Source organism: Trematomus bernacchii, unplaced genomic scaffold (assembly GCF_902827165.1).
Source record: "Trematomus bernacchii unplaced genomic scaffold, fTreBer1.1, whole genome shotgun sequence".
NCBI classification, from domain to species: domain Eukaryota; kingdom Metazoa; phylum Chordata; class Actinopteri; order Perciformes; family Nototheniidae; genus Trematomus; species Trematomus bernacchii.
In genome coordinates, this window is record NW_022987698.1 from 7,703,123 (window position 1) to 7,831,510 (window position 128,388).

The following is a 128,388-nucleotide window of genomic DNA, read 5'->3' on the forward strand; positions in this document are numbered from 1 at the left end:
CTCAATACCTTAGATTATTATTGAAAGTTTTGCTGAATAATTTCATGTTCACTTACCTTAGGCACCGTAAAATGTGCAGATCGGGAGCAACAGACGTACTGTAGGTTAGCCAGCTAGCATCACAGAGCAGCACTGCTGAGCATGTTAGCTTAGCTTGGTAGCCTCAGCTAGCTCCGGAGCTTCCAGCTCGGTGGCAGCAGGTCCTGCCTCGGCTCCGCCTCTTTGCCCTTATTTGGATCAGGCTGGAGCAGGCGGGAGTTAGACTCTGACGTCACTGTCGAGACGGCAGCGGTCGACTCCGCCTACTAAGGGCTTCTCAGCAACTCTGCAGGAACTTATGGGTGACGTCACGGACACTACGTCCATTTATATATAGCCTACAGTCTATGGTTGAGAGCCACTGATCTAAAGATTATTTGTTGACAGGTAATAATCTTATCTATTCTTTATTCATCTACTACTGTATCTATTGTCTGCGACTGAAAACCTTGATACTGATTCATAGTATAACATATAAATGCATCGTACGTTTTTTTCGTCCATCGGTTTTGGAGTGCTCATACAGGCTAGGCTGTCCGAAACGATCGACGAATTGTTCATAACTTTGGCACATACTGTCAGTGTCAACTGGAAGATTTTTCTGTCAAAAGACAACAGCGTGGTAATATTAACGCAGGTCTACATAACAATTTTAATGCCATTATATTAAACGATAAACTTTCACTTGCAGCCCCCATTTTAAGGATTTGAAAAAGTTGTAATCTCCCCTTCCTGCAGCCATATCTTAAATACATCTGTTGAATTACTTTTTTTAAAGATAAAAGCAGACACTTTGTTTTTAGAAGCAGATTGTTCAAAACTCCCACCAGTAATTAACAAGCAGAGACATATGGAGAGCGAGAGGCAAGCAGAAAGACAGATTCTCAGTGCTTTAATTGGAACAACATCTCACACCGTACAGAAGTGTCGTAGCGTTCCCATCAACAGCCCCCTGTTTCCCTTCGTGCCTCCCTGTGCTCCGCTTTTTTCCACTTCTTCACTTTCTCTTAGCTCATCTTCAATTAGCACTGGCCAATCAGTAGCCCAATTAAGTATTTTTGTGACTTCCTGCCTCTCTCCACTCAAGCTGATCAACATTCAGCTATCTCCCAATTAGAGGGATATTAATTAGGATTAACAAATTAGGGATCACTGACTGCAGGCTCATCATCTCACTCAGTCTCTGCATTGATACATATGGGAGAGTTTTTCTCATAATTGGAGGTATTGACATTTAGTGAGACACGTAGAAGGACATTAAGTGGGTGCATGTACACATCATGAATTTCTTTATATTATTTGGTCCTTTTTTTTTTTTAAACCACAAATTTCACCATGTTTCAAGACCGCCTTGACAACCATCGTAAAAAGATTCTCCCCAAGCCAATCCAAGCCAAACCCTCCCTCTTCCCGTACCTCCTATTGTCTGCTGCGTTCCTTCACAGGAAGACAAAGTAGAAGCAATGAGTCAAGGCAGCCATGCGAGGCTCCTGTGTGCGGCTCTGTGAGCTTTGTTTGAGCTTGAGGATGCTCAATGAGACGCAGAGAGTGTCATTTCTCAGGCCTGTCCCACAGGCTTGCCGAGAGGGCGGAGAGGGGAAAATGGAAGTGTAACAAACAGACTGTTCAATTAGGTGCGGAATGGTGTGAAATTGCCTCCAAATGATAAGCCTCTATTATAGCAGTGGCTATGTACTTGCCTGGTAGGTGAGTAGTTATGTATCTCAGAAAGAAAAAACACACATTAAGGAGACGGTATGCGAGCATGCATCTTTATGATTATGAAAAACAAGCATTTTAGATATGGAACATTATGCAGGTCAGGAAATGTGATAAATACAGACATTATTTAGTTATTATGAGGCGCTTATTGCAGAAAGACTTGTGACAAATGAGGATACAAAACTGTGCTATCTGTTTTTCACTACACACAGTTTCAGTTTATTAGGTACACATAATGCTGTGTATATTTAGTCCTGCAATAAATCCTGCCTTCATGTTCAGTTTTTGTTAATACTGTTTTATAGTGTTAATTCCACTATATTGTGGGGGTGTAGTTTGTGTCGTGTGTTGAACTGTATTGCTTTATACAGACATATTATTTGGTTGTATAGCGGAGCCTATAAATGGGGTTTCACCAAAAACTGAACTTATGAAATTCATCAAAGTAGTGTTTATTGGAAGACTGTTTATTACACTGTATTAGCTTTAGCTAGGTGTATCTACTTAATTAAACCGGCCACGTTTATTTTAGTACAAATAAATCGTCGAGATGACTAATCATGCTTTATGTCATAATGTTGCCTATCTCCAGTGCCATTCTTAAGCTCTTGTTATGTGCTGGTTTTGTGACCCCCTATAAGTGTGCAGCGGTGTCTATAATCTGCAGAGATCCTGCCCACGGACTGTTTTTAGGATATATCCAGGGTTGGGAGGGTTACTTTGTAAATGTAATCAGTTACTGATTACTGAATACATGGCTCTGAAAGTAATCCGAATACAGTTACAGTTACGTGTCTTAAAAAAGTAACGTAATCAGATTACTTTTAGATTACTTTTGGATTACTTTCTTTTTCCATCAGAGATGGGTACGTTTTGGTGTACAGGAGACACAAAAGCTGTTGTAATGGCTTATCAAGAGCACAACTGAAACATAACATCTGAAACGATGTAACAACATAATAAACTTTTTGGGGATGCAGCTTGGGATGTGAGGAGTGAGGGACACGGCTTAGAACGGGCGTGTCGCCTTCTGTCCTGCCAGTGCAGCACCAGGAGGCAGCGGGAGGGTTAACTCAGTCTCTGAGAAGAGGAGCGCGCAGTGCCTTTCACGCACCGCCTTCACTGTGTTTACCTTCAGAATCATTAGAAAGGCTAAAGAGCGACCGCAGGCTGATGTGTTTTAACCACACACACCTCTACACACACACACACACGATTTAAACGCAGACTTTTGTTCCTCCATGTTTCGTTGTTATTGTTTCACTGAGCGGACCCGTACATTTTTTTCAAACGCTCCCTTTTTTGGTCCATCTGCGGCGGTAATAGGTTTTGTGCGCTGTGATGATTCGGCTGTACCTTTAGTAATGAATATTAAATGTTGTGAGGAAATCTTTCCACCAATAATTCCAATAAGTAATCCAAAATGTATTCACTTCAGGTTTACGAAAGTAACTGTAATCAGATTACTCGTTTTTCAAATGTAACGCGAGCTGAATACAGTTACTTGATTTTTGTATTCTGATTACGTAACGCCGTTACATGTATTCCGTTACAACCCAACCCTGGATATATCTGCATATCAACCTCCATAAATACATAACCACCCAATGCCAGATCGTAAACATGCATCCAAGAGAAAGCTACGAAAATGACAAAGCAACAAATACAAATTCAGCGAGTCAAAGCACAAAGCAGACACTGAACAAAGTGATCCGTGGTTCGTTTTCACCCACTGGAGAGAAACGTAACCCTCGATCAACTGGGGTAGAGAGGCCACTTTTGAATGTTTTGTTTACAAACTAAATCTGACAAAGCCTACTAATTTTGCCATCATCTAAATATTATGTTTCCCAAAAGCCTGTCACAATTTTCCAGAAACCAAAGTGACACTTTCAAATTCCTTCTTTTGTATGCCCAATTGTCGAAAATGCCAAGATAGTTAATGTGAAATCAAATAGAACAGGAAAAAATATGCAAAATCTTTCATAAGATGCACTTGAATCAGACACATTGGAAGGAGAGGAGTTCAATACTCCACACTTAGAGATATTCTTAATTATTTCAAGCCAATTAGAAACATCACAGTCCTGTTTATGGCTTTCCTATTCCTACTGTGCCATACTTGACTCCGCTCTGACAGTACGGATGCTCCGGCCAGCAGCCACCCCTCTTAGCTCATACATCACCAGGGAAAGGTTAAGGAACAGAACCGTCCTCAGACAATAGGCCCAGGAAAGGGCATGTGTACAAAATTGTGCAGGGCTTTCTTTTTTCCCTCACAATAAAGAGGTTCAAATGAACTATTGAAACGTTGCAGTGCACGATAACTCATAAAAGAACTACAGCTGTGCAAGTACTTTTACCTTTAGACAAACATTGATTAAGACGCATTATGATTGTGAAGATCTAGACGTGGAACTGGGATAATTTCTCTGGCCCCTATCTTCTACATGGTGTATACTCATAGGAAGGTCAATACTCATACAAAAAGGTTCAACTAAGTAGAGTTGTGCTGAGGCCGGGGGGGGGGGGGGAAAGGACAAGGTCCTTTTAATCGTGACATCAAAACTAGTTTTTATCAATTGTGGTTCAATAATTGTAACCTTCTGAAATAAAACGTAAAGCCTCATGATTCATGAACAACATTGTAAATTGGATTTCTTAGTGGGGGATAATAAATAGATGTGAGTTGTGACTATTCAAAGACTACTGTATAGCATAGAGCGGTTTTTCTCTCAGTGGGTGTGTTTAGGTTGTACATGCTCCCACACATGCCCCCATTGTGCAACTTTAAGTTTATTAATATGTTGTAAAATATATGTTTTTCTTTTTCTTTTTGTATTGTCTATATTGTCTATATAATATGTATCTGTGTATATAAGTCCCTTTGTGAGGGCAAAAAAAAGAAAAAAAAGTTGGTCACAAAAAGAAAAATGTTGCTGTACTTTACTTGAGTATTTCCATTTTTTGCTACTTTGTACTTCTTCTCCACTACAATTCAGAGGTAAATCGTGTACTTTTACTCCACTACATACATTTTGTACCTTTTAATTACTTTCCAGATTTGGATTATTGATGTCAATATAATCAACACTTAAATCAGACTTTAGTTACACCTGGAGTAAATTCACCAGCTACCTTGCAGTATACAAAGTAATTGCAACTAGCTGCACATTTACCAGCTTTGATAACACTTTAAAGATCAATAATTATCAAAACATACAATGCAGCTCTTGAAAAATAAAGAGACCACTCTAAATGTTTCTTAAATCCTAACATGTATGGCAGCCATTCCATTCCATTATCTGTTGAATACCAACGCAGAAATGTTTTTTTATCCTTTAAGTACATTTTGATGCCAATACTTTTTTACTTGAGAAACATTTTCAATGCAGGGTTTTTACTTATTACAGAGTACTTCTACCACCTCTGGTTGTTGCGATTTTTACTATAGCGATATGTCAAATGTTTGCGAAATCAACAAACATTCCCCCCCCTAGTGGCACTAGGCGACCACAGAGGTGTCTCTTAATGCATGTTCACATTGACTTCTTCACTCAGCCGTGGTGGTTGCTGCTTGTATTTGACCCAAATCTTATCTACAAATGTAACAGGGTCAGTGTGGTTTATCCCCAGTCAGTTAAAGCTCTGTGGGGATTTGAGCTCCACCGCCCTTTTGATATCTTCACCACTAGAGCCTAACATCAGCTGCCAGAACCCAGAAAAAGCATAATTACATTTTTATGGATGACTTTATCGAGCAGAGTAAAGAGGCTCTCACACTAACAATGCCATGCAGGTATGATGCTTAAATCCCTATCCTGCTGAAATCAGCAGAGCTTACCATTGGTGTTTTTCCTCAAGCAGGTTCCTGACAATGAAAAATGGTGTGTGTGTGTGTGTGTATGTGTGTGTGTGTGTGTGTGTGTGTGTGTGTGTGTGTGTGTGTGTGTGTGTGTGTGTGTGTGTGTGTGTGTGTGTGTGTGTGTGTGTGTGTGTGTGTGTGTGTGTGTGTGTGTGTGTGTGTGTGTGTGGTGTGTGTGTGTGTGTGTGTGTGTGTGTGTGTGTGTGTGTGTGGTGTGTGTGTGTGTGTGTGTGTGTGTGTGTGTGTGTGTGTGTGTGTGTGTGTGTGTGTGTGTGTTCAGAGTATGCATGAGCCTATAGTTGCTGCTTACTGTGGTGTAAAGACCGTGCACAGTGAATTGGTCCAGTTAGTGAGCACCCTGCTTCTGTTATCCTTGATCAATAGCATGAGGTGACTGAATGGGTCCCTTCACAGATTGTTGAGGGGCCAATCTTCATCCTCTAACCAGCTGGCCCTTGCAACCCCACCTAAGACAGATAGAAACATTACACATGCATACACACCACATTGCCACACACCTATCCCACCATAAGAGACAGACTTTTAACAGATGGACAGGACGAGGTAAAGCCCCCTGCAACCATTCTGCAGCCACTCCATTACTAAGATTTATGGCTGACACGCTCTTAGTAGTTTTTTTCATGCATTCCTTCACCATCTCCACTTCTCCTTTCCCTCACTCGCCATAGCTTTTGTTGATCAATGCTGACATAAGCAGGAAAACCTCTGGTCTATGTTTGTGTCCTGATTAAACTCTCCTCATGAAAAGCTTGCGACCTCTACAGAGAAAAATGAAGAAAGAGGAAATGTGTTAATAATGTATTTAATACTTAGATAAAAACTGAAACATGGTGCTTTTAAGGCGGAGGATCATGGATATTTCCTGATGATAAACAACCGTTTTATTCATCTGCTCAGCACTTCTGTGCAGCGTTTCCTGCTACAGCAGGTGTTCATTCGCTTGATGAGCATTAAAGAGCAGCATGTTACTGTGCGTGAGAAACGTAATTTCATTAAAAACGCCTATAGATTACATACATAATACATGTTTGTCAAATAATTCATAACATAATGTGTTTAAAAAATGCATTTTATTTTGCATTTTCCCAATGTCCTTTTTATGATGGTAATAATTGAACGGTTAAGTATTAACCAACAATGACAATGTTGATGGTTTAACACTCAGTTAATAATCAAATTAAATATCTGAAAAAGGAGGCCCTATCAGGCTTATTGGGTTTTCCCTTTCATGGAAGGAGTGTTGTATAGGTTTTTGAGCATTGAAATGTTCTGCAACGGCTAAAACCCCAAGGTTCCCTTCAGAGGGAGTAGTCCTTTGTTTACTTCCATGACATAGTGACATCACTATATAACAATTGCGCTTCTATTGGCTAGCGCTCTAACACATTGTAAGTGATTGGCTAAGGAGCGAGATATCTCTAAGTGGTTGACCAATCACAACAGAGCCGCCAGCTAACCAATCAGAGCAGACTGGGCTCTTATTCCAGACATAGGGTGAAATGAGGTTCTGTAGCAAAGGCAATATGTACAGTATATAAAAATAAAACACTTTTGACAAAAATGATCAATTAACCAGGGTGGTTTACTGGTCAGAAAAAATATCCAAATCAGCATTGTTAGGCTTTTTAAAAGTCTATTTTAAAAGAGTATAGCGACATGACTTATATATAATAATTATTTGCCATATGTCATTGAGCACCAATAATTTAGTATTTGTTTCAATCCACCTCTCTGAATGTGGGGGACATTTTGATTTCATGTAATGAAACAATGAAGTTGTTGCTTTAACTGAAGTGATAGGTACGGAAATTGCGTATAGATGTGTAGGCAAGTTTATTTATATAGCACCTTTCAACACAAGGCAATTCAAAGTGCTTTACAAACATGAAAGACATTAAGAAAATGGCATTTAAAAGCAGTCATTAAAAAGCAAAGATAATAAAATAAGCATTAAAAGGCAAAATACATGAATAAAAGTTACAGTGCAGTTTAAGATATAAATAGTTAAATTACTGTAAAAGCAGCATCAAAAAGAAAAGTCTTCAGCCTGGATTTAAAAGTAGTAAGAGTTGCAGCGGACCTGCAGGTTTCCAGATATTTGTAGCATAATAACTGAACGCTGCTTCAATCAATCAATCAATCAATTTTTATTTATATAGCCCAATATCACAAATGTTACATTTGTCTCAGTGGACTTCACAGTTTGTACAGAATATCAGTATGACAATACGACACCCTCTGTCCTTAGACCCTCACATCGTACAAGGAAAAACTTCCGGAGAAAACCCACAGTTTAAAGGGGAAAATGGGAGAAACCTCAGGGAGAGCAACAGAGGAGGGATCCCTCTCCCAGGACGGACAGATGTGCAATAGATGCCGTGTGTAAATTGAAAAGATAATACATTTACAACATAGGTAGTCCAAATGTTTGGAAATGCATGTGTCTATAATAAGAAGATGAATCCACGAGGATATCCATCCAGGACTTATGATCCAGGACCACAGCAACAGGCACAGCCACGACTCAAGATCCAGGGCTCACGATCCAGGACTCAGGACCACAGCAACACGATCAGCCATGACTCCGGATCCCGGCGTAGATAGACACCAAAAAGAAATGTGGGGAACTGGGTTATTCGGAACATGAGAGTACGCAGGTACAGACAGAGAGAAGGAAGAAGTAAGGTGTCCCCCGACAGTCTAAGCCTATAGCAGCTAAACTAGGGGCTGAATCTAATCAGCCCTAACTATAAGCTTTATCAAAAAGGAAGGTCTTAAGCGCACTCTTAAAAACTGATGTTTTTCCATGTTTAGTTCTGACTGGGGACAGAAAGCAGACCAGTCCCTGAAGACCTGAGAGTTCTTCATACTGTAGCAGTAGGTCAGAAATGTATTTTGGGCCTAAACCATTCAAAGCTTTATAAACCAGCAGCAGTATTTTTAAATCAATTCTTTAAGGTAACGGAGTAAACCACCTTAAATGTAAGAACGAGCAAGTCAGTCTCCCAGCAGTCAAACAGATCAGCTAATTACAGAGACGAGATTGTACAGTAATAAACTCTCCAAACTCTGATTACCAGTCGGATGACACGGGTGAAATCTCGAGGGCAGTAAAACGAGATGGAAGAATGATGATGATGAGATAAGCCCTAAATTGGAATATGTGGCCTATCTTTCTGTCTAATGGTGCAGATGAGATGGAGGAATAGAGCATTATGTGTTCAACTCCCCCTCCCTGGAGCTGGAAGGTACAGAGATGACCGTCTACTCCTGTCCATCAGCGTCTGCCAGGCGCTGCTCTCTCTGTTTCACCTCCCAGAACTTTTCCTCTGCTTCGACTCCCGGGCTTTAATTGAGCCTTAGGCACTACTAGGCAGCTTCTCTCTGAGCATAAATACATAATAAACATGAGAACAGATAGGAATATACAGACAGGTGGACAGAAAGGCTCATAAAAGTCATGTGCCTCACACACGCACACAATAAGATGCAATCAGTGGAGCTGCACAGAATAGCACATTAACACAATTCATTTGAATGTAACACAGATACAGCTGAGGTCCCAGGGTTCCTCAGTCCAGCTAGTCAGTTAGTCGTTGTCTGGGCTCCACCGCCTCTGAATATAAAGCATTATGGAAGCTTTGCTTTACACCCCTCTATTACGAGCCCAGCAGCATGTATAGCATACATATGGGGGAGTATTATATGTATCGACCATTAACCAGGGACAGGGATCAGACAATGATTTGATGGGCAGTTTGTGGGGAACATGACTCCAACACAGGCATGCAGAGATACATGTTAGATAGCTGGTATTGTGCCGGCACAACTCTCACTGACAAGGTGAGGGAAGCATGCTCCGAGACTAAATTATAACCCCCGATCACACACAGCCCTTGTTTCCAGCACCTTCAGACTCCATCATTACCTATTCAGAGCCTATTCCACGGGACTGTCATGGGACTCATTACTCCGTTGCTTTGTGAGGCTGCAGACAGTCGTGCGGCTGTGCGGTGGGTAAGAGAGAGAAGGCGTACACTGACCCGGGGCACGGCGCTGACATGCAGTGTCTATCAACACACTCAGAGAGTGCACAGGGTTTGACCGCACTAAGGGAGGTTTAGAGGTAGAATAGTCCAACCTACTGCTCAGGGCTGGACTCCATGCAAGCTGCAATATCGTGTTGGAGATGGTGTGAAGAAATGCAAAGCTTCTCCCGATGTATACTGGGAAAAAGACAATATTAAAGGAGAGATAGTATTTTTTTCAAGCCTTCCTTTAAGGCACAATAAGTAGGATTTTACTGTTGTGGTTTGTAAACACATCATTCAAAGTTGTCCCCTTTCCCCAGCTCAATAAAGGTAGGGGTTGAAAGCCAACCCTGAGAGCTAAGTGTTTTGGAACCACCTATGCCTTAAATACTGATTTTGTACAAAAAACATTTGAAAAGCGGCCCCTCATCAGAGCCATTTAAATTAAGTGGGTATCCAACAAGTCCTCCATAATAAGCAAGGGAAATTAAACAAACAATAAGCTGCTCTTGGTGCTAGAACAATCACAGTTTAGATTAAAACCCCTAAACCAATACGGTTTAGGGGACTTTTGTCATCCTAACAGTAGGAGAAAGTTCTTTCTTAACGTCGTTTCTACCGCTATTGTCATCATTTTTGGAAGGGCAGTTCAATCCCCTTATACATGTAACATTAGAAAGAAGTGTTTCACAGCCTTGTGGACCAAATGAATATTTATAGCCACCATTAGCCATTTAAATGTACATTGTAGCATGTGAGTACTGTGGATAGACTTGGACAAAATGTGTTTGCAAGCACATCTGTCAGTGAACCTATTTCTCTAAAGCTACCAGTGTGTGACTGTGTGGGCGGAGTAAAGAGGGAGACGACTGTGGTGTCGCAATGTGGCGTTTTGACGATGAATTAGCAACTCCTCTATCGCGATTCTTTCGCCTCACTCCTCTAGTGTTCCTTTCCTTCTCCTCTTTTCTCCTACCACCGAGTTCTCATGACTAGGGGGCACTGGGCAATTTAATATCAAACATGCGCCTGGCAATGGACCCAGTTGGTAGAACAAACCAGATATTAACAGTAATAAAAACGAAACAAATGTTAAAATAAGAGAAGAAATTGTACAGGGACTTGCTGAGATGGATGTGAACGTGCACACATCCATATAGAGAACACGCATGCATGCAATCACAGCCAAACACAACTTGGCTGCACACACATACACACAAACACACACAGCCCTGTGTTATATGATCCAGAAAGAGCAGGATAATGGAAAAGCCCTGGGGGTGTGAGAGGATGGTGTCTTCTCCCTAGCTACAACTCTCCACTGTCCGCTGCCCTACAATCCCTCAGACCACTCCACTGAAACCTTCAAGCTTTAAAACGCTGCTCATGACAGCAGTGTTTCTGCAACAAAAAAAAGGAAACTCACATCGTAAAAAAAAGCTATTAATTGAATCTGTATCTACGGAGTCGCTGCTCTATGTTAACTATTGCTGTGATTATGCCATTTCTTATCGTGCTGATTTTGAATTTAAATAATAAGATTAAGTTGGATGGTTATCGAAAGAATCCTGCATTTCAAATCTTAGAGGCGAGAGGAGATGAGACCAGCCTCGCTTTAACCCGCCAGCTATCACAGAATATTTCCTGCTCCATAGATCCAATTCCTTTGGTGGCGACTAGCTCATGATGACACGAAATTAGCCCACCTCAATTAGTGCCACCATTAGTGGCTCATTAAACAGGTGTGCCATCCCTACATCAGAGACCACTTGAAAATGTTACAATATATACACACAGATCAGCTCTGTGCTCTGTGATCAGACCCCCTGCCCCCTCTGTTTTCCTGCATCTCTTCTTTTGTCTCTTCCTCTAATAGAGATTAATAGAAAACCGCCACCTTATAAATTCTGGATCAAATCGAGTGCTAAAACGAAGAATTTTCAACTTAACTGATTAATAAAAAAACACTCTCTCTATAGAGTATATAAAACCGATTGACCTGTTGTTAGGTGTGATCTTTTTAAATTACCCGCTCAGACTTTTTCAGACCACCTTACTAAAGTGTTATGGCTTAATGACATGTATGCTATTTCTGCACTGGCTGGATTTAATCAAATATGAAGGAAATATCTCAGAAAACAGTAAAGTGACATTTTGTATTTGCTCCCACACTTTAAAACTGAACAAAGCGTTAATAGATTCATGTACTTTTTTTTTGAGAATGTTGTACTTTGCTGTTTGGCACTTGTGCTGTAGTGGTATTGTTCTAGTTACACAAAACCAAAGTCAACAGCATGAACAGCATCCAACCCCCAGTCCAAGTTTTATTTTTTTAGAGAGAAGACAAGTAAAAGTCCCACATATTATTTCAGCACACCAGGTAAAAATAGAAAATACAGGCAAAGAGAAATCCATCCTTCTGTGATGGCTGAGGCTTCTGTTAAAGGTGATGGTAGCAGACTTTTTTGTATTAATAGTTGGTAGAAATTCAATGCACAAAGGATTTTAATACAACAATGGGATTATAGTAAATCAAAGACTAATAATTATGTAGTACAGCCAATAAACGAGTATGTTGGGTCTAATGAAAATGTCTTATTAATAAGTCACATTTCATATGACATTTCAGCAATCAATGTTCTTTAAAGGACAATATTATAAATAACCACGTTTTCCAAGTTTCTATATGGGTTGTAAAATAGGCCTCTCAAGTGTAAATATACTAATTATTCACGGCATAATTCATACTTGAAAACTGTGTACATTCATGAAGCATTTTAAGTTGTGTTTATATTGTGTAGCTGGAATGAATGTATTTTTAGGTAAAAAAAAAATACTATGAATAGGAGTCTGTGTTTCAGAGTGAGCACATGTCACCTTGACTTATAAGTCACAGTGAGTTATCTCACAGACACAGTTTTATTTGGAAATGTTTTACCGTCAGGCATTTGCATGTGCATGTGCTTAGTTCTGACGGTTTCACATTAATGGTGCTGAGATACTCTACACCAGGGGTGTCAAACTCAAATACACAGTGGGCCAAAATAAAAAAATCGGTACTAGTCGAGGGCCGGACTGGTTCAATGTTTATTGCAAAAAGTATTGAAATGAACTTATTACACATATTAAACCTGGAACTAACCAAGCTTAAATTATTGCCTATAAAAACAACATTAAACATTAAATAATCAGTTGCATTCACTTCTTATGGCTCTATCTGCAGATTTTCTGGAGTCATTTCTTATGATTACATTTTTCCACAGGCCAACAACAGCTTCCAAAAAACTATTTCCCTCAAAGAAAAAAACAAACATGCCCTGTTGTCGCAAGAAAAAAAGTGCAAAAGGAAACATCCATTGAAACTCAGTTTGCTGCTCTGTGATGCTAGTCTAAGCCAGATACTTGGCATCTCATCTTGGGTGAGATGCCAAGTAAGTTCATAAATGTTGGGGTCAGGCTCTGAGCTGAGGAAATCCTCAGGATTGAGTGAAGGTGTGCGTGCAATATACCGGCGGGCCAGATCTAATAGTAATTGGAAATTATCCTGCGGGCCGAAATTAAATCCACCAAGGGCCGGATTTGGCCCGCGGGCCTTGAGTTTGAAATGTGTGCTCTACACCAGTGGTTCCCAAACTTTTTGTGCCCAAGGCACACCAAAGGACAAGTAAAAATCTCAAGGCACACCTATTGTGCAAAATAGCCCTTATAACACGTGTTATCACTCATATCATGTAAAATATCTGTAAATGTGCATAATTATTTACTAATGCCAAATAAAATGTGACAAAGACAACTATATTACTCATGAAATATTTATTAACGAAATATTTCAGAAATGAATTTGAAACTTTATCAAATTAGGCTTCATCAAAGCAGCAACACACTCATTTAAACCAGACAGGTCACAAAATAAAAAATTGTGGAGGATCAGGCTTTGGTGGTCGGCTCCCATCTCGGCGCACAGCTGGGAGAAGAGGCGAGATTTCAGGGGCCTTGATTTTATGTAATTCACCACCTGCACAGCCTGATTCAGCACCTCAGTCAACTCCGGGGGCATGGTTTTGGCAACTAATGCCTCTCTATGCAAAATGCAGTGGTTTGTCACGATATGTGGGTTTTGTGCTCTCACCTTAGCATTAAATCCTTTCACTCTCCCCGTCATGCTTGCCGCGCATCTGTGCAAAGACTGACGCACATATTCCAGGTCAGACTGTTCTCTTTTAAATAGTTATTAGTTACCCTGAATATTTCTTCTCCCGTAGTATGGCTTTCCATTTCTTTGCAAAAGAAAAACGTCTCTTTGATAGAGTCAGCATCAACATATCTGACGTTTGCCAGAAGTTGGGCAGCCCCACTTATGTCAGTAGATTCGTCTATTTGTAGGGAAAATCTGCCGCTCGCCTGCAGTGCCATAAGACAGGTAACTTTCATGATACTGTCTGCTGACAGTTTTTTTCCTCTTTTCTTTCGGTGGTGGGTTGTCGGCAGTCTGCACTGGTGGTTGGTGGTTTGCTCCGCACAAGAAAGCGCTCAATTTTCCCTCTTGCGTGTTTCTCTGTTTTAATGTTGTCCTTCAGCCTTCGATGTGTCACGGTCTTATAATTCCCACCTGCAACTGCGTTAACAGCGAAATATGGGGTTCTGTGAGGATTTTTTTTTAAAGAATTGTTTTTAGGTATAGAGTTTGCCTCTGTATTATGAAATTAGTGCATACAAAGTACTGATATAGTAAATTAAAAAATAATTATTTTTGTGTAGTTGTATATTGCAATAATAACGTATGGTTGTCACAAAATCCCACGGCACACCCGGACTTGCCTCACGGCACACCAGTGTGCCGCGGCACACCGTTTGGGAACCACTGCTCTACACTGTCAAACAGGAAAGCCCGGCTGCATTAACACATTTCATCCCAAAACGTGTATAATTTGGTCACCCCCTTGGCACCTCATGAAACACCCTCACATATCTCACAAAGATGATGACACAGTTTTAATAGCCAGCTCTCTCCTGTGTTGAAAACACAACTTTAAATATGGGACTTTTGTGACAAAGAAACAAAGTAATCACTATTAAACTACCATACTTCATTTATTTGCTTTAAAAACTATTGGTTATACCTGTACCTGTTAGCAGACTCTGTACCTCACTTTCTGACAGTGCACCTCTCTTGTTATTGTACTGTTCCTGAGAGTGTTTTTAGAGAGGTGCATTGAGCACAAGGGACACATTGGTGTGCTTTATGTACATCTCTATTCTCACATATTTTTACTTTCCTTCAATTTCACAACATATGGGTCTACTCTCACGTCTTCTTCAACCTCTTCTCTCACCTCTCTCTCTCTCTCTCTCTCTCTCTCTCTCTCTCTCTCTCTCTCTCTCTCTCTCTCTCTCTCTCTCTTTTACACTTTCTGGCCCTTCACTTTCTGAGATTTCAGGTAATTCACTTTAGAGGGTCTCATTCTGTCAAAAACAATATTAACATTGAGTATACCCACAATGTTAGGAACAAAGCAGTCAAAGGGTAGTTAATAATCTACAGCAATATTAAAAAGCTGCATTGTTCGTAACATAACTCTTCTGTCAGACTAGCTCTGACACACGTGCCTCTGTAACACCACAGAATTTGACACTCATAAACAAGATAGAAAATGTGCTTTAACAGGCAGCCAACCTGTATGTTATGTTATAAGGTTTTACAGGCTTACAAAACAAGTTAGATGTTGTTGTTCTTAAGTAAAGGATTAGGAAATGTTACCTTTCTCTAAAGCCATAAAAGGTATAATCTCTTAGAGACTGACTGTTTCACTGTAAACACTGTTTCTGGTAGAATCAATTTCTACCAGATCCCCCCCCAAAAGAGGATTTACTCAGCTCTCTTAACAAAACAACACCAGGTGGGAGACTGTCAAAAGTCTGTGAATCCACACACAAAACAAAATGTACCAAAAATAAATGTGCCTCCCGAGAACCTCAATATATAAACTTTTAACATAGAGTTTAAAGCTACCAATAAAAGTTAATTAATGAAAAATAATGCAGTTGCAGAACTCCATTTTCAACCTCACCTTCTAAAATGAAATAATATTCCTCAGTAATGAGATTCAGAATGTGGCACAGATTGACAGTAAGGATGGCAAACACCATTTTTATTTTACGGCTGTTTATGACCATGATTTACTCCTGTAACATACCTGAATATTTGCCCAGAATTTTGCAACTGAAAATCCTCTCAAATGTTCAAAAAAGTTGCTGCTAATTCTCCTTACTCTCATTTGAAATTGCATCATGGCTCCCTACTTTGTTTCTCCTCCATTATCTCAATTTCTTACCACCATATATAACTGTATATACCTCCTGCTGCATTTTAGCCTGCTCTCTTCGCTTCTACACATCCTGTCATTCTGATCCCTCTTAAACGTGTCAGACTCTGGATCGGCTCCCCAAGGAAAACCAATGCCACCAATCTGAAAACTGAGCATCATGCCTGAATAGCAGGTGATGTGGACGGAGGGAGGAGAGGGCAAGACGAGAGTGGAGAGCGGCTCAAGTGAGGGCGGGTGAGAGAACACCGTGACATACCACAACTTTGGAAATATGATTGCTGGCAGATGATTGTTTTAAAGGGAATGCCTCTTAACAAGCTCCCAGGGTGCCAAGTAAAGGGGAACTGATGGGAAGGCACCAAGGAGCTCATTAGGAGCCACAGCCCTGCTAACCTGCCGTCTCCGGCCCTCACCTGCTCTATCCACATCTCACACACAAGCATAGGACCTGATCATGGCATCCCACTTATAGCATGCATGCTAATGAACCATGTGTATGCAGCAGGGAAGTGTTTGGGTTGTTGGTAGGTTGGTGGTGTCTCTGTGTGTAATTGCTTACTGTGTAGCAAAGCCATGCTGTTTGTTGTGAGCGCCAAACGCATTAGCATTGTGAGTGAGCTTCCATCTCAGGTCCATCATGATAAATTCATGGTATTGAGCCAACTAGAAACTATGGACACTGTTTCAGGTGGACTGTAGCTATCGGCTTTAAAAAAGAAAATGTGTTTAATTCATACTGTAGCTGCAGATTTCCTTTTTTCTGTCATTAGTCTTTCTGTATGTTGTACAGTTCATGGTTTAAAATATGTCTTCTCCAGTCACAGAACCACTCTTGGCCTACAAACACATTTAATTGCTTGTGCCGTATGATATAAAGGGTTCAAAGCCTTTGATATAAATAGCAAAGAGAAACGCACTGGAACATCGTTAGATGCATTTTCAGTCACAAATGTGCAGTGGGTGTATTTTTTCCAACAATGCAACAGGCAGCTAAGGGCCCTTTTGTACAGAAGTTGTTATCATGGACCTTTCAACCAGCACTCTGTCATTCAGAGGTCACAGCTGCTATTTGAAGCTGTTGATTAGTTCTACCAGAAGAAATGTATTAACTATTGCGTCATGAACTCACTTTCCTTCGTATTATTATTATTGGTGGTGGGTGGTCAATAATCCATATAAATGTGGGTTATAATAAAAAATGTTGGTTGCTGTTGTAATAAAAAAAACTAGAGAATTAGCCATCATTTGGAGGGGATTTTATTGTACCAGAAAATCGTGCTTTCATTCTTACATAAAGCTCCAGCCAGGTGTTTGGCTTAGTAAAGAAAATATTTCTCTCTTTTCACAGAAATTCCCTGGAAGCTAAACCAGCATATAAACAAACAGCACTTTTTTTTTTAGAAAAGGCTTTAAACAAACAATTTTACAACACAATAATGATGTTCATCAATCTGGAGATGTAATCATGTTGGTTTTGAGCACTGTGCATTTAAAAGGACAACAACTTGGTACATATAATGTTAAATCATCTCTATATTTTAAGGTTATACAGTATAGTACAGTGTGTATGTGTATGAATGTAAATCTGTGAAAAATGTGGCATCAGTTTAACCCCACTAAAGTGAACTGAAATGCCCTAACCTCTGCAGTGTATAAGTAGTAGATTGAGATTGTGGGAAAAAAGTAATCCAGTCTCTTTCCTCTTCCTCGGAGTAATAATGAGCACCAGGTTGGCACCTAGACCTGCTTCTAGGTGGCAACCTAGAGGAGGTTCACACTAATCACACCCGGTGTGAAGGTATTAGCCTTGCCTGTCTTCTTGGACCGCCTCATTAAACACCTCACCAACCAGAACTTTACCTGAAGTCCCTGAACCTGACCCTCTCCTTTAGGATTTCCATGATGTTATCGGCTCCCTGGGCATTATTCACAACTCTCGAGTCCCAATAAATTGGTGCCTAGAATGTACAGATACATTGTGTCCTTGTGCAAAGTGTCCTTGTGCATACAGAAGTCAAGTTCTGCACTATAGAGTGGCGAAGTCACGCCCATCTACTTCCGGTCCATGGGACCTTATTTCGGAAAAATAATGTATTGAAGTCAATGGAGAGAGAAAACATATCTTTCGATCCCGTTTGAATTGTGCCATGAATTACACATATGATGTTTGTCAATCTTAAAAAATAATTTCCATGTCAAAAAAGTCACAGTTTGTCGTAAAACTGTTGAAATATAAGACTATGAAAAATACGCAACTAGAAAGACTACAAATCCCAGAGTCGCGTAAGTGATGTCACAATTGTTTTCCTCCACTAAGAGATAGCTAAGATCAGCGCCATATAGATAGAATCTATCTATATGGCGCTGGCTAAGATAAGATAACTTTAACAAGATGCCTGTGTGCTTAGTACCAGGTTGTTATCATACCAGCAATGGGTCTTGCTCGTTCTTTTGCTTCCCGTCTGATGAAAGGACCAGGAGTGGCTTGATCAAGTTAGCTACCTAGCTAGTAGCTAGCACGTTAGTTAGCATTACAGCCTTGTCATTTTTATTAGCCTTAACATGAAGTAACATTAAGTAACCCAAAATGTTAAACAGTAAGAGTAGTAGTCATATTTCGTGAACCCTTTGAAGAGTACCGTCACCGGTGTGATCATTCTATAATACACAATTTAAGCCCGGGGGAGAAATGCTAACGCTAACGCTAGCATCGGCGATCGGCGATCTTTTCTACTTCATGCTATCTGCACAAATGGTTGAAATTAAAAAGACCAGGCAGTTCAGAGAGAATCAAAGTAAGGCAGGCAGGCAGCTTTGCATGACATTCTTCAGGACGTGTTTCATTGTGGTGATAGTGAGGGTAGTCAATCGTTTTGTTGACAAGACAGTAGTGACGGCCATCTTGGTGACGTGTGTTGTTGACCAGAGATGTACTGTAGTTCATTGAGCGTTTCACACAAACAAATGTGTTACTTTACAGTTTTACGACACATTTTATTTTGTTTGACTTGCAAAATTATATTTTAAATTGACAAACATCATATGTGTAATTCGTGGCACAATTCAAACGGGATCGAAAGATAATCTTTCTCTCTCCATTGACTTTAATACATAATTTTTCCGAAATAAGGTCCCATGGAGGTCCACCGGAAGGGGAGGGACTTCGCCACTCTATTGTCTTTTGTTTTAGGAGGCCTGTTTATGTATTTATCAAGCAATATATGCATACATTTAAATGCCGCCTAGTTTAAATCCAAATGTCTAATGGCATGTTCAGACTAGGTGACATCAGCCTGAGAATAGGCAGACTTGTCAGACGTAGGGTGTCATCTGTGAACATTATACAGAAAAAGGCTAGCAATCTTTTCTCCTTATTACAGAATGACATATAACACATGTTTCCTGGCGTTGACCAATAGGAGCACAGAGTATTCCTCCGTGCAGAACCTGTAAACATGGCAGAAGAGGGATGATGATGTTCATTTTTCGTTCTTTTAGAATAGAGCCAGCACAATGGCAAACATGCTCCTGTACAAGGCAAAGAAAGAGGGAACTTTCCACCTCTTGTAAAATGGTACGATCTAAGAGGAACAGGAACAAGTGCAATCGTTGCCCCCCAGCCCACCCCTCGTGGCTGCTGTGGGTATCTGAGTATTTGCTTTAACAGCACGGCGGATCAGGAGTCAAGTGGCTGGATTCATTTGTTGGAGTGCAGTGGGAGTGAGGAGTGCCACAGAGAGAGGAGGAGGGGGAATCAGTGTTTAAGGATAAAGAGAAAGGCAAGCCGTAGGAGGTGAGAGGTAGATAAGCCCGGAGAGAAAAGAGACAGACGGACAGAAAGAGAGCAGGAGCAACACGGGTAGCGAGAGGACGAGAGAGAGGACGAGAGAGAGGACGAGAGAGAGGACGAGAGAGAGGGGAGGAGAGGCTTCAGTTCCCGGCGATCGCAGACAGGCACTCTTCCCCAGAGACTTCTTATCTACAGGGGGCATCTTTGACTTGATAATCCTGCTCCTCGTCACTTTTACCACCCTGATCTCCCCCCCCCCCCCCCCACACACACACACACACACACACACACACACACACACACACACACACACACACCCCGCCACCTCTGCACCCCTGCCCAGGGGAGTGAAGAGCTACCTGTCACTGTGCCTATACCTGCAGGCAGCTTGTGGTGGTGGGGGGTGGGGGGTTGTCACTGTGCCCGACTTAGAAGTCACCTTTCGGGGATATGAATCTTAATAAGGTGGGGATGAGGAGGGGGGGGGGGCTAGAGGAGCTGGGAGCAGATGCATGCTGCTGCTGTTACAGTTTGTGTGTGTGTTTAAGTGTGTGCATGTGTCTGACAATGTGTGTGTTTGTGTGCGTGTGTGTATGTGTGTGTGACAGATGGGGAGTTGCAGAGTGCTGACAGGCCCTCTATGCTTTCTGGGTGCCAGATTATTTTTGGTAATTTATAACCATTGTTGCTTAAAGGGGCTTTTATCTTCAGCGGTTACTGCTACAGTATAACAACACTCCAGCAAGCCATGCAACTGGCTCCAGTAAAGACTGCGTCTCCGGTTATTTGTGTTTCTATGCTTTCTCAGTTTTGTGCATTGGTGTGGGGCTGTGTATTTGTATGTGGTACAGCACTGAGGGTAGAGGTGCTCTCACTCATAGATATTTGTCTTTCTGAGAAGGTGTGCAGATAAACAGACAAGCAGATGTACTATTCTGTTTGTGAACCTAGAATGTAATGGCCAAATAACAGAACCGCCTGAATTTATGAAAAATGGCTTGGTTTGTGATCACTGTTGCTTATTGTACATGAATGGTCAGTGTCACTCGCTCATTCTTCAACTGCTTTTGCTACAAGCTACGTCAATTCATGTTGAGTGCGGTTTTTCAAATTGTAATGGTTGATTCTTTGTCAGACATGTCTCTCAATGAATTGTGATGTTTGTCATATGATGTGATCTGGCGACTTCAAAGCTCTGCCTGATAATAACTACTTTATTTTTGATATTGGCTTAAAAAACTCAGATTAGAATTTAGATACTTAGATATTTAATAGGGATATCACTGTTGAGGAATTCACATAGTTCAAGTGATTGGTCGAATACTGCCTGTCGTTTTTTTTTTTGTCTTTGATTGATGCTGTTTGCTGGGGGGCTTGTTTAGTTGCAGCGCTTTCTGTAGCAGTGAAACGGTACAGAGGAAACCCTCTATAGACAACAAAACACTTGGTTTGTTGAAAATCCTGCTTGCTTTATGTTGCAGTAAATAGACATTTTAGCTGTAATACCATTCCCCTCCTGTTGTAGCAAGAAAGAAAAGGCACAGCAAGCAGCTGTTCTACGTGCATCAACTAGTTCCTGAACAAAGTTCAAGCTTCTTTATTGTCAAACTAACAGCTACAGAGTAATTATGTCGTTGAAAATCTTAGGTCACAGGCTTCTCCAACAATGCAACACAATAATACAGATAAGCAGACAATATTAACCAATATTAAAATATACTATATTAAACATATAATGCCCCCCCTGCATTGGCCCTGCATTGGCCTTATGCTGTTATTAAGTAGTTTTGATCCCCAAAATGCTGTCCCTCAAATTTGGAAAGTGCAACTGAGTATGGTGCAGAACACAAAAGATGGCAGCGTCATTAAAGGCATTATTTTGATCAGAAATGTATTTCAGTTTCTACTTATTATGCAGGAATAAAAGTAAATCTGTGGCAACAGACACTCAGATCACTGTGTCACTGAGTGAAAGTTTTATATTTGGCCAAAACACAACATTCACCTGAAACTGTACAAATCAAATACAGGATCTGGAGAAAAGGGAGTGGATGGCCGAGTCAGACAGGGGAATGAGATTATGTTTGATCAAAGTGGCTTTTAGATGTATCTATTTATGATGTTTTGTCTACAGCCTCAATGTGACTTGATGGATGATGTGCATGTTGTCAGATGAGTTTGATGTTGTACATCATCTGATGCATTTTGGACACATCAGCGATGTAACCTGAGGTCACACAGTGCTTAGGGTCTTTCAGCATTAAACACACTCAGCCATGCCTCCAGGCCAGAATCGATCAGTTACCAGCTTCTATCAGAGACTTATCTGTAAGCCTTGCATCAGTCTTCATCTTTCATGGCCTTCCTGAGGTATTTTATATAACCCAGGATGGTTTCAGTGAGTACAGTAGGTCAATAATCTGGGGGAAAATAAGGGAGATTAAAAAAAAAATTCTGCTGCTAACCTTTGTATCTTCATGTCAGAAAGGTTTTTTATTACATCAGAGCGGCATAACATTTTTACATAAGATGATAAGATTTTCAAAAGTTGTAGTCACAGATAAATGTACTGCATGGATATCTCTCACTTAGGCATATTTAAAAACTAGGGTAGCCAATTTATTTTAGAAGCATTATTTGTAATTTCTGGGGGGCTGTTCAGCTCGCGAATCAGTGCATGAGAAGCGAAACGGTTGCTTGAGAATGTCTTCCACAAGCAACACTCCAATGGCTGATAGCTCCAGTACCGCACGAAATATTTTCGATGGACGAGAGTGAAAATGGAACGCACACGCTATTTGTTGTTTGTTTAGATCATGCAGTCTGTTCTTCTTCTCTGTCTTCCGGTTGTTGCCTCTTTTGAATGACGAATACACACTACCGCCGCCTGCTGGTAAGGAGAGTTATTGCCACTCACGCATGCGCAGTTCGTACGTGCTCGGCTGAAGTCTTTGCGGTGTGTTCCAGTGCGAGACATGGCCAAGACGCAGGAGAACACGGCGACGCAACAGTCGGCAAGTTCTCTGGTGACTGCTTAGTGTGTCAGGGCCTTTAAAGTGCAGCCTTCTCTTTCATTTCACTTAACCAGTCCTGTGATGTGTCAGGGCTGCCAATGTAAGGGAGCACAGCAAAGAAACGCATCCTTTCTTGGCAAAAAACTGGACTGTGACTTAACACAACTTTACCTGGCATTACTTTGCTAGAAAGCTGTGTTACAATTGTTATACTTCAGTAGGCTTAACACAAGATGAATTGAGAGTTGTAAAGTCCTGCTTCAGAGAATAAAGTAAGCTGAGCTTGTTAAAACTCTCAGTAATGCAGTTCTTGAGAATCAGTGTTTCCCTAGTGGAAGCTGGCTGGAGCAGCTACAAGCTAAAAGCTAATGTATGCCTAGCATGTTTCTGATAATTTATGATCCAAAACCTAAAATTGCATCTTTATTTAGATTCATTTGATTCATCTGATTTTCTAACCAACAGACAGACATTGCCAGGATTTGTCTTGAGCTACGATGATAGGATGGCTACAAATCTCACTCGAGACAATTCTCATTCTTTGCATCGGACCAACTTCACAAAGAGCCTTCCACATGGTGACAATGTCAAAATAATTCCAGACGCATATTATGTCCTGTCCTGTTCTGACAGACAGACGTAATCAAATCCAATTATACCACTTCTCCCTTTGCTCCCTATTAGTGCTCATCTCCCATTCTCCTCTCAAATTCCCTTCCTGCAACAAAACATTTGAATGACAATGGCATAGTCCTAACACCCGCAACAGGCACGCTCTTCTCCTGTGCCTCTCTCGCCCTCTCTCCTTTCCACACATTCTCTTTCTGAAATCGATAGAAAGGAAAACAAAATGACAGGTTTTCATATCACTGCTGTGATACCCTGAGACTACACAGGGAAATGACTATTTCCACACACAAAAGGCTCCATTACTGCCAGGTGACCCCTTGTCATTGTGTTCCTTAACCCCCGAGTTAGACACCCCAGGATCGCCGCTTCAGTGTATGTGTTAGCACACACTTCTCTCTCTCTCTCTCTCTCCTTCTGTGTGCCAGAGCCCCCTTGCAATACCAAGGAATCTGTCATTCATACCGACTCTTTTTTCCTCACTATTTGTGTTGTCGTATTTGCGATGACTGCACAGCCTTCTATTTTTAGCATTAAATTCCAGTTTTTTTTAAATGCCAAAGGCATGGCTAATTATATTTTTCCTTTTTTTCCATCATGGCCTGCTTGCAATTACTTATATTTATCCAAATATTTCATGATAAAGACTATACTCTATATATTTAGGGTGGCAATTTGAGTGTTTTCCAGCTCTGCAATTCTGTCTCATGCTGCCTTATGATTGGAGTGTATGGACTGTCTTACTGTTGTGTATGTTATGCATTCTACCACAGACAAAATGCTTGTTTGGTGGAATAAAAAAAAAAAACCTTTCACTTTTATGCTCGTGGTTAAATTGGATCGCTTTTAGATATATATAAAAAAAAACTTGAATGCAATCAAAAATCATTAAAGACAGAAACAAATGGACCAATTGTCCAAATCACATGAGATCTGTTTTGAGATGCATTCTGGCCAGATGATTAAAAGATGAAAATGTGTCTTTCTCTTTAAGAAATCTTTACTACTCTCAAATACAACTAAATTTGTACGCCCTCTGGAAATAACCTCTAGAGGGTCTGTCACCTGTAATAAAGGCAACTGAAAAGGCGCTCATATTAGACACTGATATTAGCCATTGTTCTTCCCATCTCATTACAGCAACAGAAAAAGGAGGTTTCAGTGATTTCAACACATACGCTCATCCATAAGCCGGTGGGTGTTTCTCAATCGCGAGTACGCTTGCTTGGTAGCACATGTCTGCCGAGCATCTTGCTTCAGGAGCGAGGCAAGAATACTTCCTGCCATTCGGAAAACAAATAGTGGAACAGGCTAGCAAGTGTGCAGGTGTGAGTCATATGAGAGACCCCGCCTTACATCTTCCGCCACAGATTTGGGGAAATTGGTCCGTGCGCAAAGCATTGTGGGAATTTTAAGACCGCGGAGTCTACTCATGTGCAGCCTCGATATTTCTCCAAACGGAGTACGCCGGGCTCGGTAGATTTCCAAGTATGCTGGAAATTGGAACAGTACTTCGGCGGCACTCGATGACGTAGTATGCTTGAAATAGTGGCTCTGCAGCAGCTTTACTCGCGATTGAGAAACACCCAGTGTGTTTATCTCATGTCAAATCACACAGGACCTTACATATAAATGGCAGTGTGAGTGACAGCTTCATATCATAGTCCATAAATGGGCACCATTCACATGTCTTGGTTAAAGAATAGATATTAAACAAGCTAGCTTTACTAAGAGCATAGATAACTCTTCTTCTGGTGTTTTTGGTCCCTAACAGGGTCAAGTGCCATGCTACCACTGTCGGCACTGGAGTACAGTAGGTCCTACCCTTGATAGTCAGGCTTCTTTTATACAAACATCTTGATTTTATGTGTTAAGACGAGCCCATTGACTATAGTGTTAACCTTCCTGTCTGCATCATCTAAATGCTACTGTCTTTGTCTCCCTTCTACGTGTCTGCTTTTAAAATGTGTCTTTAATGTTTGCCCTGCTTGTGATTTATCATGTTTTGCTGTTTTTATCAGTTTGAGTATTTATTTTATGCATTGAGAGGGGACCTTGGGTGTCCTGAAAGGCGTCTCTAAATACGATAATATATATATATATATATAATAAAATACAATATGATTGTAATATTATAATGCCTGATCATGTAATACACCTGTGCCTTGTGTTGCAGTGATGGTTAGCAAAGTATGACGCTGAGTTATAATTCAACCTAGGCTGTATTTTATCGACAGTGCTTTGAATCCCCAGAACCCTTTTCCTTTTTTTAAATAGTTGTTGTCCCTCTTTCTGCTCCTCCTCCTTGTTTTCCAACTCTACCACCATCTCTCCCATTCTTCCTCCCCAACCCCTTCCTATTATTCCTCATCTGCTGATTCTCCTGTTTCCTCTTGCTGCTGCATCCTCCTCCATACTCGCATTGTTGTCCTCCTCATTTATCCTTCTTTACCACCTCCACCTCTGCCTACATCTGCTTTTCTCTTAATCCAAAAGACCATTAATAGTCAAGTGCTTTGATGCTGCCTAATGCTTAAATATGTGTAGACTTCTAGATGCACTTAGACTTGACGGTTATTTATTTCCTTGAATGATACATACTGCTTTTCATTTTACATGAAGATGATAAACAGAAGCAGCCTTTAAGTGTGCAGTTTTGAAAATGATAAAAACTTTTTTGCCTGACAGTTGGGGAGGAGGAAGAGGAATAATGATGTGAGGATGATATCTGTGAAAGTAGATGCACTCGGCTCTCGCTCAGAGCATGTTCATTCATTTACTATAACCATGCGGCGACAGAGTGACTTGAACAGGAGCATTGCTGCTAAGTGGAACAGAGAAGGGGAGCAGCTGGGCGAAATTCACCTGCCACTTCCAATGTGTATCAGAAATTGCATTCACACCAGCTACCCCTCTCCGACAGTGGTGGAACATTTTTTAGGGGAAATGGGAGGACAGAGTGTGCTGTGGCGATACAAATCAGAGACCGTAGATTGAATGGCGGGCAGTGATGGAAATGGGAAATGGTCACATTCTTTGGGACCTGCTGTGTTTGATAGACAAGTTTTCATGGTCGACTGAAGATGAAGCAACGGGTGTAACACGCTGATTTACAGCAGCTGCAAGAGTGGTAGCAACCAAAAGAGAAACTTACTCTGAAGGACTTTGACCGCCCCTGTGAAGTAACTAAGGAGAAACTAAGTCTGATAAGTTTTTCCATCTGAAAGAAAGTATGTCTCAATACGTTCATCACAACTCTGTCAAATTGTGTCTATATATTTAATTGCTTTATATTTTAAAGGAAATGTCATATCTACCTGAAAGTCAAGGAGAGTTCTGTACCATATCCAAGTTGTATCGAGGTGATCAATGAGGAAGTCGCACATAAAAGCGAAGGACTTCGACACCAGATCTGGAGTTTGTATCCTGTGTGGAGTTTAAAATAATTGTGTTTTAAGATTTAAAAACATTTTGTTCAATTTCGGTTAGTAACTTTATTAAAAAATAACTTTTCTTCATATTTTCACGACCTGGTAATCATGTTCCTTGGCCTCCCAGCAGTGCTCCGTATGGCATTTGCAAAATATCACCACGCATGAAAGAAAACAACTAATCAGGGCAGAGGAGTCTCTAGTGTCTATTGCTGCTCGTGAACTCAGATTAATCTGTCCAGCTTTTCAGTGCTGTTAAAAAATAATCAAGATATTTGTGGCTGTATTGACTTTTCTAACCTTAAATATTCTCAGAAACATTTCACAGTGTCACCATGATGGCTAGCTCAAAGACGTTTTCATTTGACTGAATAAACTGAAATATGTTTGTGTAAACATTTTAGGTGAGGTATAGGCAATGAGGCAGAGGAACATAAATGTTGTCCCGTTGGCAACTATAAGGGTGTATACATAAACACAGTGAAACACCGGTAACGGCCACTAGCACTGGTTGGCTATCAAGCGGACATTGTAGGTAAAATGGATCCTGCATCCTGAGTCCTGGATCCTGCATCCTGCATCCTGAGCCCTGGATCCTGAGTCGTGGCTGTGCCTGTTGCTGTGGTACTGGATCCTGAGTCCTGCATCCTGGATTTCAAGTCGTGGCTGAACCGGTCTCTGTGGTCCTGCCTGACTCTCATCATACTACTTCCCTGATGGCTCCCACAGTATTGTTGACATCCTCGTGGATTCATCTTCTTATTATAGACACATGCATTTCCAAACATTTGGACTACCTATGTTGTAAATGTATTATGTTTTCAATTTACACACGGCATCTATTGCACGTCTGTCCGTCCTGGGAGAGGGATCCCTCCTCTGTTGCTCTCCCTGAGGTTTCTCCCATGTTCCCCTTTAAACTGTGGGGTTTCTTTGGAAGTTTTTCCTTGTACGATGTGAGGGTCTAAGGACAGAGGGTGTCGTATTGTCATACTGATATTCTGTGCAAACTCTGAAGTCCACTGAGACAAATGTAACATTTGTGATATTGGGTTATATAAATAAACATTGATTGATTGATTGAAAATGAAATATTTCGCCATTGAATGCGAAATATGGAGGCGTGTGGCGCAGTGGAATAGTGCGTTGGTGTTCGGATCAGGGGAGCACAGGTTCAAACCTCACTGCAGTCAGCATGTCGTTGTGTCCCTGGGCAAGACACTTCACCCCAAATTGCTCCTGTGGGGATTGTCCACAGTATTGAGTATGTAAGTCGCTTTAGATAAAAGCGTCTAACATGTAATGTAATGAATGCTTGCAGATGCTTTTCATTACCTTTTCCCTACTTATGTTCAATGAAAATGTTATTTAATAACGTCAAATAATATGGGCTGTCCTTACAGTACTGTATGTCTGCTCAAAACACATTTGGAAATACATCATAACTGTTGTTTCTTTTTGGAATAATTATCTGGTATATTCTGAACTGTCTTACCTTTAGAATATAAATGTGATATTGAAATGCAAAACTTGTCACTTACAGTGTAGTTTTTTTTACACAAGGTGATCTTAGTAGTTCAGACTTTCCTTATTAAAGGTGGGGTAGGTAAGTTTGAGAAACCGGCTCGAGATACACTTTTTGTTATATTCCATGGAATGCTCTTAACATCCCGATAGCAATGAATATCTTAAGTGCTTTGACAAAAAATCCATAAAAAAATTTCATCTGTGGAAGCCGTAGTACTGTAAAAAGTACGACCAATCATTTTAGCCAGCCCAGCTAAAATAACTGGATGGCCTACCTGCATGTCAGCCTTCCATCTGTGCACAAACTTATCTCGTGCCCTCATTGGTCATGTGCGCATTCGTGTGTGTTGGAGGAGGGGCTCTGTAAGGAAGTGGCAGATTTTCTCCGGTTGTGTATTTTCAAATTCTAGCGATCTCGAGCCGGTTTCTCAAACTTACCTACCCCACCTTTAATGACCAGTTGGTGTAATTGATTGCATTTACCAAACAACATTTTCAGCAAGATTGTTGCAAACTTATTTTGCTATCTGCTAAATTGTTATTACCTCTACTTTTTACTTCAGCATTTTGATAATCCTGTCGAAGGCACTTAACAGTAATTAACGAAATTCATTCCTGAACTATTTTTAACCTATTAATTCCCTCCCTTGTGAAAACACAGTGCCAAGTGTTCAAGTCTTTCTAAGCTCTGAAGTTTGCCTCTGCATGCAATGACTCTTTGCCTCGCAGGGAGGCAGTGTTGTGTCGTTCCCACACTGATGAGAGCCACAGACGGACTGCAAAGAGCCTGTTTCAAGGACTGATAACAGATTGCTAATATACAATATATAGAGGCACACATAACCACAAAGCAGCTCATTTTACACTGACACTCCTCTCCATCTGTGACAGGGTCTCACAGAACAGGCCCATCAACATGATGTGCACTTTGGCCAGCAGTCCCAGAAACGGGCCTCGTCAGAGTGAGACTAGAAGTGCAAGGACGTGCCACAGATGAGCTACACTCTGATATCTGAAGAGGGAAGTGCTGCAACGTCTGTGCCTGACCCTCCTTCTGTTCATAGTGTCGTTGTCTTGAAGGACAGACCGTGAAAAGTAGTAGAGCATTTATAAAAAAACAAGGTAATTTGATGTACTAAACATGCTGTAAATATTTGGAAAACACAGACATAGAAACGGATGAAAAACATTGAGACACGTGTAGATAAAGGTGTATTGGGAAAAACAAGTAGACAGGTAGCTGGTCAGTCAGTCATTCAGTCAGACTGTTATCCTGGAGGGACACACTGCATCATACAGACGGAAAGTCGAGACACACATTATGCTTATACAGAGGAGACGGCCGCCAGTCACTCAGTCAGATACGTTTGACTGATTGACAGCGTTATATAACGCTACACAGACAGACATACTAACAATCCTGCAGACAGATATGCTTATCTCCACACGGACAAACTGAGACGGGCGCACCAACACTCACTGTGCATCCCAGATCAGTTCATTTTAAAGGTCCACAATCAGGCAGGCAGCAGCTGGGACTGGCCATCAGGGAGAGATGTGGGGCCACGCTGCCCCAATATATCCATGCAACATTAATATTTCAAAATTGTTTTGCTGGGAATTTATAGTCTGGCTAGCTTGTGATGTTGGCCTCCATCACACACAGACACGCAAATGAGGCAAGGTTCATGTCTTTGTGTATGATAATGATTGTTCTCCATTTGTGGTTTACCTTGAAGAAAGTCACATAATGCTGTTGTCCGTGTAAGACTACAGGTTGAATCTTATCTGGTGCGACTTAAGTTAAGTTTGAGAGGTAGTTCATGATAGTTTGATCATTTCAAAAAGCTTGTATAGTTAGGTCATCGATCTGTCTACATATCTATCTATCCATCTATCTATCTATCTACCTATTTAATCTATCTGCACACTATTTTGTTAGTTTTCCTTGTGTATGAATGCAGATGGTAATAAAGACACAGACCTGTTTACCTTGATTTCAATCCCATTAATAATTGCATTTATTATATAAAGCTAAGATAATGTAAAAAAGACACTGAAACAATATTCTTAGTGATATTTTATGTTCGAGGTGGTTTATATAAAGGGCTAGCAAAACTAGAAACTTGTTTTGATAAATCTTTGTTTTATTTGTATTGATAGCATATACATTTTTTTATTATGAAGATGTCCTAGATATTTATGTGGACATCTTAGCTTGTATGTCCAGCCATCAGTACAAACCCAAATATATAAAATGTACTGTCATATTTTAAAAGAGATTAAGAGATTCCCCACATTTGTCATTCTGAAAAAGTACTTTTAAATGATAACTGTCATCATTGACAGATTAATAGTGTTATTGACCAAGCAGTTTAGCTCTGAAATAATGGATGAAATAATTGTAGCACCTTAGTCACATTTAAACTTCTTTCTTTGATTACTCACACACTTTAATGACTCTATGACATAATCCATGCCATCCTCGCTCAGTTTAATTACTTCGACTATAGTCACTATCCAAACATTGACAGGAAAACATGTTTACATGCAGTTGTGGTCAGTGTGGTTTAGAATTAACGAGTGCTGCTGTGCGCCGTGACGCGCGCGTGGAGAGAGAAAAGAGAGAAAGAGAGAAGGGAAGAGAAAGAGAGGGGGAGAGAGGGAGACTTCTTTCCTCTAAATCAACCAGTCAGTATTCTAAAAACACAAGTAGCGCTGGCGATCATCAATGAAATCCCCTCCTCGCCTACACCCTCCGAACTGACCTCGTCTCCGCGCAAACTTCCAGCAAACATCCAGCATGAGCGGAGACCCACACCATGGATGTGCCACATGAGGAGGACCAGACGAACTGAAGCCCCCGCTCAAAGTTGTGTTCCACAGAGACCACTGTGACACTGACTGAACAGACACTCAACTTTACTTAACCAGTTTTTCTGCTTTCCTGATACTTTTTACTTGCGCCTGCCTTTTGGGATTGCTTGGATTCCGCGCTGTCTCTTATATATGTTCAGCCGGGGAGACGTGTAGTTTTTCGGGGTGGTCCGCTCAAAGGAAGCTGACATGCAGGTTCTCGGTTGGACCATAGTTTTCCTGTGCCAGTGGATCCTACGGAAGGTGAGTTAATTATCCTCTTGAGACAAAACATACTCTAAATCAAACCACATTGGGGTCTGTTTGGCGATACACACCTGCCTTCTCGTGTTGGATGATTAGTTCAATGCAAGTATTAAAATGATAGTTGCAATAACGTTATTTATCCGCTCACATACAGATTTGTTTCTGAATCAGACGCACACTAGTGTTCAGTTTGTGTTGAAGGTGCCGTACATTTCTGGATCCTCATAGATTTGTTCCCCCCTTGAACTTGATTTAAAGTTGTTATTTCTTCACGGGAGCTCTTGAGATTAGAAACAAGCCGCTATTTCATCTGCGTAATTGTGTTTCGTTAGTTTGAATAAAAGGGTGTGCGACTTTTGCCTGATCCCCAGACGCGCAGATTTCCGCTGGCTGAGCGTTTCCCCTTTACTCCCACTTAAGCAGCCCCTCTTATCTATTTATCTATTGGCGCTCCGAGCAACTTCCTCAAATGTTTTCTTCAGAAGTTAAACACGCCCGTGGCTTGTGTTATTATCTCGGCATCGCTATGGCAGAGTTTGAACGCCTGTTTGCTGCAGCTGCTGATTATGGGTTAAATGCGTGCGTGCGCGCACAATCATATTGGCTGTTTGCGTATTGTAACAGAATGTTTTCCCGATTGCTATACACTGGCATTAATACATGTTTGAAAATCCCCTCATTACACAATATGATATCGTCTGTCTGTCCCAGTCGATCAGCAAGAAATGAAAGAGAATAAAAACACGACCTTTCACCATGATCCTCTTCCTCACCTCTGACTCCTTGATTTTCTTCCTCCCTGTTCCTTTCTTCTCCTTGCTCTTCTTCGTCCATTATGGATCATCTCCCCCAAACAATTTTAATTTAAAATACACTTGGTGTATCTTCAAACACAGTTGTACAAATATTGTAATGTGTATTTCTACACTTTCAAACTTGTATTTTTATTTCTTACAAGGCCTAAAAAGCAGCTCTGAAAGGGTACAACCAGAGTTATTAGCAGAGGAACATGTCTGAGGGGGCGGTGGATGGGGAACCTTCACTGCTAACAGATTTTCTTAGTGGCCCATGGTGGCCGGCGTTCTCTCCAAACACAGATATATTTTATTTAAACACACCCTGTTGGCTGCTGGCAGATTGGGGCTTGGTTGTATTGTGACAGGTAATAATAACACCTACGCTTCTTTTGAGATTGAATGCAAATGATTCCTGCTACAAAGTGGAACTGCTGTGCCTCTTACGCATGGGAGTGCAACACTGGTTCAAGTATTAGCATCGACTTGGTATCAGATTATATTAGCCATGCTTTTCAGTAATGTGCCATTTGAAATCAAATTGGATCGTTTTTCTTTCTTTTTTTTTGATGAGTGGGAGGGCTGTAAGAGTTTTGTTTGTTTTGTATGAGGTGTAGATAACACCGTGATTTAGCTGACATATCATGACAAGTTACATCCTTGGGAGCGCTATTAGCTTGAAGGATTAATAAGTGAAGAGCTAAAGGAGGCACTGAAGACAAGTGAAGGAAGGTGAAACATTTTGTTAACAGAGAGAAGGAAATTGTGGAATTAGAAAAACAGAAATCAGAAGAAGGAGAAGGAAGAAAAGGTAACACTAACCATCCTCCTAACTTAATTGAATGGTCTCTTTGAACAAAACCCACCCTCAATGGCCATTTACAGTAACTTAGAGGCCTGTTTAAGTGCATGTGTGAGTGCATAAGTGAGCATTTGAAAGAGAAGAGGAGATTGCAGGGAGGCAAAGTGATAAATGCAGAATCCTTTCATGAAACCTCCAAACTCTGTCATTTATATTTGAATAAAAAATGCATTAACAATGCTGCATTAAAAATTCAAATATTATTATTTTTGTATTATTTTCAAAAGTATGTTTTAAAAAATGAATTTGTTTTACCGTACAGGGATAGGTTTGGGTTCTTACAATTGCATTAAAAAAACTACAAAAGACACTGCATAAGATGTCCAATGCTGCAATATTCAAATTGTTTCCACCTCGTGCTTTGAAGCGATATCTACAGTAACAGCACTACAAAAGAAGAAAAGATGTGTGAAAAGCTGCTTTGCTGTTTTATGCTCCCAGTAGAAACAATAGCATTAGCCGGCATCTCAACCTGACAAAATCCTCTTATCTCCCCCCATAAAACAACTAGCTATATACCCCAGGGATATTACAGCTACTGAGTCACTTTAATTTCATTATACTGTATATCCTACTTCCTTTGCAATCGTTCTCAGATATTCTGCATAGCTTTGCATTTCAGTCCCTGCACCAGTGATATGTGTATGACACATACAATTGTATTGCCATTCATCATGTTTGTGCCCACATGTTATGCACTAACATTCACGCCATTGTGGAAGTGGAAACAATTTGAGCCATTGGAAAAGAAGAATCAGATGTTCTTCTACCACGGATTAAACCAGGTGGATGTTGGTTTAACTCCCACTCGCTGACGTTTTGTCCATCTGTCCGTCTGTGGATCATCTAAACTGTCAACCCCTGGCTTGTAATCTGTGTAAATTATATTCTCTATTCACGAACCGATTAGATATGTAATCTGTTAAAAACATGATGACAGAAGCAATCACATTACTGCTATTGCCTATGAAATTGTTCCCTGAGATCAAAGCATCCTTTAACCTAAAAAACAATGGCACAGATTCATCCAGTGCTTTAATGGATTCTAACATGGTTTGCTTAAGGTTAAGCAACGATCCATTTTTATTTAATTTGTTTTCTCCCCTTTCAACAGCCCTGTGCCCCATTTTTGACAACCCATTACTTTAAAAAATGAGTTATCACTGGCTTGGTGCAGTGAACAGTTTCACCTCAGGCTTTGTATTAGCCTTAAGGAGAGGGGGATTTAATTTAAATGTGCGAAGATGTCGTCAATTTATGACAAATGTAAAATAAAACATTGTTACGGACATGGAGATTCTGCTTTATACCAGCATCTGTTATACATTTTCAGTTTGTGTAGCTTACGTAGGACTGTCAAACTTAACATAATCGCACTTCTGCTGATTTAATTAAAATGTTCTTATAACATTTTAAGACGAAGTTTAGCATGTATTATAACTCCATCATAAATATGACTACTATTTTGCCATTCTACATGATCCGCTCTTAATAATGGAGGCAAACATCTTGCACAAGAATGTGTTGCCAAAATTCATTACAAACATGTGCATCCTCTGTTTGACTGACAGCTCGACTAGACCTGAGAGGTTCTAAGAAAGGAAGCATTATTTTTAAAATGATTGATAAGGAGATGGTATTATTTTTAATGCACAAAGGAAGAGAAAGCCAAAACATTTTTCAGCGGCTGCTGCTGAGCAGGACTGTTGTCTGTGTTTGATTCTCTTCCTGTTGGAGCCACCTGTTCCTGTTTGATATGCGGTGTTAAAGGTGTTGCTGTGTCAGAGGATCAGCTGCTTATCATGCATAGTAAATGCCTTTCATCACTATTTTTTAATTAATCTCAGAGGTGATTTCAGACCGGTGAATGTATTTAGATTATTTATTAAACAACATTGTATACCCGTACACAAAGGAACCCCCTTTCAATAATCGATTATGACCCACTAGAAGTGTGTGGCGGTGTGTGTGTTTGCAGAGGCCCTGTCCTATGCCTGTATTTTCTCTTTCTTTTCATTTTGCTGTTCTGATGTTCCTGGGCGTCAACCTCTTTGAAAACAGAGCAATTACTGTAGGTGCAAGATTGTAAGTGTGCATCCAAGAGGAAACTCAAAAAATGTTGCAAAAACCACAGAGGAAAAAAAAACCCAACTGAAAAGAAAATATTTTTCCAAAACAAGATTGAATCTTGAGTTGGGTTTTACCAGCTGGCAAGCACAGTCACCTTTTTTTTTAGGTAGGGAGGAGGGGACAACTCTGAATGTTGTGTTTACAAACCTCAACCAATGAATCCCACACATTTCAACTTTTACTCAAAAGTAAATACAGCAATGCTCATTACAAGATCAACTAAAAAGAAAAGAAGAAATGACCCTCCCACAATTTAAAGCAGCAACATTTAAAGCAACACATTCGTTTGCCAATTCTGTCCGCCGTCGCAGTTGAATTGTATCTTGTTGAAGGATAAATTGAAGGTTTTAAAGGTGGGATTCTGTTTTGTAAAGCATTGAGTATGGTCATTGAGTAAATGCAGTCCAAGTCTCTTAGCATCATGAAAGTCCTGTTCTCTTTCACATCTTTCCTCAACTTAATGACATTTTTCCATTGAAGTCAAGTAAAGGTGGCTATGAAAAGACATTAGGAAATAATTAATTTTTACTGCTTCACATGATTTCCAAAGTCATGATGATTCACCCACGGGGCAATATGACTGTATAACAATTTCATAGCAAAAGACTGGCATTGATCTGTAGACGAAAACAAAGAGGCTCCTGACCATGCGGCCCCACTCACATGATTAATATAAAAACAGTAAATGTTGAGGTGACATGTTAGTTAGTGAGCAATATTAGTTGTGATGTCCACTCTGAATCTGCAGATCATTGAGCAGAAGTCTATACTTAAGGTTCTGTGTACAAACACAGTTAAACTCACCACAGTTAAATGATCTATCGGCTCCCTACATTCACCCTGCTAGTACTATCTCCTGCTATGCACAGTTGCACCCTGGAATGATTGATGTTACAGTTCATTTCCAGCAGCCGCTACTTTGTTTTTACATTTGCGGACATTTTTACGTGCTTTTCTAACGTCGTGACGTATTTGCTCTGCTTTTGTCCCAGGTCTGAGCTGTTGTTCATAGTTATTTCTAAATTAATCCTTTTTTAAATAGGACAAGGACAGTGAGAAAACACAGGATGCTGTGAATAATCAACTACATCTTTCTGTTTAATTGTACAAAGTAGCCTCCAGCTGTCATAAGAGTCTTGCTTTGGTTTGGATTGACTTGTTGTGAATGCCAGATGGTGGGCTTTCACATAACTGCAAATAACATTGGCAATTGGTTGAAGCTTTTATGTTGGAAAGAAAAACATGGGAATCAGAGAAGCAGAAGCAGACAACTTAAATAAAACGCCTCCCCCTGTCCCGTCTGGGCTCTCTCTGGTGTTCCAGAAAGCTCAAGTTAAAATAAAATGGTAAACAAAATGACTTTCACATAATAACAGTTTATGGCATCATGGCAGTGATCAGATACCACCAAATGTGTTTCCATTTGTTTCTTGAGTGATTCACTAACGAACTGGCTGAATTAAATGTTTGTGTAATTTTGAAATCAGTGGGATTTTTGAACAAACAAAAAAATTAACTTGTATTATAATGTTTGCAGATAAAACATGTCACATGCAACTCTGATTGGATAAAATCCTGCTGAAAAAGGAACATTTTAATAGCTGCACAGATTGTGTTTGCATATTTGAAAGTTGTTGTTATTCTAAAAACAAAGTATACAAAACCTAATCAGAATATCTTAGAGTCAATGTGTAAACCTCCTTTTGGACAATAAATGGAAATGTAAGTCTTTTGCAGGGCTTGGTTTCCCAGCCAAAGAAGAATCTAAATAAACTTGCATTAAAGCGCCAAATAGGTGACACATTTGCATAATGTCATGGCTGTCATATTGTAATGAGGTATATACTTTGTTTCTTTCAAATGAGCACATGATTCAATTCTCTGCTGATGATTTTAAAACATGTGAAGCACTGGTTTATTTCAAGTAAGAAGGGAGGGTGAAACCTAAAGTGGACCTATCATGCTATATTTTAATAATATAGTGTAGGACCATACCTATATAAGGCATATTTATACTTTTTTTTTTTCAAAATACCAAACAGATCATGCATTTTAGCCATGCCTCATTTTGCTCTATTTGCACATTTTTAGCCCTGTTTTTGCAAAGGCTGATTCTGTGAGAACAGCACCACCTACAGGCCTGGCATATGTACTACAGCGTCTCCAGCGCTTTCGAACAGCAATGGCCGTGGCTGTCTCCTCCTGATTGGTGGAGTTGGCCCAATAGCCGTAGCGCCACCGTCCTGACGTCAGGACAGTGTTCAAATCTGGATCAGTTTTTATCAGATCCGTTGCAGCCCCTTTTTTAGAGATTTGGGTATGGAGGAAAATAGAGAGGGTTGTGTTTTCTGACACTTGGTGAGTTCCCTGGAACACCGGGGACACATACTCATGTATAAAAGACGTACAAAAGTGCATTTTGCATGATAGGTCCCCTTTAAGTTACTTATATTAAATATGTAGGGTTGTTAAATATTTTCTTTCAACCCTATCTTTGACATAAAAATGATCTGCCACGACAACCTCAATATGTCCAACAATGTGTTTGATAAAACCAATAAATACAAAAAAATTGTGATTGAAGAGGTTTTTGATTTTAAACTACCTCAAAAGACAAGTAAAAGTCTTGAAATCAGGATTAAGTGAATGTACAGACTTATGATCAGGTAACTGTATACTTTCATTATCTAAAGTAAAATAACTCTGCAGAATAAAGACTTTGAGAGTGTTTGATATTAAATATATATATTGCTGGATTATTGTGGCAGTTTCTTTACCAGATATGCAGTATTTCAATTTTGCAGACTCATGGAGATGCACATTTTCTTTGTATTTCGTAGTTGTAACTGCAAACTTCCTATTTAATAACTTCATCATATGTTTTTGTCTTTGTGTAATATATTTATCTTATATTAAACATAATGCAGTAATCAATTAATTTATTTCCCATAAATGGTAGAATTACGAAGTATAATTTACAGTACACTAATTTGGAGTGCAAGTATACATCAAAACTGTCCTAGCATTTTAATTTACTTAGTTTCATTACACAACTGCCAAAGGCCAATCAATGTAGAATTTAAGAGGGTGCAACCAACTTCAAATTCAAACTTCATAATTAGATCATATTAAACGCTCATTAGAGGTGAAATTGATCAGTGCTAAATTGATGGCAAACATTACAAAATAATAATATTCCTATTACTGTCTGTCTTCGAATAAAGAGCTATACATGTAAAGCAGTCATTGCTGCCACTGATTGTAGGCACACGCACAGCAGTAAGTCAGAGGGTTGTCCGTCAGAATGAAACCAGAACGACTCTGAGTCCCATAATAGCTCTGTGTTCTGCATCATGGCAGCGGGCTAAAGAAAGCCATCCCTTCTATGTAACAGTTTATTCAACTACTAACTTTTTTAAAGGAATAGGCTAAAATAAAATGTGAATGTCTTGGTGAGAAGGAAAAAATTGTCAACTTCCTAAAAATCTTTAAGCCCAAACAAAGTAATGTAAGTAGTGGTTAAAAAGTCACTGCACAGCGCAAACATACAAATAATAACATAAAATATTGGTTCCTGTTGTTGGAAAAATGAGCTCTTGAGCTTCAGTGGAAACACGGCCAGACAGAGGCAGAACTCGGGCTCCACATCAGACCGTACCAGGCTCTCTCACTGCCAGGACAATCTGGAGAGAGAGGCCTGTGGACAGCTGCTGCCTCAACCCCAAGAGGGTCTCACATCTCGTGGCCTGACCCCCACCCAGCCCCTACGCAGCCTCCAACACACTCTCTATGTATCTGCCAGCTTGGGTGGTGGAGGAGGACTTGTTGATGATGGAGATTATCGGAGATAAATAAAGTGCAAAAAGGAAGTCTTTAACACTCAGTTTTTTCCTATTGTTCTAGTTTCAAGATTCAAAGGTTTTAATGTCATATGCACATAAGCTACAGTGTAGAAATGGCAATGAAAATCTTATGACCCGAGCTCCTCCAACGATGCAACATATATAATAAAATACAAAGCAAACACTGAAATAAAACAATGCAGAGTTGGAGAGTAGCTAGAGACACGGCAGGCATCCATGGCGCCATCCTCCTCATATTCAGTTTGTGTATAATTATGCTTTTTCTATAATTTATCTTTTATACTGTCTCAAATTCTGAGTTTCCTCTGTATCCTCTATTTGCTCGCTCCATCTTTCTGTCTTTTCTTCCCGAGTGAAGGAAAGGAGGACGAGGGCAGGGCAGCCAAAGCACACATGGAGGTCCAGGTCAAGATAACCACACCTGAGCTGTCTTGAACTGAGCTCTACCCACACCGCAGAACACACACTCACATAGCATTTTAATGCATCCTCGCCTGCCTCAATAGATGGGCTACCATTATTACAATAGTGCTGTGTGTGACTCACCAAGCCTTACAGAACGACTGGGGAAAATTGCTCCCTGAGAAGAGTTGCGGAGGGCAAAAAAAGGGAATGCATGAGAAGACGATAACGCCTGAAAAGGAATCAATTCGAAAATATTACTCGTAATCTGTTCGCCGAAAGATATATGAGGCCCAGAGGTGCATGCATAGAATGGAACTATGATAAAATAAATTATGCCCAAGCACAGTCATAAACACATGTATACAACTGAGATTTAAAATTCAGGAATCCTTGCTACAAGAGTGCCCGATTGTTCATGTTGTCATGACTAAGGTGTGATAGACGAAGAGCTTATCTATTACACGACAATTACCATTAAGGTACTACGGCCATGATGGCAGAGGAGAGAAAATGAACACTTAGCTGCAGCCGATAAAGGGACATTACGACTGGATGTGCCGTGGCCCTGTAACGCTGTCTGCTGAGAGGGCACACATCCATCACCGCACAGTGTCCTCCTGAGCAGGGAAGGGCAGGGAGAGCTCCACGCTTCATCCATTATTTCACTTCTAAATGTTTGCTTTACCATGTGGTGAAAAACATGTTTTCTTACACTGTTTAATATAGTCATGCTCCTTAATGCTTAGTAGATCAGTCCAACCATCTGACATGGTTCAAACTCATGTATTGAAATGATCATTGAATGAATGTTCATATTCATAATCTTGTCTACTGATTGTTTGAACAGACAGTTCCTGATTTAGAGCTTTTTTTTCAATTTCTGCCTATATTTTATTTATTCTAACTTCTCGTAAGAGTTTTTAGCACTGGTAGCAACATGGCTGAAAGGATGGCAATGTTGGTCAGCCCAGTCCATGACCTGGTTTTTTTAAAACAGTCCTTAATGACTTTGATGATCCCTTTACTTCATCTACGGCCAAATATCTGCAAAACTTGAGACACCGACTGTAGTTTGTTATGTGCTAGTTAGCAAATCAGCATACTATAATGCTAAAGTACGATGGTAAACATAGTTAACATTATATCGGCATAAAATCATGTTAGCATTGTCGTGAGGAGCATGTAAGCATAATAACGTTGGCACAATGCACCCAAAGATCAGCCTCACAGGGTAGCATGCCTGGAGACTCTTTAGTCTTGTAAGACAACATTTCATATTTCAGAACTTAAGTAGACTTTTAAGAAAATCTTGTTGATATTTCTGGAAGACATTGAAAAGAGATTTGGTTCTGGTATCGTACTGAAGCTCAGTTTTTCATATTAGCACTATTGAAAAGCGGCACGTTATTGTAAATGGAAATACTTCGAAGTGGCTGGTTTTAGTTTGTTTTCTTTAGAAATGTAGCCTATTCAATTATTAGTTTGCATGGATCTCCGCTGTGGTTTTGTTGTTGTCGTCCTCTTTTGCATGACTTAATAAATAAGGCCGCAGGGGGAGATTCTGGGTGTAAAGCGGTCAGCCCTACTTTGGATTGCTCTACTGGTGTTGCTCCACTTTGAGAGGTCCCCAGTCTTCTTGGTGATGTGAGCAGTGTGTTAATCTCTCTCTCTCTCTCTATTTTTCCTGGCTGCGAGGAGCAGAGTTGAGCTTTGGAAATAAATCACATCAGAATGGACGCTTGGCTCCTGATGATGTGCACTGTGTTTGTTTCATACATGCATGATGAGTAGCTCAGCTCTCGGTGGGGGCCACCAGTTATAGCATCACACCGCACAGGCATTGCCTAGCCTCAGCTCCCGCTGGGAGAAAGCACATGCTGGTTTCATACTTTTGCTATTTTATATAGCAGTGTGTATTCTGATGCCGTCACGTGTGTTTACTGGTGCGAGAGACAAGCATGAGAACTGAACAGGGCTCACGCTGAGTGCTGAATTGTTGCATACAAAAAGAAAACAACAGGTTGGGTTGTGGGTGTAGAGTATATGTCCAAACTGTGTAATTATCTCTATATATACAATAGATTCACGTGTCTGATTTTTTTTTACCTACACATGAGCACAATGTTTGTGCACGAGTCTAGCACCCAGGGTTTAAAGGTATTACACAGCCTTGGGTTTTCACATCTTGTGATTAATAGTGACACACCCGGGGGAGATATATAGAATAGCATTTTGTGCATTTAATGAAATATTAAAGTGTAATCCGAGTGACACCAAATATCATAACTCATGGTGCAGGCGGCAGAGACGCTCAGGGTCAGTATGGTGTGAAGACCCTGCCACAAATGGGGCTGTGGAGGAGGGATTAGTTTTTATCATTGTTCTGCATGTCATGTAATACATTTATATAGACATGTATTTGGATTTATTGGAGAACTAAGGCAGTATGAGAGTTTAAAAGAGACAAGACATAAGCTACCCAGCTACACATGGTGACCCATCTAGTAAGCCCCGATATGCACTGAACCGCAGCATCTTAATAAATAAAAAACCTGCGGAAATCCACTGGACATATAAGAATATCAGGGATTCATATCCCTGGGATATTGTCCATGTATGTTTTTCTCTAAAGAAAATGAATAATAATGGAGTCTTTTTTGCATTCTTCCTGGATTTCAGAAGCTACATGGGATGCATTATTAAGATGAAAGCCAGACAATATGCTACCAGCTGTGCTTTCTTTGGAGGGATTTGTTTTCCTGGACCGTATTCTCATGTCAAAACTTCCTTTATATTTATTTTTTACTGGACTCCAGCTTAATGGACAGTGGTCAGGAGATTTCAGGGGAGAAGTGAGCACTCGGCAGAACCATTTGGTCACATATGCCTCGCACCTCTCAGTCTATTCCTCTGTCTTTCTCCCTCACTGTCTTTCATCTTACACCTTTCCCACCTGCCACCTGCCTATCAAAACCTTCACAATCGAGCTTCTATCTTTCGCTCCGTAGCCCCATTTCTCCTCTTGCATGCTCTTCGCACTTCCTCCTCTCTCCTGCTCCCTCCGCCTTGATACCGGTCATGCCCGGCCTGCAACTACTTTTGTGTCTGATTAAAATGTAGCCCTGGAAGAAATAAAATATGTGAGTAGAATTTCATAGTTTCAGCTCGGAGCTCCTTGCGCTCTGATAGCTTGTACTTTTTTTTTCCCTCTCCTGGTGCTTTCTGGCTCCAGTCACCATGTTTCTCTCTGGGTGTTTCTGGATCAAGACATGGCAGTTCTCGCTGCTGAATTATATAAAATCTCTTGGTTGGTTTTTAGTTAATTAGCTCTAGCAACGAAGAAGCAGGGGGGATGGGGAGATTGATGGCAGGAGGGAACGGAGTGGTGTGTGCGGAGGCGGCAGGGATAGACTTTCCTTCCTTTAACTTGGTCCAACTTGGCCCAAAAGAGGTTGCTGGGGAGGGAGTCTAGGTCAGGGCTAGGAAGGAGAGGATGTGCAGAGCAAACTCAACTTGAGGCTGTGTGGGCAAAAAGGGGAACATCAGGAAATAGCCTCACATCTTAACTGCCCTCTCATTGGCAACTTCACTTCATTAGTCCCCACGCAGAGCTTAACTGTCAGCGTGTGCTAGAGGACCTTGACATGCATGTTTTTGATGTAACCACAGATGCTGAACAAGGAATTTTTATATTAACGGGCTGTTGGATGTCAGTGATGAAGTTCATTTTTAGAGAATATCCTTGTAGAAACAACATTTGTTTATTCCCTTCAGCCTGACGATCTAGCTATGTTTGTTTGGGTTGGAGACATCAGCTAGTGTGGACCAAAATGCCTTGTCTACATCCTGTTTAAACAATGGCCTAGGGCTGTGCAATTAATCGTATTTTAATCTCGATTACGATTTTGGCTTGCAACGATTACGAAAACAATGTAATCAAAATAAAACGATTATTATTTTTATAAAAAAAATATGTTTTTTATTTTTTTTATTGGTTTTTCAGTTTAATTATACTTAAAGTTCAGGGTAATCAACTGTTAAAAACATACTGTTCAAATATTTTTTTCAATATATGGATGTTTTCAAAGTAAATGGATAATCGTTTTTAATAATCGTGATATCAATTATTGACCAAAATAATCGTGATTATGATTTTTGCCATAATCGCACAGCCCTACAATGGCCGGATCATTTACAACCTGAGTTAGAGCGGCAGTGATCAGTTGACTTTTAAACTGTCTTTTAGTCAATCAACAGAAAACTAAATTGATATTGGATTTATCATTAATCGCTAAGGGATTTTTCATACACATAACAGAAAATGAACGTTTTTTTCCAGCTTTCCAGTTATGGAAATGTCCTGTTTCTCTCAGATGTATATCATATTTAACAAAATATCTTTAGGTTTTGGGATAAACAAGACATTTTAACACATTTGGCTTGAGAAACAGTACATGTACTACCAAAACTAGCTCGTTTTAATCAAATACAAAGATTTCTCTCTGCGTGTCCTGGTTAGAAAAAACACAGATGGAACCAGTTTTCTGAAGCCCGGTTCACTTTGCTCACCAGATGTCACCCTCCCCTCGACAGACACTTGGACCAGACCCCAACCTGCATGTCGCGACATGACCAGTCAGTGACAGTGACATAATGTGGCACCTCGAGAAACAGACAGAGAATGAGGGCTGGGAAGTGACAGACAGAAGGAGAATCACATATGCTGCGGCAGCGAGAGGCAGGATGTCTCTCTGCAGACGGCTGTGCTTCTGTGTGTTCAGCTGAGGAGAGTGTGAACAATCTAATGCAACATAAACAATGGAGGGCATCAGTGGAATCAGTGTAAGCCTCTGAAAAACCAACTGGTGATCAAACTCTTCCCCCTCTCCCCTTCAGGCAGTGAAGTTGGTAACAGCATGAGCCTAAACTCAGTGCATGTCTGCTGTAGTGAAATATGTTGCATGAGTGACTGTGGGAAGTTCAACTAACTACAGTTTAGGGATGAGAGACAGTGATCGCTTGAGTGAATGAAGTTAATTTGCGAGTTCTGTGATGCATTCATCTCATCCTGTAGACACTGCTAGCCGTTTCAAGTCTTCATTTTATATCATTCTCGTTTTTTGAAACAAAATCTTTAACTATAAACCAACTATAAGGATACAGATCCGCTCAGTAAATGATCGGCTATTTTGAGAAGAAATACCCAGAATGGAACAATTTCCGTATTTTAGTTTCATGTGCCCAATATTTTCAGACTGTTGCTATTTTGTCTACATAGATAGACATGATTTGTATTTGTTTTTTTTGTTTACATTGACTACCCATTTCCCTGCTGGCTCGGCTGTCAATCAAACACTGGCCCACCCACTTAATGGAGGAGCATTTCTGATGATCTTTATCTCTTCTGATGATCTTTAAAGACCTTTTTGTATTCCTATTACTGAGCTTTATTTTTTCCCCCCATATATTTCTTTAACTAACAGAACTAAAACATTGGTAATATTGTTTCTGACTTTTGTGATTTTAGTCTGGCTCTAGAGAGTATTGAAACCAGAATCCATATTAGTCTAATGCAGGGGCTCGTGTATATACTAGTGAGCATCTAAAAACTATTCCACATGATTTTTAATCGAAATTCGAAATATCGAAATAGGTTTATATTTATCTTTGTTATATTTAATTGAATTCCAGTCTTCCCATCTGATACAACCACGAGGCTGCTCGGAATATGTCAACAGCTCTTCATTTATTGAAATTAAATTCGGTACAAATGCTCACCTTATCCCAACTTGTAATAGAGTTTGTGTTCTTTTAACTTTGTATCTACTCTAAATGATATCATGCAACCATTCTAAAAATAAGATGATGCGTGTTGGTGTTAGCATTTAGCTCACAGCTTTGCAAAAGTAAAGTGCCACTTGTTTCGTTCTTCCTTCTGTCGCTCCCCACTTCTACCACCTCCTCCTCTGCTCTTCAGTGATATCCCTAGTCCTCTTGTTTTCAAGGTATTCATTTCCTTTACATTTTTTCTTTGTCACTCTTTGTGGTTGGATGTTTTCATGTAGTTGAGATAAGGAGGCTAGTCTTGCTAAATCAGACAGCGGAGTATTGAGGGGCCAGCATCGTGTCCTGATAGCCTGCTGAGCCACATAAATCAAACACCCGCTCACACAAGGACAGAAAGAAAGAGATTAAAAAGATATCTGTGAAAGATTGACTACCCTGTTGCCTTGTAAAATAGATCTGCCAACAGGTTAAAAAAAACATACTAGTGTGAATACGTATGTGTGCAGTAGTCTGGTATTAAAAAATCCTTGTGTGGACCTTGAAAGAGTAAACGCTCGCTGAGAGAGTGACACGCACCCAGAATTTATGCCGTGGTTTACTATCTGAACATCATTCTTAAAATGGACTTGAGGACTCAACCTTAGAGTAGCATCAAATATGATGCATCCACACATTTTGCTTTGACATTATTGTGGGCCTCAAGGTTTATCACAGCTTACAAAATCTCATCAGGCAAAGCAATTTGTATTTAACTGGATGTGCATTATTTGGAGATTGCAACATACACTAAATAGAGATCAAAATGAGATTTACAAATGAATGTTGCTTATAAATGTTTTTTGTAATTTTTTCTCTGATGTTTAATCCACAAGGTCAGTGCTTACCACATGCCTCCCTGTGTCACCCATATCATTTTTGTAATTCACATCCCCCCCTCCCTTTTATTTTCATGTTAATAACAGATACACTACCTGCTCCAGTTATTATCTTTTACAGGACATAGATTACAAAAGGATCTGACATTCAATGTGTGTTTCTGACCATTTTTTGTAATATCTGCGAAACACCTCTGGTGTCTCCTTGTACATTGCCTCTACATTAAAATGATTTCTATTTTGGCGCAAATTGATTTCCGTCTGTGATAACAAATGTTCTTTGTCTTGTATCAACCCACCCTCACATTTTCATTTACCACGTCTGATGTAGCAAAGATTACATTCTGCCGCGAATGATTCAGTTAACGATTTGATTCTTGTTGTTCATTGAGTTATCAAAACCCTGTGTCACATTTTCATTTTAGAAAAGGAGAGTACAATCTGTCGACACTCTTTCTGACTTGTTATGTGGATTAGTCTGAATGCCGTGTGAGATGAAGAGGTGTCAATCCTTTAAGTCCCAGAGGTTTCCCACATGTACATGCAGTCATGGATTTGTGTGACAATATTGCTTGCTTGATTTCTTTCTTTTTTTAGGCATCAGGAAAATCAAGAAAACGATTTGGCAGGCAGATTATTGAATAACATAAAAATGCAGTATTCAAAACAAGCTTTTTCAGCTGTCAGAACACTTCAGACTGTCAGTATAAGAACAATTATTATTAAATGTTTGAGACTGACATGCAAAGACATTGAATCAACGTGTAAGAAATTTTAATATTAAAACCTATTTTGTAGGATTATTTAAAACAATGATAGTGATGAAATATTGATTTATATGATTATTGGCCCATTATATTAACCTGATAAAAATAGTTACTTTTAAAAAGCCATGGCTGTTTTCTGTAGACTCACTTACCTAACTACTGATATTTTTATTAAACAAGCTTACCATGCTTTTTAATGCAACGAGATGAGAGAACATTCTGTGAGTTTGTGTGAAACTTAAATTGTCCTTCACCCTCTTATCAAGGATGTGTTCCATTAATTAAAATTCAGTCATCTGCTTTAGTTATGCTAAAATCTGAAAGACTATTCTTTTATACATAGCATGTTGGCATCTAAAAAAAACACATTATATAAAGGGAAAACTTCTATTGGCAGAGAATCTCTTCTTGTCTTTGTGAGTTCTCATGCTAACATAAAACAGTGTTACTGGTACCTATTTACTGTAGGGTTGTTTGTCAGGTGTTCACGGTGCATCTACTTTATTTTATTGTGTTATAGCTTAGACAGATGTTTGCCTAATCACAAGACACTAACTCTGTATTATAAAAATGCAGTGTGATAACATTACGATGTATCTGTTTCTTCTTAGTGTCTCAGGAAAATGTCAACAGCAGCAGGAGAGTTCACTGTAAAATGTCTTCCAGTAGTATTTTCCAAACACTAATATAGTCCTGCGGTGCTTGTATCACGGTGGCATGAAGGAACTTTTAGCTACTCTATTAAAGTAAATGGATGTTGTGTGGATTGTTCTAATTCTTACAAAATCAAAAAGGCTCAATTCCCTTTAAGTTCCCAATCACCAGCTGATTGGGGAAAGTCCAGAGGGCATGTGAACAGCTTTAACAAGACTGAAAACAAATGTTTAAATGAAGAGTGGGCTGCTGGCTCTATTGACTTGAGGGTGTATTGGCAAAGCTAACAGAGTTTAGGTTGTTCTGTTTGTGGCTTAATTTGCCCCTTGAGACCAAGCCAACCGTGATGAGACGATCTGAAAGGCCCCTCGTCACTTAGGGCGATATTTACAAAGTGTGAAAAGAAAGTAACTGTCGACACTGTGGAGAGGTTGTGATGAATGTTTTAGATTCATATGTTTGGGGTTAAAGATGGAGAGACAAGTTCTTATTTTTTTCCTCACACTCTTTGCCCTAATCTGTGGTTTCAAAGTAACATTTATTCTAGTAGGATTCAATTCTGAGGGACTTCTGGATGTTTTATTTTAAAACTTCTGCATACTCTTACCCAACTACATTTATCTGAAAGCTTACTCAGTAAGGCAAATTAATAATTTCCCAAATCTGCAACCAACGTACAGAAAATGATACCATATTATCGAGTTATTTAATGTAACCAACAGTACTGTAATTATTAGAATTGGCTTGACCTCAGGCAGCTACGACATTAAAGGCGTTACATGTAAATGCGTAAAATTATATTACGATATATTCTTTGTTATATTAGCGCTGTGAACAGACATTATGCCTGCATTTGGTACTTTATGCTGTCAATTATTTCGGATAATACTTTTTCTTTGAAGCAGTTTTTACAGTTTCAGGAGTACAGCGTCGATGCTTTTACTAAAGTAAAGACTCTGAATATATCCTCACTGGTCTTAACACCCAGATTTTCACCTTTTTTTAAATTGACATTTTCTAAACTTAATGTCACTAGGAAATTGTTTCTGAAAACACACTTTGGTTTTATTAAATTAGTTTGGTAAGAGACATATCAGCAGCAGCAATCTAATAACCTGGTCAAATGTATTCAAAACTATTTCCGTGGTTAAATGCCACCAAAAGTATTCTTTCTTTTTTTTGTGAATTGAATGAACTGACTCTTAATGAAATATCCCATTTAAGAGTGTATTTACTAAACGGCATTTGGGACTATTAATCGTGAACTGCTCGGTAGATTTGTGTGAAGGTGAATATCTTTATTTCCAGGCTGGTTGCAGTGAAGGCAGACATAAGAAGCTAGAAGTTAGTGTTTGCTTTGCTGAAAGCTTCAGAGTGCAAGATGCATAATGTCATTACGGATTCAGTCAGCAGAGGGGGTTGTCAGGAAGGATGGAGGCAGTGGAGGAGGAGGGTGCAAAATCCCAGCTAAAATTAAAAAATGCCACAAAATGAAATAAAGATGAGTGCTCCACTGAGCCACCGACTGAATATAAAAGACAATCCTGTGAAATATACATGGCTGGCAGGAGAGTAGCGCAGAATGCTAAGCTGGAAACTCTACCTGTAACTCACAGCGCCGGCCCTGATCCTGAGCCTGCTGAACATTTAGGGATCAAACCAACCGCTGCGATTTGTCCAATGGAGCAATTTCCTGCTCACCTAGGCAACAAGAGACAGGAAGACATTGAAGAGAAGAGAACATCACCCATATTTAATAAGATTTGGTGTTATTTTTCCCCGTCTGTAATGCCTTTATTATTGCAGATTAGCTTAGCGGTGAAAGGTATTGATTGTGAGTCAGAGCCCCAACTGGGACTGAAGAGGCGGAAACAGCATAGCAGAGTGTGGGCTGTTACCAGCAGGTGATTTGTGTTTAAAAAAACATGTTTTTTGCCTGTCATGTAAGGTGTTTTTTTCCAGCATATTTTACTCAAGCAAGCAGGGTGCATTTATTTATTTGAATAATTCAAAGCAGTTGTACTTCAGTGCCTGACAACCTGCCTCAGGGACATTTTTCTAACAAGACTTGGCATGTAGTGACAATCTAACAGTATCAATAGGTGTGGTGCATGTAGCAACATGGACAAGTTAATGCTAGAAAATCCATCTGTACATGTTGTAATAGAAGCGAGTCTGAGAGAGGAAGTCAATACAGGGAAAGTGATTGTTTTTAGTATTAAATACAAATATAGACACATTTACCTCATTGATGTGTTACATTTTCCCTGACCAAAAACGATGAATTGCAGAAAAAAAGAAAGGAAAGATATAGTGAGATGATGAGTTATGGTGTTCCTGTTCCTATTCCTAGCCGTGTGGAGGGGGAGCAGGACTAATGATGCTTCCTGACCTTAATGCCTAGCACTCAAGGTCAGCCCTCCACTGATGCATTGTGGGCCAGGTGTCCTGGACCGCTGAGGAGCACTGCCAGATTGAGTTTGTTGGTGTTGTTGTTTTCCCGTGACTTTGCCCCAGAATCTATCACTGTTGTTCCTTAAAGAATAACAGATACAATCGCAGAACAAGCAATTTATTCAGCAGTGCAGCTCTGAGGGGGAACTACCTGCACTTACTCTGCCAGTTACACACCACATTTATCACAGTTTCTCAACGTTATGCACTGATGATTTCACGCTACTAAAAAAATCCTCTGAGACGGACAAAAGATGCAGGATTTTCGAAGACACGGCTATAAGGAAGCCTCTTGAGAATTTACTCCGAATGTTCCACAAATCTGGAAACCGATTTATGTTTTCCGCTCTGAATTGAACCCTTCTTTACTGATAGTGAAAGAATTTAGGTTTGGGTGGTTTACAGTAGACAGCTGAAGGAAATACATGTGAATGTTGACGTCATTCAGTCTCAAAGCACGAGTCAGGTAACACTTTATTTAAATGATTGTGAGAAAGACTGAAAGTCACATGAAAGTGTCTTTATGAATGTGTATGCCTTGTCATGAGGTGTCATTGTGTACATTTGAATGCAAAAATGGTTTGCGACATTTCCATTATGAGAACTTGACATTAACCCAGACAACATAGTCGTAACCTTTCATAAAAATACCATAGCAGGCCATACTATCCAAACTATTTAGCTTACTTAACTGCGGTAAGTTGGATAGCTTGGTTAGCCATGCAGCTAGTGGTCCTATTAGGGTTTGCAGAAGAAAAAACCACTTCTGAACTGTATTCCTCAAACTGGCCTCCGTCACTCGAAGGTCCATTGTGCGTCCTGTTTTTAATGTAAATTTGTAAAAGTTAAATTGCGATATATCGTAGTAGATTTGAATGTATATGTTGAGACGTTAAAAAAAACCTTTCCAGTTGTTGAAAAAGTTTTTTTTTAGATTATAACATTTGATTTAATGGTGATTTTTTTACTGTTCTACACAATCCCTTGGATTCATTTACATTCATGACAGCTTCACACACATACACACATATTTACAAGTTTGACTACAGCAGGCTACTGTTGGCGTGCTCATCTCCGCCTACAAGCTTTTTTTGCATTTCAGTCTACCAATTTTCTCTAATATGATAAATGTAAAAAATGTATCATCTACATTCAGTGTGTCTCTCCGTGTTGGAGGAGGAGAAAGTGCATAAAAAGAAAATGCAAAAAGGATTAAAAAATAAATAAAAAAAGCCCAAAGAATAAGTAGCACAAGCCAATGCAGAGGAACACACAACTGGGAGGAAGGCTGAATGTTGACTAGAGGGAGGGAGAGTCAGCCTGTCTCCCTTGCTTGGATCATTAATTTGTGTTCTAATTAGCGGGAATGCCACAGTTGGAATGTGACGCCTGCATAAGGACGAGAAGCGGGCGTTTGTGTGTGTGTGTGTCCTGTGTCTGTGACCTGCCCTGGCTGCAAGTCTCCTGGCTTGTTAGAAATGACAGATTGGCGCTCTCCTGTACCCCCCACCCACCAGGCCAACCTCACTAGCCTACCCATCCCACCCATCTGCTCTGGAAGTACGCCAGATCCTCAGACCCGTCTTGTGTTTACGCTGTGTGGGCGTTTGTCAGTCCGCTCAGTTTTTCTGCAGGTCTGGTTGTACCAGTGGGGAGCTCGGGAACATTTTACTCATGCTTTTGTTGCAGCCCATCATTTGTTGCTTCTGTGAATCCCAAGGCCGAGCTGGTTTTGTTTATTAGGCTGTTTAAGCACATAATGTCCAAACTGTGACTGTGCTACAGGGAACAAAACAGCGTGACATCCTTTGTTGCTGTGTTTGCTTAAGATGCAGATCATAAGTCCTTGGTTTTAAATTAACAAAATGACCATTTGCCAGCCGAGTGAAACTATGAATTCACTTAAAACCAACTAACTGTCAAAAAATATCTATTAAAACGGCAAGAATTGACTCCTGAGGTCACTATTCATTTCCTGAGTTTCCTCTCTCATTGTGGATAAGCTGCTTCAGCCAAGCTTTTCATCATCTGTCCCCTTATTTTTAAAGACCCAGACGGTGCAGTGAGCCTTTGCCTCCCCAGGGCCTGAAAACATTCATTTAGATAGTGCCAATATCCAATCTTCCAATGCGTTTCTTCTGGACATATCTTTAAGGGAAACAACGAGGGAGAGAAATGCATCAGTGTTGATATCCTTTGGTCAGTGACATCACATTTATAAAGGCTGTGTGTGCGTGCTTCAGAGTGTGTGTTTGCTGAAGCTATTGCAGTAAAGCATCTAGCCCAGGGACAGAGTATACTGCTCTATGCGGTAATTGAACCACAGATCCGGCTGGACTATTAGTCACAAGTCTCGGTCTGTCCAGAGCCTTTTATCGCTGTTGGATCAACACAAGCACTGTGAGAGAGCAGGTCAGTAATATGAATGTAGCTGTCATAGCAGCGTGCCACAATTGTACTTTCTATACAAATCTCTTGCTACAAGTTCTCTGAAAAAATGTTGGTTTTCTTTTTGCAGAAATCAGACAACGGTGGGATTGACAACATTTTACCTTTACAATTATCCTAAGGACACAAGGACTTTGCTTGGATTAAGTCATATGGGGCAAAACACAAGTGATGCTCAAAATCTAGTGATTTGGATAATCTGGTTAATCTGTTGTTATTTTAATCTTGTTACAGATCTCTACAGCAAGGCTCAGGCAATAGCCAGGCCAGTACAGCAGCCAATATCTGCTTATTATAGATTTTAATAGGTTTTGAACAATTGGTCTCACAATTTCTAGTAAAGGCATCACTTTGTGTTCCTGGACATTGTGATTTCCTGAAAATGTTCATTATTCATCAAGAAAATGATGTGCAGTTTTATAATGAAAGTTATTATCATTTGCCGCCCTTTTTGCATCACAGAGAAGGTTGACACTTTACCTCAGCCACAACGCAGACTCTATATGCATTACATTAATGCACACAATGTTTAAATATTGCTTACTGCACATATTTCATATTTTATATTCTATAATTCACTGCATTCTATTTCGTTGTAAATTACTGCTTTATTTTATTGCTATCTTACTATATTTTTATTACAGTGTTCTTAATATAGTTTGCTATCTGTGTACTTTTTTAAATGTTTTGTTTTATATTTTATGTATGCACCATGACATCAAGTCAAATTCCTCGTACGTGTGAACCTACCTAGTAATAAACCCGTTTCTGATTCTGATTCTGATTCTGAAGGTTATAAACATTTCAGATTTTTACTTACTGATTTCAACATCAGAAATGTAACCCCTAATATGTGTATTATCAAATCAAATCAAATCAAATCAAATCAAGTTTTATTTATAAAGCACATTTAAAAGCGATTTTTGGTCGAGCCAAAGTGCTGTACATGTAATAAAAACACATTACTACAATCACAATAAAAGACAATAAATTACAACAGATATATATAAAAAAAACACAGGGATTATGAATGTTGGCATCTGTGATCAAGGACAATGTCAGTTTGCGTGTGTGCAAATCAGGTTACATATCAGCCACCGGGCAGCACGCTGCAGGTGAGGTTATCTGAGCTAAAACAAAGCTACTGCCTGATTAGAGACAAAGTGGAATGCTGCTGTCCTCAGTCATGTTTTCGGCCTGATGGAAAGACAGCAGGCATGCAGACGAACGGCCCAGAGATATAAAGGCCGAGAGGAGTGGAGAGCATGACACAAATAACCGCACTGGACACAATTGTCTGTTGAAAGACAATCCTGTGTTTCTCATTTCTGTTCATATCTGCTCAGATATTGGGTCTCGGAGTGTGAAACCAAGGCGAATGATGGAAGGACATTGTCTCTGGAGGAGGGCGAGCGAAGGCAGAGTGTGAATGAATACAGACAGTTCTGGTTGAGCAGAGACACTGACAGCTCCTCTCCCTTTTTTTGTCTGTTTGAGACTCCATCAAATATCATTGCTAGAGATTTTCAAATGCAGTACATACTAAGCAGTATTTAGATTGATTAGTTTTCTTTCTACAGTATACGCCCGCCCCCGATCTTGCAGTTCATCCAAAGGAACAGAATGAGAGCAGGGCCGCTGGTCAGCACTCTGTTTTTCTTTTTTTGCGTCCAGATGGTGGATGTGAAAGATCCCAGTTAGGGGTCCCAATGCTGCGTCCTTGAAGCCGGTGATTTATACACTGGCAAAGGCATCCAAAAGGCAGAGGAGGAGAAAAACCTGCCATACAGTACATTGTTCCTTTTGAATCTCTGTGTTATGTTATCGTTATCTATCTTATGTATCGTGTTATTTCCAGCTCCTATTTATCAAATTGTAATAATAGGTGAAGCTAATTGTATGTTTTCTATGCAAATAATCTTACAAGGACCGACAGCTTCAGTAGCAGGTGTGTGTTTCAGTGAGTGTGCATAACCTTGAAGTGAAAGGGGAATGACGCCCTGTCCTGCTGCCAGCATCTCTAAGGGGTTTTATTCATTGGAACCTCCCACTGTTTTCTCTCCAATTAACTCTGCCATCAGCCCCGGTGAAGTCAGTGTGCCCCAAAGGTGAGAGCCACGTATCCCCTCCAAGGTTTGAGCTTTGCCCCGCAAAACCACACTCAGCTTAGGCCCCATCACGTGGAGAGCATCCTTCACAGCAGGAAAGGAGCAGACATGGAAGCGCTTAGTCTTTTTATCTTTGTCTAATCATCCTTTTACATCCCATAACTCGGCTGACTCCCAAATCAGGGAGAGAGAGGCTGGGAGGCCTGAGCTCTGGCAGCCGGATGAAAGGAAAGTAGGAAGGAAGGACAAATGGAGGGATTTATTTGAGGATGAAGGGTTAAAGAAATTAAGTAACAAAGTATCAGGAGTCATGGATGACTGAATGGACCGGTTGGGTGGATGGAAGCAGGAAAGGTGGGTATGACAGGGGAGGCAGAGCCTCCCCTGTCATACTCCAATGTAACGGAAAAACAATTAAAGAAAAACTAAATAATAATAATAATAAAATGCCTCTACTGATCTTGTGTAAATGTGATTTCTGTATGATTCCAATCGCTTTTTATAGTCAAAATCAGCAAATTTGCCGAGCTCCGCTACAACTAGGCTACATGGGAGCGATGAGAAGTGAGGCAGGGACGAGCTCTGCCTCACGTAATCCCACAGTAACTTGCTGGAGCGCGGGCACTAATTTAGCGTGTTTTTTTATTTTGTGAGCGCGCTCAAGCCATTTACTGTGGGGTGAGGTGAGGCACAGATGAGCTCTGCCTCACTTCAGAATGCGTCACCCCACAGAAACTGGATGGAAAGCGGGCCCTAAGCGCATGCCTGTTACCATCTCACTGTAGGTCACCAATGTAATGTTTGTAGATCCCTTTATTACATTTATCCTCGCCATCCATAGTCTCTAAATAACTTATTTCACGTATATATGATATTTAGGCTCGCTGGTCTCATCCATAGACTGTATATATAAAGTCTCATCATACAACGGCAATGAAAAAAGCACCAGGAGAGGCAGCCATAACCTCTGCCGCACTGAAGGGGGCGCACGTGAGCCCACAGGTTCTTGTTGCTACTGTTATTCTACGCAGAGACGGTAGAGCAAACAACAAACTAGACTTTTGAAAGACTTTTACAAAACAGTAGTAGAGATTGTTGTCCAGAAGGATAGCATGGACTTCTATTCATCTTCAAGTCAAGGTAAGACCACAACTGTAATGAAAATGGGATCTTACTAAGAAAGAACAATCCAATATTTAGATTTTGGGTATCCTTTTGTTGAACGGTCTGTTTAAAATTAATCATAGCATCAGACTAAAAAAGCTTTTGAAAATAACAGAATATTTCGATTAAGGTCAAAATATAATATTTGTAAATCTGACTCTGAAAGAGTCAGTGCCTCACCAGCCATGAACCTCACCGCACGTCACTGAAGTCATGTCATAGGTGGGTGGAATTGGGGGGGGAAATGAAACAAGGGACATCATAATAAAGCAAAGAAGGACATAAATAAAGAATGGAAAAAAGTAAGATTGTCTTGGTCCATATATAATTGTTGCTGACAGAGGTGCTATCAGGGCGGTGGGGAGAGCCTCAGAACCATATGAACACACTAACCGCCTGTGTTTGAAAAGAATTGCATCAGCCTTTTGCTTTTTATTATCTATTCCTGCAACTATCTGTTTGTCTGACATTGTTTTTCACGATGAGCACCAACAGGAGGATGCACATGAGCTTGTCACAGCTCAGTCAGGCAGTTGTAGAGCAGGGAGGACAATCCGCATAAGGCAAAAAAAGTAAAACACTCTCCAGCAGCAACATTCATCCGCCTGGCCGATCTGCTCCCACAAATGGGCTTTTAGGTCTTTGTTATGAAGACTTTGTTTTTGTCTGACATATTATGATAAGGATAGACGGACACGTCCAAAAACGTCCTCCATTTTCTACAGTGACTTCAGAAGGGCTTTTCTGAAATGCTGAAAGATATTCAACAAGAATGGTCGCACCAAAGATCGAGGAGCGCTCAGAAAAGGCGTCGCATTAAAAGCATATGCTACTGTATCGTCTTATTCAATTGTGCCCAAAGAGGATTGGGAACAATTAAATAAGACGATGTATTAGGAAAATATGAAAAACTAAATATAATCAGCGCCCATGTGAATCAAATGAAAAAACTCTAATTTGTAAAATGGTTGGACGATGGCGGCTATTTTATTAAGCGAACATGTTTGCTCCGAACATCAAGCAGCAGAGTAGCATTTCTGATGTGACTTTGTTTTAATACTCTTGTTGGCACAATAATCCAAAGGAAGATAACTGAAAGAAGAATGGTGGGAATGTTTGAATGGGTGGATGAAGACAGGGTAGGACAAAGGAGAATGGAGGAATGTAGAAAGATGATAAGAGAACAAGAGAACGTAGAGGACGAGGAGAGATGGACGAAGAAGAGAGGGAATTACAAAAGGAAAAACCAAGAGCCAGTTATGTTAAAGCTATGGATGGACGGATTAGACAAGAAAGATGCAAGAACACGCAAGTGAAGGAAGAAATTAAGGAAGAATGGAAAAATATGAAGGGATGGATGGCATATCAGAAATGGAATAAATAAAGGATGGAAACATTGAGGGCGAAGGAAGAAAACAAACAGCAGATTAAAATGAAATGAAATTGGTTGTAGGCAGTGGGACCGCAGGTGGCTGGGAAGGAGTGGAGGCAGAAAAAAGAGCAGGTCTTTATTATGGTGAGTAACTCTGACATGCTCGCGTCGCGCCCAGCGCCAGTCCATCCGTCATCCAGCTCTCCTACTGATGAGCACTGGAAACAAATGTGAGGAACGGGGCTTATTTTGCCGCCTGGGTGACTTGTCGGAGTTGTCACAGGCCCATGTGTCCCAGTATCCCTCCCCAACTGACGTCTCCCCAGCTCGGCCTCACCCGCTGGGAGTCTCTGCCTTTCTTCTCATCTTTTCATTATGCAGATAGATAGTCCTTCTTCTTCTTTGCCAGTCCCCTGTGTTTATTTGATTCTTCATTTATCTCAAATGTTTCTGCTGTTTATTTGTGTGTTTGCAGAGTGAGTGTTTATATGTGCTTGATAAGTTGCGAAACACAGAGGGCATCAATCACTGTCACTTAGCTGCTCCACACGTCACTCATGCTGCCAGAGCGCGAGCACCTCCTCCGAAACCGGCTAGCTCTAACCTTGATGAATTTCAATCTTGTTCAATACATAAATCTATGAGAAAGAGAAGAGGGGGGGTGGGGTTGTGGGTGATGAGGACAAGCGCTTTTGTGCTTTTGCAATCTAAGTCAAATATATGTTTACACGTTTACAAATGAGAAATCCAGTAGCGCCACGTCAGTTTTTCATATTCCCCACGCCCATAGCAGCCTGCCTGGCCGCGGCCCCCCTCTGGAAGCAGACTTCTGCAACAGTTATTTAGATGAATGATTAAAGTTAAGGCGCAGCCGGCAAGAGTCTCACCACTCTTATTTAAGGAAGAATGGGATGGCTGTCATCTTTTGATGCATTGCCTGCCATCCCGCATGCAAACGAGACCGCCTCATCCAGTGATGCCTCTCCGCTCCTCCGTCCCTCCCTTCCTCTCCAACGGGTCCCCAAAGAGTTGCTTTGGGTGATTGATCAGGTGCCGTGGCATCACTGGAGACATGTGGGAAGTCTGCCCACCCAGCCAGTGCCGAGAAAACACTCCGGCATGCTGATCTGATGTGATCAGGAAGATAGGAGGGAACAAGGGAGGACTCCTGCATGCCGTGATCTATGGCCACTGAAGTGAGGCTCCTGAGAGCAAAATCTTCTAATGACTTTATAGATAAGGCATACTGCGGTTGGTATTCACTCCATGTCTCGTCTACCTTTTGGCAAACGGTAAAGAGAGATGTTAGAGAAAACATGAATTGTGAGCTCGTTTTTCCCGGCCCTGTTTGTCAGTGATTTAAAAAAAAGTGATGAGGGTAAATAGTGAAATACCAAAGTTAAGACTTTGATGTTGAAAAACATAAATTCACTTTTTTTCATTTTAATTTCTATTTTATCCTTGTGTTTGTTTAAAAGATTCATATTCCAGTTTTTCCTATAGTTTTGCCATTAGTAAGATAAGATAAGATAAGATGGACCTTTATTAATCCCTGTGGGGAAATTCAGTAGTTTAACAGCAACAGGGTGAGAGTGAAAAACAGGACAGCACAGATTCACACAGATTATTATTATTTACATGTGTGTGTGAAACAATGTGTATTTTATGTCCATTCTAGTACTGATATAACATTCATATTCTGCAGTAATACTTGTTGATCATTATGAACTCAATTGACTTCCCATATGTCATCTTTACTTATTTCCAGTTTCATAGCATTTCCATACTGAGTCTTACTTTCAAATGCCAGGATATACACACTCAACATGTTCAGGTATCAGTGTATAGGAACCCTAACATCCCTTTAATAACGTACAGAATACCTGCCCAGGCTTACTCTCAGAATAATATATCAGACGAAGAAATACCAAGAAGACTCCGAGACGCTCTCTTTTTAAACAATTAAAATGCCTTCAAGGCTTGCTGCAAAGACACGTCTGACTTGTTTTTAGGTCCAACATTAATATACAAAATGAATTTTAATTGCTTGAAAAGAGGAGTGCCTTGGAGTTGTATTGGTATTTTTTTAGTATCCTTTTAGAAATAGCACTGCAAACTCTACTTCCAGGAATCACACAAAGAAAACGATAGAAAGTATGCATTTTCATCTTCATTGACATTTCCTATTAGGGCCTTTGCTAGGTTTAAAAATGTATTGTTTTATTCTTTTTTAGGGTATGTGTATGTTGTTGCCTGTATTGTGTTTTTGGCTGATTTCGCCCCAGTGAGGTGGCTCTACTCCAGTTCTTATTGCATCATGTTACCTGTTTGTAGCCCATTGTATAGTTTGTTAGATTAACAGCCTACCTTGCCACAGGCATCACCGAATGCCCTGAGGAAGGCAAACCAGCTGACAGCTGCTGTTAAGCTGCTCTCATTATCCCTCATATTGGTTCATATTAACCTGAAATATATAAATACAGGAAAGCCTGACTGATCTCCTTTAAGGGCTGTTGCTACATTTTAATTAATTGTTTTCGTTTATTTGATATTTGCCGCAGTCCACATTTTTTTTTTTGCTGTTACATTTGGCATTCATGTTAACACTGATTGTGCTGCGGCAGCATTGTGTAAAAACATACATGAATGAAAACTCCCACTCACAATGCTGGCAGCAATGCCCAATACGTTTGCTTTCTTTAGCAGTGATTTATACACTGGGTGAGTGTACAGTCTCGAGGGTTAATATCTTACACAGCTCTCTAATGCAACCTTGTTTTACAAAAGGGATTGTGTGTTAGGGGCAGTTAATCTTTGTTATTATATAACCTTACTTTATTTCTTCATGCTATCGAGGATTTTCTTGTGTCATACCTCCAGTTTTTAGCTGTGGATGTTTCTTTTAAATTAGTGATTCACTCTCCTAATGTGCACAAGATAACATTACAGCTGAGTGTGAAAGTTGGCAGCAGTTTAGATTAAAATGTGTTTATCTTAAATAGTAATAGACCTTTTTTGTTGCAGACCTTTTGACATGTAATACCAAGAAAAGCCCAGATGTATTCAATAACATTAATTATAGCTGCATCCCACTTGGTATCATGCATGCAGAGCCATCATTAATGTTGTACATGTCAACTGTGTAATGCATTAAGTAAAGAGGAAACTGTTTTAAGGAATAGTTTGACTTTTTGAGCTTATTTGCTTTTATATCGCTAGTAACTGAAGATAAGAAGACCAAAACCACTTCATATCTGTCATATAATTATAATTTCTTATATGGCTTCAGTCGAGTTATCTTAACCAGGCATGAAGACTAGAAACAACTAGCTTAGTCATCGTAGATTCCCCTTTCCTTCATCACTTTAACTTTGCTTAGCTAAGCTAAACGGCTGCTGGCTGTAGATTTTTTGTTTACGACAGTAATGTTATTTTTCTTTTCAAAGCAGATAATATATTATACTTAAACATTTAGAAATGCAGCTTTAATTATATGACTGTCTTCTTGCATGATCAGTCCATTGCAGAATATTATGGTCTACTAATTGACTTATAGCAAGGGGGACAATTCTCTTTGTAATAGTATAGATAAATAAAGTTTGTTTGAAATTGTGCATTAATTGCCAAACTAACCAAGAGAAATCCTTCAAGTGTTGATATAGGATTTGACATATCGTTAAGACAAATACAGTAAAACATATACATTTATGGAACCATAGAAATGGACATAACAATGCAACAGAAATGAAAAAATGCCTTGGAGGTTTGTATTGCATCACGTTTAGATTTTTTTCTGCATGTGTTTCCTTGCACGCCAAGACCGGGGATTTCTATATTTCCCTCTCAGTCCAATCTTCCTGGAATCTGCAATATGTTTGCAATATTGACAGCATATGACACTTAAGCTAGCACACAATACCTCCATAAATCCTCTAACTGTATAGATGTCAAATGGCAGGGAGTACCATCTTCTATCTTCCTTTCTTCCTTCCCCGTTGATGCTTGATCTTACTTTAATAAAGCTTTATCCGTCTATTCGACTAGATGTTGGCCTATACGGAAAGTGCGGTTTATTTTATATGAAACTTTTTATATGATCATCCAGAATACTGTTTACATTTTGACAGATACACAGGAAAAAGACTCCATTCCTTCTTCAACTAAAAATAATTCCAGAGCTGAGCTGGTCCTCTCGAAACAATATTAAAGATATTACTTCTCAGAAACCTCTGATTATTCTCTATGGTGTGAAGTGATTCTCATTTTTGTCTTATTGCATTTATAATCTCACTGTGTCTCGTATATATATTGTCTTTTTACCTTTTATTTCTCTCTCTACACTTTCCCCTCACATTGTCTTACAGTCCTCTCTGCTTTCTCTACACTCGTTCTCATATTCGTTTTCTTCTTCTCCCTTACTGTGTTATCTGTCTCGGCTCCATTTCCTTGCTCCTTGATACTCCCTGAGTCAGTAGCTTTCATTTTCATGATAATCCAGTGACACCACTGGACTGCGAAATCGCTTTTACTGCCTTTTATTTTTCTTCTCTCTCTCTGTCTCTCTCTCTCTCTCTCTCCATTTTCCCCCCACTGGTTTATCTTTTTTCCTCCTGGCTTTATTTTGCTTTTTGTAATTAAATGTCATTTTCGGTTCATTTTTTTGCAAGAAGGAATAAAAGTTTCTTTTTTTATTATATGATCGTTGTCATAACAGAGTGGAATCACTGCTAGGAAAATTGGACATGTCTGAGCCACAGCACCACATTAACATCACCTAATAAGTTGAAGTATACCTTATCTTTTTTATTTGCTTCACAAATTGGTTATATTATAATAGCAGCATGGAGCCCTTTGTCAAATTATGTAATGCAAAACGGACATAGACTCAAATTGTATCATATCTAATGTGTCTCTTGACAGCTCTGTCCAGAGACATCTTGTTCAGTTGTGAGGGGGAAGACATTCTTCTGTTCAGCCGCATGCTATGACATTTCAGGGTGTTGCAGGGCAGATGGGACATGTAATCCCCGGGATGAGACTTACAGTACGGGTCAGCCCTATAGGCCGCTTCAATGAAACATATACATATACTGTATGATGCTACAGTACAACAACGGTAAAATGCCAAAACCACTCAACTGGCCCCTTTCAATGCAAGTAGCTTTGTCTCTAGCCCCCGCTGCACGCTGGAGGTTTTACTCTCTCAAACCAAAAGTGAGCCCAAACACAATAAAGAAATATACATTCACGCACGCACGCGCACGCACGCACGCGCACGCACGCGCACGCACGCACACACACACACACACACACACACACACACACACACACACACACACACACACACACACACACACACACACACACACACACACACACACACAATCGAACACATGTTTACAGTACGCCTGTTGGAGATACAAAAAACAAAAGTTATCTTAGCCCCAAAACCCGGCACTCCATATGTGTTTTATAATTTGACTAATTGTTTTGTTTGATTCTGTTTGTATCACCTGTCGCCAAACAAAGGCTTTTAGATCTCCATGTCTGCTTATGCGCCTCAACGTTGACACTGCGATATCAGCTAAATCTATCAACTATTCAGTACTATTTGTTTAAGTTAATCGACATACATAACAATACGCATCCTCATTTTCTAATGTCAAAAATCTGATCGACCTGAAAATCCTGTTTGGGCTATTACAGCCCAGAGGCATCAAATCCGTTTGGTAACTACCACTTCTCTGCTACTACTTTATTTGCTACACTGGTAGTACATTTACATTTGAGAACATTTTGTACAAAAATGAAAAGTAAAAGTAAAGTCAGGTTGGTCTCCTTGGTCTCTTACAGTCAAGATGGCAGTGAAGATAACGAAACAGGGACTTATTCATCTCGTGTTGTGCCTTACTTTAGTGGATCATAACATATTGAGTATAGAATTGATCTTTTCTACATGGATGGCAGATTTTGAGCCACTATATATAAATATAAAATAAATATACTATTTATAGGCGAGAACAGCAACTAACTAGGTTTTTGTTTTTTTTAAGCCTAAACAAATGCCACAAATGCTTTTTGCTACTGAAGCCGTTTTTGAACACTCCCAGCCCCTATCAGTAGGTTTAGTGGTGAGTAAGTCGTTAATGACGGAATTCAAGTAAGGGATAATGTGCAGCGAGGCGGTCATTATGGGGAAAAGAACACCCGACAGGCAGATCAGGAGCCCGACGCGTGCAGTTTGCTTTTCAGCCAAACTGTATACAGTTAAATCGACCAAACTTCTTTGTGCAGATGTGAGCGTCCTTAACAACGGTCAATAAGTCCTTGACAGCGGTCTGTACTGTATACTGGATTAACAATGCGTCACGTGTTCTGAATTGACCAATCAGAATCAAGTATTCAACTAAGCCATGTAATAATAGTTAATAAAATACGTTTTATTAATCACCTTGATTAATTGAGCAACCAGTCAAAACGGTGACCAAAAACTAGAGAGAATAGCTGCGGACAGATACACACAGCCTCACACACACGACCAAACACATGTTTAGGCCTGTTCAGTCAGCTACTACAATAACTATCCACCACCTAACTCAAGATCACAAATAAATCACAATCATAAAGTTTGAGCTAGACAAAAGTATCCTCACAGGCTTTCATTAATTTGCTTCCTGTGGTTGGTTAACCCTAACCCTATTTGTTGACTCTGCACTCTATTTTACCTTGAGTTGTCAAGACTGTAAGATACTTGAACTCCTTCACAGGGGCAGCTTTACATTTACTTGGGGGTGATGACTCTCCTCTCATCTGCTTCACACTCGACTGCAAAAATCTGCCCGGGGTGCACCGGACGTCACAGCCCAGTGAAGCCAACAGAACTATAACATAAACAAAAAGCAGAGATAAACTTTCCCTAAGAAATGGATTGTTCAACTGTCCATTCCCTGTGAGGCCTTCTGAATCTCAATTGTATCTATAGTGCGGGATTGGGTAACTCAAATATTTTATTTAAATGTCACTACTGACATCACAGTGGAGAAATATAGGAAAAATTCAACATGTTACTCTAATATAAACAAATAATTCTCATCATAGTATACATTACGATCACATTACCAAAAGTACTAATCTTTCCCAGAATTAACCATTTCAGAAGCTTTATTTATTATATAACTAGAATACGTATATATTAATGTGTTTCTCAGTTGAATATACTGCTTGGGAGTGTGACTAATAACACATCCTTCTTCAGTAGTTGATTATATATATATTTTTAATAATGTGAAGCTGAGAAGTAATTGGTAACTGATGTTGTCAGATCAGAGGAGTAAAAACTGTAGAGTAAAGTTGCGTTAAATGATAATATTCAGTAAATGCGACACTGATCTCTCAAAAGTCTCGAAAGAAAGACCAGCGCCGACCTCAGACCCCATCCAAAAAAACAAATCTTTGACGTTTAGAGCTACAGAAAGATAACTTTTTTGTAAAACCTCCAGATGTTGCACTTTTCACCCGCACCTTGAAGAGATGTATGGCATTTAGGTGCATTTAAAGTAAACAGTTACTTCAAAGTGAAATCTGATTTGCATTCAACTTCTCCTTATGAATGTGTCCCTTCAAACTGCTTATAAATAGTGTGTGGCCTCTCTTACTCTCCTAGAGGAACAATGAGCTAAACCTGAAAAGCTATTTTTGATTTTAATCACAACAAACAGTAAAGTAGAAGAAACAGAGAGTAACACAACTCTCAGTAGCTGGCATCAGAGCCTGTGGTTTGTTGTGCGGTGGGAGTGTAACTGTACATGTGACTCTTCGCTGTGACAGCAGATCAATGCAGCCTGGAGCACAGATAGACATTAATTGATTGTCGCCAATAAAACTCCAATTAAACAAAGGAACAGGCCTGGGAGAGAGCTGTGAGACAAGCAGCTCTCATTTTCTCATCAGTCCTCAGGGGGGAAGGATGGGAGGCAGGAGAGGGAGAGGATGTGGGCTGGGGGAGCAGATGAGCTCCTTTTGCTCTGAATACTCTCGCCATCAAGGAATTGTAGAAGTTGTGGATAAAGGTGAGAGAGCGTGCTGCTGACTGAGGATCAGATACCCGATAGACAGCGAGAGTGTGAAAGAAAGGGAGAGCAGGGGTGCTGCCATTGATCCAAGGCGTCCCTTAATGATGAAAAGAGATCTTAATTGTGGCGGCATGTCATATATCAGGTTTCAGCAGTCAATTCTAGAGCTCGTCTGACCTTCTCTTATTTAATAAGTTAGTGCCCTTCACGGCACAGTCTTTCACTTCCTCTTTATAAACCCTTCTCTATCTGCCAGTATGTGCGTCTTCTTGTTCTGTCACTCGGTCTGAGCCACACTCATAACTGAACAATCTCTACATTTCATCCCTGCATGTACTTCCAGGTATGTGATAAGCCTCCCACCTAAGCAGCAACTAAATATGCTTTTTTTTACTCATATGCTCCTCCAAATGAAGTTAAAGATGATTAATGTGCGCCATTCCTAGAAAATGTACAAGATCTTCCTACTCTCCCTTCTCCTCATCTCACTTCTCCGCTAATAACATTTTCTTCACTATCTCCCTCTATCTCCCGAACTCTGTAATCTGATTGTTTTTTCGATGATTGTGCTGTTATTGAGTTGCCTGTTTCATACATATGTATAAGTCCACCACAATACTTATTTCATCTTCTGCTACAGTCCGCCCCCCCAGCATTCGAGCCAACAGGAATCTCAGACATAAATGGAGGAAACACTAATGTGGTGTTGACACATGTAGAGCTTCACTATCTGGTCACATTGCAGGTTGGGAGCCCAAAATAACCACAAGCGGAAACAAAAAGTTTCACCCAAGTCAAGTTTTCTCTAAACTTTTACAACTTTACTACTTTTAATGTATTTCTATTGTGCTTATTGAGTTCAAAGTTACACCATCCTGATATGGTTTTTCATTTATAAAAGGAGGTATTTCAGCAAGACTCAGCGCTGTTGCTTTATGTTTAATGTGATAATAGAGAAATCTGTGGTGTTGTGCAGCTTCTTTAGGGAGCAAAACCTTTATCTCATCATGTTCAGATTGAGATTATAAACCATGCAAGTGCCATAGCTCGAGGGAATGTAATCCGGTCAGTCCATAGTGAAATATATCTCCAGATATTGAGTTGTCATGAAAATTGGTTCAAACATTCACAGAGCCCACATTTGTAGTTATGAGTGAAATCTCTCAATTATTGGATTTATTGCAGTACAATCTTGTACATTTAAGTGGATCATTTTGGATTTGAATACATTTGTAATCCCTTTTAAGTAGAGCCATTATAAACCTTGGTTCGTGAAAAGATCCTTGCTATATATGATCCTATTGAACATCATCATGTTAACCTTGTCTTTTTTGTTGCTGATTGTATCATTCACTCAAAACACCACTTTACCTGCACTTTAATACAGCTCACAGACGACCTACAGAGGATTATTTAGTTTATCCCAGCTTAATTTCTAAATGTACTCACCTGCAAGAGCGAGTGACCCATGTTCAAAGGCTTAAACCATGAGCTGCTGTACTATAGTCAAAGCGAAAGTAAATCCTTAAACAATAATTGCATTAAAATAACATTAGCATTAGCAGAGTGTCAAACATGACCAATTCCTGTGAACCTCTAGATTAACAATTAGACAAAGACAATTGCTCTAAAAGTCCCTTTTCACTCAGTGGAAGCGTGAAGATGTATTTCTCAAACCGTCAATCTCTCGCTGGTTGTGGCAGCCTGATGTGACCTTATAGCAAACATCCGCTGTTTTGAAAAAAGTCTATAGCTTATGGATTTCACGTCAAGAGAAAATATCTGATATTTCTTCTAACAAATCCTCACCCTTTAAATAGATTTACTGTCCAGCACAAAAAATATTTCATATTTATGCTAATAGGAAGTCCATCCATTCATTGGTTTCTGTTGGCATTTTATTACTTTCACGCAACAGAAGAAGAAGCCCTCTCTCCATACACATCTTTTCCCACTCGATCGATGTTTGTTAAAGTTGCTGACTGTGTATGGATGCTTTTCCCCACTCACAAATACCCGCTCCGACCTCAGGCCCCTTCATACGGCTGACCCTGAAGGTTAGGTTGAGGTTCCTGGCGGGATGTAGCCGCTGAAGATGGTTAAGGATTATGATGATGGTGCTAGTTCGGGCTCTATTCGCCATCAGCAAGAGAAATGATTAGAACTGCACCAGCAGAGTGTTAGCCTGACAGATGGCAACACATGGAGCTCGCTGACAGCACTGCTGACAGCGCATTCACAGAAAGTCCCCATCTAGCATGCGCTGTACACACTGTTTGTTGCTGTACGTTATCTTGTGTTTTTCTGTCATCAACAGTAGCTTATCCCTGCCTGTCAACACCAAAGTCGGCTCTCATCCCAAATTCACCGGCTTAAAATCGCGAGACCACTGCAAAGGCATCCTAGCATGGCACCAAAGGGAAGTGAGGTCTGTTAAAAACCTCGGCCTCCTAGTCACTGGTCATTTATCAACACCTGTCCTATTTTGGTAATTCATTCCTCCAGTGGTCAATAATCTTTCAGTTATTTCCCCCTCAATCAATCTACTTGGAAATCAGATCTGCGGGCATGTTAATGAATGGCCAAAAGACGTAGATACATTAATTGAATGACTGAATACATTAGGAGCCGTATTGAGCGCTGCACTTTGCCTCCGCGGATAGCAATATAGAGTTATTATTAGGTTCAGTGATTGATGAAGGATGAGGAACGATTTGGCACAAACCTGTCGGTTCCACTGCCCTGGATAGAAATGAAGGGAGACGGAAACTGTCCTTGCATGAGTAGACACAAAGATCTCATCCTGTACTTCTTTTGAAATGCTGTTTTCATTTATTTCTTTGGTTTGTTTATCCACCAGAACAGTTTTAAAAACTCTATCCAAATGCGTCCTCAGGGGAAGCACATGTAACCTCCGAATAGCTGTAATTCTTCTCGCTGTCACTTCATGACAGCTTCCAGCTTGAAGTTTGCATGTGTGCAAATGTGTTTGTGTGCTGAGTTGTGTGTGTTTTAGACTGTGTACATACATGCATATGGATGTGAACATGGCAGTGATGTGATTGATGAGACATGAAAGAGAGCAGGGGAACATTTCCAGTCAATCAGCGCAGTGAATAACCACCTAGGCTGTGGATTAAAGGCATAAAGCTGTCTCAACTAACAAAGGCTCACATCCATTACCTTACATGCAGAGTTGTTTTTCTCTCCGGAGCAACACTGACAACAAAATTAAAGTGTGTTAACAAAAATAGATGGTTTTGTTTTCTTGAATTCAAGACATGAAACACAGCCACATCCAACAACTTGGGTGCTTATGGAAATAAAATTCATGTGAGGTAAAAAATATCTCTCTGATAGTGACCTAAACAACACTTAGGATTATGATAATGTGTGTAAAATGAAATTGGACATAACGGATTTTTTTATGTTATTTAAAATAAATAATTCTGCCTCTTCATCTCTTATTCAATCCCAGCACTAACAGAAGTATTTTAAGGCTATAGTCAGCAACATTGCTATCAGTTTTGAAATGTGCAAAATATCAATTTCAAACTATAACCAGTAACACGTTTTATCCTTGCACAACTTCTGCTTTCTGTCCTGGAGAATATGTGAAAGTGAAAATATAACAGCCTTTAGCCCACTGTAACTAAAGTTACATTTTTCTTCTCTTTTCTGTGTCTTTTTTTCTTCAGGTCCAAGGGTTGGAGAAGCAGGTGGAGTTCTCAGACCTGCGCCCAGTGGGGTCTGTGATGAAGTCTCTTCCCTATGGCATAGGAGGAGGCACAATGGGTGGACCGTCAGGAGTGGTGAAGCCTCCATACCAAACACGTATCTTCTCCACCTCCATCGACCAGACACCTATGAAAACCAAGCCGCCCACCTACAGTTTCTATAACCCTTACGACCCGGCCCGGAATCAGTCCCTGCTGCTGGACCAGACAGGATACCGCTCTAAGCGCAAGCCCTCGCTAAAGACAAACATGAAGACCAAGAAGATCTTCGGCTGGGGAGACTTCTACTTCAACGTCAAGACCATGAAGTTCAGCTTGTTGGTGACAGGGAAGATCGTGGACCACATCAACGGCACGTTCACCGTTTACTTCCGCCACAACTCGTCCAGCCTTGGGAACGTGTCGGTCAGCATTGTGCCGCCCACCAAAGTGGTGGAGTTTGAGGTCCTCCACCACCAGCAGCAGCACCATCAGCTACACCCTCACACTCAGCAGGAGGTCCAGCTCCGGGAGACCCAGCAGTCCACCGTCAACCACAAAGAGATAAAGACCTTTAACTGTCGGGTGGAGTACGAGAAGACCAACAGATCCAAGAAGCCCAAACCCTGCCTGTATGACCCCTCTCAGACCTGCTTCACGGAGCACACCCAGTCCCACGCCGCCTGGCTCTGTGCCAAACCCTTCAAGGTCATCTGCATCTTCATCTCTTTCCTCAGCATCGACTACAAGCTGGTGCAAAAAGTGTGTCCGGACTACAACTTCCAAAGTGAGCACCCTTACCTTGGATAAGAAAGGGAGCTTGAAATGCAAAGATAAAAAGATAGAGACAATGTTAACGACAACGATGATGGTTATGATGATAATGATGGATATACATAGTCATATTGATTACGATGAAGAAGCAGGGGACAGTTTTTTGCCTCTAAACTGCTGTGAATTGTGGATTTAAATCAAGTATAATCAGAGTATTGAATGGTTAGGATATGGCTGATTTCTCTGACTTATTTTCCAACTTTGTATTTGTTAACCTCTGTTTTTATTTGCTTTTTTTCTGTAAATAATGTATTTAACCTCAGCACACTTATTGTTTTTAGATATTTGTTTCTCAGTGTTATTACTTTTTGCAGTTGGAAAATTCGGTTGAAGACAGCTGGAACAGTATTATGCCCTCCGAGTACAAGGGGAGCCTCTGAGGCGGCTGAGCTGTGCCACCACTGTACGGCAGAAGTAATGTTATGGTAGACTGACTGTTAATCATCCTCTCAGCTCTACTTTCCCTGGATATAAGAGAGTTATATGTATGAGAAATGCTATGCTGGATATGCATACAATATACTGTATGAAAAAGCACATTAAAATCTCTTAAACTGTCTGTGTTTTACTGGGTGAATGTTTTCGTTCGGAGCTTCAAGCTAAATTGCTGGACAGAAGCTGTTATCTAACTCAGAAAGCACACTATTATGAATTAAGTTACATTTCACTCTGATTGGAAATTCCTGCAGAAGCTTTCTGTGAAGATATGTCATTCTTAATTTCCGAGAACATATTGAAGGGAAGAATGTTAATTTTAACTTGAAAACCAACCGTGACACATTCTTAAGATGATGATAATGTTTGACTCCTTTCGAATGAGTTATTGAAACCGAGGAAGGTATCATTTTTAATTACATTATAATAATAATAGATTTATTTTGTTAGCGCTTTTACAGGTGCTCAAAATCGCTTTAAAGAGATAGTGAAAAGAAAAGAACAACAAATACATATAGTTAAAGTCAAATTAAAATCAAGCAATACAAAAACAATCACACATTAAAAGCCAGATTGAAGAGGTGAGTTTTTGTACGTTTTTTTAAGGTGGTGAGGTCAGTGCAGTCTCTGATGGGTTGTGGGAGTGAGTTTCAGATGTACCCTAAAACTGCAAAGGGAAATATGTATTTTACTGAGGGTAAAATGACTGACAGATTAATGTTGTTTGATCGTGCAAGCAAGTGTTGCACATTTTAACAAGCATTTTTCAGTTTCACATACACACACACACACACACACATACTGCTCTGTTACTCAGGCTACTGTTAATATCTCAGCTACCTAATATTGTCTACTTTATTGCTTTCTTTATGCAAAAACAAGCTTATAGAAAGAATAGGCAGGATGGCGTCACTATTGATAAGAATATATTTATATTCTTGCATTGAGATTAGAGGTTAAAAAGAAAACCATAAATCAACTGTGCCACCTCTTCCTTGATTTAATTAAACAAACACACTTGGTGCATCTCTGACTTACGACTATCTCAGATTGTTTCTCTTCTTTGTTCACAAACGTTCTCTCTCAGCACAGTCGTTGGCTCTCCACACATTTGATCAGACGATAATGGTGCTCAGAAATTCATTAGAAAACACACAGTCGATGCTAATAGAATCTTCACTTCAGACTTTCTCAATACCCTATTATGCTTTTGATCAATGACTGAGTTCCAAGGAGGTCTTACACAAGTTGCTTTTGATGGTCTGGACTTGAAGATTGATGGATACCCTGGAGTTCACCTCTTTGTAACATAGATTCTCAACAGTGGGTTGGTAAAGAATCACTGGACAAGTTGTTGTGGACAGATCGGTAGGTCTACTTTTTGTCCCAAAAAACAGATTTCACATACTTTGGAAGAAAATTATATAAAAACGTGCTGATAACGCCCACCGACATCTACTGTAACTTTACTTAGATTATTGAGGGCGCACAATAACTGACTTATTAACAGTGCTGGAAGGAGAATATGTTTTACTTGAGTGAAAAGTAGCAATACTAAAGTTTAAAAGTAGTTTTTACTTAAAAGTCCTGTATTCAAAATCTTAATTGAGTACAAGTGCAAAAGGCTTGCTGTCAAAATATATGTAAAGAAAAATGACTTTTCATGCATAATGGCACATTTCAGAATTGTATATACTGAGTATAGTATATAGTCTATTGAGTTACTGGGTTACTATAATGATTACATTGAGTTAAATGTAATATCTTTAAATACTGCTGCTGGATATTATCTATAGATATATGTAAAAGTTTATTTAAAGGTAGGGTAGGTAAGTTTGAGAAACCGGCTCGAGATCGCTAGAATTTGAAAATACACAACCGGAGAAAATCTGCCACTTCCATGCTGTGTTCACACCGGACGCGATGCGACGTTTGGGGGCGGCGCGATTACATGTAAAGTCAATGCAGAGACGTGGACAGACGCGAATTCGCTCCGACGGCGCGCATGAAGCGGTGGACGCAGCGCGAATCACACGATTGAGGCGATTGAACGGTACCGCGTTAAACGCGAGAGTTCAATTTTTTCAACTCGAGCGTCAAATTCACGTGACGCGTTCTCGCGGAAGCCAATCAGCGGTGAGGATCTCAGCCGCCGTCACTGACGTTCAACCACACAACATCAGCCGTTAGCTGTTAGCAGTTAGCACACAGAGCTCACAGCTCCTCATATCCGTTCAGAAACTGGACAAAAGTTAAACAAGTACAAACCACAGACTGTCTGTGCCATGGTGAATACAGTCGCTGCTTATTTATGTCTGTAGGCCGTTGTTATGAGTGTGGAATGAGCATATACAACGTTAGCTTAGCCTGGTCGACCCGATCTTCATTCAGAAAACAAGCATTTTAAAAGGTGTTTTGCCTGCCGTCTTGTCTGCAGACTTGTCAAAGCATTAATTCATGGTTGTTACTAACCGGTATCAGTATGTTGTTACTTCGGCATCATTTAGAAACGTGTATTACAATATAATCACGGTAAAATATGTTCATTTGTTGTAGTTGTAGCTCCCGAGCCAGCGCGTCTTGTTTGAATGATGCGAGTAAACACAGCTGGCAGCCGCGGTGAACCTCCAGCGTTTAGAGCGATGCGATAGGAGCGATTAGAGCGAAGCGAATAGTCGCATCGCGTCCGGTGTGAACGCAGCATTAGAGCCCCTCCAACACACACGAACGCGCACATGACCAATGAGGGCACGAGATAAGTTTGTGCACAGATGGAAGGCTGACAGGCAGGTAGGCCATCCAGTTATTTTTAGCCGGGCCGGCTAAAATGATTGGTCGTGCTTTTTACAGTACTACGGCTTCCACAGATGACATTTTTTTATGGATTTTGTGTCAAAGCACTTAAGATATTCATTGCTATCGGGATGTTAAGAGCATTCCATGGAATATAACAAAAAGTGTATCTCGAGCTGGTTTCTCAAACTTACCTACCCTACCTTTAATAATCAATTTATATTTTGTATTGGCTAATAATATAAATCTAAAAAGTAACTATTAACTAAAATCTGTCAAATAAATGTACTGTAGTGGAGTAAAAAGTGCAATATGGCTTCTATGCAGTGGAGTAGAAGTATAAAGTCAACTGAGAATATTCAGGTAAAGTATAAAAGTACCTCAAAAGTATCATACTTGAGTGAATTTGCTTGTTACTACCCACCACTGCTTATCAATAATACATATGGTGATATATTTAAAACTCGGAACCTCTTTGAATCTTTATTATGGAAGTTTTGGTACATTTAATTCATTAATTTTCGTAAACGTATTTCGTAATCTTCAAATGTCATGCTTGTGTAATTTTCTCTCAACGGACTACAATTCCCAGCAGCCCTTTCGGCCGGACAACGTAACCAGCCGTTGCCAACAACTCCAAGCAGCCTTTCTGAAGCCTGACAGCGGTGAGTCGCCTGGCCGTGCTGCTTCTTCCTCCCTTAACTGGAACCATGCTGTCCTTCGCTCTCAGACAACTCACACGGGTATGTGTATCATAAAGAACAGTTTTTAAGTCATTGTTTATTTAAAAGATGTCTTAGCAACCGCCCCCGTTCTGTACGGCTGAACTAGCTAGCTGAGCTAGCTTCGAGTTTCAACACGCGTTGGTGTCTAAATGTCTCCCCTGGGCTCTAGCATGTCATCAAATGTATAGGTATTTGCAGCAGTGAACCATAAACTATAATTTCTTTCCTCTTGACATTGTATATTTCACATTATGGCGGTTGTTAGTTAGCTGATAAGCTAGCTAGCTGTCAGTGCACGTTACATAGCTGCAGCTGTAGTGGCCACGTAATGATGCAACAGCGACTGCTCAGTTTCATCATGTGGGAAAACCACGGATTATCAGAAACAAACTTTAGGTTTAGCTACTAGTATCTGTCTTTTCGTTTGTATATACGGTAGCTTTATGTCCTTATTTGATATGTATCACCATTACGCCTTTTTTGTTTTGTTTTCTTACTTAAAGGGGTTACATGAAGTCAAATGAAGTGTTTCAGTAATGGTGATTATATACAGATAACACATTGCAGAGAGGGTTATCAGCCAGTGATAAACAGAAGGTCCCTGAATAACGTTCAAAGTGCAAAATACGGCTGATATACAGCAAGAGCTCCGAGAAAATAGTAACTTATTACTTTGAGACAATTATGTAAAAGATCAGGCTGATTGGTCAAAGCAATAGTAATTTTTCAGCAGATTGGCAGCTTATGCATTTGTGTCAAAGCAATAGTCATAGTTTCAGCAGTGTCGGCAGATTGTGCAATAATAACTACAAGTACATGTACGCCTTTTACTATGGAGCTAATTTCCTGCCATAACTCCACAAACAAACTAAACAGGTTTTACAAATGCCTTATGATTCACTAACAAACACAATGTGGTTTGCAAATACAAAACACCATCTACAAACTAATGAATTTAGTTTTGCAAAGAAAAAACGTATCTATCAAACAAACACATAACATTTTTCTAATAAATCATGTTTCAGAGACAAATTCAGCTTAGGTTTTACAAGTACACAACTTTTTTTTACAAGTGCACAAATTTGTTTTACAACTACAACACTTTGTTTTACAACTACAAAACTTTTTTTTACAAGTACACAAATTTGTTTTACAACTACAACACTTTGTTTTACAACTACAAAACTTTTTTTTACAAGTACAAAACTTTTTCTTCTCACGGCGGAATATTACTGCCAAAAGTCACGTGAGTGAGTCACGTGACTTTTGGCAGTAATATTCCGCCGTGGCTGGCTCATACAGTCACACATGCTCACTCACACATGCTACACGGCAGCAGGGGGCGCTACTGAGTCCATTGGGAAGACGGGAGGTTGAGCAGAGCATGGAACAGCCCTTGCCAGTCTGATGACAGGTGTTATAGTGATAATATTATAAACAAGGTGAATTTAGCGATCACAACGAAAACAGCCAAGACACATATTGAGCCCAGAAAATAAATGTTATTAGGGGCTGTAAATATAATAAGCCTTTGTCTAAAATGGACAACATTGTAACTAAAGAGATTTAAACTATATATACAGCCAGGGGACGTTCGGGACGAATCCCGATGGGCCGGTACTGAAGTGGGCCGGTCGGATAAGTCACTGCTCACCCCCCCTTCCCCCCCGTCGACAATTTCCTCGCGGTATTTACTTGCGGCACCACCGAGGTGGGCTGCTTACTTGCGGTACCGAGGTGGGCCGGCGGTACCGAAGTGGGCCGGTCGAGAGTCCCGGGCTGATTTGTTGTCCCAGTCCGCCCCTGTATACAGCGATTCTGCACTCGGTCAATCAGCTGCTTTTCATTTTTATTCCTGCTATATTCAATGAGTGATACAAATATTTTTTACCACAAGTTCTTAATAAAACTGACACTGTTGGACTTGGTACTAGTTGACTGCAACCAGAAATAAAATGAAGTACTTTACTGTGTACTTTGTGAGTAATCCTCTGTCAGAGTCCCCTCCATAGTACATAATGCATGTTTTTTGCTATCTTTGATGAATGATAAAAATAAAATGTTACCATTAGTTCTTAATGAAATTGATACGGTTTGACTTTGTATTAGTAAGCCTACTACTAACAATACATTGAAGTACTTTTACTGTGTATTTTTTGAGAAATACTCTGTCAAAGTGAACAAAATCAAGCCACTTCTGCTAAGTTTGATGAGGGAATTCTTTTTTGTTGCCATTAGTTCTTCGTGAGATTGATCCTGTTGGACTCAGTACTACTGAAACTACCCCCACAAGTACTATGAAGTACTTATTGTGTACTTTTCCAGTAATCCTCTGTCAATGTCCCCTCCTGAGTACAAGAATGCATGTTTTTCTTTTAATAAGCGTTAAAAAACATTTCTTCCTGAGACTGATATTGTTGGACAGAGTATTTTAAGAGGATGGTAGACATGATATCAGCAATACTTCCAGTCAGTACTCCGGCAGCAGCATTTTCACACCTTGGAAAGTCTTTAGAGTCTGGCCTGGAATGGATAGCTGGTCACAAATATCCTTCAGCAAAGTAACACACTCTGTCACATGGTTGCCCTCTTATGATGCTGCTGTCTTTTAATATATAATTATTCCTCTGCCGCTAGTTCGTTCCTCGCAGATTCTTCAGTCTCATCAGCCTCATCCTTCCATCAGTCCCAGTTAACGCCTCCAGCCCACTTCCAGTATCTGACTCCATATGATATTGTCCTGATGCTGTAAGGGTGATGCCCCATGATCACAAAATGACCCCTCTAGAGTGCCAAGGACCTCATATTATGTCTGTCATTAATGTTACATCACCCATTAAATCACCCAAAAAATATTTTTTTCCCTCATCAAACTTAGAAGAAGTGGCTTGATTTTGTTCTCAGGAGGGGACTTTGACAGAGTATTTCTCAAAAAAATACACAGTAAAAGTACTTCAATGTATTGTTAGTAGTAGGCTTACTAATACAAAGTCAAACCGTATCAATTTCATTAAGAACTAATGGTAACATTTTATTTTTGGGTCATTCCAGAATTGGAGGACATTTCATGTCCCCCATATAAAAAATCTAATAATCCATGCCCAAAAAGCTAAGACATGCACTTGTTGTGTTAAATATACTTGTCTTGAGACAAGATGCATATAAAGTTGTAGAAAAAGTGGTTTCAAAATATTATTTAAAATATCAAATAGCTCTTGAACACCCCCTAAAATTGCCCTTTTCTCTTGTCCCAGCTTCTTGGTGACCAACTTGCATGTCAACTATAACATTTAAAATAGGGTTTTTATTTACTTTTTTGGTATTATTCTATTGATATATGTGTCTTGTAATGGTAAAATCAATTTGTTAAATCATAAACACATTTTAAATAACAGTAATTTTGCACAGAAGGTGTGTCCCTCAACATGCGCGCAACCCTGTTACCGAAACCTTTTTAGCTTGGCAGAGGAAGTGAAAAAACTGTTTGTCGCATGACACAGTGGAAAGGACATCAGCAAGCCATGTGCTACTACCATGGGTAGACCAAAACTAAGTCCTCTCTTTTATTTGTAATATATTTCCAATCTTGTCACTCTTGAAGGAGTGTGGCACTCATACAAACGCAACCCTGTTACTCAAATTATGAGACAAAAACAAATTAATTTCAAATGTATCTTTCTTTTGTTAAATATATATAAATATAAATATAATATAAAGTGTGTCCATTCCTTGACAATAGCATTACATTGTGCAGCTAGCATTAATTCCTGAGGTAAAAGCTAAAATTAGCATTGATTTTCAACCCTGTTACTTGCAACCCTGTTACTATAATTAGAGTAACAGGGTTAATTCTTCATTGGAAAATATACATTTGATGCCTTAGCTGGGCAAATCACTTTTTTTTATGGTTTATTGTCTGTTTTTCCTAAATACATAACAAAAAATAATCAAATGAAAGGTTCATTTTTCAAAAATGTTGGTGTCTAAATTGTCCTCCAATTCTGGAATGACCCTTTTATCATTCATCAAAGATAGCAAAAAACATGCATTATGTACTATGGAGGGGACTCTGACAGAGGATTACTCACAAAGTACACAGTAAAGTACTTCCTTTTATTTCTGGTAGCAGTCAACTAGTACCGAGTCCAACAGTATCAGTTGTATTCAGAACGTATGGTAAAAAATATTTGTATCACTCATTGAATATAGCAGGAAAGAAAATGAAGAGCAGCTGATTGACCGAGTGCAGAATCGCTGTATAGTTTAAATCTCCTTAGTTACAATGTTGTCTATTTTAGACAAAGGCTTATTATATTTACAGCCCTAAGAACATTCATTTTCTGGGCTCAATATGTGTCTTGGCTGTTTTCGTTGTGATCGCTAAATTCAGATGCTGGATCGCTAGAAACACCGCTGTCATGATCAGGCTGGCAAGAGCTGTTCCATGCTCTGCTCAACCTCCCGCCTTCCCAATGGACTCAGTAGTGCCCCCTGCTGCCGTGGAGCATGTGTGAGTGAGCATGTGTGAGTGTGTATGAGCACAACCACGGCGGAATATTACTGCCAAAAGTCACGTGACTCAGTCACGTGACTTTTGGCAGTAATATTCCAGTCACGTGACTTTTGGCAGTAATATTCCGCCGTGAGAAGAAAAAGTTTTGTACTTGTAAAAAAAAGTTTTGTAGTTGTAAAACAAAGTATTGTAGTTGTAAAACAAATGTGTGTACTTGTAAAAAAAAGTTTTGTAGTTGTAAAACAAAGTGTTGTAGTTGTAAAACAAATTTGTGCACTTGTAAAAAAAAGTTGTGTACTTGTAAAACCTAAGCTGAATTTGTCTCTGAAACATGATTTATTAGAAAAATGTTATGTGTTTGTTTGATAGATACGTTTTTTCTTTGCAAAACTAAATTCATTAGTTTGTAGATGGTGTTTTGTATTTGCAAACCACATTGTGTTTGTTAGTGAATCATAAGGCATTTGTAAAACCTGTTTAGTTTGTTTGTGGAGTTATGGCAGGAAATTAGCTCCATATTTTACACTCACTTGCAGCTTATTAGGTAGCTTAAACTAATAATGAAACTATTATATTTAACCTTATTTTGTTGAAATAATTGGGTTGGCCAGAAAATATTTGAAACATCTTTCTTCATGCATAAGGTACAACAATATTTCACAGTACCAGAATCTGCAGCCATCTATGTGACTATTTAAAATGAAAATACCCCTCCCAAATCAGCTCCAACAAAATGTGAACATTATAACCTTCAATTTTATTTATTATTCCATGTGAAAAGTATGTCCACTTAAACTTCATAAATAACATTTGATTATATTTATTTCCCAAGTGATCATTTCAAAGTTATGTGAAGTTTTATAGTTTGATGTCTTTTTTTTATTTAACTGGATCAGTTGAGCCTGAATCAGGGTGATTAAGTTGCCGACAAAAAAGTTAGTCCATGGCTATTTTTATTATCTTTTTTGCACTTTATGAAGTGACCCATTTTGAAATGTTCTATAGTTTCTCAGAAACAACTAGGATACCAAATATTTGCCAATGTATGTGGCATGAGTTCAGGCCAAGTTTTATTAGTCACTGTCAGTTTGTCTGAAGTTTCCTATTAAACTGAATTATTCACGTGCTTGCATGCTTTTCCTATTGGTGGTAATCGGTTCAGTGTGCATCGTAATTGAATTTCAAAAGGACTCACAAGACTCTTTTTTTTCATTTGTGGTTCCGGCATGCAGTGTCCTCCTCACAGGTTGTGTGAGAGAGAGAGTTAGCTTACAGTCCTGTGCAGTTATTTCTAGTGCTGACATCCGGTTTTATGAGGACAGTTTAATGGTGTAATTCATTGGTTATTTATTAACAGTTTATTGTTCTAAAGATGTGGACATGTCCACTTTGATGTGTGATCTGTTGCTGAAGATGATACTGTTTTTAAGAAAACAATGTAACTAATCCCATTATGAAAAACCCTTCTGCCTGTACAAGAGTCCTGTTGGCTTTTGTTTACTTAATGCTTCGATCTTTATGAACACAGCACACACAACAGTTTTCTGTGTTCAATTAAAACATGCAGAGTATGTGTTCAGAGCAGCTCAGGAAGTTTTTCAGAGGAGAATTTAATAAATTAAGTTATCATTTTCATGAAAACATACCAATCACAACCTGGTCTACTCTTTAAAAAAAGAGAGGATGCGACGCGTGTTTTGCTCTTATATATATTTTTGTATTAATATCAAGCTACTCCAAGTTTCACATAAGGCCTTGAGAATTTATAACAAATGTTTCACTAGTTTCAGACATTTGATAGACAAAACAATGAATTTTAATCAAGAAAAAAATCGAATTTATTGATAATGATAGTTATTGTAAATTGAAGCCTTAGTTTAGTCAAGTTTGAATCACCTGCCAAATAGCCCTTTTTACTATATATTTAGATTTCCAGGAAATAAAAAAACAGACATAAACTGTCCTCCCTTTACTGGTAATATGAAGTAACTTTATAACTGAATTTCTCAAACTTGCTTTTTTTTGGTCCAGACAATATTTTACAATGCAGGAAACCCCAGTTAAGTATTATGTTTGATTTAAAGTGCACTCGGCAGGGCTAATGAGAGGGTTGTGAGCAGAGGTTTTCTCCGACGAGCATCTGTGAACAGTTCAGTCCACAGCATGCATCTACACTCCATGAGTCACCATGAAAGCCCAGTGTGCATCCCTTCCACCATCATCACAAGAAGTGTTGTGGAGAGATTACAGCATAAAGCGAACGTTCCTCCCACTCCTCCCTAAAGATTGGCTTTGTTGCCGGCATCGCTTAAGTCTCTGATTGTCACCCTGACAATCCTTTGACCCGAATAGAGTGAATCTGCCCTGGACTGAGACTCCATCCCTTCACGCCTCTTCACCCCATCCAGGTTTCTCAGTCTAGTGTTATCTAGACTGAATCACAGGGCAATTTGTAACGGACAGCCCAGCTATTAGTCTGTGACGAGGAAAGAAGCAACTACGTGTCAGACTGACGGATGTTGCTGCCCTGTTGACACTTCTTCTTTTGAACCTTACATATCTTTCTTTTTTTTCTCGCTGCTGTTTCTTCTCTCTGGTCCTTTCTGTTTTGCTCCTGTTACCTGGGTGATTGTTGTTTGGTATAGCTACTGATGGACAGCAGTCATCTGTAAAATTGACTCGCCTCAGGAGCTGCTACAGGAAATCGGAAAAAATAATACCAAACTAGTATTAATGAAATGATTTTCTTTCTTCCCTTTTCTTATTCTCTGTTGTTGGTCTTTGGGCCCAGATGTTTGACAGGAAAGGTAAACTGCCAACAATCACCTTAGCGTTGTCATGCAGATGCTGTGCATCTGTGACTCTGCCATAATCTCGTGCTCAGCGAAGAGTTTGATGTGGCCTATCCCGCCCCCTTTTCACAGCACAGTTTTCATCAAGTTCACCTTCAAACGACAGCATCATCTGTCGCCCTAAAAATAGTCCCACTCTGACATATTTGGTGCTTGTATCTTGGCTCTCACTTTTCTTGGATCAGTTTACCTTGTGCTCATTAATGAATCTCTCGTAATGATCAGGGCTGAGAAATGAGGCAGGAAAGTGAAGAGGCCGACCACAGAGACTGACCTTTGTGTTTGTTTAAGCTCAGTGCTGTCTTATTTGGACGCCATTGAAATTATGTTGCAGAAGAGACATAGTAATAAAAACGCCACATGAATGCCTCTCAGCTGAGCGTGCTAAGCAGCTTAGAGTGACAGGATGAAGGTGGGTAAATAAATCCAGGGATGGAGGCGAGGAGGAGGAGGAGGAACCTTGTCTGTTTTGCAGTCTTCAAAAGTGTTATAACCATGGCAGTGTTGGCTTGTGTTGGGTTTTCCTGCCACTGCTTTCCCCTTCCTCAGCCTTGGTGAGTCCCAGCAGAAGTGCAGACAGCGAAGGACGGTTCCCGTCAAGATTTAATGACCCGTGTGATTTCTCAGCGAGAAACTCGTCCTCAGAGGCTGCCCAACCTGTCTCCCCAGGCCCTCGTCTCTTCCAAAGCACAAAGGAGGGGCCTTCTCCTCTTTTCAACCATCCACACTGCCACTGGTGACAGAAGGCCAGAGTAGAAACTGTTAGGGATCGGCCATTAATGTGCCAGTTGTCTCCCCCCTGGTGTCTCTCTTCTGCCCCCTCCACCACCCCGGGGAGCAGATGAAGAGGAGCAGTGGAGAGGATGGGCCTCACAGCGATGCACTAGATAAACTATCTGCAAGCTGCTCCTCAGGATAAAGTGCTCTTATTAGCCTTTTTTTTTTTTTTAACAAAGGGTGTCGAATTATGAGACTATCGCTGGTCAGCTTTTATTATTTCTTCCCAACATTAACGCTCTTAATTGTTTTTCTTAAAAACCTACAGTTACTGCAGTTGGTTCACTGTGCAATAAAGCCACAACAAAAGATGAATTACCCAAACATTTCCTACACCACATGGAATAAAGTGTAAATTGCGTTCTTTGTGTTTTGTTTATGCAAATAGGTGTCCTCAACCAGTACTGAGCATTGTGTTAATTACTTTTTAATGGCGCTATTAAAGGGAGGTTTTCCTTCTCACCCTGCACACCTGTACAGATGATAACTATAGGTTGGCCGTGGTGGGATTGATCTCCAAACAGAGTCATCATCATATTGTTGATTAAATGATGGGAGAGGGCCAATTTGTTCTAAATGCAATCAACCTGTCAGGGATTTTTTTTTCTTCTTTTCGGAGTGCTCTCCCACACAGTGCCCTCGCTGGGTTCATGCAGAGATCTTAAGCATAGAGGCGCACACATAAAGCTTTATTACCTGACATTGATTTGTGCCCTAGAAAGGTTTTATGTGTAAATGGCAGTGAAAAGAAACTACTCAATGGAATACATAGCCAGAAATGTAGTGTTCTATTATCCAGGCAGAGTGCATCGAACAAACAGGATTGTCGAATCCTGTCTAACTTAAAAAAAGAGAGAAAGACAGTGAAAATTGAATGGAGTCTGCACACTCCCATGATGGGGCATTGCAGCAGCAGGAGAACTCGCAGCCCCAGTCCAGATTAGATAAGCAGGAAGTGCTGAATCTGTTCTCTATATTCCTCCTTCGCTACACTGAGGCTGTAAAAGTCGGTCCCTCAGTTTGTAGAATTGCTGATAGAGGCATAATTGAACAACCGTGCTGATTATTGATATCATGGAAACACGCCAGTTTCTAATTATACCAAGCTACATATTAGAGAGGAACAGAGAAGGGGACTTGAAATGTCTTCTCATTTATATAGGACAAATCAGGCTGTTGCCTTAAATATTTAAAATAATCAAAGACATTCTGTAGAGAAATAAAGCTGGATGAAACATGTCTCTTGATTTCATGCTGATCCCTTTTTTGTGGCTGAAGCTCCCACTAGTTTAATCCTCATAGAGAATATACAGCTCAAATACATATTGTTTAATTTTTTGTCCTCCGTTCTCAACACCCACATTTAAATCTTGCTAAATGTTAAGATAAAATAAAAAACCAGCTGCGACACAAAGACTAAATATTGTCCTATATGTTTTTACCAAACATATGTCAAAGCTATGATGATTTGCATTGCAGTTAAATGATTGAAGTTAAATAACATAAACCATTGCAACTTGTTAGTCCCTTTTTAGTGCAATCATCCATAATTACAACATGTGTTCATGATAACTTTAAAAACTGTATATAACTAACATACTGTCAGTTTTTCTCAATCTCCCATCCTTCCCCCTAACCCTAACGACTTCTCCTCTGCTCACAGCCTCTGTGCCAGCGAGCCCCCGTCCATCTCTATGTGCGTGGCCAGCAGTCCCACGCCGCCACATACTCAGTGGATGAAGAGCGTCCATGGACGGGCCAGGAGAGCCTGGCTCAGGACGACCCCGAGATGTGGGACCTGCTGCTGAAGGAGAAGGACCGGCAGTGCCGCGGCCTGGAGCTCATTGCATCTGAGGTCAGTCACTTTCACACATGATGTTTAACGGAGTGTGATTTGAAGGTTTCAGTAACTGAACAGTTCACACAGAGAGGAGTTTAATTTAAGGGGCTTTAAGAGAAGGGAGATGACGTAAAACACCGCCAAGCCTGGTTCATATTTTCGTCATTAAAAAAAAAACATCCTTTACAAATGTTGTACCGATTTAGTTGACTCATTTTAAATAAACACTAAATGCGTAATAGCTGGAAGCAGCGATCTTGTGTGCAGGTGGTGAGAACGCGTCATCACCTATGTTACATTTTTGGCAAAATGAGTGAATGAAGACTTTCTAGCTTCTTGCATATCCTGGTCAAATGTGTTTTTCCATATTATTGCTGGCAGGCAGCATTGTCAGAATAGCTCTTATCAGGTCCATCAGGTTTCATGCTGTAGATAAATGCAGTACATTAGTACAAGAAATATTGCATTTTAAATTCATACACTGCAGCATGTGTAAATTCATTCTTTATTCATGTTGATCCCTAAATCATCTTGCTGCTGTATGTTTTAATATTCTATAGCAGTACATTTGGTCTTTTTAAAATATTTTCAGTAGCTACTAGGGCAGAGAAACTGTGACCTTCTGACTCAAACAGGAATAATAAAACGGATATCACGAACTCTGACAAGTTCACATCAAGTTATTCAAACTTAGCTAGTTTGATAGTGAAAACACGCACTGGATCCAGTACTTTGTGTAAGCAGGAGTTAATGCAGAAACATTTGGTTTACTCTTTGTTTTCATTCCAAGGCAAAATTATGTGAAATTGAAAAAAAAAATGCTCTTCCAAAAAGCAGAAGAGGTTTTTATCTTGTATTGTTCTTTCTCTCTCCTTCTCCTGTTTCTTTTTCGCCACAGTAGTTGCTCAGTGGAGTATATCAGCCGCCTCTCTACACACAGCCGGACCGCTGTAGTGTGAGATAAAGTTGATATCTCCATTCTGCCTCCTCCCCACCTTACTCTGCTCAGGCAGGCATTCCTTGAATGAAAAGACATACGTTTTAAAGCGCGCACACACACACACGCACACACACACGCACGCACACACACGCATGCACACAGACACTAAGAAGCAAATGTTCTTTTTGTAATGTATGCACAGTTGTGGGCATGACAGACGGACGCAGCAGAGAGCTTTTACTGAAGCAGTTATCTCCCTTGATCTTCTCTTGGCTTTTAGGTGAAGCATTAGCATAACCACACACACCTACAAGACACATACACGCGCACGCACGCACGCACACACATACACGTTAACAAAGAAGAGAGTGTGGAGACTAGACTGTCAGACTTTATTACAGGCCAGTGTGTTAATATACAGTAAAGAGTTTAAGTCAAGTGGCCATACCAAGAGAGGCATCCATAGTTAGTTAAACAGACAGGATGTACAGTATATTAAACAGAAATTCACTCAACATTTTACATGCGTAATTCATTATCGTGTACAGTGTTTTAAGGGTACAGAAAAATAGAAGTATTGTGGGGAAACTGTTTTCATGACATTACAAAATAGTTTAGCGAAATAATAGTGTTACTTGTTTTAGCTCTAATAGCATATCCAATATTGGGAACTCCAAGTAAGCAATAATCCTCCAGAGAGATAACCACTAAAACGCGTTGCTTAAACGTATCTTCCTTCTATGTGTTTTCCATCTCTTCTAACCAAAATCTCAACAGGTAACTCATTAGTGCCGTTGTTTTGAGCCTTTGACAGTGTGTTTAACAATGGTGTTGAACGCGGCTTAGCAAAACATAACCACACATAATCAATTATAATAATCATAATTATGCTGCACTCAAACTAATAAAGTTTAAAAGCCTCAAACTCTTTGGTACAGCCCTACCCCTTATGCAGCAAACCATGCTCACTTAAATGTGTTTTTCTTTGAAAATGCATTGCAAAGGGATTTAAGAAAGGCCATACCAATGTTTCTCAGCATGGGCAGAAAAGTGTATTACATTATCTTCTTGTATCCTGCAGCAGCGAGGCGATAAGCATTGTGAAGTGCAGAGTGTTAGTCTATGGAAGTCCACAGGTTCAATACTGTAATGATTGTCTCTAGCTGGAGGGGGGATTTCTCACTATCACTTAACAGACTTTAATTTGCAGTCCTTGTCCCTTCTGTCCACTCGCGCCATTGATCCGAGTGTGTGTTTGCTTGTGTGTGTTCTCGCCACAGAATTTCTGCAGTCGAGCAGCTCTGGAAGCTCAGGGCTCCTGTCTGAACAACAAATACTCTGAGGGCTACCCAGGGAAAAGGTGAGTGTTCATGCAGCCACGCCCCAGCTTTATTATGTTGATATTCTCTGCTTTAGGATATTTGTTACAGACATAAACATACACTGGTTTATACGCTGTTCTCTAGCTTGCCCTAACATAATACATGCCAACCACACAACACATAACCCACAGCCTCTTTGCCAAAGAAGATTCCTGAGGGGATACATTGGAGGAATTCAGACCCCAGGCTGATGGTTGCATGATTTTTTTTATTTCCAGTTTCCTATTTCCTATCCTTTTCCTCAGATAAATGCACATGTATCAGTGGCAAACAGAGAGCTGGCCTGTTTTTCAATGCTTCTCATTTCATGATTTGTATTCCTGTAATACAAGCTGATACAATAAATCTCCCTCCCACTGAATGTGTTTTTTGATTTTTAACCCCCCCCCCGCTCCCTAACATCCTACTCATCTTCTCTTCGCAGTTGAATGTAATGAAACAAAAGGATAATGTCATTGAATGAGTGGATTGTGCAGGAGCCATCTGTTGCTCCCTCATCTGTAATTTCACCTGAGATGCCCCAAATCTGCTGTGGCAGTGCTGCTGACTTAAAGCGGCTATAAGCAGAAATGTGGATGTACAGCGTGTGAAAGTGCTACAATGTGAAAGGGGTCCGTAGAAGTGATTAACGGGAATTATCACAGAAATCTGCAGCTCCACTGACCTTCATAGTGAGATTCAGCTCGTTATTTAGCTGTTTGTCCTTCAATTGTACAGTTTTTGTTCACCCTCACCTCTTGCATAATATTGTATGCTTCTGGTGTTAAGCAATAGTCTACAATGGAATGTCACCTGAAACAGCCACGTGCTTGCTGTTTCAGGTGACTTTCCATTGTAGACTATTGCTTAACACCAGAAGCATACAAACATTTTTAGTGACCAGCTGGTGAAGACACATATTTCCCTCAGGCGTCAGTAGAAACCAAATACATGACTAAAATGGAATTTGAGGCCACATTTTTCAAATTGCCTCAAATGAATTGTAATGGTACACTGTGACTGCTCAATGTGTACATAGGCAACTGTATGCTAACAAGTTTGCCATATGACCTTAAAAGGTGATAATATGTCTGTGTTGTGTTCAAAACATGTATTGTAGGCCTGTGGCTTAAGAAAGAATAAATTATTCAAGGTTTAGATTAATTGTTTTAACTAAAACTTAACCTTTGCAGTTTATATGCAGGAGCAGTGCACCTGTTGGCCTAAGGTTGTATTTGTTGTTCTGCACCCAGATACTATGGTGGAGCAGAAGTGGTTGACCAGATTGAGCTGCTGTGTCAGAAACGAGCCTTGGAGGCCTTTGACCTAGACCCAGCTCTGTGGGGAGTCAATGTCCAGCCGTACTCCGGCTCCCCCGCTAACTTTGCTGTTTACACCGCCGTGCTCAAGCCCCACGACCGCATCATGGGCCTGGACCTGCCCGACGGAGGACAGTGAGTAATAACTGCTGCTTTCTCCCTGTTACACACCTGCACTCTTTCACTTATTCTATCTAACACCCGCACTGTTTGAAGCTGTCCTAGCTTGTTTGTTGGTTAACACTAGTGTGCCATCTGCACTTCATAAATAAATTAATATGTTGGAATGTAATTCAATATTCTTGCAATTTTTTTACATTTGTTTACATGTTCTTCTGTTTCACTCCAGTCTCACCCATGGCTACATGTCTGATGTGAAGAGGATCTCAGCCACCTCTATCTATTTCGAGTCAATGCCTTACAAGCTAAACGTAAGTAGAGACCCACACTACTGATATCAACTAACATGTCGTGGTCTTTCTTATACCAGAAAATCGTACCGTACCCAAGATAAATCGCAACGGGACAACAGTGTGAATTTGAAACGGGTTAAATCATATTTGTAGTTTATTTTTGTTACGTATGTTTAGATATGTCTTATCCTCTTTCATTGACAGATAAGAGGGTTAAAGTCCAATATTTAAAATACTCGTTAACATGGTCGCAGGGAAGGTTTTCAGAGTCAGCTGTTTCTCAGCTTGACCTCTGACTTGACTTCCACATGAACCAGTTCTGCTGGTCAGAACTGCCCATGTGTCGGGGGTGCAGGGTTCTCGCATGTCTGCAGAGCATGGCTTATTGTGCTGCAGCACTCTGTCTCACGTCTTTCAGTTGTAGTATTGATCATCTCCGCAACTTTGTCAGTTTATTTTCTTAATTTTGTAGTCGTGTTTACAGTTCATGTTTGCAAGGAAAAAATACAATATGTTGTGTAATTTTCTTTTTGTGCAATTCACTGTAACAGGGAAACTGAAAAGACTGCATAAGACCATTGTGCAACAGTATTACCAAAACATAAAGCATATTTCCTGCTTACAGTCAACCATATATTTTTTAAATGTTGCTGATATTATGTTGGCGAATAAGTTTCAATACATTATCTACAATTATGCCAAATATTTTAGTTTTAAAGTCTTTTTGAAAAATGTTTTAATGACAGGATATTGATTTAAATACACAGAAAAATCTAGGGGAGAAGTGGTCGCTTTTTGGGGAATCCTGTTTGCTGTTTTGCCCACCCGGGTATGACACAAGGCAGTGTGGGTAGGGATTTGATGTCTAAATAAAGAAACCTTAGCCCAACTAGTGCTTGCTATGGCCACTTCACTCACAATGCAAACATACAGCCCTATACGTGAGTACTGTTTGTAAAACATTCAAAGTGCTCTTTTCAACTAAGATAAAATCAGTAGGACCAGGGTCCCTCAGATGCAGGGCTTCATATGTTAGTGTTTAGTATTTTATTCCGGGGTCATAGTTGTGTAGCGGCTAATGGATTGCCCTGAGAGTCTGCGTGTCCAGACCTGCTGATGTATGGGCCGGCAGCACCCCTCTGCGAGAGAGATAATGGGAAATCGACAGGCTGGCCAGCACCACTGGCTCTGTCTTCACAATGAGCAGCTTGATGGAGCGAGGGGGCACCCATAGATGTGCTCTGGAGATGGGAGATTATCAGGTTGTCTCAATAAAGCTTTCCCTCCTCGTATTTTCTCTTCTTTTTCGTGTCTTTGTCTCGCTTATTCTCTATCCCTTTTGTCTTTCACTTCCTGTTCCGTCCTGCTGGCTGTCCCCCACCTGGTTTGTCTCTTCTCTCTCATGTTTTGAGTACTGGGTTGGAAATGCAGGTTCAGACAGGCACACAACACACTGGTCATTTGACAGTTCCAGACTGACAACATTTGACAAGACTCAGACATACATCCCCTGAATAATGGATGTCTACCGTATATCTCAAAGTGCTTATTTCAATGACGAGAGTAGATAACGTCTCCAAACCAACCTCTGATCTGTTCAGCCTCATCACACCAGTTGAATAGACCCGTGAAAGGTTGAATTAGGATAAGTAGGGGTGCTTTACTGCAATCTTCTTCCTTCATAGGATGAAATGTCTCATTTCGATAAATTTCTTCCCCTTTTTAAGGTAGCCAAAGTACTTCAAATGCATCTGCTTCAAATAAGCTTCAAATGGAAAAAATCTCTCCTCCGTGTTGATAAGTTTGCTCTTGATCCTCAAGATATCTGACATGTATTTTTTTCATCCCCTCGTGTTCCTCCTGAACCGTACTCACCCTCTAATATGCTCATATTCATCCTCCACTTTTTTCCCCTCCTCAATCTGTCTCCCTCTCTGTTTCTCCGCAGATTGCAACAGGACTCATAGACTACGACCAGCTGGAGATGACGGCCAAGCTGTTCCGGCCCAAGCTCATCATCGCTGGCACCAGCGCCTATGCCCGCCTCATTGACTACGCCCGCATCAAGAAGGTGCATGGAGAACTCTCTCCTTATTCAAAACTCACTCAGCTTTTGTGTGTGTGTGTTTTGCTCCACCTCATCCTCTCCTGCTACCTGTTTTCTCATCCTACATTATGAAGGTCACACCAGCTTTGTCCTCTTATTTTAAAGGTCACCTATCATGCAATTTTTAGTCAATAGCATAGGACTCGGATATATAAAAATATATAAAAAGCATGTCTATGAAGTGTTTTGCTCAAAATACCAAACAGATCACCCATTCTAGCCATGCCTCATATCCTTCTATTTCCCTTCCTGTTACTAAAGTGCTGATTTGGGGTATAAAGCTTTTTATAAAAAATAAAAATAAAAATAAAGGGGGCGGAGCTTATGCCTGCTCATGCGGGACCCGGCAGATACTGTCTAAAATAAATGCTGCGGTGATTAAACGCAAACACCACATCAAGGATTATTTCTGAAACAGTATGGAGCTCAAAGGCTTTCTCTCTTGCCGGTTATACCACAAGGTGAGTTATTTTTTGTATTTCCTGCTTCTTCACACATGCTCTCTCCAGTACAGGTTAGCTCTGAGGTTAAGCGATGCTTGCTAATGTAAACAAAGACCATATTACGTCCAAAACACGTCAGGCATTTATTCTGATAGTGAGGTTTCTGATAGTGCCGTGGATCCACCATCCGATATGACGTAATTTACGTTTTATGAGGGTTTTATTTTCTGACGCTGCCTGAGTTCCCTGACACACCGGGGACACATATTTATGTATAAAAGACATATTTTGCATGATAGGTCCCCTTTAAACTCACTCAACCTTTCCACTGCACTGACTGTCAGGCACACCTGCTATATTTTTAATCATTTCTGTCCACACTCGGAGGTAGAAGAAATACTCTTGTCTTTTAGGTAAGTATAATAAATAATCCAGCAGTGTAAAAAGTAAAAGTACTCATTCTGCACAAAAAGCTGCCCTCAGTAGAAACCTGTCTGCTGTAAATACTGAGCATTCAATCTTCGACATATCCAGACACAAACAGTTCTTCGGCTCTTTCACACTTGTGCACAACAACACAGATGCTTTCTGTTGTCTACTCATCCGCACTGAGCGTGGATTCTCGCGCTGACTCACGCAAACACAGCAGCAACTTTTAACTACACTTCACTGCTCTCTTTGGCGGTGCACAAGAGGCCCCTTTATCTGTTTTGTTATACCCACCCTCTGATTCACTTCAGTCCCCCCATGACTGCTTCCCTTTGTTGCAGAGCCTCACTTTAGCTAGTACCATCCGATGGAGTGTCCCTCCATTACAGAGCTGTGTTTTTATTAAGCACCGTAACTACTTTGCCACTAGGCCTGAAGTGGGGCCATATTTCCCCCTGGCATGTCTCTGTGGAGCTCTTCACTGTTTTATGGCAGCAGGCAGGGCCCCTCTCCAGATTCTCAGTGTTGTTACCTAGATTGGAGCAAGCTTCTTTTTTTAAATCTGAAATGTGTTTGACTATCGGCGTTCATCAGCTACCGCACATCACCCTCTCGTGTTCTTTACCCCCTCCAGTAACCCTGCCATCTTGCCTGCTTTTTAATCTAATAAACATGTGCTGATCCAGTTTAGATATGAGAGCAAGGAAGATTGTCGTGATAATGAATATTAATTGGAGCACTAAAAAGATTGTTTACTGCTCTGATCATTCGCCAACAAGTCATTTGCATGTTAGCAAGCTATTTATTGTGTGTGTGCCTTTTTCAATAAATGCTGGCAAGAGACAGCAAGGATTTATTGAATTACACTGTAATATTTCGGGCCTCTGAAGACTGCCAAAGAGTGTAATAACACCAGCTCAGATTTGAAATATATGCCCTTTTGAAGTGATAGGTAGTGCTTACAAATGTAGAGTTATCAAAACCTCCATTTTTTTTATCTTAAATTTGAAGCCAAGCGCATTCAAGTAAAATATAGAGGATCACCTATGACAAAAAGACAAGTCTAATTATGTAGTTACGTTTTATAGTAACTGCAATACTTTCTAGTTCTAGTGTATATATAAAGAATACTACAGCATATACAGAGAAGTTAATTTGGACATTCACATTTTGCTCTGCTCCAGGATTTTAAATTAAACAGTGACTGAGGCTGAAGTGCCGAATTTCAGCTCACCAGAGGTTTGAGTGTGTTCACATCTATATTGGGATAACGGTGTATGACTCTCACCTTTTTTGAACATCGCCCCCATATTTTAAAAATACTGAAAAGGAGAGTTTTTTATGGCCAAACACTGAAATGTTCATAGCAAGCTAAATCAGTCACTTTAATATTAGGCAGGCAGGAAGAGAACAAGGCTGAAGTGTGGTAGACTTCAAGCGGTTATTATTGACTCTATTGGACATAATCTGAACTTGTCTTTTGTCTATCTAAAACTAGGGCCATTATTCCAACACTGTTACTAATCTTATCACTTTAAGTTGTATATATTTTTGATAATTTAGGGTCTTGCACCTAAAAAATGTAGAACTATAGATTTAAAAATAACGTATTAATACAAACCTTCCTGTCCCATGTTGTACATTTGAATCCTAACTATGTGTCTGTTCCCCCCTCAGCTGTGTACCGACATTACGGCCTACATGCTGGCTGACATGGCCCACATCAGCGGCCTGGTGGCAGCCAAAGCCATCCCCTCTCCCTTTGACCACGCTGACCTGGTCACAACCACCACACACAAATCTCTCCGCGGAGCCAGGTAAGAGCTAGAGATATTTCAGTCAAATCTCATTAGAGCCTCTTCACTGAGCGACATGGAAATTAGTACTTGTTTTTAACAGTAGTAATAGTAGTCAGTAGACGGCTGATGTCATACAGTTGGGGATAAATCAAAAACCTATTAATGACACCTTGTTTGATTTTAAGAGAAAGGGAAAGGTTTCAAATTCTTTGTCAGTCAATTAGTCTGTTCTGTCCAGGGCTGGCCTCATCTTCTACCGTAAGGGCGTTCGCTCGGTGGACAAGAAGGGGAAGGAGATCGTGTACGACCTTGAGGACAGGGTCAACTTCTCTGTGTTCCCCTCGCTGCAGGGCGGCCCTCATAACCACGCCATCGCTGGTGTGGCTGTGGCTCTCAGACAGGTCAGCTCAGCACACAGACACCCCATTTCAATGAAAAATGTATTTGTATTGATGTAACGATTCATCACCACGGTCTGCTATTTCCTAATGAGAAGTGTATTACCACTTAATCACATTTTGCAATGAAACTAAATCTTACCGCTGAGGTGCTTTGGTGCAACTTGACTCAGGAACTTGTTCCCTAACCCTGCTGTGGGCATCTGCTCCTTCTCTTTCTGAATTGTGAACTATCTGGATCTTAAGGCTGTGCAAGGCAGCTACTGACTTGTACCAATATATGTTTATTTAGTTTACTTTTTTTTTTCTTAAAACCTCATTAATAGTTTTTTGACCTCAAACTTAAAATCTTGGTATTTTGTTTCCAGACACTGTCTCCCATGTTCAAGGAGTATATCGGCCAGGTTATAGTGAACTCCAAGGCTATGGCTACAGCTCTGCTCAGCAAAGGCTACACCCTGGTATCAGGTAATGGAACTTGTATTTAAGCATTTGTTTGAGACACTGGCTCTGCTAACAGCAGAAGGAAACACAGAAGAACACACAACACAGTCAATAAACAGAAATGTCCTGCCACAAAATGCAAATATTGCAACAGAAAAGCATTTAAATTCATGATGTGCAAATAGGCTAATGTCAGTGCAGCTGTCCTGTCAGTCAAGGGAATAAAACCAGATTAAGGCGGTCACTTTCTGGTAGTGAGCAAGTGCTGGAATCTTGTACTGCATTTCATTTGCTGGCCTCAGCTCTTTTTTGATGTATGGCCTTCAATTTATACCCTTAAAAATACAGACTTGTCCTGTGCTTACACTGCATTGTGTGCATGCTCCTTTTTTCAATCCCTTTGTACGTAGATGTAAAAAACTGAAACAAGGTTTTTTTACTGTTACAATCAATTTTTAGTTGACACTATTTGAGAGAGGTGTTGATTAGAATGTGTGATATAGAAGGGTTTAACAACATATAAGAGACACCTCTTTGTCTGTGTAATTGTGTAATGTACTTTATATTAACTGATAACTTAGGCGAAATGTGGTGCTTGTACTAAGCAAATATGAAACAATAAAATAATTAGCATCATATGAACTGTAAAAAGTATCCTGTTTGTTCATTTCCTGCAGGCCCAAAGTAAGTTGTGCTTTATCATAATGGCATTCAATGAGTCCTATTTTAGTTTACTATGAAAATAAAGCAGATATAAAGACAAACATGGACAAATGCATGAGAAAGAAGTCGAGCATCGGAGGCGCCAAAAGCCAACTACCTAACAATTATTTGAGTTTCATCATGAACTGCTCAGTTTCATATCATACAGCTAACAAATAACATTACCTCATTCATAAACTAAAGTAAAGGTTTAAAAGTTTGTGTCTACGAAGTCTCAGACTTTCCTCCTCTTCAATTAATTTTTCAAAAAATGTTGAATATTTCAGATGGGACTGATAACCACCTTGTCCTGGTTGACCTGCGGCCTAAGGGCATTGATGGAGCGCGGGCCGAGCGCGTGCTGGAGCTGGTGTCCATCACAGCCAATAAGAACACCTGCCCCGGGGACAAGAGTGCGCTGACTCCTGGGGGCCTCAGGCTGGGTGAGGAGCAGCTTCACTCCACATTTAACTGGACTTAGACAAGCTCTGTGTTTTACTTATTATTATTATTATTAGTAACGACAAAAGAAAGTTTTGCTTATCTGTTTATTCAAAAAGTTGTTACCTTTTAATACTTAGTAACTTTGTCAAGATAATGTGTTGAAATGTTAGTCAGCTTTTCAGCATATTGTATCACATATTCAAATAATAGGTCAGGTTTTTCTTTGTAAAATGTATTTTGCACTTTGCTTTTTTTTCCTTATTCCGTTTCCCTCACTATGTAAAAATGTAGTTCTGCATATGGAAATTAGTCAGCCACCGATTAAGCCACAAGCACTAAGCAGATCATGGTTTATTAAATATGTTTGTGTTTTTAATCATCTTCCAGGAAGTTCAAGAGCTCCACATCTCCGCTGCCACATTTATAGCATTGTCTTTAGGCGATAATCGTTTTACCTTCTAGCCATAAGGTTCTTAATGGAAGGAAATGCAAAAAACTTTATTGGAGAGCGTTCAACCTGTAAAAGCGAGAAAAAGCCATTTCCAGTCATTACTTTGTGTTTTAAGATGCAGATGTTGTGTTCTCTTTCCTTCCCAGGTACTCCAGCCCTGACATCCAGACAGTTCAAAGAAGCTGACTTTGTGCAAGTTGTTGAGTTCATGGATGAGGGCTTCAAGATTGCCTTGGACGTCAAGAAGAAGACAGGTAAGCACAAAGTCGTTAGAAAAGCAACAAAAGTACAAAATGCTGTATGTCATATTAAATTATAAAATGCTGAAACGACTGATAAAACAAATGTAGCAAAAAGGCAATGGTAGTATGCTGAGCTTCCTTCTCTCTATACTGCTGTCTTCTCTAGGAAAGCTCCTGGACTTCAAGAACTTTCTTCTCCAGGACTCTGAGACCGTGGCTCGCATTGCCAACCTGCGCCACCGCGTTGAAGCTTTTGCCAGGCCCTTCCCCATGCCAGGCTTCCACGACCATTAGACCAACCGACGTAGAGTCTGAGCGGCCATGACAGCCAGGTGGCAGAGGGCTGGCTGGGGAGGAGTGTATAAGGAGAGGGAAACAAATGTCAATTGTGGTGGGTGCCTGTGAATCAGGAGGACTCCCTTTCTTCCAATCACATCTGGAAAGGTTTTTTATATTTCTTTATCGCAGTAATCTATCAATCTGTTCTTGTAAAAATGTCGCCTCCATGTCGAGGTCAAGATAAAAATAAGATTTGACCGATTTTTGTAGAGCCGAAGAATCTATTTTCTATTGTATGTGTAAAGATCCATCTTAGATGTCTTCACTCTTTCTTTCTTTTTACTGTATGTGGAAAAACAAAACAACAACTCTGTGGTTTGATTGGCGACTAATTTGTTATTAAAATAAGCGTCACTGAGAGGTCTTAATGCTGTAAGAGTTTGACTAAGGTCACGTATGTAGATTATTATATTCACATTGAGATATGTGCATGATGCTTTCTTTAGTGTTAGTGACACCAGGTACACAACGAGGCTTTGCAAGAAGTGTTCCTCCATACCATGTTGTGTGCTGGCCTCTACATTTCTGTGAAGCCAATTGTAATGATCAGAAATGTACCCAAAAGATTGTCAATATATACTTTATGAAAGTTAGCTCTCTTCTGAATTGTGCAACTTGTCTCCAAAAGCAGACTTTACAGGTGGACTAAATAATAGAAGTCGTTTACAAAGGTAGTTTCTTAAAGCAAAAGTAAAAACTCAAGAGATTCAAATAGTATAACTAAATGGTCATTTGTATTAAATTGCATTACAAAAGGACTGTCTGCATCATCATTTTTTCTTTAGGTGTATCATTTAGTCAAATGTTAACTGCTATATTTTTTTGTAATTACAGATAAACTACCAGATGAAATAATAACATAAATGTCAACCTGAATTATTTTATACTTTAATTTGTGTGTGTTTACAGAGAGTATATACTTTTCTATTAATTATTTTAAAAGAGTTAACAATGTAACATCCAGAAGATATATGTAAAGGTTTCCAATACCAGCTGATTAGTTGTACTTGAAGAAAGACTATTTATAGTGCAGTTTGCCTGTTTTAAGTGGCATACATTTTATTTCACCAGTGTTCAATGATTGAAACTATGAAGCAGCTTGATTTAAAAAATAAGAGTATTTCTGCTTCACAGATTGGAATTGTTGTCATTATCACTGCATCAGTGAGGAAGCAAGATTTCTGTTTGTGAAATGATCGTACAGCACAATCAAGAGAAGGCTTTTGGAAATGGAGTCGTTACTTTCTTACTTTGCACAAAACACAGCTTCCAAAGAAAACCAAATCATATGCATTATCCACAACACAAGTTTTTGACAGCCCAATAGACTAGATTTTTGCCAAAATACACCAATAAGTATTTTACTACAATGTTCATAAACCTGCTGTTTGTATCATCTCTGACGTGTCGCCATCCTTTGTACATCAAAAGTTTAAACTAGCTTTCCTTTAAGAACTTTTTTTTAAACATTTAGTATTAGCCAACTCCTAATAAAATCCAATAATGCAAACAAAATTTGTGATGTTTATTTGATATGAATGAAAATCACTTGTCAAACACTTTTTTCACAATTCTACCGGAACATTTTATGTTCATGTTGTTTTCAACTTCGATGAGATGTCTGTATTGTTTGTTGTAGAGAAAAACCTGGGTTGATTGACAAAATACTCAACTTGTTATTGTACAGTATTGATTAGGAGAATCACTCTGTATCAGAGTATGAGTAGTGGAGTTGTACAGTATGTAGTTTATCTGGCAGGTTTTAGGATAACAACATACACTGAAGTACAGACGGCACCATCCTACATTTAATCCAACCACTTTAAATGTTATACTCGGTGAAATGTACCAGAGTGCATGAACTGAACTACAGTTAAATATGTTTTAAACTACTTTACTTGTGCTTTAATTGAGTATCTCCATTTCATGCAACGTTATACATCTCTGGCTCTACTTAATAAGAATGTTGTATTTTGTACTCTGCTACATTTATTTGACCTCTAGTTACTTTACAAACAAGATTTTTAAAGCGAGATCATTTGATATGAGACTCCCTCCCTTCTTATAATGCATACACAAGACCATGAGGATAAAACACAGATCAAGTAACCAAGTGTAGAAGATTGTTGAATGAATTTGTATTAGAAATTATTGTAGTAAGTAACTATTATACACAATTGGGCTACATGAAAGATTGTGAAAAGCAACGCCAGTCTTGTTGACGTTTTGTGAAGTATAAAACTATGAGTTTAGAACAAGCAGGGCTCTTCCTCCTATCACAGTCTTGGTTTAAGGCCTGACCAACCAAAAGGAAAACATTTTAATTGGTTCATTTGAGTTTTGTGGGCATTTGAAACGACGGACTTCAAGATAAAATCTACAAAATAAACACATGACCGATTCGATTCGATTTTTTTTTTTTAAGTTTACTTTGTACTTTTTGAATGCAGGATGAGAATATGGTTGATTGTCAACGTTGAAGCTTCAACGTCGTGGTGACGTCACGCTTTGCCGAACTGCATTGTGGGAGCGTTGCTTTGCTTTGCTCGCGTTGCTCGCTTCAAAAGTTGAGCAATGTTCAACTTTTGAAGCTTCGACGGAAGCGTCAGCCAATCAAATCATATGCCAGTACAAGCTCTAGCCAATCAAACCGTGTGCTTGTGTGTCCGGGGCGGGAGATTCATGTGATTGGTTGTTGGTCGAGTTTCAGACACGCCCACCGGCAAGCTTCAACGCACGCTGCCGTGTGGACGCTGCGTTACTTACGGCCCGTCCACACGGTAGCGTCGCGTGCTTCAACGGAGACGCTTCCCATTCACTTTGAATGGGGTGACGTCACGCTTTGCCGAACTGCATTGTGGTTCCGTCGCTTCGAGCACTCGAGCTGGTTTCTCCATTCTTACCTTCCCTACCTTTAAGGTTTTGGATTTTGTATTGTTTTCTTCACTTTATTAGGTTGAAGTTTGTACTGACAAATCCAGAAACCCCAAGGATAGGGTATAATAATAATAATAGGCCCTATTGGTGTTTTATGCTGCTCAATGTCATAACATTTTATGAAAGAGTTTGTCTGTTAAAACGATTTTTAATAATGTTACCTTGTGTTAGTGAATTCTTATCTGCTGCAGTGTCCAGTCTGCTGATGTCAAGTAGATTGCTGTTCTTGGACTTATCCATGCCAGTTTCAAACATTGAGCTATTGATGTGTTCACATGTACAAAAGGCATCTTATAGAACACTGCATTTAATGACATGATAATGATCAGCCAAGATTGCAGGGTTAGTATTATATTTAAGTAGTGGCAAGCGTTGGGCTCTATAAGTAATGCAGTTTTGGTGGGTGGTATATTTTGGCATGTCTGCTCATTTCCACGCTCCTGTAACACTGCCTGGCTTTACGCCGGCTGACACGTATAGGAGGATTCCTGATATTTCCCCAAGGACATTGTCATCCTTTTTAACAGCAAAAAAGAAGGTTCAAATTATGTTTGACTACAAATAAGGATGAATACAATCAAATCCAATTGGACTTTCAAGTTAATATGAATAGCATCAGAACCAGTTCACATTAGGTCACTTCTTCCATGTGATATTTGAATATCAGTATTGGACAATTAACACTAATGGGTTAGCCAAATTTGTTATCGCTGAACAATATTTAATCAGGGATTGTCTGCCGAACTCTATATTTTTTCCATGTTTGCCAACAATGACTTCTGAGACCAATATTGTCCCTGCAGTGGAGCACAATATTAAACAGAAGACAATGATGCTTTCCTGAATAGTGCTCTTAATGGAAACCGCTTTGAAAAGCTACAATAATCTACAATATAATGAACATGCACGCAACATCAAAATGTACCTGGGGGTGAATTGTAAGGTGTGTAAGGGGCCGCCATTTTCTGTTGCTTATTTTATGTAGGTGAGCCTTCTCCTTTTCTTTAGGGGGAATTTACATTCCTTCGAGGAAACTCAGATGAGCGATATCTTTTAGCAGCACAACTGATTGTAAACTCTGTAAAATGAATAGGTCAACAAGTAAGAAAGAAAGCAATGAAAAAGTACTCTTCAATTGTAATTGTCATAATTGTACACACTATAACTAGTACGTTTCATATTAATGTTGGTCATATATCAAAACTTTGAAACTCCCATCTGATCTGCCCTCTGTTGTTTAAACAAATGTTTCAAGAAAAGATGATAAAATGTACTTCTCTTGCTTGCTGATCTGACGATTAATCTTGTTGGTTTAATGAGGAGAGGGATAAATGACAATGTCAACAATTAGAATTGTATCAGTCTGTCTTATATATGCGTGTGACAGAGTATGTGTATTTTCATGATGCATGGTTCTACTTCTGTCCCTATAATACCTGTCATGAATACACCTCGGAGTAGTTAATATGATGTTAAAAAAGATCTAAATATAGCCGTAAGAGCTGACTGGATGTAATGATGTTGCAAATCATATTAAGATATCCAAGCCACACTAATGCGCAGTAATTATCACGTAATGAAACATGAGCACTCCTCATAGTGTTGGGCTGTCTTTACAATAATCCCTGTCCTCATCCGTCTACCCTATACACCTGCTGTTGCTACAACTGTCACTTTGCTGTACTGTCAAAGCCAAATGCTGCACAGTAAGGCATACCACAAATAAATGAATGGATAAAACGAAAATAAATTGCCACATTTAACAGCAAATATACAAGAAAACACTGCATATTAATCGCCCTGCGAACCGACATCCACATCTGAAGGTGTTCTTTGCTTTTTTCATGGTAATTCTAATAATTAGAGGCTTTCATAAAAACACAACTCAATGCAATATCATTGAGTTTTTAATATGCCAGGAAAATAACTAAAGTAGAAGGGCACTCAGAGAGCTCATACCAATGCCAAGGCCATGCCCTATCTTGCAATGTTAATGAAATTGAGAAATAATTAGTTCCGTCTTGTGATTCAGATCCACTCTCAAATGAAATTGATTCTCCCTTGGCCTGTGCTTCACCTTTCTACCAAGTTTCATGAACATTTGGCAAGTAGTTCTTACTGCTGACAAACAGACTCACCAAACTGAAAACATACCTTTTCTGTCAGAGGTTATACAAAGATAAAAATAACTTAAATGAATGTACTGTATCTGCTTTGGCAACTTAAATAGCAACCATTGTTACAGTCATTATTATCACCTCGGCTTTTCCAACAAGTCTAAATGGTATGAAAAAGGTATATTTAGCTAATATCTTTAATTAAATATTGTAGGATCTTTAACAGCTTGTTCGTGTGTGTTAATGGCATTAAGTCAGTGACATCGTGCATACAGCATGTGTCTTAAAGAGCCTATTACACCTATTTTGTACCCAGATATTCCTTTATTCCCTTAACCCTCAGTAAAAACATGTTGTCACACCTGCAGTTAACCTGTAGCAGGAAGCCAATTATTGAAAAGGTTTTTTTTGTCTCCCCCCTCTGACTTTTATGGAAACTTTATACACTCCTCAAGCAATGAGGGATTCCAGGAACAGGAATGCCAGTGCAGCAAAATTCTTTGTCCTGCTTTTCACACAGCACAAGATATTCTCACGCTGGATATCACAAACATGCCACTGGCATATTTAGAATTGTATAATAGCCAGGATGCTACCTAGTACATTGTTGTATTTTTAGTGAGATGTGCTGTTTTCTATCTGCAGAATGTTTGTACAAGGGGCTCACTTGTGGTGTAGTTTAACAATGTGCATTGGTCAGCTCTCCATCACTTATCTAAATGTTGAATACATTACTTCTCTACACTTATCACACAGAGAATTAATGTCGCCAAATGCTGGACAATCTCCCTGAAATATTCTTATATATGAGTTTCATAATATTAATATTTAATTCCATTAAATACTACAGAATAATTTCAGTTGTTAGGCTATATCACAAACGTTCCCTGTTAAACTATATCAAAGCAAAGTGTTTTTTTATTTATTGGAAAAAAGTTCTAGACTAAGAAGAGTAATCTCATTTTAATGCTAGAATAAACAAATATATTTTTGTTTAACTTGTTTAACCATTAACTGGATAAAGATGAGTATTATATGAATAAGATGAAGATTTAGACTAAGAGTTCATCTGAAATAACAGGCAAAATGAACACGTACACACACTCGTACACACACACACACTCTTGTGATTAAGAGTGTTTATTTGTTTTCTTCTTGTTCTGCAGTTAACAAAAAAGTTTCCTAAAATGTTGTTTTATGAATCTGTCAGTACTATGTCAATCAATGGACCTTGTCCTCTTAGATTATAAATACTTAGTAGGTAATTACATTAATCAAAATCCCAACCAACAACTTTATGAAAGGTGGCTCCATTTGAGGCTCTGGACGAACACTGGTTTGCTCTTGCATTTTGATGTTGCACCTCTGGGAGAAAGCATTAACGGATGAAAGGCCTCATATCTGCTCTGGATCAGTGGATCTGCCCAGGGCCTCGCAGCGACACCACGCTGCCACCGCTGCCTCCTGTTTGCCTGCATGTCCTATTTACTTATTTATCCGTCCCTCCTCCACTCACGTCTTATCTCGCCCATTAAAATTAATCCTCATCTAAAAATATCCACTCTGCCTCGTCAGAGAGGATATAATCGAAGAGGAGACGGTCTCTATATCTCCCTCGCTCTCACTGACAAGTGCTCAACTTATCTGAGAAAGTGCTCTCACCTCCACCGTCTGCCAAAGAACAACGACAATACAACCTGTGTTTGTAAAACGGAGATGCCAATCACACACTGCAATGCTTTGCTTCACACTGAGGCCTGGTGCGGATTGCATGTGTTCTTTTCATGTTTGTTTTGGTAAAGGACTGTTTGTTGACACAGACATTAACTGTTGAAGCCGTATTGAATGTAGTAATTTAGCTCCATGGAGCCGTTTTTTGGAACAAGCTGGAAAAACGTTTGAAAGCCAGGCACGCAAAATGTGTTATATCATAAATAGAGACTTTTGAGAAGTGCCACTGTGTTCAGATGATATTTAAAAAAATGTTTCAAAGTGTATATTTGATCCTAAATGGTTGATTGTCGGATGGCGAGCCTCTTTGTTGACGGCCCTGAAGTTTTGCACTGATACACAGTGAGGCAATGCTGGTCTGGTCTGGTCGAATAATACCCGCACCCCCCCCTCTGTCCGTGTGACTGTGTGTGTGTGTGTGTGTGTGTGTGTGTGTGTGTGTGTGTGTGTGTGTGTGTGTGTGTGTGTGTGTGTGTGTGTGTGTGTGTGTGTGTGTGTGTGTGTGTGTGTGTGTGTGTGTGTGTGTGTGTGTGTGTGTGTGTGTGTGTGTGTGGTTGTGTGTGTGTGTGTGTGTGTGTGTGTGTGACCTTGTGATTATGCGCCAGTGTGATGCTTTGGCCTGGCTGATTACCTGTCAGCAGGTTTTGTGCATCTGACACAAACACACACATACACACACAAATCACCACCCAGCAATAGACAATACCCACTGGGCAGGTCACCACACTGTTGCAGGAAGCATATTGCTGTTTAAAAGGAGCAGATGCACACACACACACACACACACACACACACACACACACACACACACACACACACACACACACACACACACACACACACACACACACACACACACCTAAATGGGCCCATGCAGGGTCTGGAACATAGATTGTCTATTAAGGAGTGTATTAGGTGAACCCAGGGGTCTAGCATTGAGACAGTTTGTGTGCCATTAGAGAGGGATTTTATGTTGTTGTCTGGCGTCCAGTGATATTGAGTGAGGGCGGACACACACACACACACACACACAGGTGCACGCAGACACAAACATTCATCATTCAATGAACTCTCCAACACGGGAGAATTATGCCGACAGGGCGCATATTTGGAAGAAACGACTGAGTTTGTCATTTTCCTGCTTCATACCTTAGTGAAAATAATGTTTGGCGTTTTGAGGAGCAGTGATCAAACAGTTCAGTGATTTGTCTCCTGGGGCTGCATCTTTTTGGGACTGGAAACTGGTTCAAAAAAGCTCTATGACCCACACGAATACTTGTCTCTTATGATTGATTTCTATTTTGGTCCCTCTTCATCTGCCACTTCATCTCAGCTTGTGTGCATGTGTGACTTACGTGTCTCGGTAATGCTGGTCCTGTGATGAGCTCAGGGATTGTTTTTTCCTTGAGACATTTTGGTTTTGTAATGAATTCATTGACACAGTCATCCGCCAATATTTACAATTCATGGTATGCACAATAATGTCACACTTCAATTTGTGTAGCTGTTTGGTGGCATAGTGAGCAGGGAGATTGTCATTTACCAACAACCTGTATGAGGTGTCCATGGCTTTGACCTGTGAGGGATGTCATTTTATGATTAAATCAGATAATCATAATTGTTTTAAGTTTATGTAACTTAGTTTCCATGTATGGATTTACCATCAAAGGGAGGTGAGCCACAAAGAGGGCCAGTTGAGCCAAACATTTATGGATTTTAGATAAAGAGCTATACAGGTCCTTTTTTATGGTTATACGATCTGAGGTAGGAAGGCTGTCAGGAAAATGCTTGTTTAAATGAAGAGAAGCCAGACATATAATATCACTGAAGAGATGCACTTTGAACACGGACATTCAGCTGACTATGAAAGAGTGGTCTGCATTTTTGGGGTTCAGACTCTGGGCATACCTTTTCCATCTTGTCCAGTCCAATGTTTGGAGTAAACAGACAGAACCCGTGGCCCGATCAAGCTCAAAGAATATCTCTTTCAACCCGAGACTTTATGCAACCTAAACTGTAAGAACCTGCCAGGCTTTGGCAATAGTTTTTTTAAATGATCTCTCTACCGATTCTAGAAACCAGGTAATCATGTTTTGACATTTACATTGGCCGATGACACATCTTGTGCATCACCCAAGAAGAGAGAAATACCAGTAAATAAACATCTTACCTAAACTTACATTTTGTGAATCCACCCAGGATCTCAACCACCTTTTCACCATTTTGTTTTTACTTCTTAATGTAGACATTGCATATAGACAGTGCCAGATGCTGGTTGCTGCTCCATTTTTTATTTTGTTACAAGAACATGCAAGGGTTGGGCTGTTAAGCCAATATTCATAGTTGCTATTTTGCCCAAAAATACCTTTCTGTAGACTTACATAACAAAGGGGGGTCGGTAATTTGTTTAAATGACTTACTTCATTCATTAGGTTAAGTTAAAAAAAAAAAGAAGGTTTTAGCTGACTCCAGAGTTACTCCCCCATAATGAACTGCTGTGTGAGCGAGCTGAGACTGAATGACTGGAAGCTGGGGTTAAAGAAAAGGCCCATACCCTTGCTCTTTGGGCCCTATGGATGCTGATGATCTGGGTATTTTTATGCGTGGCAGTTGAAATTATTTCCCAACAAGCGAAACATAAATGTAGTAATTTGATTCAGTGCCAATATAAAAGTCTGATCAGTGCAGTCTTAAAAAAATATGTTGTTATTCACATCAACTGAAAACTTGTTTTTCAGCATCACACCCTGACTTGTGACTTCTCAGCTGAGGGGTTAACACAAGAAAGAGAACTAACAGAACATATTTACACAGATATTCAACATTAATGTTACTGAAGCCGAAACGCAAGACTAATTTTCACCTTCAACATCGACCCAAAGTAAACATTTTTAAAGTTTAGTTACATCTTAATATTTACATACAACCACATTAAGCATGCACTGAAGAACCAGCCTTCTGCCTTTTGTAATCTTTAATAGTTTTTGTTCATAGGGTTACAGAGGTAACATTTAGAGCTGTTGTCCTTAAGGTGAAACTGAGGAAATGTTGACGAAGACGCTTCACATCATTAAGGCGACAGCAGGAAACCTGCCAAACTTGGTGCCCCTGGAGTTGCTTGGAGGACCTTTAGAAGTCAGGGCCCTCTTTCTTCAGGTTCTTGTAGTCCGTGTTGACGGCCACAAACTGTGTGAGGCAGGAGGAATACATTTAAATCTGCTTTGCTTAAATTAAATTCATCAGTGCTGTCTTTAGGAGAACATATTGGTGGAACCAAACAGGCAGGGGGGGGAAATGATTTCCCCTCTATTACAAATATAGACTCACCCAAACACACTTATTTATTAATGATGCTTTATAGCTAATTTATTTTCCAGATTTGCTTTAGGATAACAGTATGCATGTCATGGATAATATATATATTGTGTGACTGCATGCATATGTTCTGCATACATCACAACTCTCCAACCATGACAAACACACATTAATGCACTGGCAGTGATTATTTTCTTCCTGTGTTTTTTTTCTTGATTGGTCTGCCATTAAAACCCTCGTCTCCCCTCTCCTCACTCCCCTTTTTTCCCACTTCCCCCTCCTCATTACGATCATTGTTTGGACTTCAGTGGAATTTCGATGCGAGACCTTTGCCTTGCTTTCCAGAATTAAACATGCCTCGTCCTGACCTTTTGTCTGCAGCGACTTTCATTCCACTGGCAAGCCGTGCAGCCTTGAAGTGCTCAGAAAACGCTCTTTTCTCTGAAAAACACATCAGCCAGATCTCCTCTTCTGGGACTTGTCAGTCGGTGGTTTTTGTGCTCTATTTTAGGTCAGCGTTGATAATGTTTTGTCTGACGCTCGGTCCTGTTGTTGAAGAGGTAAGGCAAATTATTACTGACCACTAAAAGCTCCCTTAATTTGCTTTTGAAAGATACTTTGTTTTCCTTTTGTTTTGATCAAATAAGGAAACAAGAAAGCGGCCATGTTGATCTGAAATAACTTAGCCAGTAATGTTTGATCCTGATCTATTTTGGTTTGGTTTTTTAGGCTGTTTTTGATGAAAGTAAGCTTTGCAGTGACTAAAGGAAACAATGGCATTCGTATCTTTAGTTTTCTGTCAGACATGATGGTGTGGAGCCAGCATTTGGTCATACTCTGTGTGGGGGGGAAGCTACCTTGTACTGGTAGGTTGGGTCGAGGTTGTTCCAGGGCTCTGGGTTGTTCTTCTTGTCCCACAGGCTGCAAATAGGCAACGATTCAGGGAATGTAAAAAGAGAGAAAAGAGAAAAGACAGGACATGATAAGCAAGGCATACTGTACATCACGGCTATTCACTTAGTTTGGAATGGGGGTCAGTTGATGAAAATGATCCAAAATAAGGGGCCAGTTAAATGATGGCTTGAAATATTTGCAATCATGTTAATAGCTACAGATACAGTACTACAACAGCAAAGGATTGCATATATTTTAATTAGTAAAACATGACAACAACATGCTGTATTGTATTGAAACAAGACACACGTTTAACTTGTTTAACCATCAACATCAATTTAGGTGCACACAACAGTGCAAACTAAATAACAGGCTTGTTTGGTATTGAATAATCACATCCGTTTTATAAAGTCAAATCATAAAGTGCATCAGACACCAGGTGAGTCATATTTAGAATTTCACTCATTAAAGGTCCCATGTCATGCTTTTCCGGTTATTACCCGTCCCCTTGTGTGTTATGAAGGTTTGTATGCATGTAAATGGTCTGCAGAGTCAAAAACCCTCAAAGTACACCCTGTAGCGAGTAAAATTCACAGTGATCGCTTTCTATTTACTACAAGACAAATGTGCCGTTTTATTTCATACAGTTCCATTTTGATTGAGACAGGGAAATAATCTAAACCTCACGCGTGGCGTTTCACTGTCAAGGGGGGGCGATATAGCGTGTATGTAATTACATTGCAAATACAGCCCCACCACTGTATGGGTTAGCCCTACCATAGATTACCCAACACAAATACTCTGGCGCCGCCACTGCCCGGCACTAAGTACTCTTTTTGGTGTGAACGCAACATAAGGGGTACTAACGGAACTAAACGGGAAAAGTACAGGGAAAAGTACTCCGGTGTGAACGCGCCTAATGTAAATAGTTTCTATTTTAAAATTGCATTGTTGCATTGTACATGATGGAGGCAAAAGAGCCAATGCAGAGAGACGGAAGACTATCAGAAGAGACACAAATAAGATAATAACAAATAGGGAGCAGAGGGGCAAAAGGGGAGAGACACAATGAAATACAAAATTATTCTGGATGGAGACACAAGTTGGAGGTGATTATCAGATGAGGTGAACTCAGCCCAGTGACTTGGCAGTGCTCCCCTTTTCATTAACTAAAGTCTGGGTTTCACTGAGACCGTCCATCCCTCCTCGCCCCCCCCCATCTCTGGCAGCACGTAATGCCACAAAGCATAAACAAAGAGACCGGGGGAATGATGGCAGAGCGGGCTTGTCCCCCCCCCCCTCTCTCCATTACCACAAACACTAGACAGTCTCTGAGAGCGAGGCAGCCGCAGACCTCACCACTCATCATCAGCCGGTGATGAGGTCAGGCTTTATGGCTGACCTCAGAACAAGTGGCTCTGTGTGGCCCAAAACAGGACAGGAACATCATGTGTTCACTCACTGAGTTCAGAACAGCTACGCAGATATGAAGGTTTTGTTAGCCTTTAGTAACTCCAGTGTGTTCGAGTTACCGAACACACTGAACGAAAAGGTGTAGCTTTCTTATTATGCACACCTTTCTCAGGGTTCGTACAGGTGCTGGAAATGCTTGAAAATGCTTGAAATGTTATGAGGTGTTTTCAAGGTTTGAAAAGTGCTTGAATTTTGGGAATGGTCCTTGAATTTGGGATAAAGTGCTTGAAATTGTAAATGCTTTACTTCGCTTTTTAGATTAAAAGAAAATAAAGAAGTCGGAGCGCGCTTAATTGCTTCGCTTTTACATAAAACAGTTACGTGTGACCTGGGCATTCTGATGAGTGATAGAAGATGACAGTAGTATGCCAGGAGGTTGCAGTTTCAACGAGCGTTGGCTAGCAGACAAATACAAGCCATGGCTAAGACGAGGGTCAAGCCCACGAGTAGCCTCCTGCAAAGTTAGCAAAAAAATGATTTCAGTTGTTCACGATGGGAGAGTCTGCGCTGACGAGCCACATGAAAGGTACGTCGTAGTAGAGCATTTTGGATTAGGCTAATGTTGCATGTTACGTTTGTTTAAGCTAACGTTAGCAAGCTGAATAGCAAACTCGATGAGGAATAATAATAATAATTGCAGGGGACAATAATTTCAGAGGAGTGTACCTATGTGCGTTATAGTCGCCATCCTGTGGTGTTCAGAGGAGGAAGCACTCACTGTTGTAATTCAACCCAGTCTCACGGCATTTCGTGTTATAGTCACTAAATATAATCTGTTGATTCGACACAGAACGATTTTTAAAAGCAATGTATTTCTACTGGTAGTATGTTTCGTGCCTAAACCAAATGTGACTTGCTCTATCGAAATCAGTCACATTGACCCGAAGACACATTTTTGTTTGTATTACTGGTCTGGGGGAAGCTCGCGAGTGTGTGTGTGTTTGTGTGTATTGTGTTTGTGTACCGGGGAAACACTCACAAGAAACACCGGCTGTTGTTATGCCTGCTGTGACGTCAAGTTACTCCGTTCTCCGCTTGTAATTATGCCGTTACAAGCTTCAAAGTTATATTTATCATCTGAATTTGCCGAAACAAGTTTAATATTCTGAAAGCCAATACTTTGTTTATTTGAAAACAGATGAAAACAAACTGTCCCGGACCCTGCCGTGTTATCTATGATTGCGGAAGAGCAGGGTGCGAGTTGAGAGGTGCCTCTTCGTCCCTTTATAAGCTTCAAAAATGTATTTATCATGAGATTTTGGCAATAACAGTTTAATATTCTGAAAGCCAAGACGTTGTTTATTTAAAATCAAACAAAACACCCGAACCCCGAAAAACTAGTTTCTTTACACAAATCCACGTTTATTTTTTTTAAATGAGCCGTTGCGACTTCCGACTGATTTCGATAGAGCGGGTCACAAATAATAACAAATTAGAAGGAAAAAAATATATACAGATTTCAGTATTCTGAGGCTCTGAGCCCCATTTATTTTCCTCACGGACGGCAAAAAAAAGCCAGACATTATACGATTTCAATAATCGTGGCTTGATATTGAGTAAGAACCATAGACTGTATATATAAAGGTAAGAACATGTTTTTATGAACCACACAGCTTCCGGTCTTCCAAGACCCGACCGGACAAAAAGACGCAGGCACGAAACATACTACCAATAGAAATACATTGCTTTTAAAATCGTTCTGTGTGACACGAAAAAAAGGGGGAAATCGTGTTGGTGAACACGAATCAATAGATTACATTTATTTTGTGACTATAACACGAAATGCCGACTTGGTTGCGTAATTACTTTAGACCTTAGCTTGTTAGTACAGTATGTTGTTATAAATTATAAACTGAGGATTTGACCGCGTCGCTATGGTTGATACTTTTAGAAACAGGCTTTTATATAAAATCTTGAAGTATTATACAAGTAAAACTACATTTTGCTTTAATCCCATGTAATTGTAGAATAAACACAGTCTTCCTTTGAAGATGTATAAGTCAGGTGTCTTGAGTGTCTTACCTACAAATCATTGTACACATTTGTAAATATTATTTTCCACTTGTTACCATTGTGAGTCTATTTTTATGCAGCTCTGCGTGATTTTGTGGCTACAATTCAGGCTAATACGCTACCAGAGGTGGAATAAGTACTCAGATATTGTATTTGAGTAAAAGTAGAAGTACCAGAGTGTAGGGATACTCTGTTACAAGAATAAGTCCCTCAATCAAAATGTTCCTCAAGTAAAAGTAGAAAAGTATGATCATCAAAATATAGTTAAAATAGCGACAGTAAAAGTAGTCATTGTGCAGATTGGTCCATTTCAGAATAATATATATGATATGTTTTATAATGACTGATCATTAAAGTGTTCTCAAAGCTGGTAAAGGTGCAGCTAGTTTGAATGACTTTGTATACTGCAGGGTAGCTTGTGAATTTACTCCAGGTGGAACTAAAGTCTGATTTAACACTTGATTATATTTCACATTATTCATCCACATCTGTAAAGTAACTAAAGGGATTAAATACATGTAGTGGAGTAAAAGTACACCATGTACCTCTGACTTGTGTTTACTGCCAAACAAAAAGTACCTCAAAAATAGTAATCAATAATGTATTGAAAAGTTATTTGGCTGATTGTTTTATATTGGCTCAGCCAGGTTATATGGGATGCCTTACAGATTTACTTGTCTACTTACAGATGGGTCACTCATTTTGAAATATTAAACTTAGTTTTCTTTTCTTTAATTCTTCATCCTCATGTAGAATGCTATCAAGAAACACACATTTGGTAGTAGTAGTAGTAGTAGTAGTAGTAGTAGTAGTAGTAGTAGTAGTAGTAGTAGTAGTAGTAGAACCTTTATTTAGCCAGGAAAATCAATTAAGAACACATTCTTATTTTCAATGATGACCTGACAGGAGGCAAAAGGCTTCCTGAGGGGATGGGGGTTGGGAGGAAGAAAATAAAAAGACAGACTCCGGGCACTACAGAACCCAGGAGACAACACAATGACACAGAGCAGAGATGACAGGCATAGCAGTTAAACATATAACATCTCTAAAACAATACTGCTGTGGTTCAATCAGTCATTAAAATAATATAGAACATTCATCCATTCAATCATTCATTCATCCATTCAATCATTCATGACAATGCATACTATAGGAGAGGTCAAGACATTGGTAGTGAGCATCAGCAAAGCAGTTGCATGTGTGTACCAGGGTGTTTGTAATAGTGTCCCTGAAGGTGCGGGGGGAGATAAAGGTCTTCATTTTCAAGGTTTTTTGTATGATATTCCAGCTATCAGCTGCTGCAAACTGAAAGGTGGAGCGGCCAAAGGATGTATGGGCTTTGGGGATCTTTAGCAGGATGTTTGTAGCTGACCGGGTGTTGTGCGTCAGGGATGGGTGGAGTTGCAGTAATTGTGTGAGGTAGAAGGGGGTGAGGCCTAGGAGTGTTTAATAAACAAACATCAGCCAGTGGATGTTGCGCCAGAGGCCTGTACTACGAAGCAGGATTTTCTCTTAGCGAGCTAACTTCAGGGAAAACTCTGGATTTCCGGTCCTACGACGCTGGTTCACTTCTTAGCGGGCTAGATCTCCATGGTAACTTATGCTGAGCGGCTAACCTGGTCCGGAGCAGGTTAGGTTGCAGGCTAAAGGCCGCTACACACCCACCTGAGACCAAAGAACGCGTACCAAAGGCGTCCCGACTTTTACGTCAGCTACGTCGCCTGCGTCGGCTACGCTGCCCGCCTACGAACACACCGCAAATACTTCAGTCGACGAGTGGCAATAACTGTCCTTACCAGCAGGCAGCGGTAGTGTGAACAGCCAATCAGAGTGATTGCTTGGGCCGACTTTCTCTGACCTGATTCAACATGTTGGAGGTGTGAAAAGGTGCCGTAAAGAGATGACGGTGCGGGACACACCAACCTCTGACGGCCTCTGACTCCCAAAATCGGGTTGGTGTGTAGCCAGCTTAAGAGATCAACTCAGTGAAAGCACCGCCTGCTGACCAATCAGAGCTCAGTGTACGGAGTTTAAAGCTATCAAGTCATATTACAGGAGAAAGGAAATACAGAAAAACTGCCGTTGCAGGAAAGACGGCCGGCAAAAATCAACTGACTGTGTGAACGTGAAAATTAATAGAATATCCCCTCCCATCTTCAGAGCAATCTGACTATTATAACATTAGCGTTAAGAAAGCTTACTTAAATATCTGCCACGACATAAGTAACCGGATCAGAGTAACATTAAGTACAGTCCGCGGCACTGTGAGTGCAGACGGCGATGTGTCCCATTATCATTCATATCATATCACATCATAATGTATCATATATTTCCTTATCTGAGTCAGCTTCTTGAGCCGTATCTGGCCGTGCAACACTCACAGTGTCACATACTGTATGCAGAAGTATTATTTTAAGCAACACATTAAGTTGACGAAACACTCGAGTCAAATGTAATTAAAGTCAGATCCACTCGTGTCTTGGACGGGGCAGTGATATCATAAACCTGTTAATGTACGCATTCAAACACTTTTTCTTTTACCAGCTGTATTCACCTTGCAGGTGCAGCTATGTGGCTTTTATCCTGGATAAAGTGTTTAAGTCATGGATGTTTAAAGTTTAACGTCTTCATATTTGTCTGATATTATAGTTGACTTTTCATTCAGGAAGTATGACGCTGCGCTGTCAGTGCGCTTCTCCATGTTTGTGATTGGTCAAATGTTGCTAACCCCGCCCCTTTTATGTGAACGCGCACCTAACTAGATAGGACCGTTTAGCGAGAGCGCGTATGTTTTGGATTTGGCCAACCGGCTAACTCAAACATATCCAGGTTATGTTGAACTGGCTTCGTAGTACATGCCTCTGGTCTCAAGAGAGGGCCAGTTAGCCAGAGAGTACAGATCACAGTGATGTGTCCTGTAGGGGGCATTGGTGGCGAAGCGGATGGCGAAGTGATACAGAACGTCTAAATGATCGAGAGCTCCTTTACACGCCGAGCGGTAGATGGTATCACCGTAGTCGAACAGAGGAAGGACAGTCATCTGGACCAGAGAGAGTTTAGCAGATTAAGTGGATGAGGAGCGATTCCTATATAGAAAGCTGAGTCTAGCTTTAAACTTGGTCTGAATTTTGGAGAGATGTTCTGAGAATGACAGATTACTGTCAATCCAAAATCCAAGGTATTTATAAGATTTAACTATTTCGAGGTCCTGGCCATCGGCGGTCACAATAGTGCCAGTTTGGGAGGCACCACTGCGGCCAAGCCACATGATCTTGGTTTTAGTGGTGTTTAGGACCAGGCCAAGGGCAGAGAGATATGAAAACTATCCTGAAGAGTTTTCAGGACAGTATCTGGGGAAGGGCCAGCAGTGTACAGAATCGTGTCATCGGCATATAGGTGGATAGAGGAGTTGCCCACTGATTTCTCCATGTCATTTATATATATTGAGAATAGGATGGGTGCTAGGATACTCCCTTAGAGATGGATAGGGGCTGTGTCATCAGATTGTCAGATTTTACACACTGGATGCGCATGTAGCTTTCAAACCAGGCTATCGATTGGTTAGTGACACCAATGCATCTAAGCTTTCCCAGAAGCAGTTGGTGATCTACAGTGTCGAAGGCTTTGGCAAGATCGATGAAAATGGCAGCACAGTATTGTCTGGAGTCAACGGCATTGATGATATCATTTAGGACTTTAAGAGTCGCCGTCTCACGACCTGCACGGAACCCAGACTGCATGTCAGATAGAATGTTGTAAGCCTTCAGAAACCATGTTAGCTGTTTGCAAACTAACTTTTGTAACACTTTCGCTATACAGGGTAGAATGGATATTGGACGATAGCAGTTAGGGTCAGCATGGTTTCCCCCTTTAAACAAAGGTTGAACTGAGGCTGCCTTCCAGGCAGAAGGTAGCACTGCTGTCTGTATGGACAGATTACAAAGGTGGGAGATAGCTTCTGCAATAACTGGGGCTGCAACTTTAAAAAAGAAGGGGTCTAGCCCATCAAGACCTGCAGGTTTGTTGGGGTCAAGTTTACTAAGGACCTCCAGCACATCGTTCTCACTAACTTCCTGCAGGCAGAAGCTGTGACATGGGGCTGCACTAGAGGGGCTGGGTGGCGGAGTGTTGGTGGGGGGCTTAGGAGGCGCTATAGAGCCAAGTAGGTTCCCACATTTAACAAAGTGCTGGTTAAAGAGCTCTGCTATGCGCTCATTACCGGTGACTACTGTATCCTCAATAACGAGGGAGTTAGGCAGATGAGAGGATGGGGGTTTATTCTCCATCTCTTTCACTGTTTTCCAGAATGTCCTTGGATTGGATCCACAGAGGTTCAAATCAAATCAAATCAAATCAAGTTTTATTTATAAAGCACATTTAAAAGCGATTTTTGGTCGAGCCAAAGTGCTGTACATGTAATCAAAACACATTACTACAATCACAATAAAAAACAATAAATTACAACAGATATATATAAAAAATAAAAATAAAACACAAGGAAAAGTCAGGAGTCGTGCTCCGCTCTAACTAGAAGGCCAGAGAGAAGAAGTGTGTTTTTAGTGTAGATTTAAAAACCCCTAGGGTCTGGGCCGACCTCACATGGAGGGGCAGAGTGTTCCAGAGCCTAGGGCCAGGTTGAATTGATTATGGAAGTAATCAACCTTGGCTTTGCGGATAGCCTGTATAGGCTTATTTCAAATGTTCCTGAATGATAGCCAATCGTCGTGGGATTTTGAGTGACGAGCCCTGCGCCAGGTGGAGTTCTTGAGGTGAAGCAGTTCAGCTAAATCTCGGTTGAACCAAGGACTGCATCGGTTTTTTATCCTCATCATTATGGGAGCGTGTTTATTGATTACCATACCAAAGGTGCAGGAGGGTGCTGAGAGCAGGTAGGGTACATGCTGGGGCAGAGGGTGGGCGATAGCAGCCAGCGACTGTCAGTATAGAGCTATTTGCCAGTTTAATGTTTACGATAAGTAGGTCATTGTTTGGGGACAGATTTACTAGTGGCGATAGAACACTGGAAGTGTTGCTTTGTGAATATAACTACTCCACCAGCTTTAGATGATCTATCCTGCCTAAACACATTATAACCAGCGATGCCGATGTCAGAGTCTGGGATATTCTTCTTCAGCCAAGACTCAGTGATGACAAGTACCTCTGGATTTGAGCTGTGAACGAGTACTTTTATCTGGTCAATTTTTGGCAGTAAGCTTCTAGCATTTACATGTAGAAAACCTAAAGCTTTACGAGAGCAGAAGTCAGGGAGACTCAGATCATTGTGACAAAGATTGCCATCAGGGCACAGGTCAGAACTAGGGCTACATACAATAGAAGGTCCAGGATGAACATGCACATTGCCCGATATCATCAGTAGTAATACAATCAGAGCACGGCCAAGAGATAGCAGTGAGTCACAATGTAGTTTGTTTTGTGCGCACATTGACAGTGGAATGTAACGTAATCATCTTGTGTAGAGATCTCATAATCACACATGATAGTAGTGGCGGTTCGCATTTGTTATGCGCAGGAGGGGGTAGGGAGGCAGCGAATAACGCAAGGAAAAAGCAGTACAGTTTGGGATTAGCCATTGTTAGTCCAGTGAAGGTAGGAAGCAGCACTCACCCAGAGGTCAACAGTCCTTGGTTGTCCAAGTCCTTGGTTGTTTATAGCATAAAGAACATCTGATTTAATGTGAGGTAGGGAAATAATCATTTGAGTATAAGTATGTGTATATAAATATGTAATTTACAACAGCTGTAAGATGCTTGAAAAGCTTGAAAATGCACCTTGAAAATGCTTGAAAAGTGCTTGAATTTGTCTTTGGAAAAGGTGTAAGAACCCTGCTTCTCACATAAATTAAAGGACCTCCATATCCCAAACTAATTAACTGAAAAGGGTTCAATATTGGTATGATATCATAAATAAAATCTAACTAGGAGGTTCTGCTGTCTGAAATATGATTGGTTGGGTTTTCCCTTACCTGTGGTGTGTTGTATACATGTCAATGGTCTTCAAAGACTAAAATCCAAGAGTTTCTTTCCCACACACTCCCCCCCCCCCCCCCCCCCCCCCCCTCTTCAAATGCATCGAGTGCAGCCCTTTTATTAATTATGCGACATAATGACATCACTATGTAACACTCATACTTCCATTGGCTAGAGCTCCAACACATTGTATGTGATAGTATAAGGGGCAGGATATCTCAAAGTGGTTGACCAATCACAAAAGAGCCGGTCAGCTAACCAATCATAGCAGACTGGGCTCTGGTTTCAGACAGAGGGTGAAAAGAGGTGCTGCAGCACAGGCATTATGAGAAAAATAAAGAGCTTTTTGAACATTAAAGCATGGAGACATGTCACAGTAGAGGCACAACGTACAAATATGAACCTGAAAATGAGCATCATAGGTCCACTGAACATTGGAAGGATTACACATTCTCCAATGTTTTTCATCTTTATGTAACCAACGTATGCATCCAGGTGACAATGATGGAAGATTTCTATAAAATATCACAGTGTCAAAGCAAGGTGTAAGATACTACAATGGCTACCAGATTAAGCAGAGGAGCATCTTACGTGACATGAGGTCCTCTTGCCAGGCGGATCAGATAGAAGGTGGCCCCTGTGAGGCCCATACCCAGGAAGAAAAATTGCGGGATTAACTGTGGAGAGGAGGAATGCATTAGAGCCCAGAGACAAATGAAGGTAAACAAACACATTCTATCAAGTGGTTGCCTGTGAAACGCACCATGAACATACACCTGTGTGAAATACACACACACATACACACGGGTAGTTGTTATTCCTGTTTTTCCTCCTCCTGCCCTCCTCCATATGCATGAGGCCCAGGCCATGTGTGAGGCAGCTCACTGTCAGCCTGGGTTGAATGGGCAAGGACGGTGTGTGTGTGTGTGTGTGTGTGTGTGTGTGTGTGTGTGTGTGTGTGTGTGTGTGTGTGTGTGTGTGTGTGTGTGTGTGTGTGTGTGTGTGCCAGCCTCTCCTCCTCTCAACACTATACCTGTCAGACTGAGCGACAGCATTACACACACACACACACACACACACACACACACACACACACACACACACACAACATGAGAGCTAGACATGTGCATATACGTAGTCACACACACATGCACGTAAATGAGCTTACACAGTCTTTCTGAGGACTCAAACACACAGGATACATTTCTATTTGATGTGATGATGACAGGAATTAAAATAGAAAAGCACATTGGGGGGACAGGGGGATAATGTGATATGTCATCTTAAACACCTAAAGCTTAGTTGTGTCAATCCTCTCACCATGGGGCATCTATTCATCAACATCACACTGCCTAACATTTCCTGTCTGCATTATAGTACTTTATGTATGAGGCAGGGAGAGAGTGGGGGAGAGAGTCACACCGCTGTTGAACAGCTGTTCTCAGCCCACACAGATCCAGTCAAGCTGTAGAGAGATGACAGTTTGATCAGGTTGAACTGAAGGATGTCTCTACTCAGCTGCATCTAGACATCTGTCTTCTGTCTGATTGCTTGCCACTTGCCTTGCTGTTGATTAGGAGAGTGATAACACTTTGATATTCACTACCTTAAAGCTGCTGTATAGAAGCGAGGAAGTACCTCCCTCTCCACTACTACTCAAACTACTCAGTCAGCACACAGATATGTGATAACTCAGAGCATGGACTTCCTGCCTGACCCTTTGACTCTTTGGAAGTGATCAGATGCGCAAGTTAACTAACTACTAATTACTAACTAACTCACTTACCAATAGTGTTGTGGCCTACTAGGTTGATGGAAATACTGCTTGAAGACAAAATACTTGAAAGATAAATCAATCTTTTTTCTTGACTTTTTTTTCTGTAAACATTTTGCAACGTAAAACAATAATTCGTACCCATCACATTTTGGCAGAGGCTAAATGCATGTCAACAGTCTAATAACCCAAACGTTTGCATTTGGAATGATGTAACAAAGTTGCCTCACATGATTTACATTTGGCTTGCTGAACAATGGGTATTTCATGTTTTTGATAAATGACTTTGAATAATAATTGATTAGCATAATAGTATTTATTTGCCTTAACTCATTGATTAACTGACTGTTTACTGTACAGTTTGTCAGCAGCAGTCCACTTCCTTACCCTGCATGTGTTTCATGTTTGCTGAATCCTTCTACAAGTTGGTTCACTGTGAACTTCACAACTTCTCTCCAAACTAACCCCTAGAAATTAAAGTAAATGTTTTCACTGAAAACACACACGTACACACATGCGTAAATATACGTACACACACAAATATATCCGCTGAATACAGACATTCTCGGTCATTGAAGTAAACAGAAACTCACAGACGCACAAACAAACAGAAGCAGGTCACACACACACACACACACACACACACACACACACACACGCACGCACGCACACACACACACACACACACACACACACACACACACACACACACACACACACACACACACACACACACACACACACACATACACAAAGTGCATAATCAAGATAGGCCTGTGTGTTGGGAGCTGTCCACTCCCCAGTGCTGATATCTTCATATCGTGCCGCACAGTGAGTGTTCCGCGTTTTACCATCTAGCCTGACCGATATACGATGTGTTTTATACTCGCTGGGGTTCGATACTCTTGCTGCCCTTATTACTTTTCTGGTGCACTGCCAAGCCAACCCCGTCAATCCATGAATTTGGGTCACCCTCAGCATAGTTATGAGGCAACAGAAAAGAAATCTTTTCTTTTTCTTTCTTCCTACATGGTATCATGATATCAATAAAGCACATTGACATGCCACTGATACTTAGTATGTATGTGCAGTCACAGCACTTGTGAAAATCGTTTTGAAACAAAATTGATCTCAGATCAAAGGTCTTTGATTTTGGAGCATTCAGCTGCATTTCAAAATCTACTTTAGGTTATGAATGTATTCATATTTATCTAGACTTTTCATTGTTTCATTTCATTTCAAACCTTTATTTAACCAGATGGTCCCATTGAGATCATAGATCTCTTTTTCAAGGGAGACCTGCAGCAATTCCATTGTCAATGGAATATTAGTAAATGGTATTTAAACGCTCATCACAAGTCCCCAGAGCACAAGAAGACATTTTGTAATTGGTCGTTTTGTCAGACCAACGGCCCAGAACATAAAGACAGGCCAAACCATTAAATATATAATTTCTCATCAAATACTGACATTTTTTATTAAAATGTCAGTATTAAAATGGTCAAATATCTATAATTGTTGCTTGAAAATGATCTCGAATGAGTTGGTTTATGTTGGACAGATGGTTGGTTCACATAAAATAAATAGTTTCTTTCAGGTACAGTAATATTAAAAGTCAAAGTAAAAGGACAATTGCTTTTTGTGTCCATATACAGTATGCATATATAGGACATATGAACAAATAGACATGTGGTACTGTAAATGCATGCACCTTTCAGTGAATTCAAAATCTTACATTTTGTACCCAAGGTCTCCAAAAAGCAATATACAATCATTATATAACAAATAAAGAAGTATTGTGTATACTGAACTCTATGGAATAAAAAAATAACCACAAAGCTCTTTAAATGAACATGACGCTACCTACCCCTGGATATTTCCTCGCTTGTGCAACCATGGTCTTGATCATGTTTATTATTCTTCCAAAAGACGGATCAAATAAATCCACCAAATAAAAACTCCACTGAATAAAAGAAGAACTGACGGCTAGCGTCTGACAAATGTCCCCGTGTGAATGAAACTCTGCGTGCAGTTTGTAGACAAAGCTGTTTGTTAGCTGAAGTATGAAGCATTGGCCAGGGCAGGGAAACTTGTTGCCAACCCCCTCAGCTCTGTCCCTCACCCTCCCTCCCTTTTGGGGAAAGAGAGGGTCAGAGGGGAGAGGGAGAAGGGGGGAGAGACAGTCCTAATCCTCATAAACACATCTGTTGAGGACACTGTATGTTTCTGCTAAGGTTTATTGGATACACAGTACTAAATGATTTGTTATACAACAAACTGACACAACAGATACACACTGATATTTTCCAAACATTTCCAGGAGGTGCAGCGGCAGTGCAGCCTGCTCCTGTATTAGTTCATATTTAGACTGCAAACGCAGGCAGCCACCATTGTGTTGTTGGTTCATTTTATATTCCCACACTTCATATGGACAGCCATCTCTCTAAAACAGTGGAATTGCTCCCCAGACGCAGATACACCTGGCTAGATTTGCAGAGCATCTTGTTCAATGTAAGGAGTAGGAAATAATTGCAGTGTCCAACATGTCCCTGGGGTTGAGACCTTTGTACCTGCCATGATGACGGCAATTGATTAGTGATGCAGCGCCTGCAGACCTTTCAGGTTCCTTAACAGCACTTTGCAACCTAATGTAATTAACACCAAAAGGCCAAGCTATGCAAAATGCACAGGTCATTACTATTTTCTTACTTAAGGTGCCTAATGTGTGCTCACCATTCATCATACTTAAATGGAAGAAAATTGCGTTCTCTGGTGTCACGGATCTAGGGATGTTTGTCTGTCAGTCAATTGGTCTGTTTAAAAAGTTGTCCAATATTTGGAAGTGATTTATGCCGTGGGGCCTTCATCCTGCATCCTTGGGAGCCACCATAAGTTGTTTTACCTGACGTTTGTCAGTGGAAAGAATACTATTTCGGTATCCCACATGACAAAAGTAATGGGTGCCATTTTTCACCCAGCAAGGATAGAGAGATTGATGAAGGTTGATGGGGAAGGAAAGGTGTTCAACAAAAGAGGATGGGTGAGGTGGGGCGTGGAGGGTGAGATGCATTAAGACGAAAGAGGAGCGAGAAAAAGTCAATACATGCTCCCCCTCCCTCATCAGTCTAGTCCATTGTTCCCCATAACAGATTGCAGGCTGCGTGTTTAAAAGAAGAAGCAGAGAGCAATATCCAAATCTGTTTCCCACTGGTGATACGGCTGAGAGGGAGAGTGGCTGTAATGAGATTTCCTCTGGAGGAATTGAAACAGTAGGCTGGCCCTGCCTCCACAATATCCATACACTTAAACACATTGAAAACAATGAACATGTGACTTGTGCTCTTTCTTTGTTGCACACTTAAAGCAGCTGCAATCAATATTTCTTATGATATATTTAGTATATTTTCTTTCATTATTTACCTTTGGTTCAAACAACCTCCCAAATCACTGCTTTGTAGCTGGGTGGATTTATTTAACGTGGCACTCATCAGTATGTTCATATTAACAATTGATCAATGTGTAATGTTAATAGGGTAGCCCATATTGATAAAGTCATCATGAATTATCTCCGGACTTTAAGTTCCCTCAACTTTAGGAAGCATGTTAGCTTCTGCCTGCTCATTGTGTGCTTTTGCTTCGTCTGTTTCCCCACAACTTCACTCACATTCTTGAATGTCTTTTTCTTGGCAATGTAAGTTAGCTACCTTTCCATCAAAAAGTGACTAGCTCTTGAGTTAAAAAGGAGATTGAATTCCAGACTTATAAACAGAAGTACAGAAAAGTAAATGAACTATGTTGCTCTGTGTCTGCTTGATGAGTAAATACGCTGCTGTTTGCTAACTCGTTTTCCATGTTAACATCAAATGATTGAACGACAGGGTTGTGTTCACAGCTTGTTTCCGTTGCCGCCAAAAACCTGTTATTTTGTATCTCTTTTTGTTTCCATTTTCTGTCTGTCCTGCTCCCTCCGACCCCCAGACACTGAAACAAACTTGGGCAAATATCCACTCTGGGATAAACACACACCTCCATACAGGGAGGTCATGCAGCCTGCTGTATCCCAGAGGTCCACCACACAACCCGACACGCACACTCACATTTCCTATACATTTTAAAGATTTCTTTCATTCCTTAGAGAGTGGTGGGTTGACACACGTCCCCTCAGTGACACGACTTGGAAACATCATGGGAAAACATCAGCGTTATCCAAACCGTGTCTCCCCTACTGTACAAATAAGCAGTGACCCCAACACATGACCCCCCCCCCCAGCACAGCTCTCAAATAATAGATGGCTAGGTTAGTGATTTCTGTCCAGTGATTATAACTCAGCATCTTACAATGATTAACTGTTAGGGCGGTTTATTTAGAATTTAAACCTCTTTTTAACTTCTGATATTGGACACAGGGGTGCATTACTGTATTAGATTATACTGTAGGTCCAGTAATACAAATCCTGCCGTTATTAGAAATCAATAGCTTTTTATATGGATGAATGACGTGAAAAAGTTCATGTTTCTTATAAAAAAATGTTTAGATAATTAAAATGTATAATCTTGTCCTCTCACTACATGAAAGTTATCAGTGTGGAAAGAAGTAAATGTATTCTAAAAGCATTTAGATATTTATTCTCCTGCACTTTCTTGCGTCTCATGTATGTTCCGAGCAAAGAAAGCACAGCACTAATAAGCACAGTATGATAGAGGTGTGTGGGGTTGAGGTTGGAGAGAATACATTGTTTTGTTTCTCTAGAAACCCTTGTTATCTGCATGCTCTTTTGCTTTCAGTCTGGGGTATATACTACTACTAATACTTTCACTCTGTGTAGATTGGAATAATACAATTGGACACATTTCCCAAATGCAAAACTTCTCCTTCTGAATGAGTTTGATCTTGCTGTTCATGTTTTATTCAGGTTCAGTCTGAATTCAATGACCTTCCACATAGAGCTACTTTCAACATCAGCGGCCGCATACTGCATTAGATACACAATAGTTTTGAATTACCGTATGGAACAACATTATGATAAGTTACATTTACTGTAGGGAACGATGCAAAATCCTCCAGTGGGTTTACCTCCGAAACAGAGACTGCAGGGGGAATATAAACAGATCAGAACATCGTGGCCTTATAAAAAGCACAGTCGGCTGAGTGAAGGCCTGAAATAGGTGTGATGGGCTGAGGACATGGTTCTGCTATGGGAGACACAATATATAAATGATTGGCTGATTTTAAGCTTGTCACAGATACTGCAGTATTTGCTCAAACATCAGCTGTTTAATAATACAACAGAAACGCAGCGATGCAATGCTGAAAGAAACAATATCTATATAATAGGATATTGATTTTTTTTATTCTATAATTTCCTGCTGACTGTAGGTCACAATTCTTTACCACATTTAAGGGATTCTTATTTCAACTATTTATGTTTTCTTTTAGATGACAAGTTGATTCATTGATTCATCTAAAGAAAATGAATTAGCAACTATTTTGATTTTGAATAATTCTTTAAATCCATTTTCACGCAAAAATACCAAACATCTGGTTCCAGTTTCTTGAATGTGTTGCTTCTCCCTTTTCACGTATTTGTAAAGTAAATATGTTTAGGCTACAATTAGTATGTGTTGTCTATGGCTCCTCTGAGATTTCATATCGATAAAACATTTTAGAGGTTAAAGAGAATAATTGGCGGATTCCTGGAATGATGAAAAAGTGTTTGTTGTTGCCCCTGCAGTTCATATAAATGACAAAGTATTATTGAATCAAATATACAGTATATCAAATTCTACCATTAGAATCCAGTTTCAGTCAGGCTTTTCATATCCAATTAAGAATATAACAATGTTACATGTGATCCACCTTCAAAGATAACATATGAGGGGACATTTTTTGTGAAATAAAACCACTCCTTGGATTAGAGAGGGCAGCCCTAGTGTAGGCCTACTTCCCCAAACAAAGGCAGAAGTAATAATAGCAGCTATAGTAGTAACAGCATGAGCTCCGCTGCTTTAACCACAGAGAGATTCACTTATGTGTCCTTTCTAAAGAAGTCTCTAGGCGAAGAATTACAAAGCAGAAGACAAGTGGAGAGTGGGACATCTGTGGGGAAGTATCCATCTGCAAGTGATCTCATTTCAATTCCTAACCATCAGCGCACATGTAAGAAAGTCATAGTTAGACTGTGGCCGTCGTTATTTGCGATTCCTCCGACAGAAGGTGGAGGAGAGAGTTGTTCGTAAAGCAGAAGGCATTTCAGCTAATAGCCATGTGTGAATGTAAGCAGGAAGAACAACACAATCTGTTTTTCAAGAGGCATTCAAATACAGTCACTGACAAATCGTTTCTGTAAGCACACACACACACATTTTACATCTAGAAAGGCACATCCACAGACATTACAGGAATCTGTGTTACCATGGTCTGGCAGGGCACTCGTTTGTATTGTTAAGTGGCACAGTAGCACATTTCGAACCCTCCACTATATACAGCAACCCCCTTCCTTCCTCACCACTGAGGTTTGGATGATGGTCACAACTTTGTGTGCCCAAACCCGGTCCCACGAGCTCTGCAATTGCTTTGATGCATTTTTCAAAAGGGCTGTGACATGAATGCCAAAACACATAGCTTCCAACTCCTCCAGACAGCAGCGCACACTATCCTCACCATTTCTCCTTTGTCACATTTTCTTTGCCGTACAGCGATTTCTGTAAGAATATAAGTTCTGTAGCGAGCTCCATACTGTACTGTCACACTGCCAGCTGACAGCACTGTGGCTGTGCTTTGTAATGAAACCCCTCTCTCCCTTTTCTCTCTTTGTGTCTCTTTCTCTATAATGTTTTGTAGGTTAGACCTGATTTTAGGTAGGGTTGTGTTTATCTAGACCTCTGCCAGAATATAGCTGGAATACCTGGATATTGTCTCTGCACTATATCCTGTTTTTATAAACATTAGTGTGTCTTTTGTGATTTACTTTAACTCTAAAATGAATCTCCAAATGTTGGTTGTATTTAAAGCTGCACTAATCAGTATCTTACAGTAGATCAGATGGTTATGTGTCATTTCAAAAGGTGTTGGTTGTCATCACAAACCAACAGAATATTATTGCCCAAGCACAGAGCTTTATTTGAGCTTTTTCTGACAGATTATTTAGATTTTCTGAGCCACAAACTCTGCTCTGAGATATTTTTAAACAGAAGAAGCATTCATACATCACTGTTGTTACCTAATTGGCCTTACCTGCAAAATATGTGCAGCCCACATGTTCCTTTCTTTTTTTAAGCACTTGCACTCATTGTTTGTTTGCTCATTGACGGCCGCCTCAAAAAACAACTGCTTCTTACTTTGGCAATGCACACAGAGATTAGCAGACCACTGTGAGCCTCAATGCAGGTCCTTTTTAGAATAAAAACAGCTCCGCTCCATTGCATCATGGTTTACCAATCAACCGCCTTGTGGTTAGAGATTCAAACATCTGCAGGTCATATGGGCAGAAAAAGCCTAAAACATCTGGTGAACTGGCCAGAGTTGTGCATGTTTTTTTTCCCAAGCCAGGAAGTGGCAACAAGGAGGAATGAGATTGATACAGATATACATATTGTTGAAAGTCTAAGTTCTTGCAGAAATGTCTTTTTGACGATCAATGTTAAATATATGTTGCAGGGCCGCCGTAAAGTATAGCTCAGTTAGTAGACCTGCAGCCCATGTACTGGGGCTTGGTCCACATGCCTGGGACCGTTTGCTGCATGTCTTCCCCTCTATCTCCCCCTTTCAACACTGTTGCTTAAATAAAGGCGCTGGTTGCCCAAAAAAACATTTTAAAAGTGTGTTTTTTAGTATGTTGCTAGCATCCAACAATTGACAGGAAACGTTGGTGACAAGCAGCTGAAACTTAAAGAATGTTGTGGACTGAATTTTAGACCAGGGTTTGATATGATATCAAATAAATGCTAAATGTATGTACCTGCTGTATCTGTAAATAAAACTACTTGTTAAGCAGCTTTTTTTATGAACTTTCCAAGGGGATCATATGCCAATGATTTGGGTTCAACATCTTCTGTCTTTTTTTATAATATAATACTTATCTTGAAATAAAGTGTTATCATACTGAAGTGTGGAGAAAGGTGAATTGACGCTTTCTAATTTAAGAGTTTTACACCTTTTTAGTTTTCTTGTGCTTAACACCAGCTTCAGGTGGAGGCGTGTGGCGCAGTGGGATGTGCGTAGGTGTTCGGATTAGGGGGTTACAGGTTCAAACCCCACTGCAGTCAGCATGTCGTTGTGTTCCTGGGCAAGACACTTCACCCAAAATTGCTCGTGTGGGGATTGTCCACAGTATTGAGTATGTAAGTCGCTTTGGATAAAAGCATCTAACAAGTAACATGTAATGTTCAGGTGTATTTTAAAGCACCACATGTGTATAAGGTGTTGTGAGTGAAGAAGAATCTAAATAACCAATTAGATGGTTTCTTTTCTCCCAGCATTAAACTTTATAAGCATTCACTTACTTATAATATAAGGTTCCAATAGACAACGCAGTTTGTTTATTGTGTGTGAATTCTAACATTACAAATGATTATCTCTCCACGGGTGCTGCGTCAAACATGTTAAAAGTGTTTGCTACTGTCATGGGGAGAAAATCTCCACAAGCATTATGGATTGACGCGAGTGTCATAAATTCTGCCAAATAGCTTAATATCATAATATAAGCATCAGCGTCATATCTGAATGTGAGAGGAATAATAGGTTTTCCTCCATCTGTCTGCGGGTCTTGATGAAAACCTCATTTTATCACCACAATCATAATGGAATTATCTCCAGGTGTGATGAGGGCATTTAATGAAATCATTACAAAGGATTACTTGCTCTTTTTCATGGGCTTATTAAAAGGCCCTTTGTGAGGCAAGGCTGAGTAAGAGAGCCTGTGTTTTTCTTTCTTTCTCTTTTTTTCCCTCTTCACTCTGAGTGATTGCATGTTTGTCAGCCTGGCAGTCGCACCATTTGTGGCTGGCATAAAAGCCTGCAGGGAGCCACCAGATCTGATTGGGAATCTTAGGGAAAAGAAGGAGTAGAAAAAAAGAAAAGATCAAATACATTGGCCGCTGCAGCGTTGTATTGATGTGTTTTGAACATGGGGCTCTCATTTTCATGCCCTCAAAGCACACATAAAAATGGTTTTTCAATAAACGCTACACTTTGATGCATAGTTTATCTGTTCGGGCTATAATAATGGAGTCTCTCTCTCCCTCTCTGTCTCTCCTCCTCCTCCTCTTTCTCCTTCTCCTCCCTTTCTAAATGTCCCACTTCCACTCCTTCCTTTCTTACCCCTCGTTGTATCCGACCCCCTCACCCTGTCACCTTTATTAATCACCATGTGACTTCACCTCTCCTAAGCATTGAACTGTATTTAACCTACCATAGTAAATCCTCTTCCTATATTGCCTGGGGGGGGGAGGGGGGGGGGGGGGCATACACTATGGGGTGTAAAGCTTAATGAGCAGCACAGGCGAATCACAGTACTATTGCCATCCATAATTCTCTTTGATTGAGTCCTGCATTGTAAAGTCCATGTCTCCGTGCCCCATGTTCACTTGTAGTTGATATTTCTCTGTAAGACAAAGCTACTCGGTTTCTCTCCTCATCAACCAGCGGGGGCCTGAGGATCTCACATGCTTCAGCATTTGGTGGGAAATATATTGAATAATTTATTTATCTTTATTGTTGTTATTGACATTACTATTATGTCACTGTTTTCTAAGGGAATTGTGGGGCCCACCCGTATTTGTTAATGTTATTTCATCTCACTTGAACTAAAACTACTCATTCAGTCCAGAGGTGGGAATCAAAGTACTTAACTTACATTTTTCTTGTACGTTTTAGAGAGAAATAATGTACTTGTTTTGTACTTTTTTCACTTCTTTACATTAATTTGACAGCCGGAGTCACTCGTTAAAATTGAGATTATGATTTGAAGTTCAACAAGTTTTTCGGTTAAGGTTTTTTAAGTTTGTGTCACCACGCATACAATAAGTGTCAACTGGTGTTTTAAAAAGATAATTTATGACAATCTATTATAACACAGTTGTAATCATATTGAATGGGCTTCGTTGGAGAAGTTATATTGCTGACATTACATCACAGTAATAAAAAACACATACAAAATGTAATTAAAGCTGCTTAGAGTGTGTCTACAAACCGTTTATTACCTATTTGTCTTACAAACCTCTTTACATTTATTTGAATAACATTTTGAATGCATGCACAAATATGACTTATTCAAGAGATTGAATATTTCTTCCACCACCATTAAGCCCTTTAGCAGTGACACAGAAAAAAGAGAACTTAATAAAGTACTACCCGGCCCGTTTTGAACAGCCCCGGCAAACAAATAAATATGTTTGAATCAAATCTCTAAATACCAATAAAGCATACTGTAAATATTAGAAACAAAGTAAAGACCTGAAGCGGTTCAGTGGGCTGCTGAGTGACGGAGTCTTCCTCTCTGCGGCTGACACTGAAGCTGAGCGATGGTCACGTTCACAGCTGTTGTCAAGCTGTGATGAATA

General features: G+C 40.1%; 3 protein-coding genes across 6 annotated transcripts; 2 read left to right on the top strand and 1 right to left on the bottom strand.

Annotated features, from left to right (window-relative positions):
• Positions 1–31,068: 31,068 nt before the first annotated feature.
• Positions 31,069–70,380, top strand: LOC117489738 (neurexophilin-2). Of its 2 annotated transcripts, XM_034139263.1 has the most exons (3): positions 31,069–31,513; positions 68,970–69,774; positions 70,136–70,380. In XM_034139263.1, exons 1-3 carry the CDS (start codon positions 31,460–31,462, stop codon positions 70,150–70,152), a joined length of 876 nt encoding a protein of 291 aa, XP_033995154.1. In that variant the 5' UTR covers positions 31,069–31,459; the 3' UTR covers positions 70,153–70,380. The 2 variants fall into 2 exon arrangements, with proteins under 2 accessions (XP_033995154.1, XP_033995153.1); XM_034139262.1 differs by having other exon boundaries at positions 68,970–70,380.
• A 3,261-nt stretch (positions 70,381–73,641) lies between these two features.
• shmt2 (serine hydroxymethyltransferase 2 (mitochondrial)) lies at positions 73,642–97,102 on the top strand. Its single transcript, XM_034138791.1, has 12 exons — positions 73,642–73,792; positions 83,580–83,771; positions 85,977–86,056; positions 87,311–87,511; positions 87,726–87,807; positions 89,738–89,860; positions 92,446–92,585; positions 92,806–92,968; positions 93,334–93,433; positions 94,399–94,554; positions 95,153–95,260; positions 95,415–97,102. Exons 1-12 carry the CDS (start codon positions 73,760–73,762, stop codon positions 95,540–95,542), a joined length of 1,506 nt encoding a protein of 501 aa, XP_033994682.1. The 5' UTR covers positions 73,642–73,759; the 3' UTR covers positions 95,543–97,102.
• Positions 97,103–105,328: 8,226 nt separating this feature from the next.
• Positions 105,329–119,884, bottom strand: LOC117489780 (cytochrome c oxidase subunit NDUFA4). Of its 3 annotated transcripts, none has more exons than XM_034139313.1 (4): positions 119,696–119,884; positions 116,646–116,731; positions 106,545–106,608; positions 105,329–105,558 (listed from the first exon to the last, which is right to left on the bottom strand). In XM_034139313.1, the coding sequence occupies exons 1-4, from the start codon at positions 119,735–119,737 to the stop codon at positions 105,502–105,504; spliced, it is 249 nt and encodes an 82-aa protein (XP_033995204.1). In that variant the 5' UTR covers positions 119,738–119,884; the 3' UTR covers positions 105,329–105,501. The 3 variants fall into 3 exon arrangements, with proteins under 3 accessions (XP_033995204.1, XP_033995205.1, XP_033995203.1); XM_034139314.1 differs by lacking the exon at positions 119,696–119,884 and adding an exon at positions 116,818–116,898; XM_034139312.1 differs by lacking the exon at positions 119,696–119,884 and having other exon boundaries at positions 116,646–116,810.
• Positions 119,885–128,388: the final 8,504 nt, after the last annotated feature.

Excerpts from the sequence above, each read along its gene's own strand:
- shmt2 (XM_034138791.1), top strand. The coding sequence starts at position 73,760 with ATGCTGTCCTTCGCTCTCAGACAACTCACACGG. Across the intron at positions 83,772-85,976 it reads TGGAGCTCATTGCATCTGAG|AATTTCTGCAGTCGAGCAGC; the intron begins GTCAGTCACTTT and ends TTCTCGCCACAG. Across the intron at positions 92,586-92,805 it reads AAATCTCTCCGCGGAGCCAG|GGCTGGCCTCATCTTCTACC; the intron begins GTAAGAGCTAGA and ends TGTTCTGTCCAG.
- LOC117489780 (XM_034139312.1), bottom strand. The coding sequence starts at position 116,788 with ATGTGTTTGTTTACCTTCATTTGTCTCTGGGCTCTAATGCATTCCTCC. Across the intron at positions 106,609-116,645 it reads GCAAGAGGACCTCATGTCAC|CCTGTGGGACAAGAAGAACA; the intron begins GTAAGATGCTCC and ends GCCTATTTGCAG. Across the intron at positions 105,559-106,544 it reads ACCCAACCTACCAGTACAAG|TTTGTGGCCGTCAACACGGA; the intron begins GTAGCTTCCCCC and ends TGCCTCACACAG.
- LOC117489738 (XM_034139262.1), top strand. The coding sequence starts at position 31,460 with ATGCAGGTTCTCGGTTGGACCATAGTTTTCCTGTGCCAGTGGATCCTA. Across the intron at positions 31,514-68,969 it reads GCCAGTGGATCCTACGGAAG|GTCCAAGGGTTGGAGAAGCA; the intron begins GTGAGTTAATTA and ends TTTTTTCTTCAG.